The sequence below is a fragment of the Rattus norvegicus genome, chromosome 8 (assembly GCF_036323735.1).
Source record: "Rattus norvegicus strain BN/NHsdMcwi chromosome 8, GRCr8, whole genome shotgun sequence".
In the NCBI taxonomy this organism is placed as follows: Eukaryota; Metazoa; Chordata; class Mammalia; order Rodentia; family Muridae; genus Rattus; species Rattus norvegicus.
The window spans coordinates 63,863,788-63,966,791 of NC_086026.1; the positions used below are offsets into that span (position 1 = coordinate 63,863,788).

The 103,004-nt window shown below is 47.2% G+C and overlaps 2 protein-coding genes across 4 annotated transcripts; one reads left to right on the forward strand and one right to left on the reverse strand.

Annotated features, from left to right (window-relative positions):
- The first annotated feature begins 4,094 nt into the window (after positions 1-4,094).
- Idh3a (isocitrate dehydrogenase (NAD(+)) 3 catalytic subunit alpha) lies at positions 4,095-23,436 on the forward strand. 2 transcript variants are annotated; one of them, NM_053638.2, is made up of 11 exons: positions 4,095-4,192; positions 9,219-9,281; positions 11,899-11,982; positions 13,949-14,063; positions 14,883-15,070; positions 15,711-15,844; positions 17,381-17,483; positions 17,582-17,646; positions 18,565-18,649; positions 20,012-20,164; positions 22,060-23,436. In NM_053638.2, exons 1-11 carry the CDS (start codon positions 4,166-4,168, stop codon positions 22,141-22,143), a joined length of 1,101 nt encoding a protein of 366 aa, NP_446090.2. In that variant the 5' UTR covers positions 4,095-4,165; the 3' UTR covers positions 22,144-23,436. The 2 variants fall into 2 exon arrangements, with proteins under 2 accessions (NP_446090.2, XP_038936589.2); XM_039080661.2 differs by having other exon boundaries at positions 4,121-4,192; positions 9,219-9,257; positions 22,060-23,434.
- A 209-nt stretch (positions 23,437-23,645) lies between these two features.
- Positions 23,646-79,699, reverse strand: Acsbg1 (acyl-CoA synthetase bubblegum family member 1). 2 transcript variants are annotated; one of them, NM_134389.1, is given in 14 exon segments: positions 23,646-24,216; positions 28,730-28,976; positions 29,390-29,529; positions 34,323-34,540; positions 36,194-36,424; positions 38,363-38,544; positions 42,555-42,731; positions 43,120-43,269; positions 43,358-43,438; positions 47,858-47,978; positions 48,220-48,308; positions 48,735-48,955; positions 61,958-62,058; positions 79,342-79,491. In NM_134389.1, coding segments are annotated over 14 exon segments (2,166 nt in total). In that variant the 5' UTR covers positions 79,464-79,491; the 3' UTR covers positions 23,646-24,130.
- Between the last annotated feature and the right edge of the window lie 23,305 nt (positions 79,700-103,004).

Below are 103,004 nucleotides of genomic sequence, written 5' to 3' on the forward strand. Positions count from 1 at the left end.
GTGTGTGTGTGTGTGTGTGTGTGTGTGTGTCTCAATTCTTGTCTTCTTGAAGAAATGAATTCAGTCAAGAGACACAGACAGTTTGATTAACAGTTTACTTAATGACACAGCAGTTTAGTCAGTGAAGCCAAGTATTGCAGTCCCTGGAGAGTGAAATGGATGGACTGTCCCAAGTTGGGACCACAGCTCAATAGGTAAAGCAAACTCCCCAAAGAGATGGAATGGCTTCCCTGGGACAAGGAGCTTCATGTGCATTGTGGACTTTAAAGAAGTTACTATGAGAAAGAATTTTTAAAAAGAAGCTACTATGAATACTTATGGAGTGAATGCTATATTCATGAGATAAGATGACAGTTTTTCCATCTCAAATCATGAACAGGAACTTCCTTTTTGCATATTTCTTTCCATGATGTCAGCAGAAGGAAAGGGGTGTCAAACCCACAAAGTAAATGGCATTCTAATGCTGTCACGCCATCTCTTAAGGCTGCAAACTCCCGTTTTAATATACATGTGTAGACAAATGTCCTGTGCCTTAAATTTCTTTCTTCTTCTTTTTCTAATGTAGGAATGCTGTTGTCTGCATGTACACCTACATACCAGAAGAGGTCATCAAATCCCTTTATAGATAGTCATGCATCACTGTGTGGTGCTGGGAATTGAACTCAGGACCTCAGATAGAATAGCCCATGTTCTTTACCACTGAGCCATCTCACCAGCCCTTAAGTTTCGGATATAATAGAAAAACAGGACTGCTGACCCAAGGGTGTTTAATCACAGGAGAGCATTCTGATTGTCAGCAGGCATGGCTAGCAAGTTAAGGTGTACCTGTGATTTTTCCTTCACCACCTCCTAGTTACATATGTCTATGGGGCAGAAAGGGGTATCTTTCCTGGAGATGCTCTCTTACAAGCTTTTCCTGTAAAAAAGAAAAAAAAGTTTTATTTTATTGATGTGTTTGTGTCTTTGTGTGCGTATGCTACACGTCTGTGGGTGCCTAAGGAGGTCAGAGGAGAGTGTAACTCCTTGAACCTAGAGTTACAGAGTTACAGGTGGTTCTGAGCCTCCAGCATCAGGTGCTGAGAGCAAACAATAGTCTGGAAGACTAAACAGTGCTCTTGAGCTCTTTTTTTTTTTTTCTTTTCTTTTCTTTTTTTCGGAGCTGGGGACGAAACCCAGGGCCTTGCACTTGCTAGGCAAGCGCTCTACCACTGAGCTAAATCCCCAACCCCGCTCTTGAGCTCTTAACTGCTGAAGCATCTCTTCATTTTCCAGAAGCTGTTCTTCCTCAGTTTAGTCCTTTGCCCCTGGGACTGCTTTGTGGGTGCCAGTGGATGCCTGCTAAGACTGAGACCAACTCTTCCCTTATCTGGTGAGCTTCACTTCTCATGGCCTATGTGGTGGTGGTGGGTTTTGTTTTATTTTTCTAGGCAGGGTTTTGTAAAAGTAACTTTTATTCGCCTGATGTAATTGAAGTCTCTAAGGCTTTACTGACTCCGTCTGCTAACCCAGGCCTAGTCCTGGAAGCTTCTATCCTTCATATAATCTAATCTAGGCCTAGAATGTTTTCAGCCTCTGAGACTTACTGCTAAATAAGATCGCCCTTTCTAGTTCTTTCTGATCTCTGGCTGGCTGGTCAACTCAGCTGTTCTCCCTCAAAACTCTTCTGCTGATTCAATTCTGGCTTTTCTCTCTGTCTCTCCTGAATCACTCTGCTTGACTTCAAACTAACTCTAGCAATTTGTTCTAATCTTCCGGCTCCTTCTCATTCTCTGCTTCATTCTATTTTTACTAGTGTCTAGCTTTTACTCTTTTCAACCCATCTCTGTAAAACTCTCTGGGTAAAACTCTCTCCTCTCTCTTCTGCACGGCTCTCTCCTATAGCTTCCCTTTACTCTCTCCTCTCCTGGGAGTTGGGCATATCCTATCTGTCAAATCTTTCTCTGATTCAGCACTTTGTCTGCCACTCAATAGACATCCCGTTCAAACATGGGCGCTTCCTTCTACAAACTAACTTTACCCTCATTCATTTTTTTGGGGATTAAAGATGTGTGCTAAATCATTTCTGTATTCCCACTGGAGGGATTAAAAGTGTGTGCTGGGTTGGGGATTTAGCTCAGTGGTAGAGTGTTTGCCTAGCTACCGCAAGGCCCTGGGTTCGGTCCCCAGCTCCGGAAAAAAAAAGAAAAAAAAAGTGTGTGCTAAGGTTGAGCCATACCACAGCTAGAAAAAGGTGTTCCCAGTAAACAACACAGTCTCAGAGTTCACCAGTGTGATCAAATATCCTGTTACAAAGTTTCTTTGTGTAGCCCTGGCTGTCCTGAAACTAGCTTTGCATGCCAGGTTGGTCTCTAAGGCAGATCCAACTGCCTTGCCTCCTGAGAGCTGGGATTAAGGGCCTGCACCACCACCTCCAGTTTGCAAACTCCGATTTCTCAGTATTCTTGTCCTCAACATTCGAACCTTAACACTTTAACATTCCTTTTAACTCATGGTTTTTACCATGTTGAAACATGGAAATTGGGGTAATCTAAACCTGTGTTTGCTGGCCTTAGTTACTTATATTTGGCCAGAATAAACCCTCTTATTCTTTTTCAAGGTGAAAACACACACACACACACACACACACACACACACACACACGTGAGAGAGAGCATTACATGGCTTCAGGCCAGGTATTCTTACCTTAGTTTTTGAGACAGACTCTCCCACTAAACTTGGGACTCATCATTTCAGCTAGACTGGCTGGCAAATGCAGCAGGACCCACCTAGCTCTGGATTTTCATTGCTGGGGTTATAGATACTCACTCTCTTTCCTGACTCTACATGGGTTCTGGGTATTGAATTCAGGTCCTCATGCTTTTGAAACAAGCACCTAACCCACTGGGCCATCTCCCCAGTCCAAGAGCTGTGTTTTCTGAATTTACTTTATGCAAACATTTCCATTTACTAAAAACTTCAGATTGTACATTTACATCAAGTACTTCTTAAAAGATGTGTTTATTTTATGTATATGAATGTTTTGTCTGCATGTAGGTGTGTATACTGTATTGGTATCTGGTGCCGGTGAGGGAAGTTACTGGATCCTATACCTGGAGCTCAGATGGTGGTGCACCATCATGTGGTTGCTGGGAACTGAATTTGGGTCCCCTGTAAGACTAATACATGCTTTTTTTTTTTTAAAGATTTATTTATTTATTATATATATAAGTACACTGTAGCTGTCTTCAGATACACCAGAAGAGGGCATCGGATCTCTTTACAGATGGTTGTGAGCCACCATGTGGTTGCTGGGAATTGAACTCATGACCTCTGAAAGAGCAGTCGGGTGCTCTTAACTGCTGAGCCATCTCTCCAGCCCCCTAATACATGCTTTTAACCTCTGAGCAACATTGAGAGTATTTTATATTTAAATTGTACTTCAGTTAAGCTATTAAAAATTAAAAATGGGCCAGATGATTGTGGAACACGCCTTTAATCTCAGCTCTCCGGATGCAGAGGCAGGCAGATCTCTGTGGGTTTGAGGCCAGCCTGGTCTACAGAGTGAGTTCCAGGATAATCGAGGCTATGCAGAGAAACCCTGTCTCAAAAAACCAAAAAAGTAAATATCAAGTTAGGCGTGGTGATGCATGCCTACAGTCCCTGCACTTGGGAAGTAGAGGCAAGAAAAGAGGAAACCCCAGCTGTGCAGGGTTCAAACCCAGCCTCAGCTACAGTCAGTTTGAAACTCCATGATACGGTCTTTAAGAAACAAAACAAACCGATGTTTGGAATAAGTAAAATATTTGTCTCAGTGGGATTAAAAAGTTTTCAGGCGCACATTATCCCCCCAAATAAAGAAGGCTGATGGGCCCCTAATAGGTTGGAAACAAAATACTTCATCCAAACACCTACTCAATGAATGAAGCGGGGGAGGGGAGGGGAGAGGTGGCTTCCGGGTCGCAGCTGGACCCGCTGTCACGTCATCAAAAGATTAAGACGATGATTGGTCAGCTAGCGGCAGCTGTGCAGCGGGGTCGGGAGCCGGCGTTGAGCGAAGCAAAGACCCGAGCTAGGGGCGGGGCCACGCGGAGCCTCGGGGCGGGGCCGTGCGGGGTGGACTGGGGCGCCAGCTACGCGCATGCGCCCTGGTGTTGCCGCTGTCGCCGCGGTGAGGGAAGTGGACGCGATGGCCGGGTCCGCGTGGGTGTCCAAGGTGAGCGCTACAGGGCAGCAAGCTCGCGGACGAGCGGGGAGAGTAGGCTGTGATCTCGCTTCATGGATGGCGGAGGCGAGCACGCGGAGGTGGCTCATGGCCCGCGGGGAGGGTTTCGCGGAATGTGGCCGGCCCGCCGAGCGTGGCTAGCCCTGAGCTGGGACAGCCGCGCCGGGCGGGGACGGCGTCAAGGTCAAGGCGGCCCGTACTGCTCCCGGTGTCCCCACCCCAGTCTCCTCCAGGATAGGAGCACAGGCCTCGCCCGGTGCCCCTGAGGGTCACAGAGAGGCTGCCTAGGCCCCACGGCCCTGTCACCTGCAAGTCTCGGGGCAGCACGCCCAGGTCGCCCCTCCCTGATCTCTCAGCCTTTGACCGGATAAAGGCTAGCGCGAGAGGTTTTTCGAGGTGAGGGAATCCCGGGCCGTTCGGCTAGCCAAATTTTTCTCCCTTTCGGAACTCTTCCTAGTGATGCCTGATGCTCTGGTAGGTATTCCTCCTTCAGAGGACACGGGCATCATGCTCCTTGGAATTACACTCTGAACATCCAGGAAGACCTCAGCATCGTCCTTTCACCTTCCGCTGTTGGGAACCCTGCGTTCTGAGGCTCTCTAGTTCTCCCTGTTCAGGTACTAGAGTTGGAAGGCGCCTCAGGTTACATATGCAATCTTTTTTGTTTCCTGGTGGAGCTGACCCGTCCCCGAAGACAAACTTGCTCAAGGTCTTACAGGAGGTTTTTGTCATCTTTGAGAGAAACCCGAGCATCTTGATTTTAAGTTCCCTTCTGTCTACCCAGTGGCCAAGGTCACTTTAGCTAATTATGGTTATAGTACTGACCAGGCCCTAGGTTATCTGACACCATTGTAGGTAGTTCCCTAGAAGTCTGCTATAAGCAATGCAAATTTTTAAATAAAATTTGGTATCCTCCCCCCTTCCTTTAAGTTTAAAGAGAGGTTTGGGGATACACTATTGTTTACTAATAATTCAATTAAGGGCGTCTTAGTTTTAAATTCTGACAAAGCCATTGACCAGTTGTGTGCCCTATGCAAATTATTTATTGTCTGTGAGCCCACCTGTAAGATACCTGTACTTGTGTCCCAGTTATTTGTGCATGAAAGCACCTAGCCCGTGTAGGACATGAAAACCCGGAGTTCTCCAAGCTCTTGATACAGCTGTCTTGGCAGTTGTCAAGCAGACAGTGGTTCTTGGACATCGGTAACTAGGCTTTTTTGTCCAGTGCCTAGAGTCTTTTTTTGTCACTGCTTTCAGACCCCCCTTTGCCTGAGATGCTGTTAGGTCACATTGGTTTTAAAGGTGTAGCAACAAGTCAGTACTTCAGTGTCAGGGCTAGTACACACTACCTGATCCATGTTGTTAGGTACAGCCAGCCTTCAGGGGAGGGACTAAATAAAGATACCTGGTCAAGAGTGTGCTGGGAAATTGGTTTTTCCTTTAGCCCTGTAAGAAAAAAATCTACAAGAGTTCAGAAACTATTGGCGGTAGGGTAAGAAGATGTTCCCCTGGGACTTGATTGCCTGTGTGACCTTTGGTAGAGTGGTTCATTCTCTCAAGGGATTAGGGTCTCAGAAGGGGCTCGTGAGGCTAACTGGGGTCATGAAGAACCAGGCTTCCTTTCAAGGCTTTGTTTTGTTGGAGACTGTGTCTCAACTAGTCTAGCCGAGGCTGTATGCAAGGCTGACCTTGAACTCCTGGTCTTCCTACTTCCACTACCTTCCTAGTTCTGGAATTAAGAGTTGTGAGCCACCACACCCTGTGCCCATTAAAGTTTTATTTGTTTCTTTAAAAAAAAAAGGTCAATTGCAGATCATAGATGTTCCCCACAGAGAAAGTGAAGGTCTTAGAGGTTTTCCAGGTTCCAAAGACTATGATAAGCCTTGGTTTACTTCCTGCACAGTATCTCCTGGTTTTGGTTGGAATATGAAGGTAAAAAGGAAGTGAGGAGTCACAAGGTTAAGGTGATCCAGGGCCTGGAATCAAGGACATGAAGCTAAGGCTAAGTCCTTTTTCCTGAAAACTAATCTCCTTGGGTTTTACAAGTGTATTACAAAGTAACAGACTGTGTGCTGGGAACTTCTCTTTGAATGGACTTTGTCAGTGCATTACTTCAGTCCAAGATCACAGTTCCCATGGAACTGTGGGAAACACTGGCTCTTAGACGACAGTCATTAAAGGAATGGAAGCTAGAGGGGGAACTCGGCTACACGTAGGATTGAGAATGGCTTGTTTTTGAAGGGATTTATCAACTCTAAGAAGGCAATACCAGGCATTGTAGATACAGTAGCAGATAAATCAGTTTACTTATTATTGTGGTGCTGGGCCTTGACCCTGGTGGCAAGGGGTACTGTACTACTGAGCTATATCCTCAGCCCCTTTCTTTCCCTCCATTTTTAATTTTAAGATCTATCTCAGTAAATTACCCAGGTTGACCTTAAACTCACTTTGTAGGCCAGTGCAGCAGGATTGAATTTTGTTGGTTTGTTTTCTGTTTTTTGTTTTTTTGTTTTTGGTTTTTTTTTTTTTTTTTTTGAGATGGTTTCGCTCCATAGCCTTGTCTGGCCTAGAACCCAGAGAATTCCCTGCCGTGCTACCACACCTGGCTCTCCTCTGTTCAGTACACTGGCCTCCCTGGAACCTGAGAAGCTGTGCATTGGGTTATAGGTTCCATATGGTCTGTGCTCGTTTCCATTCATTCCCCTTTGGGTCTTTTTGTTACCCAAAACAAAATGCATAGACTCTGTATAGATTGCTCTTCCAGATCTTCCGGGGCACATGGGATGTGCCTTCCACGTGCTGGCTGAGATTAAAGATGTGCACTCCCACTGCCTGGCTGGTCTTTTCAGTCCTCCCTCTTTAGCCTCACAAGTACCTGTGCTTACAAGCACAGGGCTGGGAAAAAGAAAAAGCACATGTCTCCTTGCTCTTGCGTCTAACATGAAAAGTTACATTAAATTTTTTTTTTTTTTTTTACCATTTGAGTGCTTTGGTTTGTGTACCCAATTATTTGTTTTCATTTTATTGTAATAAGACTTTGTATCATTTCTGAAGGACTGAGCTATTACATCTGTAATAGCTTTTTCTTTGAGTCAGGGTCTCACTGTGTAGCCTAGCACTCACTATGTAGACCAGGCTAACCCCAAACTCAAAGAAATTTACCAAGTGCTAGGTATACATTATGACACTTAGCTAAAGTTGGAAATGCCCTTTAAAACATGTACATATGCTAGTGGCTATCGGGAATAAATATTAATGTTGATGTCTTTGAGTGGTAGGATTGTTGGGTTTATTGGGTGACTTATTTTCCTTTTTTTATATCATTTTGTATTCTCAAAAAATTAATAAAATACAAATAACATAAGTAAAAGTAATAACTCTATTGCTGTGCTACCAGAAGAACTAAATAAAATATTTTGTGAGCTGGGAGGTGTTGCTGCTTGTCTTTAATCCCAGCACTCAGGAGGTAGAGGCAGGCGGATCTCTATGAATTCAAGGCCAGCCTGGTCTACAGAGTGACTTCTAAGATAGCCAGGGATACACAGGAACTTGAGACATTGACATCACTACTGCTAATAAACTATCTTCGGTTTAGTATAAACTATATTAATATTCCCAAAAGAATTGACATATGACTGACTCAGAAGTCCTGAGTTACCCCTGCCCCTGCCCCCCACTTTTGTCAGTACATGCTAGGCAGGTGGTCTGCCTCTGAGCTATGTCCCCAACCTTCCTTATTTTTTGAGATATGGTCTCATTAAGTTGTTGTTGCTGGTCTTGAGGATTCCGCACAGCCCAGACAGGCCTTGAACTTGGAACCTCCTGCCTTGGTTTACTGAGTGACTGGGATCACAGTTCTTCTATTAGGCCAGGAAAGATTATTCCTGTTTTGCTGATTGGTTACTGGAGAGATGGCATATATATTAATTTTTAGAAAGAACTCAGTAGGGCTGGAAAGATGGCTCAGTGGTTAAGAGCACCGACTGCTCTTCCCGAGGTCCTGAGTTCAAATCCCAGCAACCACATGGTGGCTCACAACCATCTGTAAAGAGATCTGACACCCTCTTCTGGTGTGTCTGAAGATAGCTACAGTGTACTCATATATATAATAAATAAATAATATATTAAAAAAAAAAGAAAGAAAGAACTCAGTAATTTGCTGATTGGTCACTTTGCTCTTAGACAGTTCCCTGGTCTTTCCCTTCTATCTACAGAATTAGTTCAGGAGGAGTCATACCCTGGGTTTCTTAAGGACTGTGCCACTTTAAATCTAGTGAAATTTTTCTTAAAGCATGTGGCATCCTCTGGTGGTCAAGAGTATTAACAAAACTAACCAGAGCATTAGAGAAAACTAAGGTTTGAATAAAAAAGCATAGTTTCATTTCATCTTCTAAGTCTTTTGACAATTTACATTTATAAACTCAATTTCAAAAATACCAAAAAGCTTTCAAAATCTTTAGTGCTGAGATTGGGGAATTGGCTCAGTCTGTAAAGTGCTAATCCTGCAAGCATGATGACCTGAATTCACATTTCCTGCACCTACATAAAAACAAATAAACCAAAAAACTGGGTGGCAGCATGTGCCTGTAATTCCAGCATTAACGAGGCTGAGACAGGAGGATCCTTGGAGCTCACTGGCCAGGTCTTCTTAAATTTGTGAGCTCCTCTGTCAAAAACTAAGAGAAGAGGTAGATATCCAGTGTGCACCTCTGATTTTCACAGAAATGCACAAATGTGCATATACACACTTATTACCACATATGCCTACACAAACCCCCAAAGAAAGAAAAAGTACAGAATTTCAGTCTAGGGGTTTCAAGTCTGAGCAGGTCAGCCCCATTGAGCTAATAATATTTGAGATAATATTCCTGGAAATTCTCCAAGTTCAAAACAAAACAAACAAACAAACAAAAATCCAGTTTTTCCATCCCCCCCCCCCAAGCAAAAATATCAGAAATGACTCAAGTATTCAGCTGTGAGTTCTGTGTGTAACATTTCTCTGTTGATGTTAATGTAGGTCTCTCGGCTGCTGGGTGCCTTCCACAACACAAAACAGGTGACAAGAGGTTTTGCTGGTGGCGTGAGTATAATTATGTCTTTTATTTTTTCCTTTTAGAAGTTTCTCAAGAAAGATGCTCAAATACATTTATTACTTAGCATTCCATCTTTGTTTATTTAAAACTAAAGGGAATTGGCCACACGTCTAATGTATACTAAAAATATTGGCAGACAAATACACAGATCTCTGTCATTTTCCTATTACGAGGAGTCTGTTACATTTGGCTATGTAAGCTTCTCCCATTAATATCTTCAAGGAGCCATGATAAAAATAGAAGTTACCCAGAGCCTGTTACTTGATTTTATAATATCACTGGTGTCTTAAGACCCTTAGGGGTTTTATTTTTTGAGAAGCTTCAAAAACCTGCCCTGCATTTTTGTTTTGTTCCCTAGAAACGGGAGATTGGTCACCAGCTCTGAGCACCTTGTGCTTCTGTGGGCCCTGCAGTCTTACACTCTCCTTGTGTAGTCTGTAGACCCCATGTAGTGGATCATCACCTAGTGCTCTTTAACCTGCTGCTTTTGGACCTCCTGGCTCTAGAATCCTAAGCTTGAGAAGCTGATGTCACATTTTTGGAGCATTCCAAGACTGTGTGTCAGTGACTTCCTATTTATTATTTTTCCCCCTTTCTATAGCATCCGATTTGTTTTTTATAATTCCCTCATTCCTGTACTCCCACGTGATATTTTATGTCATGAGGAATTGAAGAGACTATAGTATATTCCTCCTCCTATTTGCTGTCTGTCCTGGGGAAGAAAAGTAGCTTCCCAGATGGCATTAGCTGTGGGAGAACAGGAAGAAGGAGCCTGTGACCCTGCTTATGCCAGAGTGCAGATGCGAACTCAGAGCAGTTGAAGGTCTGCACAGGACCCAGGCAAGCCCAAGCCAGACTAAGTCCCAGCATGGAGGGGGGGTTGGGTACCTCTAGCTGCAGAGTGATTGGCAAGTATTAGCTGTTGGGAGAGGGAAAGTCTGTTTTCTCTAATTAGAGTAGAATCCTGGTCAAATGACGGTGCTCCACTGGAATTCCACATGTTCAAAAATATTTGAGCATTACAAATTGTCTTGAGTAAAAAGAAAAAAAAGGACACAAAGTTAGGTGGGTAGGGAAGGAGGAGGTGTGTCTGGGAAAACTTGCAAGGAGGTGAACGTGATCACGGCACACTGTATGGAATTCTTAGAGAACTAACACAGTTCTTAAAAATGCAGAATAAGACTTGCACTTCACGCTCAAGACTAGCCATGCCAATATTTCAAACCCATTCTGAAGCCGGACCTGGTGGTGCCAGTCTGTCATCTCAGCTACTCCTGAGGCTGAAGCAGGAGGATAAAAAAATACAGGGCCTGCTGGGCTTCAGAGAGTGTCTTAAAATACAAAGTAAGAAGGACTAGGGATGTAACTGTTTACGTGCCTAGCATGCCCCCAAGTTCATCCTTAGCACCAGAGTGAATAGAAGAAAAAGAAAAACCTAGCACATTCTGGAAGTTGGTGAAACAGTCATGGTTCTCTGCTGGTATTTAACCTTTAGGCTACTGATTCTTAAAATATATATTAGCCTGGTCAATGAGGTCATTTTGAAAGAAATAAAGAAGGTGTATTTTGTTTTAAAAAAAGATTGATTTAGCCATATATAAAACTTGAGAAACAGTTAGTCAACCTGTCCAGGTGTCGTTATAAGGCAGAGGAAAGTTGAATTAATGATTAAAACAAATGAATTTATGATTTAAAATATTTTTTATTAACTTGGAGAATTTCATACATGTGTACAGTGTACTTTAATTATACTTATCCTACTCTTCCCTTTCAATTAATAAGGTTTTAAAAATCTAGTTGAAGCACTGAAACTGGATGCTAGGTAAAATGCAGTTCCCAGTGAAGAGGGGTCTGATCCTCTCGTCTTTTCTTGTGGCATGTTTTATTTCCTGCGTTTGAAATGCTCGCTCACTGTTGTTCAGAGCATTTGGAACAAGTAATTGGTGTGGTACAGTAGACGCATTCACTGTCCACTGGCCCTCGTGGGTCTGACTGACCTCATCGTTGGCTGCTATTGACACCTGTACTCACTTAGATCTCAAGATGAAGACAGGTTCATAGAGGAACTGAGGGACCTGGAAGCCCTCAAAAATGAAGTCTGATTTTTCTTGGAGGGTCAAACAGATCTCTAAAATTCAGGAAACGTGTTGGAGTTTTATGAGCCTGACTGTTTCCTAAGAACCTCCCTAAGATTCCACAGACCGGAAGGCTGGGGCTTTCATGAAGAGCTTTCGTGAAGAGCTGAAGTGTCTGTTGTCTTGGAATTTACAGATTTGAGTCAGCTAGTTGTTGACATTTGTCTGAAAAGAAATGCAAATCAGGAAGTGTACTTGGTGGTTTATTTCTGTTTTATTGAGGAACATCATTTGTGTTACTATTTAAATTTCCAAACTCAGTTGAGAGTAGAGACATGGGGTATCATGGACTTGGTTTCTGCCTCTGTCATGATCACAGTGGGAGGTTTGCTGTTTCTTTAAAACATTTGGGTCTTTTGGATAAACCCTGGGAAAGTGGGTTTCTCTGTAAGCAATACTCTTTTAAAAAAAAATAAAAATAAATAAAAACCAGTTCTTACTGTTTTCTTCGACGATTTCTCATATTCAGGTTCAGACAGTAACTCTAATTCCTGGAGATGGAATTGGCCCAGAAATTTCAGCCTCAGTTATGAAGATTTTTGATGCCGCCAAAGTAAGTGTTAAAATTCTTTTTAGGATATTCTACAGAGACTTTATGATCTGTAAGTGTTATTATTAATCTCTACAGTTTTCTACTTAAAAATAAAAAGCCGAGGGCTGGTAAATTGACAGAGTATAGGCCCTTGCAGCCCAGCCTAATGACCTGAGATTGGTTACCAGCTCCCACGTGATGCGAGGAGATGTTTTCCCTACTGTCTCTGACCTCCACAAACACTGTGGCACCCACATCTACACACACTCTGTGTGCACAGAAATAAATGAATAAATGAAATTATTTTGAAGCTGAGTGTGGCTGTCTAGACCTTTATCCCAGCACTTGGGAAGCAGAGACAGGCAAATCTCTGTGAGTTCAAGGCCAGCTTTGGCTACATAGTAAATTCCAGACCAGCCTGCTGAGACTGTCCAAAACCCAAGATAGTTGTTTTATCTGCCTACTTTTTTTTTAAGTTTTATTTTTTTGCATGTATGTTTTGCCTGCATGGCAGGTGCCTTTGGAAGCCAGAAGCAGGCGTCAGGTCCCCTACAAGTGAAGTTGCAGATGATTGTGAGCTTCCAGGAGGTGGAGGAGATTAAACTGTGGGTCCTCTTTAAGAGCAACAGATCTAACCCCCTAACCATCTCCCCAGGCCCTGTTTACTTTTGAGGCAGTCTTGCTCCGAAACCTGGGCTGGTCTTAGTCTAGAATTTAATGTGCAGCTCAGGCTGGCCTTGAGTTTGTAGTGTTCTTGTGCCAGCCTTCTGAGAGCCACGGCAGTCTGTCACTGCCAGAGTGGATGGTCGAATCTCCCACACTGGTGTGTTATTTATTCCATAATCAAAATAGCACTCCAGTACTCGTGGTGCTTTCAGCCCTCGTGCTCACTCACCAGCCTCATTGTGACTTCTGGAGAAGTGCTTCAGAATTTCTACAGGTGATCTTGAAAGAAAGAATTGCAAGCAAGGTTTGCATCATTTATTTCCTCTGCTCTCTGTCTAGTTCTGTGCAGTGTGCTGGCTACCAAATGTCAGCTTTCATCTGCAGGGTGGAGGGGAGGGAAGGAACTGGTGTCTTGTTCTTTAGACAGCTTTACCAAGACATAATTCCCATGCTATTCAAATCACTCATTAGAATTGTATGATCTAGGGCTGGAGAGATGGCTCAGGGGATAAAGTGCTTGCTTGCTGGGCAAGTATGAGGACCATCACCCAGCTGGATGGTGTCTGTAATCCCAGTGCTCCTATTGCCAGAGGGGAGGCAGAGGTAGGAGAGCCTCCGGAAGTCTGCAGACCAGTTAGCCTGGTATACACAGCAGCAGACAGCAAGAGACCCTGTCTCTAACAAGTGGATGATGAGAACCAACAGCAAAGATGACCCCTAACCTCCACATATTCACTGTGACACAAAAAAGGGATCTGAAGAGGAACGAACATCTAGTCCAATGACCTTTAGTATATTCAGAGTTGTGAGCCATCGACATAATCTTAATTCAGAACAATTTTATCACCAAAAAAGATAGCCCATAACCCATAGCAGTCATTCTAGGTTCCTTTCCCCCTGCCCACTCCCAACCCCCCAATTCCTAGCACCAGGCAATCATTTGCTTTTTCTTTATAGATTTGCTGACTTGTTCATATCAGTAGACTCTTAACAAGGCTCCTCCATGTATCAGTGCTATGAATCATTTCTGTGAACCTTATCTCTCCACTTCTTATGCTAATCTAATTATAGCCACCTTAAGAGTCCTTGTGAAGAAAATAAATGAGCAGGTGGCTGCTGGGTGTGACGACTGGGCCAGGGTAGTGCACATTCCCTTTGGGCACCTTAGTGAGTATCATTTCCAGCATGTCAGGACCTTGAAGGACACATTCTTACTGTGTATGGACACTAGTTGTATCCAGTCTTGATGAACTGTCACTGTGGTCTCACTGTCAGTAATTTGGAGTCCGTCCGGTTGACTGTGCTGATGTGTGGCTTCTAGGCACCTATTCAGTGGGAGGAGCGGAACGTCACAGCGATTCAAGGACCAGGAGGAAAGTGGATGATCCCTCCAGAAGCCAAAGAGTCCATGGATAAGAACAAGATGGGCTTGAAAGGTACTGTGGGGAGGGGCTGTGGTTGATTCTAGGTGCCATATTTTGAGAATACATGCATCCAGCCAAATACAGTCTATCAAAAGTGAGGACCTCCTTTTATGAAGTATCCATTGTTTTAAGGTACTTGATTTATTTAGTAAATGTTTATGTTTTTGAGATGGTTTCACAGTATTTAGTCTAGCTGGCCTAGAACTTTCTTTTAACTTGAGATTCTTCATGCCTCAGCCTTCTGAGTGCTGTAGTTGTAGGCATTCATCTCTAGAAGCTGGCTTGCCTGCCTGCCTGCCTGCCTGCCTTCCTTCCTTCCTTCCTTCCTTCCTTCCTTTGCTCTATTCTGGAGCTATCTTCTTGGCCTGAGAATGTTATTTCTTATTTGGGACATTTGTTTGAAAACTCTGGTAAAAACATTAAAGTCTCTCCGGCTAGTACCAACTTTACTCTGTCTGTTATTTCCAGGTCTGTTACCTCTCATCCGATTTTTAATGCTTTTGTTATCTTAATATGTGCCTAAGGCCATGATTTGGAATAGTTAGCATTTGGTGCAGGTTTTAAAACCATGCTCAGATCCATGTTTTAATCTCATCTTTAGGAAGCCACTGGCTTGTGAGCTTAGGCTACCCCTGTTTGTAAATGCCCCTCTCGGGTGCTGGGTCCTCAGAAGTTCTCAAGACAGAAACTGCAGTTCACAGTCCAGAAAGTTCCCTAGGATGTGTTCCTCCCCTTGGGTCTGAAGGCAGACCACAGATTACAGGAGCCACGTTGGTTAGTAGGTTCCCTGTGAGACCAAGGGTGTGGTCACCTGACTGTTCTTTTTTACAGGCCCACTGAAGACCCCAATAGCAGCTGGCCATCCATCTATGAATCTGTTGCTTCGTAAGACATTTGATCTTTATGCCAATGTCCGGCCATGTGTCTCAATTGAAGGTTACAAAACCCCTTACACAGATGTAAATATTGTCACCATCCGAGAGAACACAGAAGGAGAATACAGTGGAATTGAGCATGTGGTATGTTCATCTCAGAGATTTTTGTTTTGGTTTGTTTGTTTGTTTGTTTGGGAGAGGTTTTGTAGTTTTAAAAGGTGCTTTTTTGTTTTTCTTGTTTTGAGATGGGGTCTCTAAGCCATGAGTGTTCTGGAACTCACTATGTAGAACAGGCTGGTCCCAAATTCATAGGATCTGCCTGCTCTGCTTCCCTGGTGCTGGGATTAAAGACCTGTGCTTTCCCACCTGCTTCAGAGATGTTTTTATTCCCTATGAGATTCCCTTCTGTGCATTTTAGGCCCTTGTTCCAATTCTCAATTAAAATACCTCCCAAAGACAGACAGGTCAGTGTCCCCTCTGTGGGGAGTTGCTGGGTGTTTGTTTTGGTGCTGTGGATCTCTGGCTGACTACGCAAATAAACGGGAGGAAGAACCTGGCCTGTTATTGTTGGGGTGTAGGCCTGGTATAAACTTGGGAATTTGCCTTCTACAGTTTGTATGTCCTTGCCTGGTGCCCGTCTCTTGTCGGTCACTGTATAGCAAGGCTTGCTACGCCTGTCTCACTGATTGCAGGCTGCCACAGTAGTGCGCTCTGTGCTCTGAAGCTTGCTGGTACCAAAGGGTTGCCATGTCCCTCCAGTGAAGCATGGCGTGCTCCCTTTCAGATCGTCGATGGGGTTGTGCAGAGCATCAAGCTCATCACTGAAGGAGCAAGCAAGCGCATTGCCGAGTTTGCCTTTGAGTACGCGAGGAACAACCACAGGAGCAATGTCACAGCTGTGCACAAGGCCAACATCATGTGAGTCCCAAGAGGCCCAGGACTTGCTTTGGTGTGGGGATGGAGCTCCCAGGACTTAGTTTCCAGTTTGTTCTCTGAGTCCCATATTTGGAAAAGAACTGTGTACCAACCAGACTGGCATGTTCTCCTTTGGGACCTCACTGGGGAGATGCTAGGGACAAATGAAGAGCCAGGAGTTCAGGTCCTGGGAGCTAAGGGGGCCGAGCTGTCAGAAGGAAGCTAGAGGAAGTCGGTCAGGCTAGCTGAGGCCACACAGTTCATATTTCCAAGTGGGAGAGCAGGGGTGTTTTCTCAAGTGCTGTGTACTCTGGGGCTTAAAATAGAACAGATGCTGTCAGAAGTGTTTCTCTGACATTTCAGGTTCTCAAGCTCAGTCTATTAAAGGCTCCTCGACTGGACAAAGACACAGCTTTCCTAACCTAAGGAAGACCTCTATAGTAGTAAACAATTTAACTAGCAGTTACCCTCCTAAAGCAATTTTCCTATGAGCCTGTGCATGGGTCCACATGTGCCTACACTCCAGCGCTTGGTGTTTAAGGCCAGCCTTAGCTCCATAGCAAGTTCAGGGCCATCTTGAGCTGCTTGAGGCTCTGTCTCAAAAGAAAAAAAAAAAAAGTATTTCTTAGTTCTTGGTGGATAATGCTTCAAAAATCTAGTCTTCTCTATTGCAAAAAAAAAAAAAAAAAAAAAAAAAAAAAAAAAAAAAACTATCTCATGTCTCTACGCTTCTTTTTTGTTTTGTTTTGTTTTTTTTTTTTTTTAGACAGGGTTTCTCTGTATAGCCCTGGCTGTCCTGAAATTCACTGTGTAGACCAGGCTGGCTTCTGACTCAGATCTGCCTTCTTCTGCCTCCTGGTGCTGAGATTAAAGGCACGTGCCAGTAATACCTGGCATATCTTACACTTTTGTACATCTATAATTACATGAAAAATTTTCAATTTCCAATTTATTAGCTGTCCAAGAAATAATTCTATTTAATTGAAACCAGATGTTCTGGATTCTGGAACTGAACCTTGTTTGTTCGTTTTGTTTTGTTTTGGTTTTGAGACGGGGTTTCACTCTGTAGCCCTGTCTGACTTAGAACTATAGACATCCGCCTACTTCTGCCTCCTGGTGCTAGGGTTAGAGGCATGTGCTGCTGTGCTGCCGTGCTGCCCTGCTGCCATGCCAGGCTTTTCTTTCTTAAACAACTATATGTGTGTACAAGTATGTGTGCATGTGTCCAGTGGACGGACAACTCTAGGTGTCATCCTTAGGAACAATGGCTACCTTTTGTGAGACAGGGTCTCTCACTGGCCTGGAGCTCACTGCTCGGCTCCAGCAGCGGTCCAGTGGGTCCAGTGGGTCCAGAGGTCCTTTTGTCTGTATCCCAGCACTGGTATTACAGCTTTTCTGTGGGTGCTGGGGCTCTGAACCTGGCTTTAAGCACTTCAGTGAGCCATCTTCCAGCCCCTTAGAACTTACCTTTCTTAAACTTAATTTTCTTCGATTTGACTCTGCTTCATTTTTAACACATCATCTGTTTATTAAATACAGGAGGATGTCAGATGGGCTCTTTCTGCAAAAATGCAGGGAAGTTGCAGAGAACTGTAAAGACATTAAGTTTAATGAGATGTACCTCGACACTGTATGTTTGAATGTAAGTATGTGTCAGTGCCTGCTGGTTGTTTCCATGCGCATCCCGTGTATCCGTGGTAGGCAGACTGATTGCTGAGTGCCCACTGTCATTCCTCGTAGATGGTACAAGACCCGTCCCAGTTCGATGTTCTTGTCATGCCAAATTTATATGGAGACATCCTTAGGTAAGTCTCACTGTGCCCTTTTTAGTTTCGGCCTACAATTTATTCATACACGTTCTAAAGTGAATCATGGCTCTATGTTTTCAGTAGCATGTTTTAAGCTATTGTGTCTGCCACAGAAGCTGAGCCACATCCAGGGCTAGCTAGACTGATGGTCATTCCATAATGTTCCCCTCCCTTCCTCCCACCCCTTTGTGCTGAGGCTTGTGCTAAGCTAGCGTGGGCTCCACCCCCAGGCCCAGTCACTACTGACACAATCTCAGACTGACAAAACCTTACAGTAATGGTACTAGGAAGCCCATGTACTCAGTACTTCAGGCCTCAACTGTTGGCATTTTGCCACCTCTTTCTCCTTCATTCCTTCCCTTATACCCCCATGAGATGTTGGGAAATATTGACTTTCTAAGCCCATCCATCCTTCCTTCTACATACCTCTGTGGTGTTCTGTTGAGAGGTGAAAGCTATTCCTTCTCATAGTCTGACATAGGCCTTAACTGTGGAGCTTTATACAAAGCTTCTGGGCTTTGGTTTTTTGTTTGTTTGTTTTGTTTTTAATTTTATTTGTTTTAATTTTTGAGGCAGAGTCTCAGCTTGTGTAGTCCATTGTCAATATCCTTTGTGTACTCCTGGGTTTCTGCTTTATTCGTTGGTGAGACCTTCACTGACTCAGGTTGTCTGGACTGAGCTCGGTGCCTCCTGTCCATGGCTCCTGTGTCCCTGGGACTTGGCCTGCCCATTGACCCTTGCCTAACTGGCACAGTAAAGTGCTCCAGGTCATCTCCATTTCTGTCCCTGACGCCTGGAATGAGCCACTTCTCCAAGGAACTCTGCTTCCCTCTAGTGGGGTGTAACATCTAAACACGAAAATCTAAGTGCTAGGTGAATTGCTCTCTTTTTCAAAATGCCCTTTTCTGTCCTCAGTGATCTGTGTGCAGGACTGATTGGAGGTCTTGGTGTGACTCCAAGTGGCAATATTGGAGCCAACGGTGTTGCCATCTTTGAATCGGTAAGGACACTGACACCTACACAGAATGTCTCCTTGTTTAGCCCATGTTGGCATCAAGCTCATGATCCTTCTTCCTCCACCTCTGGCCTTGGAATTATAGGCCTGTGCCATCACTCTTGGCTTTCAGTTTTTTAGGTGTCCCATCTCAGGCCACCCCTTCCCGTCAGTCCCCTGTCTCTCTAGGAGCCTGATTCCTAAAGTTGATCATCCACCTGGTTCTACCCTTGATCACCGTTCGCACTGTCTTCCCTGTCTCTCCTCAGTCAGTATATAAGGTGCTATGTGGGACCTGTGGCTTCATGGAGTGCCCCGCCCATATCTGCGCCTTTGCACTCTGCCCATAACTGTGCCTTTGCAGCCAGAGCAGCGCTCAGCCTCATTGTTAGGTTTAACTCTGCAGCTTTGCAAATTGCCTAGAAAATTAGACTTTACTTTTTATTGTGTCTGTTTTAATTTTTGTGATCTGACCTCAAAATTCTAAGCCTGGCATAGAATTTGCTATGTAGACTAGGCTGGCCTCAAATTCAGAGATCTGTCGACCTCTGCTTCCCTCAGTGCTAGCATTAAAGTCATGTGTCACCGTGACTTTTTAGATAAAGTCTATAGATATATAGATCTCAAACTGGAGATCCTCTGGCCTCATGTCTGGCCAGATATTTTTTATGTGTCTTCCTTCACTTTAAAATGTTTTACCAAATTTACTAAAGAATATTAGTGACCCACAATTTTTTGTTTATGTGTATAATGAACTTATGGTATGTGTGTGGGGGAGTGTGGGGGTGTAAGAGAGAGAGAGACAGACAGACACACACTAGGGGTATGTGTGTGTCGTGCTTATATATGTGGAGATCAGAGTGTTGCTTTTTTCTTCCCACCTTGAGACGTGGTCTCTGTTTTTTCTGCTGCAAACACCAGGCTTCCTGGCCCACATGGTCCCCAGGACCCACTGTCTCCACCCCTGGCCTCCCTTGAGGCACTGAGAACACAGCAGCTTCTGCTTATGTCCAGCTCTTATGTCTGAGCTTTGGAGACTCAGACTTGTGCAGCCAGTGTGGTTTCTTCACTGGGGCATCTCCCTAATCTGGGCCCACAGTTTTGCTCTTAAAAGTTAGCTTCCATTTCTTCATAGTTTGTGTCATTTCTAAGATCTTTGTCAGTGCTTGCACATAGCAGCTTTCAATAAATAATTTTGCGTTGGCAGAAAGCGGATGGAGACCTCAGCTTTTCCAGAAGGCTGCTTTGCCTTTTCATTTGTGTTGGTGTTGAGGATTGAGCCCAGAACTCGCTACATGCTGGGCATATGACCAGGGTTTCCTGATCCTCTCTCCCTTCTGCTCACTCCGTCTTCTGATGCCATCACAGGTTCACGGGACAGCCCCGGACATTGCAGGCAAGGACATGGCCAACCCCACGGCCCTGCTGCTCAGTGCTGTGATGATGCTGCGTCACATGGGCCTCTTTGACCACGCAGCAAAAATCGAGGCTGCGTGTTTTGCTACAATTAAGGATGGGAAGGTATCTGTAAATCTAGACAACTGCAAGCTGGTTGAAATGTTTTTCTTCTGTGGAAAGAGAAGAGAGCCCAGGAAGGGTTGATGTTGAGCAGGGTTTTTTGCTTTGCTTTGTTTGGTTGGTTTTTGAGACAGGGTTTCTTTGTGTAGGCTTAGGTTGTCCTATAACTTGCTCTGTAGAGGGGTTGGGGATTTAGCTCAGCGGTAGAGCACTTGCCTAGCAAGCGCAAGGCCCTGGGTTCGGTCCCCAGCTCTGAAAGAAAAAAAAAAGCTTGCTCTGTAGACTAGGTTGGTTTCAAACTCACAGGGATCTGCCTTCCTCTACCTCCCAGATCCTGAAACAGATTCTTACTGTACACTCCCTGATGGATCTTGATTGGCTTATTTATGTGCATGTATGCATTTTAGGGGGGCAATCCACATACTTCCTCTGAAAGAATTAAGGGCACTAATGGGCATCAGAACACAGCAGAAAGAGTGAGAGCCAGAGGCAGGCATAGGCCCACTGAGCTGGACTGCTGTTAGCTCTACAATCTGCTCAAGCGTTCTTAACATTGTGCCTCGAAACGGGTCCTTTCTGAAAGTCGCAGGTTAGGATTACTTCTTATGGCCAAATACAAGAAATGAAAACATGTTTTTAACAGCCTGACATCACTTTAGAGGGCAGGGACTCTTGTTTATACCAAACCTGTGTTTGGGAATGCTTGACTTACACAGGGTCTCTCTTAAATCTGCAGGGTGTAACCACAAGAGGGAATTTAGCGTGCTGATGTCTGTTTGCAGTAAAGAAAACATGAGTTGTTAGAAAACAGATTGGTCGTACTGGAGACTTAGCCTCCTAAAGTGGAGTTAGGAGTTAGCTGTGTAAATGTTTTCATGCTGCTTGCCTGCAAATACCAGATTAGACCTAATATGCCTTACCATCTTTTTTTAGCTTTAAAATTTCCCCACAGACTTTATGTTTAGATTTGCTTCCATTTAACTCTCCGTAGCCAGCCAGTATTTTCTTGGTCAGTAGGTTGAGCAAAGGGGAAATGCTAGAAAACCTTCCTGCTTCTAAGGAGCCTTATCCTTGAGAGAGGTTTCTTAGGGCTCTGTGTATCCAGGCAGCAGTGAGCCCAAGATGCACGGTAGAAGGATTCCTTCCTCAGGAGCTCGTGAAGGACAGGGCTCCACTGACATGCTCCTGTAGTTATATACCAAAGTCCCTCAGCCCACTCATAAGTACTTGTTACACATTTCAAAGCCCTTACACAGAGCATCCAGCCCTCCACTTCCTGGCCTCCTTCCTCCCAGATAACCTGGTTCTCTGCCTCTGCCACCCTTACTGCACTACTCTCTCTCTCTCTCTCTCTCTCTCTCTCCCTCTCCCTCTCCCTCTCCCTCTCTCCCTCTTCTTCTCCCTCTCTCCCTCTCTCTCTCCTCCCAAAGAAAGCCCTGGGCATGACCAGTACATTTCTTAATTTCCTCTGCCCTGAACTCTTTCAGGTGTCCCTTATTTAAGTAAGAGCCTGGCCCTTAATGGAGTGGCCATTTCAGTGGTTTCTTTACTGCCTTATCTTATTTTAAGACAGGCACAGGCAGGGTCTTGCCATCTACCCCTGGATGGCTTGGAATTCACCATGTAGACCAGGCTGGCTTCAAGTGTGCAAGACTCTTTCCTGCCTCAGCCCCTTAGTGTGGGGGTTATAGCAGTGCACCATTATGCCTGCCACACCTCAAGGTACACACCTCATGGGGCTCCCTAGGCCTCATAGGGTAGGTAGATGGTGTGTGTGAACCTCTCTGAATTCAGTAGACTGGTCAGTATCTTGCTTAGTTCCTAGTTCACTGAGTGCTTCCAATGTCCTTGCTTTAATTCTGGTGCTAATGGATGTTTATTTCTCTTTCTGTTCTCAGAGCTTAACAAAAGATCTGGGAGGCAACTCGAAGTGCTCTGACTTCACAGAAGAAATCTGTCGTAGAGTAAAAGACTTAGATTAGCACTTCTGCTGGGGATTTGCTGCAGTCCGTCCGTCACTCCAGGGGGATGCCCTGTAATCCTCCTTGAGAGCGCCCACCATTGGTTTGCTTGCTTCGTGACAGAGCACATTTCAAATCTGGCCTTTTCCTAACAAAACCCTTGCAATGGATGCACACAATGGCCCTAGGCCTTTGTGCAAAGGATTTTCCCAAGTGCTTGTATTTATTGTCTGTCTGGTAAACCTGTTTTGTAAACTATAAGTGAACTGTATCATTTATCATTGTTAACCCATTTTACACCTCAGGCAAAATAATTTTTCCTCAACTGTAAATATTCTGATACAGAATTAAGAGAAGATATTTAACTTTTTAACAAAAGCCCTGGATTTTTGGTTTATGCAAAACAGCTGGGAGTAAAACAGGGTTTCAACAATCGCACAAGATAATGTTATTCTAAAAATAGTGGGCACAAAAGAAATTTACTGGGAAAGTTCACAGCAAAAATGATATATTTCTTAAAAATATGGAAGTAAAGATATTTGTCCTATACATGAATTACTACTAATAAAAATGTAAGCTCCAAGAAACCCATAACAACGGAAGTAATTTTATTAATATATAGATAATCCTTGTCAAAGCCCCAGATGCTCTGTGTATTTGATTATTTTGTTACTTGAGATTTACTATTTTGGGGGGAAGAGCTCTCAGACAGGGAGATCACTCCTCTTCACTAGACTAATCATCAGCAGTTGTCAGTCAGAGGAGCCAGCCACTGCAGATTCCCTCCCACATGACCACACTCCAGCCAGGGCTGCAGGTGACCCTGGAAAGGCCTGGCTGCCCCTTCACTTCCTAAAGCAAGCGTCACTACCCTATGCCTCAGTAGTACCCGTTAAAGACTTAATTGCAGAGGTGGGGTTTACTCAATCCAAACTGACACAAATCAGGCCAAGCTGGGGCCTGTGTAGCCAGCTTCTGACCATCAGTTTCTGCCCCTCCCTCTCCCACCCCTGTCCCTTCCCACAGCCTCTGCACCACAGCATGAAAATACCCTTCGGCCCATACCAAAGCCAAGCTGTTTTCCCTTAGCCCTTGTACTAGTTTGCAAACCCATGGCTTTGCATAATGTACCCTGGCCACAGGGGATTTCTTAACAACAGATACCCATGTCTGGGTCATTTTTTAAAGCTTTTATTTGGACTCACAGTCGTCTCTGTATTTTACTTTAAAACCGCTGCTTTCCCTGTCTTACTGGATTGTTCTGGTTACCAGTGGCTTTGGGTCCACAGTAATAAAGAACTTAAGAACTGTCTGAGGTGTTGGTGTTCGCTGCCTGTTTCCTGGTCGGGTACCTTAGGGCATTTTGGCTTAGCTCGTAATAGGTGGTAGTAAAGTGGCTGCTTCTACTAGATGCCATCCTGCACCTTTGTAGGCCACTCATGATGTACTAATGCTACTAAGGCTCTGAGTTAACCGTTCATGTTCTGTCCCACCTGTCATTGACAAAAGACATCAGGTACTTGTTGCAGATCTGTTAAAAGGTTTAATACTGAAAATTACACACTAAATACAGTCACAGCGGCAGCAGCAGATTATTAAGCATCAAGCTTCTCTCTCGTGTGTGAGGTGGCAGAGTGATACTAGTTTCCAAGAAGCCAGAATTAAAGTCAGGCCATTAGGCGAGCTGTGACTGCTGTCTCTGCAGCACACATTAGTAATGGGACTGCCAATCCCTTTCCCTCTCCAACAGCCAGCCCTAGGAGACCTATGAACTAGAACCTTGTAAATCTGCCTGGACCCGAGGCCAAAGTGAGCAGTCCTTCTCTGGGAAGGAGAATGGTCTCATTGGACACCTGAATAGGAGCAGTGGTTAGAATCAATTTGCAGGTGAAGGCATTGGAGATGTCAGTGCTGTGCCCTGAACTAAGGGTAAAAGCAGTTTGTCAGGTTCCTGTGGAGGATGCTTGCCAGGCTGGTCTTCAGCAGAAGCCACAAGCATGGCTCCTGACTACTGTTTTTGCTCTTGATAAAAGGAATCAATGATATCTTTGTACTTCTCCAGAACCGTGAGCCGTTTCAACTTCATGGTGGGTCCTAAAAGAAAAAATGGGAGAAATGAGTGTGGCCTAGGTTTGGTTCCTTGAGGTATTGGTTGGAAGAGAATGACTCTTGTAGGGTCATGTGTTTGAATAACTGGTTTTCCAGTTTGGTGGAACTGTCTGGGAAGGATTAGACTATACAGCCTTGGGGGTAGTAGCCAAAAGATTTCTTCCATTTTCTAGTTATCTCAGCTGTCTCTGCTACTGTGGACTCATAACTTTCTGGAACTATAAGCCCATTGAACATTTTCTTTTATAAATTGGCTTGGTCATGGTGTTTTATCACAAAAATAGAAATCCAGAAGTCAGGTACTAAGCCAGAGAAGCAGGACACACTGTACAGTCTCTAAGACAATAGTCCTTTTAGCATTATATACCTTCATGCCCTCTCCCCTGTGACCACCGTGTCACAGTAAAGTAGTGTTAGTCTGCAGTCACGTTACAGAGGACATGATGGGGTGTCACTCCCAGGAGCAGAAGTGACTTGTTTCTTTCCACTACAGAATGACATACAGCCTTGACCTGTCCCCTTATTATCCTTAACTGATTTTCCCTTGAATGAACATACCCTATCTCTCAGAATACAGGGGTATGGGTCTAGAAACCTCTTGAGATACTGTCCTAGGGTTTTAATGCTGTAAAGAGACACCATGACCAAGGCAACTTACAAAGGAAAACATTTAATCGGGACTGGCTTACAGTTTCAGAGGTTCAGTCCATTATCATCATGGTGAGAAGCATGGCGGCGTGCAGGCAGATAGGGTTCTGGAGAAGGAGCTGAGAGCTCTACATCCTGCTCCGAAGGCAGCAGAAGGTGACTGTCTTCCACACTGGGTGGAGCTTGTGCATAGGAGACCTCAAAGCCCACCCCCACAGTTCACCCATTTCCTCCAACAAGGCCACACCTTCTAATAGTGCCACGCCCCACAGGCCATAAGTTCAAACACATGAGTCTATGGAGGCCAAACTTATTTAAACCACCACAGATACCTAAGCTTAAAAAAGCCCAAATTCGGGGTTGGAGATTTAGCTCAGTGGTAGAGCGCTTGCCTAGGAAGCGCAAGGCCCTGGGTTCGGTCCCCAGCTCCGAAAAAAAGAACAAAAAAAAAAAAAAAGCCCAAATTCTTTTGTAAAACTATGGTATTTGCGCAAAGCCCATGAAAATCCATATTCTCTAAGCCATCTCTATACTGCTCAGAATACCAGATACAGTATAAATGCTACGTAAATAAACTAGTGTTTGGTAATAATGAAAAAAAAAATCACAGTCAGGTCTTTGTGGCCTGTAATCCCAGCTCCTCAGAGAGCTGAGATAGGAGGATCACAAGTTCAGGGCCTGTCTGAGTTACACTGAGTTCAAGGCCAACCTGGGGAATGTATTAAGATCTTGTCTCAAAATTTAAAAAGAGAACCAGAGAGACTGCTTAGTGATAGAGCTCTTGCCTGGTGTTCTGGAGGCCCTTGAGTCAATCCCAGGATTGAGGAGAAAGGGGGAAGGGAAGGTTCTACACAATCTCAAGAACTTTTTTAAGTTTTTGATCTGATGTTGATTAGATCCACAGATGTGGGGCCTGTGGATACATAGTATCAACTGCAAGTGACTGTAGCAACCTAATGTAGTTTCTGTTCTTGAGCACTCTCAGACCATTCCTTAAACCGTAGGCCAGCTGCCATGCTAGCATATGCAAGCAGCCTGTGGGAACTGAAGCCTCTGGCCCTGCCCAGCCAGTTCAAGTGACCAATTACATGAGTGTGCAAATAGGTGCCTGTTAGCTGGCCTAGCATCGTGAGAAACTCCCACTCTAGCCACTGCCTGATTCTTGGTCCACCAAAGTAAAGATAATGCTTATTGTTTTATTGTTTGTTAATTTATTTATTTGGGATGAGGTCTTGTGTAGCCTAGGCTGGCCCCAAACTCACTATGTAGCAGAGGCTAGCCTTAAGCTCCTGATCTTCCTTCTTTCACCTCTTGAATGCTGGGATAACAGGCTTCACATTTAAGTTTCTCCACTTGGGAGTAGCTGTCTCGCAGAAATGACTCCTACACAAAGCTCCTCAGGTTTTATGGGCAGCTCATAATGTTGGACTTTGCTTTGATATGTTGGGATGCTTGAAGTTCCCGACAACATCATAATGTCTAAAATATTTTCCTCAAATCACTTTTCTTAGCCTTTGTTTCTCCCTTTAATACAAGGGTGAAAGGGCTTGAGGTCCTGGCTAACTTAAGATGTTTCTGTACATAACTCAGCCCCTAACTAGAGACATTAAGTCTTTATAAACTGCCTAGAGAAGACATCTTTCATTTGACTGCCTTTGCATTTAACTTGAACAAATCTGGTTATACATTTTGGGTTTCAGACCCAGGACAAGCCGCTGATGTGCTTATTTAACATATCAAAGTGGACCTGACTTCCAGGTTCTCCCCCAAACCCTCAGTCCCTACCTGTTATAGGGTGTAGCTGGCATACCCCAGCTGCCCTCTACTCTCATAACCACAAACCCAGGGGCTGGGCTTTCCCTCCCCAGAGGCTCTTCCTTATAGAATCCAGATGTTTTGTTCTGTGCGCTCTCTCTCTCTCTCTCTCTCTCTCTCTCTCTCTCTCTCTCTCTCTCACACACACACACACACACACACACACACACACACACACCCTCTGTCTCTCTCTGTCTCTCTGATTTTCTCTCTCTCATCTCATTCTCTCTCTCTCTCTGTCTCTCTCTCTCTGTCTCTCCCTCTCTGTTTCACTGTCTCATTTCCCTTCTCTCCTTCTGTCCCTTTGTGTCCCTTCTCCCTCTCCCCCCTCCCTCTCTCCCTCCCCTTCCTTTCTCTCCCCCTCCCTCCCTCCCCCTCCCTCCTTCCCTCCTCTGTCCCTTCCTCCCCTCTCCCTTCCCCTCCCTCTCTCTGCCTCTTTCTTCCCCTCTTCCTCCCCCTCACCTTGTCTCTAACACCCCCTTCCTCCCTGCATTTCTTTTTCCCTACATGCATGACTCCTTCTCCCTCCAGTCTGCCTGGCAATTTCCCTGGCCCTGTTCCTCTGGACAGGTGAACCCACCCAAGAGCTACCCCTCCCCAGAACCTGTTTTATACTTTTACTTTGGCTTGAATTGGCTTATTTCATTGGTGGAGAAACCCTGTTAATATATTCTCAGCATCTCTGATACAGCAGAGCAGTGCTGTAGACAGTGTGACTCCTTTCAGTGTGAGCAGATTTGAGAGCGTCTCACCAAGGAGCCGTGTTCAGTGTCCTATGCCATGAGCACCCCAAGATGCCACAGCTAGGAGACTCCTCTGACCAGGAGAGGCTGCACAACAGGCTTTTTCTGGGCTTGGACTGTGGACCAGACAGCGCTGTCCTTTTAACAGCCACAACGCCAGTTGTGATGCATACCTGCTGGGTGCACTGTACCTCAGCAGAGACTAGAGTCTCACGGTCAAGGCAGATAAACACTTCCTGTTCACTTTGATACGTTTTGGTGCATGTATAACACACTCATCCCTGTGTTCACAAGTTTCAGGGGCTCCCTCCCTCAACACCAAAGTCGAATATTCTATGTATGTGAAAAGACATGCATTTGCACATGACCAGCACATGCCTTCCTATATGCTTCTAAGTCGTCTCTAGATGAGTTTGAAACCAGACACTGTAAATATTTTGTGAGGAGTTCCTTGCTGCTATTTAAAGGCTGAGGTGGGAAAAGGCACCTACATCTGTTCAGGACAGATGCACCTCTTCCTCTCAGTGTTTCTAATCCAAGGGGGTTGGCGTGGTTGTTTTTCAGGCTGATTAGAATCCGAGGCTCGTGCACCCAGCACAGATGCTGTTCAAAACCCTATCTGACACCTTCTGCTAGCATGGCTACTTCCTAATGGGCTCCTGCCTGTCCCTGCCTCGGGCTTTGGCCCTCCTATACAGCCCCAGGGACGGTGAAAAGAAGAACTTACCTGTGTGTGTGTGTGGTGGTGGTGGGGTGCTGATACTAAGGTCTGGTTCTCTAATTGGTTCTTGATTTTGTCAATAAAGAAGGCCTGGAGTCAGTTGCTGGATGGAAGGGACTTCCAGGTCCCAGGAGGAAAAGGCAGAAGCAAGGAAAAAGAAGGGCTTTTTCTGTCATGCCTTAGAGGAAAAGGGGAGCTGCAATCATGTGAGGCCTCTTCTACGTGTGGGTGGCCAAGGATGTGGAGGAAAATTGATTGATGAGGGCATGCCTTTCCAGGCAGGAAGTATTTGAGCCCAGCAATTGTACTAGCAGGCAAATTCTAAAGTAATAAAGCTCTCTGAGTGTTTTTATCCGCGGAGCAAAGGTGGGTAGAGAGAGAAGCTGGGTTGGGAGATGGTTGTGATCAATCCTGGGCTAAGCTGGGTGGGACAAGAGAGGCCTGGAGCGGGCCAGAGCCCAGCAGCTCCCAGACAAGCCAGGTAAGTCCTGGTCACAGCCAATCCGGAGCTAAGCCAGGAGGGACTGGCTGCTTGATCGAAGCTCCCGGGCTAACTCCACACAACACTTACCCAGTTCTCCACCTGAAATGGAGAAGTCACGTTCGAGAATGGCCCACTTCTGGATGTGGTAGGGCCGGGCTGCCGCGTTCGCGTTCACCCTCTGGATCCCTTCGTGGATGGCCTGATACACAGCCTCGTCTTTCTGCCCCACGATCTCGGATACGGTGCTGGCCTTGCTGCCCACCCTCTGGCAGAACTCCACAGCTTGCTCCGTCAGATTGTCGGTTGGCTCAGACGTTTCTGGGTTCAGTGTGCACTGAAAAGAGGACGGATGAGGACCCACCCCTCCCCGAGGGAATTCTGTGGACCGGGTTTCAGAGTGATGCTTCAGAGGTGGTTGAGGCTCGGGAAGCAGAGGAAGGAACGGTGGACTGAGTAAGACCTTAGCTGGTGACCCTAGCTCCTGTTCAACAGGAGACATCCCCCTGCCTGGCTGTGACGCTGGGGCCTGAGCATGTGCGTGAGCAGCCAGACCTTTGCAAGCTGGAATGTAGAGGTAAGTGGAAGGGATCGTCCCAGCAGCCCAGTGTGGCAGAGGAATTTCTACCCACCCAGTACCTGGCACTGGTTGAATGGTGCCAGGATAAAACTGTGAATACCAGATGCACCCTGGGCTACACCACAGACCACCCTCCTGCTTCAGCTCCAGGGCCAGAGCCCATGACACACCTTCAGTGTTAGCAGCATGGACAGGAACTTCCTCTGGTCCCCAATCAGCATGGCGCTGCTGATGATGGGCAACTCCATCTTCACAGCCTCCTCGATGGGCACCGGGGGCACATTCTCCCCGCCCGCAGTGATGATTAATTCTGAGGAGGCAAGATAGGCCCTGACTGGACCACGCTCCTAGACCACAGTTGGAGAGGGGACTGAGCGGTAAGCAGTACCGGAAACGACCTCTTAGGAGCCAAGCAGCGGTCCTGGCCCTCTGGCAGCCTTAGGACAACTCACTACATCTCCTGTTCCTAGGCCCATTATCTGAGCCCTCCCTGCTCCTACCGTGGTGCTGGGTAGCTTCTGACTCTGCCCCAGTTCAGACAGCATCTCTCCTCCCTGTTTTAGCCGCCTGTTACTTTGAAGGTGGTCACCACACCCGGGTGCCATTTCTTCAGTTCTCACAACCAGCCTCCAAGGGAGGCTTCTCGCATCATGGTTTGCAGAGAGGGAACTGAGGTCTAGTAACTCGCCCGGTGCCACATGGTGCTAATTAATAAATATAAGGTTTACATAGTTTGGTTCTGGGCCCCAGCACTTAACACCCTCCCTCCCCTGCTATGGGGCCCCTCCTTGCTTGTTCCATCCCCTATGGGCCTCTTCTCGCCACATGGCCACACCCACTTGTTCTTCCGCAGCCCCAGCCCATTCTGACTGCTTCCTTCTGAGCTGCTCCCTCACACATCTCTTTACCCAGGTCACCTGTTCTGTTTAGCCTGTCTCCGTGGGAGGGCCAAGGCTTCAGGGTTACATACAGGCTTCTGTTCTGAGTGATGATAGATTCCTGATAGATAAACTCAATAAAACAAAACACTACATCTTTTCCAGTGAATTCCATGCTGGCTGTGAGAGCAACCGGAAACCCTAATGTCAGGTTCCAAACTCAGACAAGCAGCCGAGGTGCCTATTTAACACATCAAAGTAGACCTGGGCAGGTTCTCCCTGCATCCCTCAGTCACCTGTTCAGGGCCCTCCTGGCTGGCACACCCTGCCCCTACCCTGTACTTTCCAGCCCAGGGGCTGGGCTTGCTCTTTCCTGTACAATCCCACCATTTTGGTTACTTGGTTTCTTTGTACCTTTGGGCCACCGGGCTGCTGTACCCGGCTCATCTCTCTCCCCTCCCTCTTCCCTTCCCCTCTCCTCACGTGGCATAGCTCACTCAGTCTAGGTTTGTCCACTCTGGACTCTGCCTCCGGCTCCACTCTCCCTCATGTCTACAGTAAACTTTCTCCTCCACCGTACCCAGAAGCAAGCATCTTTTCTATCCCTCCCTCCCTCCCTCCCTCCCTCCTTCCCTCCCTCCCTCCCTTCCTCTTCCTCCTCTTCTTCCTCTCTCTCTCTCTCTCTCTCTCAATTTCTTTCTTTCTTTCTTTCTTTCTTTCTTTCTTTCTTTCTTTCTTTCTTTCTTTCTTATTCCATTCAGAGGAAGAGCCACCTCCCAGAACAAGATTGACAGATTTTCTTTCCTTATAGACCCACATATCCTGCTTTTCTGCAGACGACGCAGAGAGGATCTCAAAATATTTCCCTTTCCCCCTAGCTCCGGCCAAACCGTGAACAAACCCATTTACCTTTTAGGAGAAAAAGGAATACAATAAAATTATATAAAATAAATGCATTAAATTTGAACTTTGCCCTGCCTGTGAGAGTGTCTCCTGTCTTCCTATGTTATCTAATTCAAAAAAGGTCACTGGCCACATTCTGTGCCCAGCTCCAACCTGACATCAGGCCCAGAACACGGCAAAGCAGTGCTCAGTTGTGAGGAGTTCACGGGGTGGGGGGCTGACAGGAGCAGTGGGGGTTACAGGAGACAGGAAACTGCAGCCCCAGATGAGAAGTTTGCAGAGAGGGTTGACAGGCAGTGCCTGGGATGGAGTAGACACACATAGCCTTTGGCGGCTGAGGGTGAACCAGAGTGAAAAGGGCTCAGGATAGCCACAGCAAGGCCTCCCTGTGCATGGGAAGCACTGGGACAGCATTTTACAGTATTCTGGCAATGGAGGGGGAGGGAGTTAGTGTGGGAATGAGCTGGCCAGAGAGGAATCACACAAGAGTTCAAATGATCAGGGTTTGTCTGGAACAGCAGAGGGCGGAGAAAAACCCAGAAACTCTGGGAACATGAAGAGGCAGCTCCAGGCTCATAACTCCCACTTGCAGGCCTCACCCTCACTCCTGCCTTTCTCTGTCAGCCCCACCAACTCCTTCAATAAGCGGTTAAAGCCTTGGAAAACTAATGCAGAGTGAAGCTTCCTAAATCTAATAAAGCATGTCTATAACAAATCTATATCAACCATACTTAGCAATTAAAATGGAGGACATAGGCATAGCAGGGGAAAGGGAAAATCTTCACTGAGCAAGCCTGATGACCCAAGTTCAATTCCCCAGCCTGGGGGAAAGTCCCATGTGTAATCCCAACGATCCTACAGTAGGATGGACAGCAGAGATAAGCATTATCCAGGAGCTGGGGGTAGTTAGCCTAGAGTATGCAGTGAAGCCAAAACAAGAAGGTGGAAAGTAAAACTAACTCCTCAGAGCTGTCCTCAGACCTCCACACTCGCATGGCTTTCATGCACTGGTGTGCATGGGCAAACAAAATGCTACAGGCAGTGGTGGGCACATGAAGTCAGTAAGCCAGGGCACGAGGGTCTCTGTGAGTTTGAGGCCAGCTGGGTCTATAAAGTGAGTTCCAGGACAGCCAGGGCTACACAGAGAAAAAAAAAAACCAAAAACCCCAGTTGTTGTTGATGTTTTAGTTTTGTTGGTTTTTTAAATGTTGAAGATACTGCTCTGAGATCAGGAAACAAAACAAGAATTGGCTCCACCACAGACTGTTTTTTTTTTTTTTCTTTTTGTGGTTGGTGTTAAATCCAGCCCAACTATTACCATTTCTGTCCAACACTGTCAAAGAACACGTTCTAACCTGAGTGAGAAGGCGTAGTCATGATAATGTAATATACAGATGACATAATTTTGTTTGTAGGAAATTCAAAAGCACACATGTTAGAACTCGCTGGAGTTGGAGGGCCTGCTTCCCTTCCACAGAACTTCAAAAACCCCATAGCAGCCATGTGTGTGGCACAAAACCTGTGATCCTGGCACTCAGGGGGCTGAGGCAGAAGGATTGCTGTGACTTCTAGGGCAGCTTGGGCTACCTAGCAAAACCCTGTTTAATAAATGAGCAAACAAACGAAGAGAACAAAACAAACACAAGACCGAAAGCAACCACTCTGTGAGCTCATTAAGAACATTGACGCAGGGCTTGATGGGTAACCCCAGCTACTTGGCAAGCCTAAGTAAGGCATGGGGATTAAACATTCGAGGTCAGCCTAGAGCATGACCCTGTCCTCAAGCAAACAGTAAGGGTCTGGGCTGCATATCGGCATGGTGGAGGGAGGGCTTGCCTACCTGGCTCAAAGACCTAGATTTAATCCCTAGGACAACAAAAAAGTCATTTGACCCAAGACCAGTATATAAAAAGCAAGTAATTACACTCTATATCTCAGGAACAAACAGTAAAAATGGAAATGCCATTATTTACCACATAGCACATAATAAACAAAATTCCTAAAGTGAATGCACACAAAAACCCTACACAGAAAACTAGAACACACCGAGGAGAGAAAAGTCAAAGGCTAAGTAAACAGCGGGGGAGAGGCAGCATTCTTAGGAACTGGCAGGCTCGACTCTGAAGGAGGTGCAACCTCACAAAGCTAAAAGCTACAGACTCAGCGAGAGGAAAGCCATCACGTAGGCCAATCCATTGCCCACACCTACACAGTGAGTCTAAAATTCAAACGGAAGTGCAAACGAAAGCAATGTCGCCATGGAGAGGAAGAGCAGGCTGCAGAATCCACAGGACCAGACATCAGCCCAGTCTAAAGCCACTCAAGGGGACACTGGTGCCCTGGGACAGAACAGTCTCAATGTTGACCTCATAGAGTTGCTGGGCAAGGTAGCCCCGTAGGGCGGTGAGAAAGGACCTCTTTTTGGTGGACAGCACTTCTGTGTTTTTGGAGAAGAGGGTATCTGGAGCCTAACCTTTCCCCGTACCATCTAAAACAGTGCCTTCCTAACGCTGTGACCCTTTTAAGACATGTTGTGGTGACTCCCAATCATAAATGACTTCCATTGCTATTTCACAGATGCAGCTCTGTCACATAAGGTACACAGATGTGATTATGTAATAAATCACAATGTAAGTACCTCATATGCAGGATATTGGATATGGGACCCCTTGTGAGAGGGTGGTCCTGACCCCCAAGTTAAGAACCGCTGACCTAAAAACAGGGCCTTTCTTCCCAGGGCTGGAACTCAGGTTTTCTCATTTGTCATTATAAAAGTGAACAGTAGGTGGTGGAAGCGAGCACAGTTCCCATAGCAGCAGCCAGCCGCTCTGGAGCCAGGGTTTTACAGCCCTATCAGGGGGATCTTCTGCATTTCCGAAGGACCAGAACCTCCTTCCGTTGGAAGTAGGTTGAGCTACCTGCTTGTGTAAGTTCCAGAAAGGAAATGGAACTGCCACCGGGGGCTGTGGGTACTACACAAACATCTTTCCACAGAGGAGTCCCTAAAGTTCCCTTTCCCTGAAGAAAATGACTTTGAAGTTTCATGTTTTATTTTAAATTTTGTATCCACTCTGCTCTACTCTCTATAGTGTCTGTTTCTATACATAATACTTATGCCTTCAGGTCTCCTGGAGTCCTGTTTGTTTTTTCTAGGGAAATGAATCCCAGGTTCCCATTTATTATCTAGGTGACCCTGAACTAGTTATCTAAGCATCCCTGTTTATTTGTGATAGGACTTGGCCAGAGCTGATACTGACAGAGACGGGTCGCAGTCAGTGACTGCTCCTCCAATTCCCATGTGCCCCAGGACAGGGGTGCTAACCTTTGAGGCGCCCGGTGATGTAGAGGAAGCCGTCATCATCCAGACGGCCCATGTCACCTGTGTGTAGCCAGCCTTCAGAATCAATGGCCTCATGTGTTTTGTCCTCCATGTTCAGATAACCCATGAAGATGGTGCGGCCCCACAGACAGATCTCACCAATGCCATCTGCATCCTGATTCACCAGCTTCACCCGACAGCCGGGCACCACCCTGCCGGAGCTGGTGATAAAAGACAGAAGGCCAGGGAAAGTCCTGAGTCAGCTCCTGCTGGAGGGCTCCAGGGTCTCCAAACTCAGTCTTCATTGGTGCTTAGGGCCCTTCTCAATTGCTTTATAAGACTTAAAAATTGAGTGTGAGCTCGTGCACGTACACAGATACCCGTGGCATCCAAAGGAGGGCACTGGACCCCTGGGTCTAGAAATACATGTAATTAAGGACCACAGGAAATGGGTGCTAGAAATGGAACTAGATACTCTACAAGAGCGGTGCGTGCTCTTGGCCGTGTAGGAATCCCTCCAGCCCCTCTTTCTCAGAATTTGGCACTGCTATTATTATTTTGTTATGACTACTGTTATTGTTGCCATTGTTATTTGTTTTGGTGTGTAAAGTATACATGTGTACATATTCACTCGTATGCACACAAGTGTATGCAAGTGTGCTTGTGTGTTTGGTGCTCATGTGTGTATGTGCATGCTTAAGTGTGTATTTGTGTACACGCCTCTGTGTGTGTGTTTGTGTGTGTGTGTATGAATGTGTGTGTGTGTGTGTGTGCACACTCATAGGTCAGAGGTCGATGTTGGGTGTCTTCTATCATTCCTGATTTATTTTTGTGTGACAGGATCTCGGATCTCTGACTGAAATTGGGGCTCACCAATTTGGTAAGAGTTGCTAGCTAGTGAGCTCTAGAGCTCTCCCTGTCTCCATATTCCCAGCACATGGATTAGGCATGTGCCATGGCACATGACACTCAGGTTCTCATAGCTGAGCAGCGGTGGCACACACCTTCAATCCCAGGCCTTGGGAGACAGAGGCAGGCAGTTTCTGAGTTTGAGCCCAGCCTGGTCTACAGAGTGAGTTCCAGGACAGCCAGGGCCACACAGAGAAACCCTGTCTCGAAAACAAACTCACAAAAAATCGACAACAAAAACAAACTGTTTTAGCTTGGTGTTCAAGTGGGAATCCAAACACTGGGATGGGGCTGTCCCTGACCTTTTTGCCTACTCATGGGACCCTTTCCTCCTATTGGGTGCCTCATTTAGCCTGATGTCATGGTAGATGCCTGGTTTTATTGTAGTTTATTATGTTGTATTTGGTTGATGTGCCTGGGAGGCCTGCTCTTCTCTGAGGGAAGGTGGGGGTGGGTCTTGGGGAAAGGGGATGTGAAGGAGAAAGACTGGGGGAAGGGAAGAGAGGGAGGGAAACTGCAGTTGGGTTGTAATATATGAGAGAATAATAATGATGATGTTGATGTTGATGATGATGATGATGATGATGATGACGACGACGACGACAGTTTCTCACTATGTATTTCTGCCTTACATGAAACTTATTATGTAGTAGATCAAGCTGGCCTTGAACTCATAGTGGACCCCCTGCCTCTGCCTCACTCCTGGCTTTCTACGTGAAGGAAGTTCCTTTAAGAGGGAGTGATGCCTGGGCAGCTAAAGGGTCTTCAGCCACAGACTGCATGCCAGCGTGGCAAAGACTGCCCCTCTAGATGCATCAGGGCAAGCAAAGGGCCCAAAATGGCACAGTTGACACTTGAGGCCAGAGATTCAATGTGAAGGGGAGGGCAAGAGGAACAGTTCTCCAAGCACAAGGGTGCCATCAAGGACATCTGAGCCCTTAGTGTGTCCCAACTTCAGACCTTACCTGTAAAGCCGATAGTTGTAGGGGCTGGACATGAAGTGAGGGCCAGTGCTCTCACTGAGGCCATAGCCTGCGTACAGGCGGATGTTGAGGCCCAGAAAGAAGCGTTGTGTCTCTGCTGTCATGGGAGCTGCTCCATAGAAGTTTTTCTGACACTTGGCAAAGCCCAGAGCCTGACGGACCCTGGCTAATACTAGGTAATCCGCCAGTCTGCTCGTGAAGGGCTTCAGGTCGCTGTGAGAGGGTTAGGGAGAAGAATGGTCCACAGGAGGAAGAACAAACACACACTCGTGTGAGTACACACCCAGCACGGCCACTGAAGTTACCTGTTTTGATTAACTGTTGTTAATATGGAACCCTTTGCAAATATTTTGGATATTGGCCATATGCAACAGGAATTTGTGAAAATGTAGGCATGAATGTTCCTGATTGCACATAGACATGTCATAAGTCATGAAGTCAAACGGGCCAAGCCATCTCGCCAGACCCCTTTTTATTTATTTATTTTGAGACAGTCTTATGGATTTACTTGGGCCTTGAACTTGCTCCATGGCAGAAGCAGACCTTAACTCCTGATCCTCTGGCCTCAGCCTCCTGAGTGCTGGGATTGCAGACCTGCACTCCCAGGTCCGGCTTCATGGTCACTTTTCATGTATGCTAATGAAGCTGTGGTGAACAGACGTGGCCACACCTCTCATGGAGTTCGCACTACTATAATGGAACCCCCTACCTCCATCCCTCCCCTCTTTGAAGTCAAAAGTTCTGAGCCAAGAGCTTTGTGCTTATAGGTAAGTGCTCTAACTCCAAGCTGGATCCTCAACTTGAAAAGCATTTTTATGTTGAACCAAAGCCAGATCTCTACTGTGGATATCTGCACAGCACTGTGTGGGAGCTTGGAAAGGAATCATGAGCCAGATTTGATAGTCTATAACCATAATTCCAACCCTTGGAAGGCTGGAGAAGGAGAATCCTGAACTTTCAAGTAGCCTGGGCTACATATTAAGGCTGTCTCAAAGACCAAAAAGTAATAATAATAGGCAATCCACAGTGACTTGAGAGAGATCTGAGTAGTCAAATGGGCTGCTGGGAAAACTGGAATAGCTAAGCCTGTATCACTGAAGCCCCTTGCGATGGTTTGAGTAAGAATGGCCCCCGTTGGAGGAGTTAGGGAAAGGATTGAAGGAGCTGAAGGGGCTTGTAACCCCATAAGAACAACAATGCCAACCAACCAGAGCTCCCAGTGACTAAACCACCATCCAAAGACTAACATGGACAGGCCCATGGCTCCAGTTGCATATGTAGCAGAGGATGCCCTTGTTGGGAACCAATGGGAGGAGAAGCCCTTGGTCCTGTCAAGGCTGGACCCCCGCACTCCCAGTGTAGGGGAATGTCAGAGCAGGGAGGTTAGAAGGGGGAGTGGATGGGGAGGGGGAATACCCTTGTAGAAGAAGGGGGATGGCACAGAGAGCTTATGGATGGAAAACTGGGAAAGGGAATAACATTTGAAATGTAAATAAAAAATATCCAATAAAAATAAAAAACGAAGGGCCCCTGTTGACTCATGTGTTTGAATGCTTGGTCCATAGAGGGTGACAGCATTAGAAGTATGGCCTTGTTGGAGAAAATGTGTCACTGTGGAGGCAGGCTTTGACGTTTCATACACTCAAGCTAGGCCTAGTGTAGCAGTCTCTTTCCAGTGTCTGCAGATCTAGACGTAGAACTCTCAACTCCTTCTCCAGCACCATGTCTGCCTGGGCGCTGCCATGTTGATAATGGACTAAACCTCTGAAACTGTAAGCCAGCCCCACTTAAATGTTTTCCTTCATAAGAGTGGCTGTGGTCATGGTGTCTCTTCGAAGCAATAGAGATCCTAACTAAGATAACCCTTCTAAAGCCACTACCAAGGGCAAGTAGCTGAGGGCAAGAACTGTTTATCCTTAGGAGGATGAATTCCTCAGAAGAAGCAAGCCAGCCAACTCCCAGCCAAAGCCCCTAAATGCCAACTGTCCCCACTATGTCTGCAATGGGTATCATAGCACAAGCACAGTTGCAGGTAGGTACAAGGTCTCCTCAAACTGAAGTCTTCTGGAACCAGGATACCTATCAGACTCTTGCTCCTTATTGTGTATGAACCAGCCCTGTGCCTCCCCAGGCCTCCTGCCCACAACTTACTTGCTAGGGCAGGTGAGGTTCTGCTCCAAGGTGACAGACATGGCCCACAGCAGCATCTTGCGGCGGATGAAGCCAGATTGAGCGGCCACCTCCTGGATCCGTTCCATGATCTTCTCCCATACTCGGGGCACTCCCATGTGGGATGTGGGCTCCACCTCCCGCAGTGTGTTCACCAGGGTCCCCTGCTCATGGCCAGAGAGAAGCAGAGGTGGTACCAGCCTGCAGGCACAGTCTCTCAGTATAAATGCTAATGCTACACATAGACGCTCCTGTGGACGTGGGCATTCGTACTTGTATCTAGTCTGTGCACATGCCGGTGGCTGTGGACCAACAGCTGCATCCCCACATCTGCTAACAGAGCTTTGGTGCCCTTTGCCAACCACTGTGGCCTGAGACTTGAGAAGCATCTTGATCCCTCAGACTTCTCTGCACCTGTCTAACTCAAACATGATAACCTCCTTTTGCCAGGTACAGTGGTGCATGTTTGTAACTCCAGCACTTAAGAGGCAGAGGCAGGAGGATGGTGAATTTGAGGCCCAGACTGGGCACATAGCAAGTTCAAAGCTGGCCTGAGGTATCTAATGAGAGCCCATCTCAAGATAAACAAATAGACATATAAGACAAACACAAAAACAAATGAAGACGAGGGCCAGAAAGATAATTCAGAGGGTAAAAGGGGACTGTGGCCAAGCCTGACACTTGACCCCTGAAAGTTGTCCTATGACCTTCACACTGTACACTATAAACACATAAGACCCCTGCTGTACTCCATAGGAATAAAAATTAATTAAGGATGCAGTGGTTCAAGCCTTTAATCCCAGTACCTGGGAGGCAGAGGCAGGTGAATATCTATGAGTTCAAGGCCAGCTAGGACAGCCAGATCACCGATCTCTCTCTCTCTCTCTCTCTCTCTCTCTCTCTCTCTCTCTCACACACACACACACACACACACACACACACACACACACGTCTAAAAAAACAAATAAACGTAATTTTAAAAATTATTTAAAAATAACACAAAGGGGCTTGGGAGATGGCTGTCAGGGAAGTGTGAGACCCTGAATTTAGCAGCCATCTAAAGAGACGGTCACTGCACATGCGCCTAAAAACCCATGTTGGAGGGTGGATCCCAGGGACTCAATAACTAAAAATCTACTTGAAATGGGGAACTCTGGGCTCAGTAGGGGGCCTTGCCTCATATAACTGTCCTACACTCAGATAATGAAAAAAGGTATGGTACAGATATACTGTCATTCAGTTGTCGAGAAAAATGAACTCATGATCCTGGAAGGAAAATGGATGGAAGTAGAGAAGATCATACTGAGTGAGGTAACTGAGTCCCAGAAAGGCAAATGTCACATGCTTTCTCCCATTAGAGATTCCTGGCTCCAAGTCTTCAGAGGTGAGCACACAGCCTGCAGTTACTACAGAAGACAGGGGAGTAAAATGGAGCCATTGCCAGGACAAAGAGCACAGAGAGGAGAATAGCAAGGCACAAGTTAGCTGATGGGGAAATGGGAGGGGGTGGCCGTTAGGGAAAAGGAAGGGAGTACACACAGAAGATGAATAAAATAATAAGGACACGTGGAAAGCCACGAGGAGTCATACTATTCACTATTCATTTAAAAAGGAAAACCCCGGAATTTAGGGAACTTTCCGCATCTGCATTGACAGTGCTCCCTCTAAGAGCCAATGACCATCTAACAAAACCTTCATCTTTTGTGTCGTTAGCCAGGGATGTCTAATAGACTCCCCAAACACAGCCTATTGCTGCTGCCCTTGGCTGACCCACCCCAAGATAGAAAGTAAATCCCCATTGCTGAAGACACCACGTACGTCAGAAAGAGGGCTCATAAACCCCTGAGCTAGAACTGAGCCCCCTCCCCAAGGACCAGCTTTCGTGGTATCAAAAGGCGTCATGGAAGCTTTCAAAGGAGGGGAGCAAGCAACAGTCTTACCCAGCTTTGGTGCCTATGAACCATATCAGCAGTCAGCATGGCATCAGAACCCTAAGATTCAGTAGCATCTTGTATCTTTTGATAACCAAAAGGCATCTACAGGGCGTAAAGCATGCCTGGTACTGGAAATCTACCTAACTACTCAGTATGAGTAGTGATATCTATTAAAGGAGAAGCTATGACCCCTAATGTTCTAAAGCATAACCCCTAACAACAATCTAGAAACTTGTCCTTATACCTACAGATAGGTGTAGCACACCCCCACTTCCCCCCTACCCCGCCACCCTGGCCAGGGAAACCTCTTTGCGGATAGACAGATCAGTACAGAAACCCCAGCCAATCAAAATGCTGAGCTGCAGAGCCCAATCCCACAGATACATCTACAAAACGCTTCCACACCCAAGGCTTAGGGAACTTTTGGAAGAGGAGGTGGGAAGAAGGTCAGAGCCAGAGAATCAGGGAGCTGTCTGTGAAGTTGTGTCTCCCAGATATGTCAGAAGCTACATCAGTAATGTCTTACCAACCTGACAGTCCATACATACGTGAGCTGAACAAGGAGGAGACCAACAGACATAGCAAAGTGTACAAGGAAAAGACTCCACAGCCACAGCCCTACACAAAGCACGACAGGCAACTGAGGAAACCCGGCAGTGGGAGAAGTGGCCTTCTCCAAGGAAGAGCACGCTGATTGTTTGCCATGATCAAATGCTCAGCCCTGAAAACATGCATACAAGTAACAGTATACTGACGGAGTGGGTTATATTTAGGAATATATATGTATTCCTATTCATGTATACTAAGCTATATGCATTCGATAACAATTTGTTTGTTTTTTTTTTATAAAAAAGAGGCCATGAATTTGAAGGAGAGTAGGAAGGGTTTGGCGGGAGGAAAAGGAAGGGAGAAATGTTATAATTATATTATAGTCTGAAAAATTAAGAAATAAGCTAGATGTAGTGGCCCATGTCTTTAGGACGTAGAGGCAGGTGGATCTCTGTGAGTTTGAGGCCAGCCTGGTCTATGCAATGAGTTCCAGAGCAGTCAGAGTTACATAATGAGACCCTGCCTCAAAAAATAAGAAAGTAAATAAAAAACAAAATAAATAAGAAATAAATGTAAAAAGCTCTCATTTAAAGACGTTAATTGTAGGGTCTGGAGAGATGGCTCTGGGGTTTATAGAGCTTCTTGCTCTTGCTAAGGAGCCAGGTTCAGCCCTCAGCAGCCACATGGTGACTCACAAGTCCCAGCTGTGACTCCAGTCCTAGCGGATCCAGTGACCTCGCCTGTCTTCTGCCCTCTGAGCGTACCAGGCAGAAATCCATACACATAAAATAAATATTTTTAAACTACATCAGTTGCAGTTGCAGGTTAAAATTCTGTGCTGAAAGGCTGAATCTAAAATTATTAAAACTTATTTCCTTGATTTATTACAGAGAGTGGGGAGCCTGTCTCAAAACGTAAGACAGATGAAGTTGGAGAAATGCCCCAGCTGTTAAGAGTGCTTGCTGTCCTTCCAGAAAACCAGAGTTCAGTTCCCACCACCAACACCAGCCACTCCAGGCCCAGGGATCTTATACCCTCTTCTGGTCTCTATTTATGTCACACAAACATAAATATTTTTTTAATCTTTAATTTTTTTAATTTAAAGATGTAGAATTATAAAAGAAAGCAGCCTATGTAGATGTGTAGCCTTCACATGGCTTACACACAGGTGAGCACATGAGCACATAACACACACACACACACGCACACACACACACGCACGCACGCACGCACGCACGCACGCACGCACTCACGCTCATGTGCTGACAATAACAACAGTCAAGTACATTCTGCCTTCTCCTTCCCCCAGCAGAGTTTGTTTTAGGAATAAACATGTAATACTCTTTGCACCATGACACCATGTCAGGGATGACAGCTAGGGGGTTTCTGGAACTTTTCCTCATGGTTAAAATAAAGATACAAAGAGTGGGTATATTTTATGAGATTGGGGTGTAGGAACTACTTCTTTAGTCATCTAAGTCAGGCTGTGCAAATAACTGCTGAAAGAATTCCGAGGGCTGTGCACACTGGGAGCCAGCAACCTATGGATGCACACGGGGCCCGTGATGCAAGTACACACCTGGGTGTACCCTTGCTTACAGGTTGGACACACACACACACACACACACACACACACACACACACACACACACGCACACACACACAGCAGGAAGTCCGGAAGACAGACTGACCTTAAGGGCATCTGGATCTGCAAAGCAGACCTGGGCCCCCCACTGGATGCCCGTCCACAGGTCATAGATCTGGGCAGCAATGTGGCTGAGAGGCAAGTAGCTGACCACTACCTCTTGCTGCACTTCCGCTGGCTGGATGTCCCCAGCCTGACTGCCATACCGTGCTGTCCATGTGATCTGAGGGGAAGGAAAATGGCCCCAACAGGTCTATACCCTGTCCTTGAAGTACGTAAAGTGAGGTCTCCTTAGGGACTTGAGCTACCTCTTTACAGGTTCTCAGAGTAGGTAGGTACCCTCTCTGGCATTTCCACAGACTCTGAAGACCTCCAGGGACAGGGCTCCCAGCTGCTCCCTTCCCTTTTCCCTGTGCAGGGCTCTGTCTACACCACAAGGGGGTGGATGTTTCAACTAATCTAGCTCCTTAAGCTGAGCAGCCAGGGAGGCTTCCCCAAGAGGTCATTGAGGCCCAGAGTCCCCCCATCCCACCCATCCATCTGGGTGTCTGTCTACAGGACCACAACCCAGAGTGCCCCATCCCACCCATCCATCTGTGCGTCTGTCCTACATTGTCTTGACTCAGCATCACACCCTTGGGGTTTCCTGTGGTGCCTGATGTGTAGACGAGCACACAGCACTGGTTGGGCTGCTGGGTATCGATGATGGCATCTAGGGCCTCCTCAGGCACTTCTTGCCCCAGTTCTATGAGTTCCTCCATCTGTGGCAAGGTAGGGCGGGAAGTTAGTCTGGGACAGCTGGGTAGCACAGACAGACCCCACTCATCACCCAGGGCCCGCTATTCCTACCGTGTACACATTGGCCATCTTCTTGGGAGGGGGTTCTTGGTATATCACCACTGCCTTTAGATGTGGCAAGTCTTTCCAGATCTGCATCAATGAGAATACAAACTGGGTTTTAGCAAGAAAACGGTCGCATCTTGGAAAGAACCTCATCTACCTGTGTTAGTTTGTGACAAAATTCTATTTCTGACCCTCAACTCTAGTGGGACTTCTCTGTCCAGAGTTCCCTATGATGGGAAGCTGGGTGCAGCAACAGTGGGGATCTAGGGCCCGACTGAACGAGTCACACAACAGAATACTAGGTTAGTGCAGATGACAAAGAGACAGAGGTACAAAGGGAGCTCTAAATTCCAGTATAGAATGGCTCCGAGGAAATTTACTAAGTGAGAAAGCATGATATCTTCACCCGAGAAAGGAATACAGTATGAGCACATGTGAATAATGCATATGGGTGTGAACACACACACACACACACACACACACACACACACACACACACGAGAGGCATTTGCTTATGTTTGCCACAAGGAACCAAGGAACTCGGGAAGGTTAAAACTAATTACACTGATTCTCTATAGGCAGAGAGAGGGAACACACATAGGAAAAAAAGGGAAGGGGAAAATTCAAGTATAACGTATAATCTTGACTTTGGGATCATGTGAATATTGTAATTATTTAACAGAATCATTCATATGGAAAAGAGAAAAGATGATTCTTCAGTACTTGAGAGCAATCTGAAAGGAGTGAATACCACAGCCAAGAGTGGAGGCACGTGCCTGTGACTTCAGCATGCGGAAGCTGAGGCAGGAGGATCACGATAATTATAAAACTTAATGATGCAGGGATTGTCTATGTCAGCATTCTTCTAGGCTCCGCCCAGCAGCTACCTAGCCAAGTAGGAGCCTGACTTGCTATAAAAGGACTGTTTGCCCCCCTCTCCTGGCCCCTCTGGTCTTACTTGCTCTGGCCTCTCTCTTCCCATCCCTCTATTCAGCCCCCCAGCATGTCTCTCCATGTGTTCCTGGCAGCCTCTTCCCTTCTTTCTTCTCCTCTCTCTTTCTGTCCCTCTCTATCCCCTTTCTTTCCCACACTCCTTCTCATCCCCCTTCTTATGCCCCCAAACACATTTCACTTTATACTAGATCCGTCATATGGCTGGTACCTCAGGGAGGATGCTTCGGCATGGCCTGCTAAGGCACCCCTTCCCACCGCATCACACCACTGCACTACAAAACACAGCCGTCTCTGTTTTCATTTCTTTGAGAATTTTAATAATACAGATTTTGTTTTAAACCTAAGGCATGCATTTTCCAGAGGTCCTAGAGGTGGACCTCATCTTCAGTTATATGATTTAGGATCTTGTAGGCGGTTTTAAAGCTGCCCAGCCTCCTCCCTCCCAGGATCCAGATATAAATATGGAGAAGGTACACCACTGGCTACAGGGCCTGTCGAGCTGGCCTTCCTTCTTGTGAGGGCTCAGCGAAACCACTGAGCTAGGCCATTCGATGGATGGGATGGAGGTTTTTTATAAATATAAAGCTGCCTCATGGCTGTCAGGTGGTAGATAACCAGAGGCTACCATGGCTAACTGTGGGAGGGGCAGAGAGCAGCAGAGGGGCAGGTGCACTCACCAGATTCAAAGAGCGGAACAGTGGAAGGGAGGGAGAAGTCTGAAGTAGCCTGGAAGTGTAGGGTAGAGGGAAGGGGAAGCATGCAGGCTGGAAGAACCAAGTGGATGTCACATGCACTACAGGTAACGCTAATGTTAATAAGGAGGAAAGAACCTGGAGATTAGCTTGGAGCTCTGATATGTGTCACATGTGTGTGCTAATAGGGAGCTACATGTCCCATTTGCCAGAGGTAGGGGAGATAAGGCTCTTCCTGGCAGGTGGAGAATGGTTTCACAGGTCCCCGAGGAATGCCGGGTGTAGACATCTGTCTGCCTGCCAGCAGTCCTTCTCCGTCTAGCCCCAGCTGAGTCCGGACTGCTGGTTAGGATATTGTGAGTGGCACTGCCATATTGGGGGTTGGGACCTAACCATTCTCCCCTGCCCTCTGCACATGCGAGTGCCCATGCACGAGTGTGCCATGCCACAGGCTGACAGCAGATGTCTTTCTGCAACCGCTCTCAACCTTTCTGTCTGAGGTCTCTCAGTGAGCTTAGCCAATGGGCTCCAGGGATCTGTTTTCTTCCTTCTTTGGCACCCATGGTTACAGGCACTGGCTGCTGTGCCTGGCTTTTCACATGTGTGTTGCTGATCCAAACTCAGGTTCTCATGCACACCTGGAAGGCACTTTACTCTTGGAGCAATCTCCCTGGCCAAGCTAGATTGGTTCTTTTAAAACACCATCCCCTCTCTTGAGATTATAATTACATCGTTTACCTGTTTTCTTTCCCCTCTTCAAATACTCCCATAGACACTTCCTAGTTCTCTTTCAAATTCATGGCCTCTTTTTTCATTAATTATTGTTTTACACACACACACACACACACACACACACACACACACACACACCACATGCACGCACTCCAAAATACATAAATACAGCCTGCTCAGTCTAAATAATGTTACTTGTATATTATATTTTCAGGGCTGACTATTCACTATGGGATAATTTGTGTGCACATCCCTGGAGAGGATTAACTCCCTAGCTCCCAGTGTTTCCTAGTTGCCTGTAGTTCTTTGTGCTGGGAGGATTTAAGAGCCAGGGAATCAGGGTGATCCTTGTGAGATTGTATCTCTTGGGAGTGTCAGAAGCTCCACTCATGAAGTTCTGTCAACATGGCTACCTACATATGAGCTGAACAAGGATGACAGCAATAGATCGGGGGAGGGGGATGAGGAGAGCTCCTGAGACCAATCCTATGCTCGATTGGCTCCTGAATTATCGGGGCTCCAGGCCTAAGTGGGCCTTGGGAAGCCTAGCTCTGTTCTGGGTTAGGCTGTAATGAGTAATGAGGCTCAGAAAATGACCTAATGACCTCAGCGCTTCTGAAGCCACCGGGTTATCTGAGGACTTCGAGGTCATAAAAAGTCTCAGGGTGCTTTGGAAATGCCAGGAATATATAAAATATATAAACATATACATATACATCATACACATACACATACACATATACATATCCTTGATGAGTACTCCAGAGAGGCAAGGGAAGTCACCTTCCACGACCTCTCTGGAAACTCAGGTCCCATGGTTCTAGAAGGTTGATCAGTTGTCCCTCAGACCAAGAGTTTGGACAAGGGGAAAAGAAGAATGTGAAGAGAGCTCAGCCTTCCTTGTTTCAGAGTACTGGTTGGGACACACAATCTAAACCTGTCTGTCCACTCCCAAGACTATATATTTATTCAGGCTGAACAAATAGAGACGCTCGGAGTGATGATATACTGAAAGCAGGGCTCCAAAAAGGCCCCTGCAAAGAGGCTGGACAATCCCTCACTCATCAAGGGGCCACTGGAGAAACCCTTCACAGTAAAGCAGAAAAGAGGGGAAATGGAGTTCCCAAAATCACTCTAAACTGGTATAAAGGTCTATGATCACATGTCTTAGGCTAGACCAAACCCCTACAGAGTCGGAATCTAGTACAGGGGAGCCAAGTGCAAAGATGCAAGGATGGGTACCTTATCCAGTTACACTGACAAGTTCAGGAGGGCTTGTGTAGTCACAGGCTAATGCTGTTGCTTGAGAAATTCTCTTTTGAGTTGATGATTTAGGTCTCTGCTTGGACCTTGTTGGGGGTTCCCCTCAGCTCCTCTCCCAGCTCTGCATTTCTCCCTGGCCCCTCTCAGAGAAGAGCACGAGTGTGACCTCGGCAGGCCTGGCCTCTGGAGACTTCCTGGAGGTCAGTCAGTGCTCACAGCCTCACCTGAGGGAGCTACGTTTGTTGTGAGGGGATTCTCCTTTAGGAGCTCGTGCCGGATATCTCACCCACGGCCTGGGCCCACTATAGGGAGGATTTCTACAACCAAGCGAGAACTACAAGCTTCAGCTTGCCTCTTCTTGGCTTAAGAGACTTCTCCAGCAGAGATGAAGGGAGGCATCTACTATGGTCTCTTTGGAGACCCAGGTTCCCTAGTTCTGGAAAGTTGAGTACCTGACCCTCAGGAGCACATAAGTGGCTATGGCCCAAGGCACATTTCCAGTAAGTAAAGTAAGCCACAGAGGGGCCCAGTGTCCACATCTCTCCCTTTAGGTAAGACCCTGTCCAGAGGAAAAGCTGTGGTAGACAGGGGGCTGGCCAGAAGTATAAGTGAAAGGTGCTATTACCCACCTAACTGCCTCTCCTGTCCCTGTCCTGTCCCCCTCACTGTGTGTGTGTGTGCACACACGCGCACACACACGCGCGCACACACACACACACACACACACGTGCACACGTACATGCATGTTGCATGTTCATATGGCCTAGAGGAAATAAGAATGCTGGCTGGGAGGTAAAGTATCCTTCCTACACTAGAGTAGATGTCCAACCTCTAACCACACGCCCACCGATCCTTCCCACCAAACCTTCAGGATCTTTTCCAGCTGCTTCTGTGTGTCAACCACTATGACATTGGCTCGGCAGTCATGGGCAATGTACTGGCAGGCCTCTGGGGAGCTGGTGGTGTAAATGCCGGTGACGATGCCCCTGTATGTCCAAGAAAATCATATCAGGGACAGAGGGACCAGCCCCTCCCCCACAGCCTCTATCCCCAGGGAACTCCAGAGGCCTTAAGGTACGGGGCCCTTAGTCATCCCAGCAAGCAGGGATGGAGAAAAGCAGGCACAGAAAGGCCCTAGGGGAGATATGGGATGTAGGGGAGAGGCAGAGGGCTCTCTAAGGAGATAGAAACTCTCTTTGTACTTTCAACCCACACCTAGCCACTCACCCTGCAAACACTGTGCCCACCGCAGAGAAAAACCATTCTGGAGAGTTGAAGCCGAGGATCGCCACGCTGTGAGCACGCTCCAGGCCGAGCTCCAAGCCAAAGGCAGATAGGCAGGTCAGCTACACAGAAGGGCAGAAGGGGCCTCCCTCCTACCCCCACCTCTGTCCTGCTCTCCAGTGGACTGCAGAGGCCCCTCCAGGTCCATCTCAGACTCCACCAGCTAGAGTACCTCCTGGGGAATCAGTTTCTGGAAGCTCTATTGACCCTTTCTATGGTTTTCTAGGGAGGCCAAACTACTAGGTTTCCCAGCCCTGCTTGAAGGTGGCCTGTGATAAAAGATCCATAAATGTAAACTTCTTAGGGCAGGGTCCAGAATATTGTGTTAGCCCATCTGATGGCGTCACGCTCTACTATGGTGGTTTCTAGGGACCTTGCCTGGTGGTGAAGAGAGCTCTAAGAGCTCTAGCTAGAAAGCAGGTGGTGGGTGGGGAGGATGTACAGTGACCGGCTCCTACCTTCAAGAAGCCTTTGGCTACTTTGCGCGCAATCAGGTAGTACTGGTAGTAAGAGATGCGCTCCCACTTGTCCTTGCGCTTGAAGCCCAGAGCACTGAGGTTCCCGTACTTATCCAGGGCCTCATAGAACATCTGGTGCACGGTGTAGGGAAGCTGCGTACAGAAGGGTTCCAGGCGCAGGCGCACTCTCCCATCGGCCCGAGTTGTCCATAGTGCTTCCTCTGCAAGGGGAAAGACGGCCACAATCTAGTCAAGCCTACCTGGGTTGGCTTCAGGGAATCTAGGTCTGACCTGGGTGCGGCTTCCATGCCTGCTGCTGCTGCCACCTTCAGGATGAATCTTGAGAGCCAGCAGGCAAGCCAGGCCTGGGGTGGGCTGGAAGGCTACTTGGCCTTGGAAGATGAGCAAAGCTCCGGGATGCAGCAGGAAAGGGAAGAGGAAACAGAAACAGGCCTGGTTCTGCTTTTATCCAGTTGGAGCTTGCTTGCCAAGGACAGGGGTCGTCGGCAGAAGCAAAGCTCGCATGCACGGGCTCACAAGAATAAAATTGTCTCTGGGCTCAGAGCTTCTCAGGCTCCTGCCAGCAGGTGGGGACAGATCCAGTTGGACAGAAAGCCAAGGCTTTGAGGGGACTGAAAAGTACCAGGCCTCCATCCCTAGTCAGCAGAGCCTGAGTGCAGAGGACTGACAACCAAAGTCTAGATGTCCAACTATGCCACAGCCTTCTCTTTCCATCTTCGGGGTGTGGACTGAGACAGGCTTATGTCACAGAGGAGCAGCCAGGGCCCAGACAGCTCCCCTCACTCGCTCCATCAGGCTTTGAACTCACACTTTCCTGATGTTTTATCCCAGTTTGGGATACCGTGTGTGGTGAGCAGAAACAGCCTGGAGGCATCTTCCTCTTGGCTGAACTACTTCACATGTGGGTTGAGGCAAATACTACAGCCCAAATTTGCTTCCTCAGAGGGAAGGTGCAGCGTTTGTCATTGAGTATGGGGATCGGAAGAAATGTGTATATGAAGGAGACTCAGATACTCAATAAATGCACACTCTCCTCCACTTTCCTGTTTGGAGAGGAAGTTTGCTCTTATAGACATTTTTGGCTTATTTGTTTTTGTTTGTTTTCAGGGTCTTAAAGGCTAACCTCAAATTTACCATCTTCCTGCCTCTGCCTTTCAAGTGAGCACAAGTTAGTAGAGAATGAGCTGTCCAGGACCCCTACGGCCTCACTGCTGCCTCCACCCTTCACTGCTGCCCATCTCCCCCCAACCCCCGGGAAGCCAACTTCTTCACACTGCTTGCCCCAAAGCTGGCATCAACAGGGTCTCTTGCCTCTGCTCCTATATGAATTAGACGAACAGACCTAAGTGCCCTTCTTAGATACATTCTTAGACAGAAAATAGAGTTCTGAAGTTGATAGGAAGAGGAAAAGCTCCTGGCTCTGAGGCAGAAGACCAGGTCCAGGCCCAGTCAAAAGGAAACATGAGGGGGCGTGGACTCCATTCACTAACTAGAAATCTGAAGGAGAAGGGACTGCAGAGTCAGGATAACATGAGTTCCAAACCCTGTCACTCCCTGACATGACCCTAATAAGTTATCTTCCTCTTGGATGTACTGTAATCACGGAAGGTAGGAGGGGTGAGTGAGGACAGAGAAGCCGGAGACTCTGGCAGTGCTGGTGGGAGTGAAGGCAGTGGTACAGCCCTACTGGGAGACAGCTTAGCAGTTTCTGACAGAGTCAGTACAGGACCTGGCATTGTGGCACGTAGGTATCCACACAAGACAGACAAAACCAGGCATCCCCACAAACACCTGTATGTGGATGTTTATAGCAATACTATCAGCCCAAGACGGGAAAGAGCTCAGACATCCACAGACAGGTGACTAAAGGCTCGATGTCTCGATGTGAGTGGGCCAGACACTGGGATCCAATTCACTCATGTTAAGAAGGAGCGAAGTACTGATTCTGACTTGAACATGGAGACAGTTCAATCTATGTTCAGTGAAAGAAGTCAGATGTAAAAGGCCATGTATCTTGGGAATTCAGCTATAAGAAGTATCCAGAAAAAGACTGATTGACTGCCCACTGTAGGAACGGGAACATCCATAAGAAGAACACAAGGAATCTTTTGGGGTTGATGAAATGCTCTAAAAGTAAACAACGATGACCACACAGCTGTGTAAGTTGCATTGGACTGTGCCTGGCAAGATGAACGGTAGATAAATGCACTTGCCTACTGATCTGAGTTCAATCCCTACGACCTTCACAAGGAAAGCAAAGAATTGACTCTTGTAAGTTGCCCTTCGACTGTATAACATGGTACCTTCACATATCCAACCTACATGTGCATAATAAATGAGCAAATTTAGGGGCTGGAGAGATGGCTCAGAGGCTAAGAGCACTGACTGCTCTTCCAGAGGTCCTGAGTTCAAATCCCGGCAACCACATGGTGGCTCACAACCACCTATAATGCTCTCTTCTGGTGTGTCTGAAGACAGTGACAGTGTACTCATATACATGAAAGAAAGAAAGGAAGAAAGAAAGAAAGAAAGGAAGAAAGAAAGCTTTAAAAAAAAGTTCAAGTTCATCCTGAGCCACATAGCAAGTTTGAAGGCAGCTTGGGCTACATGAGATTCTGTCTCAGGCAAAAAAGGAGGGGGGAGAAGAGGAAGAGGAGAAGGAGGAGGAAGAGGAGGAGGAAGAGGAAGAAGATGAAGAGGAGGAGGAGAGGAAGAAGAGGAAGAAGAGGAAAGAGGAGAAGGAGGAGGAGGAAGAGGAGGAAAGAGGAGAAGGAGGAGGAGGAAGAGGAGGAAAGAGGAGGAGGAAGAGGAAGAGGAGGAAAGAGGAGAAGGAGGAGGAGGAGGAGGAGGAAGAGGAGGAAAGAGGAGAAGGAGGAGGAGGAGGAGGAAGAGGAGGAAAGAGGAGAAGGAGGAGGAGGAGGAGGTGGTGTTTGACCTTCCAAACAGAGCAGGGACCAAGTGTGGAAAAAGTGTTCTTCTTTTGTGGTCTCTTCCAGAAGCCAACCGCCCACTGCACCTGTTCTGCTAGCTGCCAAGATGGGCAGAGGTAAGCTTCAGTCTTGTGATCTATCACTAAAATCTCCTCAAGCCAAGACTTTTCTTTCTTCTCTTTCTACACGGACTGGAGAGCGAAACCAGGAATGTGTGCATGCCAGGGCAAGTGTCTGCTGCTGCACTGCATCTCCACTTCAGACCAAGAGGTTTACGGCTAAGCGGTTAAAATCTCTTGCTTTGATAACCAAATGGAGTACTTCCTGTAAGAAATATGGAGTGGGTCAGAAGCCTGAGCTGTAAAAGTGGGTGGCCTCCTTACCCAAACAAAGCAGAAAGGACTTGGTTTTTAATCTGGCTGTTGTCACAGTTGCGTTGTGTTTGGTTTTATGTGTTGCCGCGGTAGATAACACCCTACGCAGTAGCCTACACTGAACCACAGACACAGCTCGGCAGTGCTGTTGTGCTTATTCCAAAGGAAGCAGGCGGGAGAGGGAAAGGCCATACCATTTGAGAAATAACCAAGGAGGGAAGACTCAAAATGCCCATGAAGCTGCTATGTCTCATGCGTCGGCATTACGATCAATACTGCATAAATAATAAATGAACAAGTGCCCAGGGTCTCACCATGGAACCTGCAGCACAATCATCATTTCCACAAAGAAGGAAACCCTCCTGCTTTCTTTGAGACCTGGATCTTCCACTTGGACCCTCAGCTTCTTTGCCTTTGATGGAGGCCCTGAGCAGTGTATGTCCCTAGTCTGAGGAAAGCTACAAAACTAACGACATGTCTTTTTGAAAATGGCTGAGGAGACTCTGTGCTCTCAGCACAAAAAAAAGTAAATGTAGCCTGTGATGTAGTGCGTATGTTAACAGTCTCAATTTAGCCATTGCACACTATATACATGTTTTAAAACAGCCCATCATAAGTACACGGTTTTAAATTTGTCAATTAAAAATATTTAATGGGGAGATTTATAGTGCAAGGACAATAACTGTGTCCCCAAGTCTCTTTAGGCAGGTAACAGGAATCAGGGACTGATGCTGAGGAAATGGAGGGGTATGCTGAACAAAAGAGGGCATTGCTACTCGGCGGTGGGACCTGGTGCCCGGTAGGAATGCTGTGGTGGATTGAGTGAGAATGGTCCCCTCAAGCCCAGAAGTCCCCAGTGGGTGGAACTGTGTGGGAAGGACTAGGAGGTGTGGCCTTGTTGGAGGAGGCGTGTCACTAGAGTTGTTTGGAGGTTTCGAAAAGGCCTCATCCGTTTCCAGTCAGCTCTCTCTCTTCCTCATGCTTGTGGATTGAGACATGAGCTCTCAGCTGCTCATGGTCATACAGGACCATGAGCTCCAAATTAAATACTGTCTTTTATAAGTTGCTTTGATTATAGTGTCTTATTTAGATATAAAAGTAACTAGGACAAATGGAGACCAAGAGTTATCAGAAGTCTGAATATATGAATATATATATATGCTTTTGGATAGAGTTCATCTATTTTTTTCCTGCCTTGTTTCTGCTTTAACTCCTAGAGCCTGTGCTTTTGCTTTTGTTGCTCAGCTCACCCACTGCTTGAGAAGAGTGAAAGTAAACAGGAAGAGGGGAGGTTAGTTGGGCTGCAACTCAGCTGCCTCTTAGTCCAGCTGTCTCATGGAACAGGCCAGAGACCCTCCCCTCTCGAGGCCTAGTCATCCTTGTCCCAGGAGAGGCCACCATTGTCACCTGAGTTGGTTGCTGTCTTGCATTCCCACAACTGTCTGTCACCTAGCTAAAGCTGTAGGTCTCATGGAGGCTGATGGAAGTGGGGCTGAACTGGAGTTCAGAGCCACACTGCCCGACACTCACGCTGTCTACATCTGGTGAGCTGTTCCTATAGTGGGCTTCACCATAAACCTGGTTCCCATATCTCCTCTGGGGAGAGATAGTGACTCTTGCCCAAATTCTATCTTTGTAACCTTGGACTTCTAGCTGATAATCTGCCCCACATTCCTCAGGCTTCCAAAGTATCCTTTCTAAACTCAAATCAGATCTGCTTAAATATTTTTCTTGAGGCGCATTGGACACAGTGTTCTGGCTGCTCCCTTGTTCTCTGACAGGCTCTCCCTCACACCCCCTCACAACTCCAGCGGCTCCTTATCTCCTGAGATGTTTCCAGCCCTTCTTGCCTCCTTCCTCTGTACCTTTGTACATGCTGTGACTCTAGTTGGAAGCCCTCTCACTCTGCTACAAGGACATATTCAATGTCACTTAAAGGCCCATATGCTATCCCCTGGCTGAAGACCTCCATGCCCAAGCTAACTGGGTAATAAGTCATAGCTGCAGCTTCCTGTAGTGGTGAACTCTTAATCCTCACTGAGTTCTTGACTGGACGCTTTTAGCCACCCATTAGAGCTCTCTGCATTCACGAATGAAAGGCACACACATATCAGCTTAATTTTTAATATGCCTAACTGCCTCAATGGCTGGGCACTTCTAAACTTCCCCGCAGCTAGCATTCACTCCCCTCTGGTACTCCTGAGTTAACATTTTCCAAATCTAATTTTTGTCTTTGGTTCCCAAGACCCAAGCAGGGGAGTGGCCCCTGGGGCCTCTTTCCTGGATTCTTAATTCTGATCTCTGCCTGTCCTGTCATGGCGATTCTGTCTGTCCCTCTTCCCCCTCTGTCACTTGCCCACACCATGTAAAAGTCCCACCTCTGCTTCCCTCCTATTCAATAAAGAATTGCCCTACAGCCAATGGCTGGGCAGGGACACTCAGCACTTGGAAGCATGACTTTTGGGAACTAAATTAAGATGAAGCATTAGAACTAATCCCCAACAACTGCCTCTCCTGCTTGCCAATACAGGTGGCTTCTCCTCCGAGTCCTGAGAGTCAGCAGCCTGGTACAGAGTAGGGGCCTTTAGGTGTGTATAGAAGAATGTGTTAGCCTCTTCCTCCTCCTAGTAGAGGGCTGGGTGGAGTGACTGTGTGGCAAAGAGATCTAAGACTTTGTCTTTGCACTTCACCCAGGCCCCGAGGAAGGTTTGATGGCAGGGCATGGTGCTTTCCAAATGGAGGCTGGGATAAGTCCCAAAGACCCCCCAAGTAGAATATACCAAACCAAGTCCCTATAGTTTGGGGGCTGGTGGGATTTATGTTGGTCAATGTCCCCCTGAGTTGAGTCTACCACATGTCTCTACCCCTGGGCTTCTGGCACCAGCCTGAAAGCCTGCCCTTAGACTTTGGCACTGAAGGAATGGGAAACAGAGATCTGGGGTATTTCCTGCTCCCAAGCCTGTGTTGACACTGTGCCCTCCGCCACGTCCAACTCTACGGTCAAGACGTGTCTAGACAACAAGTTAAAAGATCTGAGCCTGGGGCTGGAGAGATGGCTCGGAGGTTATGAGCACTGACTGCTCTTCCAGAGGTCTTGAGTTCAATTCCCAGCAACCACATGGTGGCTTGCAGCCATCTGCAATGGGATCTGATGCTCTCTTCTGGTGTCTGAATACAGCTACAGTGTACTTATATACATAAATAAATAAATCTTTAACAACAACAACAACAACAACAAAAAAAAAAGGCCTGAGCCTGGGTTTTAGCTATTGGTATGGTAAATGTGGGCCAGAGAAGTCAGAAGGATTCCTGCCCACAGGTGCTGGGCCTTGGACAGTAGTCCTGCTCCCTTGGCCACTTGAGTGAGAAGAGAACTTCACACTTGGCCACGTATCACTGTGCAGGCGAGCAGTTCAGTTAGACTATTCCATGTAGGTGATAAGTGACACAATCTGAGCTCTTCAGCTCTTTCCCTCTCTCCCAGAAGTGACTGACTGAGAACAGGAAAGACAGACTGAGACAGAGACATGCAAGGTGAGATCAGGCACAGACGCTGAAGTAATAGAAGCCACTTTACAGGGTGAAATGGGAAGAAACCAGGGGCAGCCCAAAGCAGCAGGGCAGAGGAGAGTTGGAAGCTCTTCACCCAAGCTGGAGACCACACAAGTCCATTCCTCCTCCTTTCCTTCTAACCTCTTTATACGTTTTTTTTTCTTCCCTTGTCTTCAGGATAAATAGCATTTCATCTTCCGAAGCCATCTTGCCACCCCTCACTCCTGGTTCCATTAGCAAAAAAGAGCCCAAAGCAGCAAGAGCAGAGCCAAGCAAAGACTGCCAGATTCCATTGTTCAGAAGGATACAATGTAGGACATAAACTAATAATGTTACCAAAGGCAGGGGACTGTGCTGCCTCACAGGAGTGAGGAGTTCTGGAGTCAGTAATGGTACTGTTCAGAGGCTGTGCAAGTGAAACAATGAGACAAATACAGCAAGCCTATGGAGATGGGCTTCCTTCCATACTGCTAGAAACAACCCATGGTCCAATAGGGACTGGTGAGATGCATCATGGGAACCAGACATTCCCGAGCAGTCATTAAGATATCAAAATACTTAATGATACAAGAAAATGCTCATAGTTAGATAGAATCAAACTATAAAAGAAGCAAGGGGGGTTGGGGATTTAGCTCAGTGGTAGAACGCTTGCCTAACAAGTGCAAGGCCCTAGGTTCGGTTCTCAGCTCAAAGAAAAAGAAGCAAAAGGGGGCATGGGGAGATGTCATCTGAGCATAAGGACCTGAGTTCAAATGCCCAGCACCCAGACAAAGAGCCAGACATGGTGGGAGGTATTTATAACCTTGGCACTGTGGGGGGGGGGAAGGAGGGGGAGTCAAGTGGCCTTCCTAAGCTTAGTGACAAGCAGTCTACTCAACCTATGTGCACTGTGCACAGGAGAGCGTGTCTCTAAAAAGTAAGGTACAGATCAACAGAGGAAGTAAAGAAGAGGAACTCCATTCTACAAGTCCTGTATTTGTCTTGTGTCCAGTAGCTAGGTAGTCAGTGAATAGAGGGTGGGTAGGTCTGAGTCCATGGGCTATCATAGGCTGCTCAGAGTTACTTCCTGTCTGGGGTGGTCTGCTAGGGACTGGGAAAACTTAGGGAACCAGGTGGGACTGCCAAAACTCCTCAAATTTCAACAGGAGTACAACCATTGGCTCTTTGCTTTGCTTAAGGTTAATGCTGGAGTAACAGTCATGATTTACAGCTAGAAGCCCGTTGACATTTCCATCATCCAGCAAGGCAGCCAGGATCCCCATTGGAGAAGAGTCTGGACAGCAACTAACGTGGCTCAATCTGCCATGCAAATGAAACCAAGCTAGCAAAAGGCCTGTGCTAGAAGCCACGGTCCAGTACTAGCTGGGTACTGCCTACCCCAGAGCCAGGCTGCTGGGCATTGTCCTGCATCCCCATCCCAACCCCACACACACATACACTGTCTTCCCCTTTCGTCTAGTTCCTTTCATGTTGCCTCTCATCTTGGCATGACCTTGGCAGGGCGTTTATCAATCCACCCATTGTGCTAAAGGGTACTGGGCAGGCAGGGAGGTGTGATGTGCTCTGGAGTTTTGGAACAAAGGCTTCTAAACTGTGGGGTGAAAGGTGAGGGGTGGAGAACAAGGCTGAGGAGTGTTTTCTGAAGTCTGTCAGAAGCCAAATGCATTTGTGGGTATGGGTGACACCTGGCTCTCAGACCAGTGACAGAGCTCTCTCCTCCAAGGCCACATGAATGCTCTCAGAGCTGCCTCACAGCGTGGCTTGCCACCCACACCCCTCCCCCAATGATCTGTGGAGAAGCAGCCCACAGATCTTCTCACTCAGAAAGCCCATGATGACCTACAGGCCTCATTGGGGGATAGATACAGAAGGTGCAGAGGTCACACTGGTGTCAGGACATGAAGGATAAGGACAGGTACGAAGGTCACAGTGGCCTGTCCAAACCTTGGTATGTGGCCTAGACTATTCTGCTTAAAGTTCAATGATTTTGTGTCACTGGGCTTGGTAGGAGAACCCTGAAGCTGGCAGCCCCCTGCTAGGCTTCCCAGTCATGGGTCAAGGGCAGAGTTACCCTAGGCAGACATCTGCCATCCCTGAGCTTTGGTGTCCTGTCTGAATGATGACAAAGAACAGGTAACAGCTAAGAGCCCCTCCCAGTTATTACTCTAGGGTTTGTAGCCAATTTGAAAGATGCATAGGAGACCCCAGGCTGAGACTACCTGCTACAGAGGAATGAAGTTTGGAAGTCTCCTACCTACCCTAAAAGGAAAGTCCTCTGGAGAGGGCAGAGGGTCAGGACATGAAGCAGTATCTGAAGAATGTCTGGGAGAAGCCAAGTCCCTCGATCCCTGGAAAAGTCTCTCCAAGGACCCTTGGATGTGCCTTTGGTTGACAGAGATAGACTACTTCCTGGCTCCATGTCGTAGACGCGCCTATACCATTTCTCCAGACCCTGGGGACCCCTTCCCAATTCCCCCCAGTCCTGTTCCTGAAGAGGGTTAAGTGGCAGCTGTGCCCCTTCCCGCCCCCCAGCTTCAGGCTAGAAACCTGTCACCTTCTGTCTCTCCACTTTGGTTCTCCAGCCTGGGCCCCGACATGTGCCCCTGAAATAAAAGTAAGGGACTAGGGAAATAGTTTAAAATTCTTGGGTCTCAGAGGTCTTCCACGGCCGAGGGACCAAATTGGGCTGAGTGCCTCCACTTCCCAATCCTCAGCTTGTCCAATCCCCCCACACCTCACCCCGCTATGACTGGCAACTTCCTAGGGGGAGGGGTGGGATGGAAAGCTGCCTCAGGCACCTCTATCTGCTGTGACCCTGGCAGCTGCTCTCCCTGAGTCTCCTCCCTTCTCCAGCTGGGGTTCCTGTTCAACCTAGAAAGGGCTAGAAAAAAAAATGTGTCTCAGGCCCTGGCACAAGGCTGCCTTTGTGTGGAGGTCAGATTCCAGCATCTGGCTTGGCACCACGGCTGCCCGAGAGTCCAGTCTGAGGACTGGAATGTAGGACCCTCAAATCTCTTGGGAACTCAAGGAGACCAAGAAGCCTCAGAGGGAGCCGTGCTGAACCCTGACTCCAGCAGGCAAGAATCCAGAAGCTCTGTAGCAGCTAAGTGGTGAGGAGGCTGGGGCGGGCCTGATTCCTGGTATTCAATGGGGTCCATCTAGGACCTGAAGAGGCAGAATGGACCCTTAGCTGCTCTGCCTCTAGTAAGGTGTTTGCCTCAGAGAAAATCGCTTCTGATTGTGCAGACGGACAAATCTTTCATCCCAGCACTCAGGACACTGAGGCTGGAAGACAGCACATTCAAGGACTGCTGGGCTACAGAGTGAGATGCAAGACAGACAGACAGACGCACAGAAAGAGAGAAACAGACAAAGAGAAACAGAGAGAAGAAAATTTGAGAATCACTAAACCTGTCTGTGAGGTTCCTTTTCTCAACGGGAAGCGATTAAGGCACCTTTCCCTCTGCTGCTCAGAAGAAGAAAATGAAAAAGTGCTTCAACAGAGGCCTGGTTACAGGAATGGTTCAACTAGAGGCAGCCGTAAGCGTGTGCTGCTGGACAGGTTTTCTATCTGTCTGAATCCCACAGATGCCCCTCCCAGGCCTTTGGAATGTTCCGATGCCTATCGGCTTTTAGTCTTCTGCAAGCACTATACCATTACAACCCCCCGCCCACCCAACCTGTGATCTCTCCCCTGTCCTTCCTTCAATGGCCCCCATAACCCAGTCTGCCACACCCCCAACTCCCATGAGCCTCCTCACCTAGTGAGACAAAGGATGCTAGTTCTAACTCAAGCGCTAGCCGAAGATAGACACTCAATCCAGATGCATCTGGAGCTCTGTTCCACCGACATCCTCCCTACCCTAGGGACACGGCTTGCATGAGTAGGGCCTAGAGGAGGAGCCCATTCATCCTCTGTTCTGGGTACCTACTGACAGCCATGAGGATAAGAGGACCATTACCTGTGTGTGTGCATGATTCATTCTCTCTCTCTCTCTCTCTCTCTCTCTCTCTCTCTCTCTCTCTCTCTTTCACCTGCCAACAGTCTAATGGAGCAAGAGAGTCTGAGGATAGCCAAAGGTCCACCACATCTAACCCCAGCCCTCTTCCATACACGTTGACCCTCAGAGTCTATCTGTAGAGAGGCCGGGAGTCCATAGAGGACAGGGATGAAACTCATCTAGTTCAACATCCCCAAAGCCCAGAACACAAGGTAGAGAGTATAGACACAGCCAGTCAAACAGGGCTGGCCTGTCCCTAACAGATTCCCACAGTCCTGCTAAACTAGTCGCAGTAGCTTTGTCCCTTCCTATAACCTCTCCTTATCCTGCCCGTCCCCAGATGCTCAGATGGTGCTGGAGACAGGACATTCACTGGGATTCCATACCCAGCTTGTTCAGACCTGTTTTTTCCTGTGCCTGCAGCTACAGGGCTAAGGATAACGTGATTATAATTGAGCAACTGAGGCCCACAAGCTAGCATCACTTGTACCTCCAGGGGAGCCAGATGCCCTTCTAAGTTCTCCCCCCACCAGCTCTCTTCCTTCTCTTTCAACTGCAAGAATGCCAATGCTACCACCCACCTCCAGGACTTCTGAGCCCTAGGGCTTCCTTGGCCCAAGCAAATGGTTCTGGCACTTGTCCTTCAAGTGCTTCAGGAAGCAATTAAACTTCTGCACAAGCAAGCTAGGTTCATGCAGGAAGGGGGGCACTGGAGGGAAGACAGCAGGTCAGTGAGTTGCCTGGGCTCCCTGGAGGAGCTAGCTCTGCTTTTGGCCTCCTCTGGAACCTAGCAAACCAATTCCCTGAAACCTAGCAAACCAATTCCCTGAAACCAAGGGATGGTCTGGCTCCTTCTTCTTTACCTCCGACGGGAGATGTGGTAAAGGAAGCAGCAACCCTATAAGACCCTCTCAGCCTTCAAGTCAGGCTCTTGCCAAGGCCACCAGAGGCAGCTTGTCAAACAACAGTGGTAAGCCCACTCGGTGAAGGAACCTGGGAATGACTGAAGTACCTGGAGTCCTGGTCCAGGGTCTCTCTGCGTTATACTGCTTTGATTGTCTTTTAATATTATCCTTTATACTTATTTAGACACACAGCTATGTGGGAACTTGCTATCTATCCGTGGCTGGCATTAGATATGTAATTTTCCTGCCTCAGCCTCCTAAGTGTTGAGACTACAGGGATGAGCTATTATGCCTCAGTTTCCCTACGGAAAGTGGGCCTAGTGACTTCCCTCTAGCCTATGACAATAACTTGTGACACAGCAGAGAAACCTTGGCCCTACTGTTGTCTTTTAGCCACTCTGGGATCCCAGCAAAGTCCACTCAGCAAAGTCCAAGGAAAGAGGATTTGAGAGGAAGGCCATGGCCTCCTAGTCTTTCTCTGGTTCCCAGATCTAACATTACTCTGTAGTTCATAGATTTAGAAACAGCTCCATCTTCCCTGCCTTGTCCCGTTTTAAACATTGCTACCGACTTGTAGACACTTTAATCTCGAGGAAAACATAGGCATGCTCAAATGGAAGACCATACAACAAAATAGACCACCACTTCAAATATAGACACTTGAGAGCAACTTGTCTTCAATTCCAATCAGCTCCCACTTAGAGGGATGACCACTGTGGTGTCTTTCTACTCCAAGAGGAACCTACGGCTGGCAAAATCTATGCTGGAAAGACCACCAACCCAATGCTTACCCCTGAAGAGAGACTCGGGGCAGGGACATTAGGTCTCAAGGACAGCACAGACAGTGGGAAGCCAGGAGCCGCCAAGCTGAGTGCTCGCTGTTTGTTTATTTATTTATTTTAACTTTGAAATGCTGCTTTTGTTACAACGCTGCTCTGCACTTGATAAAAGTGAACAAATTCTGTGGTGATAACACTCTCGTCCAGATAAATGTTCAGGGTAAACGATAACTGCCTTCCTTGAGGCACACTTATCTAAGGGGAAGGTCACTTGAGAGAGCACATGATGATCCAGCTTCCAAAACAAACTGCTTTAGCTTGCACCCATTAGTCTGCCCCATGCCCCAGTTAACTAGATCCAAACTCCCAAGGTGTTGTTTATCTGGCTGGGCCCCTTTCTGTCTTTCCAAAGCCCAAGCATTCAGGCCCTACCTGCTAGGATCATCCATTATTAGTCCCCTTACAACCTTACTGAAGGAAAGAATCAGCCTTGATCTTCCATCATGCCTGACCCTAGTGTCAGCCATGAGAGGAGAGCTAGACAGAGTCCCTGGAAAGTGGACATAGCACGATTTCATGTCCTCTTCTCCAGAGTTCTGCTCAGCAGCTCCCAGCAGCCCCCACAACTCCCTCCAGAAATACTCCATTCATGCAAGCTTACCTGAAGCATCCAAAGAGGCAGCTCTTGCCTTTTCTGGAGCTGAGAGCTCGAGACCATGACTTGGAGACTCTTTGGAGAGTGTCCGCCCATCAATTAAGGAGCTGGTAGGGGGGAGATGAGTAACATTGGTTAGAATATCCTGTGTTCTATCTCAACTTCCTCTAGTACCCTGCCCCTTGCCCTCTGTAGAAGAACTCAAGTCCCGCTGTTCTCTCATTTGCTGTGTGTCTGTACAAGTTTATGTTTCCCTCTGAGTCAGTGTCCAGACAAGAAAAGGGTTGGGCTCTGGTTTTGAGAGACTCTGAGCCTCCATTCTAAGATAGCATGGGCTTTAAAGATGGGAGAAGACTCCATCCCATCATTTTTTCACACCTATCAGTCCCAGAACTTGCCAAAAGGCTCAGAGTAGAGCAGAGGACATTTCTAGAACTCTTGGGATCCTAAAAGGTTCCTTCTTCCATGTTATCTGTCTTCAATGCTGCCTGATTGCCCGTGGAGAGGACATAGGTCAGGGAGGCCTGGGGCTCCTCTGCCTGTCCTAGTTCCTTCTGGTCTCCTAGGCTGAGTGGCTTGGAATAGAGCCAGCTCCTGGGTTTCTGTCATCGCATCAGCTTCATCATCCTTCAGCCCCTCAGCATGACCCCTCCCCAGGATTTAGCTGGCTATACCTCGCCTGCCTGGGCACATGACAGATTTCAATACACACTCTCAGAACTACACAGGGCTGCAAGATCATACAACACCAGGGACACATCATCATAGCTTTGTAAACAAAGCCTACTGGAAGTGTGTAGTGGGTAACCAGTAGAGCTGGTCATAAATATCCTGAGGGTATGACTATGGCTCCAGGGAGTCCCATTTACTTGTCGGGGTGGGGTTAGCCCCATCCCTACCCACTTCCCAAGAAGCCAGGCCAATTACCTGCTTAGTACATTCAGTCTTACTCCTTGCTGGTACTTCAGGTTCAAACTAAGTTTTCGAACACACCCAGGCCCACCTGGTAGCAGTCTGCTTAAGAACCTGAGACATGTTTTAAAGCAAAATGGAGTTATAAAGAGAGAGGGATGTGGAGGGGAAGAAGGAGAGGACTAAGTTGGTCCTTTCTATGTGCACACTGTGAGTAAGGTGTGGACCACAGGGCTGGAGCATCCCTCCTGTTGCTATGACGACCTGGCACAGAAGTGGAGGACTGAATTGGCTCCTTCTTGTGCACACCTGCTCCAGGGAGGACAGAAAGGATGAGAAAGCTGAGGTTTCTTAGCCTTCTGGATTTATTGACTTGGGAGTATCACTTACAGCACAGTGGTTCTCTGGGTAGAAGCTGTCCCACTTGAGGACAAAGACTGTAATGTTACCAAACAAGCCTACGAGCTCCCAAGGAGAGCTGTATCCTCCAAAGATGGGACCTGGATAACAGGGCCAAACCCTGTGCACAGTGATGATCCATCTTTGAAAGCACAGACTGGAGAGCCCCCACAGTCACTTGTAATCTCCCAGCATCTTAAGAGCCTCTTCTCAACAGGTCTGTTTTTAAGTTGCCACCATTAAAGGTACAGGTGCAGTTCCTCTCCTAATTAAATTCGGACAAACTGGTTCTGGCTTTCACAAAGCTAAACAGAGGAAATGAAGACAGCCACCTGAGGGAAGCCAGGGGGCTATGCTACTGATGAGAGCAGAGCCCTGGTTATAGAGTGAGGGAACGGCCCAGAAAAGGCCTTTCCTGAGGTCTGGCACCCATTGCAGGAGAATCAGCAAGTCTATTCTCCCTCCCTTCAGGTGGACCCTGTTCTTCCTCCAGGACTTGGTGGAAGGGGACACCTCACTTACCCTTGCAGTTGGCCCATATAGTTGAATGGACCCATGAGGGTCATATTCAACCTTCATGTCCTGGGCTTAAAGAATTTGGGGTACCTGGGTTAAGAAAAAAAGTCAAAAAGGAAATTTTTCCAGACAAATTTCCAGCTAAATTGCTGATCTCTCCTTGCAAAGGTCTTGAAAGCTAAGGCCCTTCAAGGGACAACCACCTGAATTAGAATGTATTTACTGTCCTTCCTTCTCACTCGGGGTTCTAGCTAGTGGCAGAAGTGGGTTCAGCTACAGTATAGCAAGAGCCATTCCCATGAATCCCCAGCCTCACACAGCTTGGCTTCTTTGTCATTGCTGGAGGAAACTCGGATTTTGTTGTTTGTCTGAGTGTGTTGATGTCTAGCAAGGCATCACCTTTATAGAAGAATAGGAAACAAGAGAGCCAAGTGTGCTCACACTATAGGTTAAACCAGAAGAGAGATCCCCAAATGGAGTGGGGATTTTCTCAAAACCCTACTCTCCAAAAACATTTTGGAGTCCTGGAGTGGCAGAGCATGTACCTAGCATGTGTGAGGCCCCATGTTCAATCTCCATCACTAAAGGAAAAATAGGGGCTTTCTTTCTGACTCTCTGCTCTTTCCAGAAGGACAGGTGATCAGCGATGAGCCCAGCAGGTGAGATGACAGACGCTACAGTAATGAAGTAAGGAGCCCATCATTACCCCTGTTATTCAGGAAGGTTAAACTCCTTTGGAAGCAGTGCTCTGGAAGCTGATAGGTTTCCAGGAGGAGGAAGTCTCCTCAAGTAATAAAATAACAATGGTCAGTGGGAGAAACACCTAAGCTGACTTGTGTCTGTGTTTTGAATTCCAGAGAGGAAGAATTCCAAGATGGCAGGAGGCTGACTGCTTTCACCCATCCAACACTCTTCTCCCACAAACACAGTGTTCATTTTTCACAGAAAATCAGATTCAGGGTTCTTTGCCACCTCCCTAGGTGTACAGGGAATGAGAACACCAAGGTATGTTTGAGCAACTTGATATGATGCATACAGGGCAGAGGGCTGTGGCAGGCCTGCTCACTGCCTTCATCTAAACAGTCATTCCACCTCATGTAGGCATCCAGGCTTGCTGCAGCGGACTAGTGGGAACCATATGGATGCAAGCCTCCCTAACTTCCATAACTCTTCCTCCTGGAAGCCCTCCTCAATTCCCCTAGCACCCTCTAGATTGGTCTTTGAAGCTCAAACACAAGAAGTTCCTGGAAAGTAGGGTCATTCCCAATTTACCTCTGTTCTCTGGCCATGAGTCATGACTGTGGCAGCTCAGTAAACGTTGATTGGATCACCACATCCTCATTGTGTGTGACACATAGATAAAGGAGAACCCTTGCTTTCTGTATGAATCCCTCACAAGTGTTTAGATCCATTTCTTATTCTTATTACCCATTCTTCCCAGTTAGTCCTCAGCAGTGATGCAACAGATACTCAATAAATGTTTTCTTGAAATAGCCAAGCACGGAGTCTGTCCACAGAGTTCAACTAACTTTTCAAACTGTATGCTATGCTCAAATCACCCTGTGCCTCTGAGCTGCTTTGTAACCCATACCCTGTGCTATCATGAGAAGATGAGGCAGGAAAAGTGCCCAGTGAAGAGTCATCTGTCATCATTTTTCCTGGTGGATTGTCATGGATCTCTTGGGAAGAGAGAAACCTGGACAGTGAGGTGGGAGAGGGTGAGTGAGTAGGAGGAAAAGACTTAACCCGAGGTCTGGGACTCCAGTACTGTGCTAAGTACTACCCCATGGGAGATGGCAGTGGGGCTAGAGGCAGGAGGATGGTGGGACCCTGGTTCCTTACACGGTCCTCAGGACGGAGCTGGCAGACCTGAGAAGAAGCACCTCTGGCATGGTCCCTGTGGGGCGGCTGCACCCCTCGAGCTCACCCGGGAGAGAGGGAGAACCTCAGAGGGCGTGTCACAGCGTCCCCTGAGGAAAGCCACCGCAGCCCCAGAGAGGCCCAACTCGACCAGACCGCCTGCAACAGAGACACATGGTGAGTCACTGCCAGGACTAGCAGGGCGAGGGGTAGTTGCTCTCCTTTGAGGCAAGCCTCACCACTCCTGGGGCTGGGTACCTGACTGCAATTTACTGCCTCCTAAACCCACATGCTCCTTCAATCTGGGGACAATCCAAGCTCACAGGAGGTGGCTGCCTTGAAGCTCTGGGCTCAACGTTCCCTAGAGCCCATTGCTCACCTGTAAGAGCAAATCAATCAGATTTCCGGGACTCCTGCTCTGCAAAGACTTCTGACCACTGTTCTCCAAGGTCAGGTTCAAGTACCCCTCTGGTACTTGAAGTGTTCATCTTTCTCTCCTCTGAGGCAAAGGGAAAAAGAGCTTCTAGAAATACTGAGAATGGAGGTGTTACCTCAGTGCCACCCTGCATCCTAAAAAATCCCAAAGAGATTTCTCCAGACCCTAGTGGCACATGTTGGGGCTCCCCAAAGAAGGCTGAGTCCACACTTTGCAATACTGTTCCCTTGTACATTGGACCTCATATCCCAGCTTCATTTTGGTCTATATGGACTGCCTTGTCTCAAAGATGAGGCTTCTGAGATCTCTCCTCAGTCCTCATTCCCACCCCACAGGCCCCCACAGAAGACTCACAGTAGAGGACTTGCCTAGCAGGCTCTACTCCAAACTCCCCGCTTACCTTCCTCTTCCTGTGGCAGCGGGCTCAGGGCTGTGTACCCCCTGCTCCTGCAGCTAAGGCATGGTGAATCTGAGAACTGACTGTCGCAGTGGCCTAGGTTCTGGGTGATGAGCCACAAAGGTTGGGCGTGAATAGGGACCCGCCCCAGCCTGCCTTGGGGCTCCTGGCAAGGTGTGGCCCCAGATACCTCTGACCTACATGGCACAGGACCCAGCTGCCCACCTATGTGTCTCTTACATAAGTGGAACAGAAAACAGGACAGGGACCTGTTAGTGCAGTACGAGAGACAGCTTGTTGGCTGTGCTCCCTGACAGAGCCTTGGAGAAATTGCTTCTGCTGCTGGGCCATACATCTCGGAGCCTGTCCAGGGGCCTCTTGGGTTGAACCAGAAGATTGACTTGTTTGTTCAATTTTTTTTTCTTTTGCAGGGGTGTTCCTTTGTCACATGGGCTGGACTGGTTTCCTTTATCCTCTGTTCAACCTTGTAATGTAATGTTATCAATAGCCCCATTTTCCAGATGAGTGAATGGAGCTCCAGATTTGCTCTGTTGTTGACACAGCCAGCAAGAGGCAGTGCTAGCATGTTTAAGCTGGCTCTGACGACAGAGCCAGGACACAGGTTTATCCGGCACTTGCATCACGGACTCATCCATTCTACCCACACTACCTTCATCCATGGGCCTCACCCTCAGCTTCCCAGTGCCCCCTCGCTGCCCCAAACAGCTGGCAGGTTTGAAGCTGCAGTGACTCCTTTAGTGCCTTGTGAAACAAGGGTCCTGCTGCCGGGAGAGCCCCTGCACACCTCCCCTTTCCGTTTCTCCTTAAATGTCTCTGTTCCTTCTCCCCCTTGAGAAATTCAACCATATCTTCATCTTTACTTATCCGAGAAGAGCTAAATTCCAAACCCAAAATACTCCCCAGCTGAGATGACAGCCCAGAGGAACCCCAGCCAGCACAAGGGGAAACTTTAAACCCTAATTTTACCCACAAAAGAAGGGCACGGGGACACTAATGGGGGCAGAAGATTGTGGGAAGGCCCTCTGCCAACTTGGATGGCAGAAAACTACTAGCACCCCATTTTTAAAACCATCCAGTTTTAACCCCTTAACAGATTCTTTCCTAAGTGCCTCCCCCGCCCCTGTCTGCTCTCCATCTTGTGACACCCATAATTTCACACTTCACCCTGAAACCTGGTGAGGGGCCACTTTGAGACCCTCCTAGAAGCCCACTTCTTATTCCACCCACAGGCTTCTGCACTCAGAAACTCTCTTCCTATTTCTGGAATCTGTGGGACCTCAGGAATCCAGGCCCTACTGACAACCCAATCTCACTAAAAGCCGTCAGACTTTCCTCCTGCCTGGAGTGTTAAGGATGAAGTCTGTGTCCTGTGTCATGCCCCCATGCCCACCACCTCTGACTGCCCCCATGCTGGCCGAGTGGCATAATGGTTGGGATCAGCACTGTGTCGCACTATGGGCTACTAGTGACAATGTCTATATCTGAAGGCAAAGGCAGCCTCAGCCTTCCGCCCCCTTGGATGGCTGGATGTGGTTTCCAAATTGATGAGGTTCGGGGAGCCTGGGAATATGTAGCCTCCTCCAGCAGATTCCTTCTTCTCTGAGCCCTACTTGTACCAAGAAGCACCCTGAAAGGGTCTTCTGTTGTCATAGCTCTTCTTGGAACTGACTGGTTAGCCCAAGGCAGTTAGCATTAAAGGACTCTTCCACAAACTTTAGCTCAGTCCTTATTCTCAGAGTTGGAAATAACCTCTCTCCCTTTCTCAGTGATTGACAGCTTCTAGGGGGTCCTCCCTCCTACCCTGAGAATTGATTCAATGCCTTCTGTGGGCCAGATGGCATGTGGAAGGAGGTGAGTAGACTGGATGTGGCTCAGAGATAATTAATGGCTGACGAGCCCTGTGTGTGTCCAAGGCTCCTGGGAGGGAGGTGTTATGGAAACAGCCCTGGAGAGGGCAAAGAAGGAACGTTGAGTAGGGTTGAAGCTATGATTATTACTTCATGTGAGGCATGAGGGGTGGGGCAGGGGAAGCTAGCAAGGGTAACGACAGACCAGGCTGTGGACCATCCAGTTCTCAGCTCATGAATAGCTGGGCCAAAGTGGAGATAGGCCGGGTGTGTGTAGTCTCTGGAAAAGGGTTAGGGTGAGGCATACCTGAACTAACATATGTCCAGAGCCACCAGAAGGAACACATCGGGGATCCTGGGGATCTTGACTGACTAGATCCTAGCAGGATTATGTTGTTTACTGAGAGGCCTCACCCTCTAACATTCATCCTCCCTAAGCCTTGGCTCCCATCTCCATGGGTGGGGCAGCCATCTAGCCAGTTCACTTATAGCCCAGCTGGCTGTTCTAGACTGAGTGTTCAACCTCGTTAAGCCAAATCCCCATTGTCTGTGTAAGGAAACAAAGATGACAATCATCAAGTCCTACTACAAATTCTCAAAGAAATCAGAAAGCAAATTGGTCATGCCCAGGGAAGAGTTCCCTGGACATTAATCTTTGGATTCTGGCCCAGACGTTGCCTTGACCATGTGACCTCAGAACCATGTGACTGATTCTCCTCTGGTACGCCATATTTTGAGATGTCACAGATAGAAGACCTCCCAGTTTCTTGGCTGTGATTGACAACTTAGGGCCTGGGCTAGAATAAGACATAAGGCTACAAGTTTGCCTGTTGCCGGGATCCCAAGCCTAAGAGGGCAGGGAAGTATGAGGGGATAAGAACAGTATGTGCTGGTAACTTTCCTGTACTTATTACGTACTGTGCAAATCTTTATGTATTGTGCAATCTTTCCATGTTTTACATCTATGTGGAGACATCCATCCTCACAACCGACAATGAAATACTGTGGCCGTTGACATTTTGTAGATGAAGAAGCACACTCAGATACGACTCAGGAAGGTGGGCTCCAGCATTCAAGTCCGTAGCCAGCCAGACACCCTGCTCGTGTTGGACCACTCGGGTGATTGGAGTGGGACAGGGTGGGGACAAAAGGACCAGTAGTGAATGTCAGCACTCTCATGATTTGCACTGATTCCTGACTTCATATCAGGATATCCAGTGTTGTGACAGATGTTATGAATAATAAGAAAGGTCAGAACTCCACTTCCAAAGTCCTAATGAAGCTTCCTTTTTAACTCCAAAATTGTCTCCTCCCTTCCTTCCTCCCTTCCTTCCTTCCTTCATCTTTCCTTCCTTCCTTCCTTCGTGTGTGTGTGTGTGTGTGTGTGTGTGTGTGTCCACACATGTGGAAATCAAAGAACAACTTGCAGGAACTGTCGGTTCTATCAGATGGATGGAAGGCATCACACGTAGGGTTTCATGCTTAGCTGCATGTGGCACCCATCATAGATACAATGGTGAGTTTGATAACCATAGGGGAGGCCATGTGTGTGACTCTATGCTCTTTTCTTATCAGGGCCTCAGCTACCCCATCTATAGAGAGGCACATGGAGGGTTAGAACCCAGCTCTGGTGAAAGATGATTCTTGGCTTGTCTCCCAGAGGCATGAGAGGAGGAAAGTGTGTTCCTCCAGGTCGAGATGAACCTCTCTGTGCAGGGAAACCTTCTATCCGTGCACCAGCTGTGTGCTGATGCTGGGTCTCAGGGTTGGGCCCAGCTCTGGGGTACACACCAGTCAGAGGAGAGCAAAGAAGTGACCTACAACCATAGTCTGCACTTCTCACTTGGCAGGCAAGGGGCTCTGCTGTGAGTGGTTGGAGTGCCTTTGGGCAGCAGAGGGGAACCCAAGTCTAGCATTTCTGAGGTACTGGTGTATACCAGATAGTGTTCCAGTTACATTATGGGACTGATTCATTTGGCTGTCTTAACTGACCGTGACCCCCATTTTATGAGGTAATTGCTGAAGGCCACATAGCTAGTGACAGGGACACCTGGCACCCAGGTGAGCAGACTCCAGAGTTCATGGTGGGATTTTTGTTTTGTTTTTGTATTTTATTTTGTTTTCTGGTGTTGGGAATTGAATGAATGAAGTTGAACGACTCACTTGTACATGCTGGGTCATCCCCGACCCTGTAACGGCTCTGTGAAGATCCCAACTCCACTCCGTATGTCTTAGCAATGTGGAATTTCCTAGAAACAACTGACTGGGAAAGCATGTATGATGGCTAAGGCACTAGTCTAACGTGTTTGCAAATCCTTCAAATTAACAGTCATAGTCCTTTCAACTCACCGTTCATGATATTGGCCATCCTGCCAAAAATAACTATATATCAGAAAATATGCACAATCAAGGGGGAAAGGCAGTAACAGAAATAGAAACAAACCCTGATTGTTTTGGAGCCAGGGTCTCACAATGTATCCCAGATTGGCCTCTCCATCCTGCCGAAGCCTGAGTGCTGGACTTCAGGTCCATGCCATCATGAAGCCTGCAGCAATGCTTTCTCACTCCTAAGGCATCTATTTACTTCTTCAAGGTCTCTCAGGGATACTCTGTCCTACTGAATTTAAAGTTTCTTTCCTCTCTTTCAGACATGGAAAAGAAGACACTACCAGAGTTTTATAGCACTTATTAAGACTAGAGAACTAGGGGTTGGGGATTTAGCTCAGTGGTAGAGCGTTTGCCTAGCAAGCACAAGGCCCTGGGTTCGGTCCCCAGCTCCGAAAAAAAGAAAAAAAAAGACTAGAGAACTAAAGGGGGAAAAATAGGTACCATCCTCTTCTTCTGTCCCTCTCTCCATCCCCTTCCCCATGTGTGTGTATGTGGTATGTGTGTATAGTATATATATATATATATATATATATATATATATATATATATGTATATATATAGTGTATGTGTGTGCGTGTGTATAGTGTATATATATATATGTGTGTGTTTGTGTGTGTGTGTGTGTGTGTGTGTGTGTGTGTCTGTCTGTCTGGGTATATGTGTGCTTGAGTGTGTGTTGGTGTATGCCTGTGTGGATGCATGTGGAAGTCAGAGATTGACACCGGGTATCTTTCCCCATCATACTCTATCTTAGTTATTGAGCCAGGGTCTCTCACTTGAACCCAGGGCTAACCAACTGGGTGAATCTAGTTAGCCAGCTTGTCCCAGGATTCCCTCTTTCTACCTCCTGAATGCTAGGATGTCAAGAGAACTCCACATCCACACAGATTTGCAAGGGTACTGGAGAGCTCAATGTAGGTCATCTTGCTTGCACAGCAAAGCTCCCCACTGACTGAGCCTTCTCCCCAGCCCCCAGGGAGGAAATCTCCACAAAACAGCAGATGTAAGGCGAGTACAATCTCTGAAGTGAAGGAAGGGTTCACCAGATGGCCTCAGATTCAAATTGAAGAACAGTGTTAGTGAACTCGATGACAAATAATAGAAAGTGTTCAATCCAAGGACTAGAGAGGAAAGAAACTTTAAATTTAGTGGGACAAAACATTCCTGAGAGAACTTGACGAACTAAATAGATGCCTTAAGAGTGAGAACGCATTGTTGTAACCTTCATGATGGCATGGACCTGCAGTCTAGCACTGAGAGGCCAGCCTGGGATAAACACACAGAGAGACAGAGACAGAGAGACACAGAGACATAGAGAGAGACAGAGAGAAACAGACACACACACACACAAAATAATCAATAATGATGATGATAGTGATGATGGTTTTAAAAAAGAAAATTCAAGACCCAGAATAGAACAAAGTTGGAGGATTTACATTTCCTGATTCCAAAACATTTTGAACACCCTTTGTAATCAAAACTGTGGTGTACAAGGTAGCACAGGGTAGACACATGACAAGTGCAGTTGACAAGGTAGCACAGGATAGACACATGACAAGTTCAGGTGAGTGAAACTCAGAAATTAAGGTTATTGTGAGTTCCCAGTGAACCGGTTTTCACTAAGATGAAAAGCCAACCTATCAGATAATTAAGGGCCTTCCTAACAAGCCGAGGCAGCTGAGAAAGAAAGGAGCCAAGGCTCTTCTCCAGCCAACCACAGAAAAATAGCTCAAGATGGAACAAACTGAAACAAATTATTTGATCTAATTGTTCAATGTGAATTCAAGTATTTAATGCAAAAGCTAAAGCTATCAAAACACTGAAAGAAGTAAATCTGAGGACTGTGAATTAAGCAAAAATTTCTTATACTTGCCACCAAAAATATAAGCAACAAAAGAAAAAGCAGATAAATCAGATGAAACCGAAATTAAAATGATCTGAGCTTCAAAGGACACTGTCAAGAACCTGAAAATGTTAACCCAGGAAAACAAGAGGACATAGTTTCCAAATCGGATATGTGGTAAGGATATGTCTTTAGAACATGTAAAGAACCCTTGCCAAGGTTAGTGGTGACGCACACCTTTAATCCCAGCACTTGGTAGGCAGAGGCAGGCGGATTTGTGTGTGTTCAAGGCTGGCCTGGTCTCCAGACAGACATGCTACAGAAAGAAACCAAACCAAAGCAAAGCAAAGCCTTTGCTACTGGATAATAGAACACAACAAACGATAACCAAAGGAGAATTGAAAAGTCTTCTCTCTGAAGAAGGTGTAAACGTCAACAAAGTCTTTAAAGGTTACTCAACATCTTCAGCCATTGGGACACCCGATTCAAAGCCACACGAAATAACAGCTCACACCTGCCAGGGTGTCTGTAACAAAAGGAAAGGTGTGTTGGCAAAGCTGTGGGCGCACTGGAACCCTTGCTGCTGCAACTGCTTACACACCAGCTTCTCTGGAAGCTTCCGTTCTCAAAGGAGGATTGTTGAGCTGGGTATGGGATGGACACTTCAGCTCTAGTGAGATGAAGTGATATCCGGCCTGCTGCCATTTCCCCTTTCACTTAGTGTCAATGCTTTTACCATTTGCTGGTGCCATGACATTTATTATCACCTCCTTCCCTTTGTGTGCACAGGACGGTTTTGAGACAGTCTCTCTCTGTGCCACCCAGGCTGCCCTATAAAATTCACCTGGTTAAAGTGTATAGTTTACATGGTCAAACCCCTTGTAACAAAACCAAACTCAAACAAACAAAAAGCAAGGGAGCAGTACTTTAAAAGGAATGGAGGACAGGGAGAAAGGACACATTACAGAAAAGGAACAGAGCAGAAGTGACTGGCCACTGGCCATAGGAAACCATAGAGATGTCAGTATGGCTAGAGCGAATATTTGGATTAAAGTCAGAATCCTCTCCACCTTTAAAAGGAAGGTAAAAGAATGACATTTTCCTACAAATGGAGGATAGGAGGATTTGTCACAAAACCTGCCAAAACAGATCGAAAGCATGTCTGAGAATTCTTTTTTGAGATTGGGTGTCCCATCCTGACTTGAGCTGACAGCCCTCATGCCTCAGCCTCCTGAGGATGGGAATTACAGGCATGTGCCACCATACCTGGCCACCTTGTAAATTTCAAACACTGTTTCCATCAGTAAGTGAAGTCTAATTAATCCTACCCACACCCCTTAGTAAGGGGTAGCCTAATGCCTTAGCTTCCAGCAAGCAGGCAGGGAAGTGCCTAGCTTCCAAGGCTAGGTCAGAAAAAGAAATAGTGTCTACCTGACTCTCTCCAAACATGTGACTGGGGATCCCTGACCCACTGTCAGAGGCCTTTCTACCTGGAAGGCATGATGGTAACATGATGCGGAGAAGGACCATAGAAAGACATTTGCTGAGAAGTCCCAGAAGGTCACTTCTCAGCACACCGAGTCTTCCCAGCACGGCCTCCAGACATGTGGATGATTCTCAATGACTCTCTGGTAGCCCTGGTGATCAGCCACCATGCTGTGAGGACATGGAGTAACTCATAGAGTGGACCATTGGCAAAGAACTAAGGTCTCCAGTCAAGGCCAGGATCGGATTATGTCTCTTGGGTTATCCACATGCTCATCTCAGGTAACTTGTAAATAGGACATTTTGGAGAGGATGGGGTTTTATGGACGTGATTAAGGACCTCAGGACAGGAAGATGATCTTGTATTACCAAGCGGACCCCAAGTACCATCTCACTTGTTCTGAAAAAGGTGGCAGTGGTGCAGGAGGGCAGCAGCGGCGGTGTGACACACACTAAGTAAAACAGGAAACTCAAATGACCCTTGACAGAATAAGCACATCGGGGCACACACGAAGAATAAAGACTGTACGGCTGAAATACTTAATGACACAAATGACAGCTCAGGCCTAAGGTGCAACAAGAGCCAGGCTCAGGAGGGTCCGTTCTGGCTGGCTCACACACAGGATGTTCGAGAACAGGCAGAGAGGTGGGCGGGCATGAAGAGCTTCCCTGGAATGGCGAGCGTGTTCTATATCCCACTTGGATTGCTGATTGCATGCTATGTGCCTGGGAGTCAGTACACTTCACCGTGTGAAACATTTGCCTCCATTCATAAAACCCCACCCACCCACCCATTCAGTTCTTCAGGGCCTGATGTCTCTCCTGTGATCATAACCTTTATAGTTTCCTGGCACTCTGCTCCTAAGTGTTCTCCACACATGCCTCTATCAGGAGCCATAGCCAGCGGTCCGGGAGATTATTTTTTCTTTGAACTAATTAATTTAATTATTAACGTATCCCTTGGCAATCATATATATATATATATATATATATATATATATATATATATATATATTCTGGTCACACTCACCACCTTCCCTATCATATCCCCTTCCCTTGCCCCAAGTCTCTCTTCTCAACAAATGCCCTCCTGCTCTCATTTAAAAAGGTCTTGTTCATTATTTTCATTATTATTAATTATGTATGTGTTGGGATGACCAGAGTGTAGGATATCCCTGGAGGTGGAATTACACAGGATATGGGAAATCTCTGCAAGAGCAGTATGTGTTCTTAACCACTGAGCCATCTCTCCAGTGTGTGTGTGTGTGTGTGTGTGTGTGTGTGTGAGAGAGAGAGAGAGAGAGAGAGAGAGAGAGAGAGAGAGAGAGAGCGCAGGGCTGTATAAACTGGGATTGTGGGGCATCCACTGCAGCATGGACAGCTCACCAGTGGCTGTACCACTAAAGACAATGACTTCCGATCCCACAGCAGCCATCAGCTGCCAATAGCACTTGGAGGAGGAGCCCGGCCCTGTGAGCCCCTCCCTCACCTATGACTGAATGTTGTTGGGTCCAGTCTTGCGCAGGTAATCCCAGCAGGGTACCCAAAAGAGTGTGCCATAGACCTCCTTCTCACTGTCCAGCTCTTCCACTCTTTCTGCACCACAGGGGTGCCCTAAAGAACTCAGAAGGGCCAGCCTGGGGGCACAGTGAGTAGCGTTGATCCCAGCACCTGACTTTGAGCCAGCTTGGCTAACAACCCAGGGAACCTACAAGGATCCAGAGTTGGCCAGAAGAGTTTGAAGATGTCCAGATTGCTTTCATACGTCTGGGACTTCCCTGGCAGATACCGCCCTTTGGGATATCTTGACACCAATACCTCGACTTCCTATGGCTGTTAGAGGTCTCCCTTTGCCACGTCCCCACTGGCCTTCAATGCCAAGGTCCTTCCCACTCTTCCTCAGAACACTGGTGCCTAATGAAATTCCGCTTATCTTTCAGGTCTCAGACTTTCAAGTCTTCCTTAATCCCTAAGACTAAGTTGGATCTCTATTACCTCAATTTTTTTAATTGCCAACATTAAAGACCATTTTTATTGTGATAGAATAAACATTATGTAAGGGTTGACATCTTTACCATGTAGGGTGTGTAATTCCCTGGCTCTGAGTATTTTTTTTCCTTTCTTTACTACATTAACAAAAATTATTTGTGTGTTTGGGGAATGTGCACGTGGAGGTCAGAGGACGACCTGCAGTAGTTGGTTCTCTTTTTCTACCGTTTAGGTTCTGGGGATTGAACTTAAATTGTTAGGCTTGGTGACAAGCAACTTTTCTGGCTGAGCAGTCTTACCAGTGCCCCTGACCCCAGCCGTTTGACACTGGGAACAAAACACATGTCTTCATAAAAGCCAAACTAATACCTACCCCCCCACCCACACGCACATCAGCATTTTTCTCCACATTTTAAAATTACTTTTTGCTATCATTAAACTGTACGTTTAATGACTAATTGCATAATTGTTTATTAATGTCTGTCTTCTTGGCCTGTACGCAAACTCCTTAAGGCAGAGACTTGCTTTGTAGTCTATGACATTCTCTAGCGTTTAGTGGGATTCCTAAATGATCAACAATTAATAATTTTGAATAAGTGTGTTATAAAGCAGGGAAACAACAGAGATGTCAAAGCATGAAGAAAAGAGAGAAGCCACATTTCTGCATTTTGCAGTGTAGGCTAATGGGGGTCGGGAAGAACTGGAAGGTCCTGAGTGTTCCCAATGCCGAGGACACTTGCACCTTGTGGCAGCATTCCATGCTGATTGTTCCTCTAAGGTTAGCGTGTCCCCACGATGGAATGATCTCTCCCTGCCATTCTTGGCAAGCTTTGTCTGACAGAACAGCCTTTCTTGCCTAGCGTGCTGCAGCCTCCTGGACTGTCTTCCATAACAGCCTGTCAGGGCGGTCCTGTCCACACTGGCTCTTTTCAGGCAGAGCTAAGAGTGTAGCAGATATTTTACACGTGCAAGGGTGGGGGACCAGTTTGAAGGCAGAAATTCTATAGACCAATCTTCTGCCTCACCTCTTCCAGCTACCTCATGTCCAGTCCCCTTGTGACCACCATATCTGTTCCTTACTTCCCACATACCACCACCTACTGTGAGTGGCTCTGGAATCTTCTAAGGATGAAGGGATGTACCTATCTACTTCCGTTCCTCTCTGGCTGGCTGCCCTAGGCCTGTCCATCACAAGTAGGGCACATCAGACTCTCTAGACTCATGAGTTAGCCTGGCCCCAGTCTGCTAGTCTAATAGCTGCTCCTGCTACTTCCTGGGACCCATAGTCTTTCAAAACCGTCTCCTTCTTGAGTTCCTCTGAGGACTTTCATCCATTGGAGTGTTTCTCCCAAACCTGGGACTTGATAATGGCCAAGATCTAATCGCCCAAGGCATGCTCAGTAAAGCCTCTGGTGGATGGCATGGTCTACAACCTGAGTCTCAAGAGGCATACCAGTTCTAGGCACCCCTCAGCTGTCCAATGCCTGTTCCTCTGACTCCAGCCAAACCCTCTGCAGCTGAGAGAGGAAAGAAGGAGCAAGGATCTCTCCTCAGTTTATAGGAGGTTTTTGGCACCATCAACCCTACCCAGAAGCAGCTCCTGTCTGGCCACAGATGTGGCAGCTTCAGTGACTCCTATAAGAGATCAATGGTCTCTTCTAGCAGCTACACTGTAAGGTTGCCAGGGCATATTCACCTCCCCTGTTGGACAGATGGGGAAAATGAGGCTCAGAGAGGGTATGTCCTGCTTGAGTCAGGAGCAGAGCCCGACCAGAGCCCAAGTCATGATCTTGGCAATCTGCTGCCAAGATGCCCTGAGGTTTGTTCTGGGATCACTGTGTCTGTGGTGTGTGTGACCCAGGATCCCTGGAACCATCTTCATATATGATCAAGGTCAACGGAGGTCAAGGTCACCTTCAATTGCACAGAGAAACACACTGAAACTTAGAGAAGCTCAACAACTTACTCAAAGTTGCTCAGAAAGCAAGTGATGGAGCTAACACTCCAACCCTGGCTTCCAGTCCTTGTCTGTCCTGCATGCCCGTCCCCCCATCCCTCTACCCCCCCACCCCTCACCCCGTCCTGTAGGGCTCCTTCCCATGACAGAGTTCTTCACTCTGAAGCTGGCCCCTAGGTTTGACCACCTCCATCCGTGTTATCATCGAGGTAGACCTAGGGCCTGTGAGCTCAGGTGTTCAAAATTCTTCCCTCATGGCCAAGTGTCCCTGTCAACATAACCTGATACATGGACTTCTGCAAACGCTGGGGCTACTGATCCTATGCAGAAAGAGATGGGATGGATGAGAGACATATGAGCATGCGTGCCCCATTAAGTCCTTGGGACAAACTCACCTGCCCTCACTTAGTAGAACAAGGGACTTTGAAAACCAGCAGATTTTGTTCTTCATTTTCGAGGGCCAAACTTCTCTTCTGGGGGCATCACCTCGGATGGCGGGCTAGCCTCTGCTCACTGAGCTCATGAGTGATGCCACCCAGAGTAGACAGGGCCAACAGCATAGAAACATTCAGGGCCACAGTTGTTCCCCTACACTTGCCATCCCTACAGGGGGAAGGGATCCTGTTTCTGGGTAAACAGTAGCCCACTCTGGCCTGACAAGTTTGTCCAGAGGTCTAAAGAGGGCACATTAACGTGTCTTCCCATCTGTCACACCTCTTTTCACATAGGCCACATGAGAACGGTGGCCATGTTCTTATAGCTCAAATTTTGCAGGTTCTGCACATTTTCAGACCTCGGTCCTTGTCCTTGAACTCCCCTGTATACAACCCAGCTGCTTAGCACACTGCTGTCCCTGAGCTCCGTCTTCCACCATTCTGTGTTCTTGTTTCCTTATAGGACATAACTGCAACTCCTCCATATCAGAGGTTTTAGATAAATTCAGTCACTGCCCATGTACTGACAGAGAGGGCCCGAGCCTTTCCAAGGTCATAGCAGGCTGGAACTGGGACCATGGGCACTCCCTTAAACTTATCAGTCATTGACTCCCCCCTACTCCCCCTTGTGCCTTGTTCGTCCCCTCCAACTCTGCGCAGACAAAGGAATATGCTTGTTAACTGAAATGTCTTTTTTCATACCGATGGAACTTGTACCTCAATTGAATCTCTAACGGCCAAGAGAAGAACAGACGCACTAAATCACACTCCAAAGGATAAATGTCTCTGCCCCACTCCGTTTCCTTCACAGAGATCAGGTGAAGAAGCCTTCGAGGCTCAGAAAGACCCGAGCAGCTTGCCCCAGGTCCCAAGCTCCACGTGCTGAGACCGGAGCACTGAACCCACCTGGTTTGTGAGTTGTCTGGGGAGGTCCCCATGCTGGCACCCTGCTGCTGATCGTCTCTGCTGTCAGGCATATTGGAGTCCCTGGACAAACAGCAGTATCCAGCTTCAGAACTGCGTGGCATCTGCTGTGAGCATTCACTGAAGACAGTGCGGTCTCCCACGATGAGAGGCTGGCCTTGAGTGGACAGTGGGGGCGGGCATGGGTCTGAGGTGGGCGGTGCCTGGAGTGACCCGGAGGGCCCCATTTCCTCTCTATTTTCAGAAGCTCAGAATGTTCCTAGGCAGTGAAGTTGCTCAAGACTAAAACTTTCCTTTTCTTCCTGGTTTCGCTGCACTCAAGATGAGGAGAATTTCAATGAAGCCAACCTTCATTTTTATGCAAATTGGCCCCCAGTTCTCCCAGAAGGCCTGGCCAATGGGCTTAGGACTTCTAGGCCCCCAGAAAAACTCCTTACTGTCTTTAAAGGAACACTTTGGAGCAAAGGGGGTTCCCAACACTAATCCAGACCCTGAGCCTGAGAGAGCTGCTGGTCTCGATGCCCAGTTTCAGCTTGTGCATCCTCAAGGTGAACAGATGAACGCAAGCCGGGAAGGTTTGCCCCCACCCCCACCCTCCGCCCCCGTCCCTGGGTATAGATCCTGTACTGGACACTACAGGAGAGCCCACAGCCCCTGCCCACAAAGAGCTCGGTATTGGGAGGACAAGAAAGCGGAATTTCCAATAAGGAGCTCTACTGTATAGCTCGTAGAAGCATCTGCACTAAAACAGGCATGGGAGAGAACCCCAAAATGGGGCCATTTGGGGACACCTAGACACAAGCTAGGATTTGCCCCTTTAGTTTAAGGAGGAAAGGCTAGTTGGCAGGCGGCCATGACTAGAGAGGCCGGAAATGCACAGAGTAGGCACTTTTCTCTGAATACCAGACAGCTCCTCTAAAGAGAACAATATGTTGGTTCCTGTGACTTCCGTAATTTAAAAAACAAAACAAAACAAAACTATAATCCAGATCGTTTAGAGGAACAAAAATGCATTCTCTCATAGTTCTGGAGGCCAGGGCCTGAGATCCAGGTGTGAAAGGATGGTGCTCCCTCCAAGGCTCACTGGAAGACTGCTGGCCTTTGCCCCAGTTTCTGCAGGTCAGTGCCTCTGCTTGTCCTCCCTGGCTTTGATATGCAGTGTCCGTATCCCCTCTACTTTCCCATGGCTGGTTCCCTCTGTCTATATCTCTGTTTCCTTCCTTATAAGAACATCAAGCATCGGACTCAGGTCCATTGCAATCTGGTATGAGTTCGACTTAGCTGATTACATCTGCATAAAGCCCATTTCCAAATAAGGCCACCCTCTGATGCTCTGAGTGGACATTAATTTGGGGGAGACAAAAATTTAACTCAGTGACAATTTTGGCAGGGTTCCTATTGTTGTTGGGGAAAAACAAGGTTCTCTTTTAGGGTCTGTGGTTTTGTTAATAAAAGAATTTAGAAATAGACATAGAAGAAAGTATATATATATTATATATATACATACACACACACACACACACACACACACACACACACACATACATATCCTCTCCCTGCCAGAGGAGAAGGGAGATGGAAAGTCAAATTTAAGTTAGGTATGAGGGTCAGAGAAACAGTGAGTGATAAGGAAAGCACGTTTAGGCTTTCGCCTGGCATCTAAAACACAGACCAGGAGAAGGAAAAAGAAAAATGGCTATGGATCTGAATTCATAGGGCTCTGTGGAGTCCCTGGAAGCTTTACTGCCAGCCGAGAAATGAACCACAAGCAGTAAAAAGAAAACCTAGTTCAACACGACTTAGTTAGCCGGGCTGGTTCAACCTCCTGGAGTCTGACCCAGATTATTTTGGGTACATTTAAACACAGTACAACTTTGAGGAAAAGTCCCCCATGACAATTATCATGACAAAGCTTGAGGCATTGCTACATCTAAACTCGTTTGTAAAGTACGTGTCTTTTACAAAGTACCAGTGACCTCTTCCACAAGAATAAATTCTATTGCCTGGGAAACATTGCTCAGGATAAGAGTCTGGGGAGAATGGTTTGTAATACAATCAGAAACTCCTGCTAAGTACATGGGGCCTCTTTCATAAGAATGGATTATTTGGGTGAGGCTTGGCTCTACAGAAAATAAAGGTTACAATGTTATTAATGCCTCCATTCCCAGCATTCTGGATGGACCAACCACACACAGCCTTCTGTTGAGGAGAAAAGCCTGCATATTTAACAGCTCTGGATTCTCTTGCGGCCTGTAAGCCTCTATGGACATGTGCCCTCTATAGGGTACCGGATCCCAAGTTCTCGTGTCCCCAGGCAAAAGATGGCACCAGAGACTAGAAATTGGCACAGATGCCATTTATGTAAAAAGGGCAAACTGTCCCAGGAGTAACAGTGGGCTAGAGAGCTGAGAGAGGGCCCAACAACATTGAGCTAGAAGGAACAGTCTTTATAAGACATTTCCATAGCAACCCCCTTTTCATGTTTGTACATCATAGACATAACATTTAGGAGTAACAAACATGTTCTGTTTGTTAGATGAAGCCCAGGTGGGGAAGGCTCCAGACTTCCTTGCCAACCACCTTTTCTCATATGTTAACCTGGTGCAGCTTTCTGTGATTTCTACATTGCTGTCACTGTAAGAGATGCTCCCAAGAGGATCAACGAGGATGCCAGTCACAGGTGATGCTCTTAAATGAGGAAGGCAGGTGACTAGGAAACACTGAACTGTCCTCAAGCAATTCAGGGCATGAGCCACATTCACCCCCAAACTGCCTCCCCAGTATAGAGAGGGAGTGCACAGGAGGCCTGAGTCTTCTTCAAGATTCCTTTTAGGGGTTGGGGATTTAGCTCGGTGGTAGAGCACTAAGGTCCTCATCCCCAGGGGAAAAAAAAGATTCCCTTTAACTTTGTACTGATCCCGGAGTCTCCCTGAGCCTCAGTTTGAACTCTTTAGATTATGAAGTAATGGCCTGGAGGCTGGCCAAAGTCACTGCCAGCTCCAACTGTGCACGTGGAAGCAATGGGGAGAGCTTTGCCAGGGGACTGATCAGCTGTGCTGAGGGGATGACAAATGTCACTGTAAGGGATCTCAGTGTGCCTCTACCATAGGGGAACTGAATCAGAAGGAGGAAAAGACAAGGAATCGTGGGCTTTTAAGTTCAGAAGCCTTGTTCAAGATGAAAGCTGGGGAAAGGAAGAAATGTGTGACCTGGGGTGGGGTGGGCAGTGGCAAGAGAGCTGGCTGGGTCTGGAAAAGAAGTCATTGTTGAGGTCATTGAGACCTAAGGGTGGTGGTACCCAGGAAAGTGATAAAGCCCTACGGTGCCCAGCAAAGGGTGTAGAGGAACATCAGAGGGAACAAGGTCCATCAGTCTTCCATCACAGGAGGTAGCCTACATGTCAGTCCCTGTGAGGAGAGGTTTGGTGGGCTGGCAACAGAGGCTGATGAGAACTGACTCTTAAGTCACCTGGGGACAAAAGATACATGTCTCAACAGAAAATCAGTACTGGGACACAGCGACTAAAACACCAGGGAGTGGGAGAGGCTGCCCTAGCTGAGTTTGAAAATTGCAATATAGTTTCCTCTTGCAAAACAAATGCAACTACCATTGTTATTCTATCTACCAGAGTCCCTCTGTCCACTTTCTTGGCTGCTGCCCAAAAGGAAGAGGGATAACCATGGAAGCCCCCACCCTCGGGTTTCCTGGCCTGTGGGTAAGTTAGGTCAGTTCAGGGAGGTGGTGGGAGAGCAGAAGGTAGTTAGAATGTGTTGCCTGTGTGTGTTATGAGGATTAACTGTGTGCTTGTGATTGTGTGTGGGAGTGTGGGAGTTTGAGAGAGCCAGGAGAGTGCCCGGTGTCTTCTCTTTCATTCTGCTGTACTCCCCTGAGTCCTTGTACTCACTGACTCAGCTAGGCTGTCTGTCCAGCCATACTCCTCTTATAGGCCTTTCAAGTGTACTGGGGATTTGAACTCAGGACCTCAAGCTTGTACAGCAAACACGCTTGCCCACTTGGTCACTTCTTTGGCTCTGAATTTGGAATTTTGATGTCTCTCCCTCCCTTGCTGTGGCTACACTTCTGGCAGCAGCCAAGTCCTTGGCCTTGTAGACATCCATCTCTTACTGAGCAGCTCCTCCCTGGCCCTGAATAGGAGAGAAGTCCCCAACTACAGAGATTCACAGGTCTTCATCTGACAGTGGCAAGCCATGGGTACTCTGAAGGTTTGACATCACTCAAACCTGAATGCAGCTCCTGGTTCTTCTATTTAGGAGTTGCATGATCTTGGACAAAATGTTCCATCTCTTGTAGGGTTTTGGGGTCCCGAGTCTGCTCCACCACAGGGCTCGGCCACTCAGGAAGGCAGGACGCAGGAAGTTTTGACCATGCTTACCCCACTCTGTCTCCGGGTGGGTGTCAGGCTGTAGGGAAACCCAGGGACAGCGCTCTGGAGTTGGGGAAGCACAGTCTGAGGTCCCCTGGACAGCTGGAGCTGGTTTGGAGGTCCCCAGGCCTGCAAGGAAGCTGAGGCCGTCTGGTTCTCACTTTCAGACACCCAGGCACCGCTGGGAGCCGCAGAAGATCTGAGAATAGAGTGGGGACCCAGAGGCTGGATCTAGCCTGGGCCAAGGGGGAAGAGGGGAGCTCTGTGAGGAGTCTTTGGTTTGATGGCTTGAGGCTTGAGCTTGACTTGGCAGCCATGGCTGAGAGTGTAGAGAGGCCTTCTATGGGAGATTAGACAGTGACTCTGTAGGCAACGGCCTTCTCTGTGGCTCCTCAAGGCGGATCTCCCAAGGCAGATCTCAATGAAAAGAGACAGTCTGTGGTTTTAAGGAGTTTATTTTCATGGTGGAAAGTGGATGAGTAAAACTGTACCCCACTTCTCAGAGGAGGCCTGAGATTAAATACCTTTTGCAGAGAGAAGTGTCTGGGAAGGGAAGTTCGTTGGCTAAGCCTCCAGGCCTTTAGGTACCTCATTATAATGGAGATCTGTCTTGAGCCTACATGACCTGTGGTCTTGCCCTCTACCTGTGGAGAGGCTTAAGGTGTTGCCCTTATGTGACCAATGGCCATAAATCTATAGAGGGCTGCGGCTAGTGACAGGGCCTGGTACCTGGGAACAGGCAAAGCAGTTTCCGTCCCTTCATGGTCACTGGGGTTTCTAGCCTTAGCTCAACCAGGGACCAGGCTGCCTTTCACAGTCCCACAATCTCTCATGACATTGTAGATAAAGAATGAATTGGATGACTGGGAAGGCATCCATGTGAAAGATGCTCTGAGGTCCCATGACACATAAAATAAAATAAATATAAATGACAAAAAAAAAAAAACCTCGATAAAGAATTTTACCAAGATTTTTATCTTATTTTAGTTTAAAAATCCTCGGTTTGGCTTAAATTTGTCAGTTGTCCTTTTAAAGGGCATGGTGGGTAGATAACAGCCTATAAACCCTCTTCCACTTTAGCCCTAGTGTCTGCCTTTCATCTATCTCTCTTTTAAAATATGATTTTTATTTTTATTTTATGTGCATGAGTGTCTGCATGTTAGGCGTGTGACTGTCCTAAATGCAGTGTCTGCAGAGTCCACAAGAGGGCATCAGATATCCTGGAACTGGAGTTACAGATGGTTGTGAACTGCCCGGTGGGTGCTGGGAGCTGAACCTGGTCCTCTGCAAGAGCGGCCTGTGCTCCGAAGCCATCTCTCCAGCCCAAGCACAGTCTCTTTTAAAGAAATGTCTTCTGAGAAGTGGGGTACGGTTTTGCTCATCTGCTTTCTGCCATGACAATAGGCCTTGAAACCACGAACTGCCTCTTTTCATGAGGATCCGCGGTGGGGAGCTGTAAAGAAGCCCTTCGCTTACAGAGCCGCCATCTAATCTCCTGTTGAGGGCTTCCCTGCGTTCCTAGTGGCGGCTGGGTCCCCACTCCATTCTCAGCTCTTCCACAGCATCCCAGTGATGCCTGATGTCCAAGAATCTGAGAACTGAGGGCACCAGCCCCCTTACAGGTCCGGGGATCCCCGAGCCAGCTCTGGCTGTGTCCTGTGCCTCAGGCTGCACTTCCCCATCCCCTAAGCCGTGTCCTGCTGCTTCTCACAGCCCGACACCCACCCTGTGGCTGTGTGGGGTAGGCGTAGTCAAACTTCTTGCATCCTGCCTCCCCGGTGGCCCAAGTCCTGTGGTGGAGCAGAGGCGGGACCCCACCAATAATCCTATTATAGATGCCCAGAATGAAGTTTGTATGAAGTTTTTAAGTGTCTTTATGTGAGTACATGGTGTGGTGGCTTGAATGAGAATGGTGCCCATGTCTGTTTATTTATTTTATATATAAGTACACTGTAGCTGTCTCCAGACACACCAGAAGAGGGCGTCGGATCTCATTACAGATGACTGTGAGCCACCATGTGGTTGCTGGGAATTGAACTCAGGACCTCTGGAAGATCAGTCAGTGCTCTTAACCACTGAGCCATCTCTCCAGCCCATGGTGAGACTTTGTTGGAGAAGGTATGTTACTGGGGTGGGCTTTAAATCCCAAAGCCCATGCCAGAAATCTTAAATGTAATCATCAAATAAAGGGAGAGACAAAGTCCCAACAAGATATCTTTCACCACTAAATGGAACCTCCTGATCTAAAAATGGGTTCCATTTAACTGAGTTGTGAACCCAAGGGGCCCCATGGAAACCCCTAAATAACCCAGGCTATTGGTTACCCTCTACAGACCGAAGGTAAAGACCCTATTGTTAAAGACACCGCACTCAGAGAAATCGAGCTGAGGCCTGTCCAAAGCCTTTACTCCTCTGACTAGTATTTGTGATACTCGAAGGTGCTGTGCCCACTACCAGGCAAACACCAACCCAGCTACTGACCCTGTGAACCACAGGTCGAATCTGGTGCGAGAGTGGCACGAAAGCTGAGGGGGTAACCAACCACTTCGCTTCGAAGCGAAGGTCCGCTCCACGAGATGGAACCCGCGCTTGACGGTGCCCTGGTGGCCATGAACCTGACACTCAACAGGCCATGAACCTAGGGGGAAACAAACACCGGTGTTCTGCTAAAGGAATGGTGGGAGTAAAGTGAGTTCTAATGACTTTCTGCTCTACTCAAATGTCTGTGCCTGGCTCAGCCATCATCATAGAAGCTTCCTCCTGCAGTAGATGGGAACTTATACAAAGACCCACAAATAGACCGTGTGCAGAGAGTGAGAGACCTTGGAACTCTCAGTTCGAGACCGGAGGTCTCAGTCAAAATCTTCCCCTTGGCGCTCAGAGAACTCAGGAAGGACTGTAAGCGCCAGGGGAAACGGATGCCGATACAGCAGGACCGATGCGCGCAAGAACTCACAGAAAGCTGGTGGGCAGCATGCTCAGCGCCTGCGCAGGTCTCAGCGGTGTTTTTGGAGAGCTGTTTATTTCTCACAGAGCTTCGTCCGGCATTTTCTTTTAATTTTACAGATTGTTTGCTTATATATTATGGTTTCCAGTTTTGTTTTTTTTATGAGTTTTCTGTGTGTACAAATGTGTGTGTCTCAGAGCCTGTTTTTCTTGTGCGTTTTCTTTGTCTCTCCCCACCTCTCTGTTTTGTCCTATTCTGCTTTACTTATTTTTATTTTTGACTTCTTTTGTTTTAATTTTTCCTTGTTTTTTTTTTTTTTTTTTTTTTTTAGATTCCTGTTTACTTGCTAATGAGGAAGAGAAAGAAAGGGGGTGGCTTTGGGTGGGTGGAAAAGCAGAGAGGCTCCGGAGAAGGGGAAACCATCATCAAAATATATCAGATGGAAAAAAAAAAATCTTTTCCATTAAAAAGAGCCTATTCTAGTTTTGCTCCATCTTGTAGATAAAATGAGATAAGATGTAAGCTCTCCAACGCCATCTCTGCCAGCCCGCTGCCTAGAGCCACACTCCAAGGTCAAGGTGATTGTGGACTAACCTTTGGCACGGTGGGCAAGCCCCCAACTAAACATTTTCTTCTACAAGTAGCTTTGGTCACGGCAACAGTAAGTAGGGCACATGATGTGAGCGGAGCGGAGGTCAGAGGACAGCTTTCAGGAATCGGCACGCAACATATCCTCGGGTTCTGACTCAGGTTGTCAGGCTTGGCAGCAGGCGCGCGTTCCTGCTGAGCCATCTTGCCGGCCTGTAGATTGCATTTAAAAGGTGATGCATGCAAGGCCCTGGGTTCGGTCCCCAGCTCTGAAAAAAAGAACCAAAAAAAAAAAAAAAAAAAAAAAGGTGATGCTTTCTTTCTCAATCGCCCATTATCTATTTCGTAAGTGGATAGAGCGGAGGGTTATTTGCTGGCAGAGAAAGGGGATACTTCAGGTGGTTGAGTTTTGAAACATATAGGAGGTGGTTATGGCTGGCTGTTTAAGAAATAGCTGTGGACTTCATGTCCCTGTAGGAGACCTGGGAACAACGGGAGGCAGTCTGTATCTGTAATGTTCCAACGTTTGGAAACAAAAATATCACGTAATGGATTCTATTGGGTCTGTCTATCCTTATTGGGCCTATTTTGACCACAAATTTTGATTAAGGCGGAGAGACATACAACAGAGAAATTAATATCCTTCCCTACCACCCCCCAAAAATGTAAAACCCTGCAGTGTGACATATTTCAAGAAATGTCTGTGTCTCATACAAAGGTAGCAATGTTCAACTAGAACCCAGTTCTTGCGCCTAAGACAGTGGTTCTCCAACTTCCTAAAGCTGCGACCCTTTAATGCAGAACCTCAAGTTGTGACGACCCCCCACTATGAAATTATTTTTCTTACTACTTCGTAACTGTAATTTTGGAACTGTTGTGAGTCCTAAGGTAAACATCTCATGTGCAGGATATCTGACATGCGACTCCCAAAGGGGCCACAACCCACAGGTCGAGAACCAATGGTCCAGAGAAACAAAGCTCCCTAAAAGAAAGCTTTCCGATTTTTAAGAATTTACTGTTATTGCAAGGGGATCGCACATGTGAGGCAGAGGACAACGTTGTGGAGCTGCTTCTTCCAATCCACCATAATGTGAGTTCTGGGGATCAGACCCAGACTCCAGGTCTGTGGGGCAGCAGCCTTCACTCCCGGAGGCATGTCCAGCCCAAAGGTATTAACTTGTTCCCAGAATATCTACAAGATGGAATTAATTTGAAAGATGAGCTTTGTGTGTGTGTGTGTGTGTGTGTGTGTGTTTAAGGTTTGTGTTTTCTGGTGGTCTTGTCAGGCTTTTGATTACTTAAAAAAATCGTCTTGGTGTTAGAAGGAAGGCCTAGCTGTTATGAACTGTCGCTCTTCTTGCAATGGACCTGAGTAAAATTCCCAGAACTCATTCATACTGAAGAGTCCATAACCACCTGTAACTCTAGCTCCGGGGATCCTATGCCCTCCTCTGGCCTCCTCTAGCACCATATGCATGTGCACATACACACAGGGATGCACACTTACAAACTTACAGATAAAAGCAAGATAAATCTTTTAAAATTATCTTATAGTTTCTATTTGCTTGTTTGATACAGGGTCTCGCTATACATCTCTGCCTGTCCTAGTTGGTACTCACTACGTAGACCACACTGGTCTTGAACTCACAGACATCTGTCTGCTTCTGTGAGTGCTGGGATTCAAGGCATGGGCCACAGCACCTAGCACTGCAGCATCTGTTTTAAAATGGTGTTAGCACACTTAGTGCAACATATCTGTGGCTATAAATATATAGAACTATATGTCTGAACTATACATATGCAAAAATCTACAGTTAATGCAAGTTTAGTGTACACAAAATAACCAGAAAATACTTTTTAAATACAATATACGTTACACATAAAATAGTAAAACTTTTTTTGGCACTTCTCATTTTAATTAGTGTCATTCAGATTTTTTTTTTTAAATCTGCCATTTGGGGCAATCCTGCTATTTAAAAGCCTGACGTGTGTTCATTTGCCCCAAGTGAGTATGTATTTTGTTATTGTATGAGATGCACTCTCATGTCAGAAAGCCGGTGTGTTTCTGGTCCCTTGCACTGTTCCCTAAATTTGTCGGTCGGAACCGTCTATTTTTGTCAGTGGTGTAGCCCAGTTATCCTACCGAGCCACAAAGTCTCCATTTTGTTTAGTCGGAGAAACCGAATTGGGAATTAAAACCTGTTTGTGTTGTTCTGCACAGGGCTGACTGATGTTGAGTAACGTGGGTGGCATCTATGCTGCTGAGTTTGGAAGTGGACTTCCTCGGGTGTCCTCTAAACTTTAACGATGCTAACCTTTCCCGGTTCGGTGTGTGTTCGTTGCTTCTAATTGTATCGTGGCTATTTCCTTTCAGCAACGATAATTAAACACACCCTAATACTGTATGCTCCAAGCCATGCCTCCTAGTAATTGAAGGGCACATTGGTCACCGAAGAGGCACATCTGGAAACAAGCATTTAATCTTCAAACCAGTTTTTAAAAAATATTTTTTGTTGGTTGTATTTTGTACAACTTTATAATGTTTTTTTTTATTCCTATTCCATAGAAGTATTTGCTCTTGATAGTTGTATTTGTGCATGGATGTATGTATGTATTTATGTATGTGTGTGTGTGTGTGTGTGTGTGTGTGTGTGTGTGTGTATTTGTACAGGTGTGCGTGGAGGCCGGAGGCTAACATCTGGTATCTTTCTCTGTCCCCTTGCTCTCCACCTTATTTTTTGAGACAGGGTCTCTTATTGAACCTGAGCTCACCAATTTAGCTAGATTGGCTGATGAATGAACTCCAGGAGTCTGCCTATCTCTGCTCTATCTGGTGCCGGGATCATGCACCCCCCGCACCTGGCTTCTTGTGTGCCAAGGATCAGAACAGGGTCTTTATGCTTAGATGGTGAGAACTTTACTGATTAAGCCATCTTCCTAGCCAGGTGAGTACTGCTTTTTATACATTAAAAGGTAGGTGTCTGTGTGTGTGTGTGTGTGTGTGTGTGTGTGTGTGTGTGTGTGTGTGTGCGTGTGTGTGGACAATTTGTGGGAGTTGGCTCTCTCCTTCCACCAGGGATAGAACTTAGGTTTTCTTGACGGAAATTGCCTTTACCCACTGAGCCATCTTACTGGCCCCTAACTTGTCTCTTGAGTTGCCCTATTGAGGGCATCTCTAGCTGACGCTACCCTGCTAGAGCTGCCAGGGACACACTCTGACCTTAACTTCTCTAACAGTTCAAACTGAGGCAGAAACTGTGACATCTAGAAAGTAATGGCCAATGCACTAAATACCCCTTGGTGAAAATGAGCATGTATTTGTTCCTCTCTCGGGTGAGGTGGCTTGGGAGACGGGGAGGCAGTAGAAGGAAGTGAGTAGATTTCAGGCAGGAGGACTGGAGATGGCAGCGGACTGGAGAGTGTGTTGACAGTGGAGCCCCTGCCTACCCTCTGCCAAGGGTGCTGGGTTCCCACAGGCTGGAGTCATGACTCCTGTGTGGCAGGAAGGCCAGAAGGCCCTATTAGAACTCAGATCCGACAGTCCACTGTTCCTTTGCCAGAAGCTTCTAGAAGCTTCCAGAAGCTTCCAGCCTCACAATAAAAGCTGAAGTTCTTACTTGGGCCACAGACTTCTATTCTCTGACCTTGACTTCTATGGCTCAGCTCTCTGGCCACAGTCACACTGGCCCCTTGCTGTTGTGCAAAAGCTACAGGCACACTCCTTCCTCTGACCTTTCCACCCTCCTCTGTCCAGAACAGTTCCCCTCTATGCTAAACAAGTCACCCATTCGCTTCCTCTAATCCCTGTGTCAGCATCAGTTCCAAGTTTGGCCTTCCCAGACATCAGTCTGAAACCAGAGCCACCAGCAGCTCCTATTCTGTTCACTTTCCTCCTTTACCCTGGCCAACAGCATTGGGGCATACCGGGCCTTTCGTCACGTGTCCATTAGCTCCTTGGATGTAAGGGTTTCTGTGGTTCTTGCTCTAGCTTCAGTAAGTGTGCCTTATTCTTGACTTCCCTTTGGTTTCAGTTACAGCCATGCACAGCCCAACTGGAAGATTCTAGAATAAAAATTGTGCTCTGTTCTGAGGGTGACTTGAACATAGCACTGTAGCACATGGAGCTGATTTGATACTGAGATGACTAAACTAAGCTGACGATTGGGCTGGATATAGGGATCAGTCACATCTGGGGCAGAAGAGAGAGAAATGTGATGGGATCCCACCACACTGCTCTGAACAGCTTCTCCAGGATTGATGGAGGAAGGCAGTAGAGACTGCCATCTGTGTAACTCACCTCACTTCATGACATGACACTGTACGCCTCAGATCTTCCTGGAAACCTTGCAGAACTGTAAGCCACTGTGAGAAAGCTAGACTGTATTTGTGTAACTTTATGGTATACTACTATAGGAATTCTACTCTTTTTTTATTTGTTACTAATCTTTTACTGTGACTAATTCGTGAATTAGATTTAATCATGGGCGCTGATGCATTTGGTATCTATAAGGTTGGCCTAAGCCACCTTCTTGGGGCCTGCCCTGGCTAGTTTCGTGTCAACTTGATACAAGCTAGAGATCTTTGGAAAAGGGAATCTCCAGTTGAGAAAATACCCCCCACTAGATTGTCCTATGGGCGTGGCTGTGTCACATTTTCTTGTTGATAACTAATATAGGAGGGCCCAGTCACTGGAGGGAATCCACCCCGGGAGTGGTTGTCCTGGATCTTGTATGGTGCTTCTGGGTTCTATAAGGAAGCAGACTGAGCAAGCCACAGGGAGTTAGCCAATAAGCAGCACTCTTTCATGGGAGTGTCAGGTTGAACTCCAGCCTTGGCTTCCTCTAATAGACTGTGATTCATGGTATGCAAGCCAAATAAATCCTTTCCCCTGCTTTTGGTCATAGTGTTTTATCACAGCCATGGAAACCCTGACACAGGCCTAGGTTTAACCTCAGAGATAAGAGAGGTGGGGTGCCTGCTACACACAGGTACTGCAGCGATGTTTGTCAAATGAAGGGCCTGTGCCCTGAGAGTGGCAAAGTCACCTGCTTGGACCAGTGCCTACTGTGGCATGATGAGCTAGTCCATTTAGAAATACTGGGAGGTCTGGTGGTGCACGCCTTTAATTCCAGGACTCGGGAGGCAGAGGCAGGAGAATCTCTGCGAGTTTGAGGCCAGCCTGGTCTACAGAGTGACAGCCACAGAACCCTGTCTGAAAAAAAAAATCAAAAAGAATGAAAGAAAGAAAAGAAAAGAAAAAGAAAAAAAGAGAGCAAATGAACCACTCAGTGTCTCCAGGTAAAACTAGAAAGGTAGGAATCCCCCCCCCCAAGTTCTCCCCCATTCCTACATCAAAAGCAGAATGGCTGAGATAAAGCCTCATTCTGAGGAGTATGGTCATAAATGAGGAAAACAAGATGATCGGAAACATCAAGAAAAGCACATTGAAAATCAGAAAATCAGAACTGCGACAGCTGTAAGGCAATGGAGTTGCTGCCTCAGAGTCAGGTGCACCGCTGCTTCTGTAGCCCAGGGTGTCCAGCACTGGGCTCGGCTACCATCTCCATTTTACCTCTGCCACTGTACATCCCTACAAATGTTCTTGTGTCTGTATGTTTTTGTGGCGTGGATGCACATGTGTGTGCAAGTTCCTATGTGTGGGCACACGAGTGCTGTTAAATGTGGATGTGTGTGGAAGCTAGGTGTTAAATTGGGTGTCTTCCTTAGTTGGTCTCTACCCCTTTACTGTGTGTGGCAGTATCTCTCAGGACCCAAAGCTCACCCACCTGGCTAGTCTTGCTATCAGCTCACTCCTGGAACCCCTCATCTTCTGTTCTAGCGGGCAGGTGGGCGGGGCTCACAGGCTTATGGTCATGGACACCCGGCATTTACATAGGTGGGAGATACCGTTAGTCCAATCCATCTCCCCATAATTTAATATCTTCATTCACCTCCACTCACCTTTAAAACTTAAAAATGAATTTTAGCTTTATCCTAAGAAAGTTTACCTGTGGAATCACAAACTGAGGGACTTATAACTATATGCCCATATATACGTATATCTTCTAATATATTGGAGCTAATGTGAAACAAATTTTCAAATGCTTACCTACCTCTCTAGTTTATTACAGAGTGCTTTTGAAATTTACTGGAAAAGTTGGAGGAAAGATGTTTTTTAATTTTTTTCTATTCTTTCAAAATTTCATACATGTATGTATCTCTACACACACACATACACTCACACCCATACACTAACACACACTCACATACACACACACACACACACACACACACACACACACACATTTTTAAATGACCCAGGGAGTTCCAATTAGTGATGTCCACATGCAGATGGAGATGGTGTGGGGACATCAACTGAGGGTGTAAGGACACTCTATCAGTGACCAACTACCAAAGAAAAGTGACTCCCACACCCTAGCAGCCGTCCCTCCCCATACTTATCAGGCTGTGGACTGGCTTGTTCTTGTCAGCAGGTGACCACAGCTGCTGTGTGTGCTTAGCTCTGACTCTTCCCTTCTTTCTACGCCCTATTCCTTGCTGTGGGAAAACTTTCTTTTTTTAATGAAAGTGTGTTACAAATTTCAACAATGACAAATTAAAGGGATGGTTGAGGGGAAGAGGAGGAGGAGATGTGGGGGGGGGGGGTGAGGAGGAGGAAGCTCAAGTAAGTTCTCATTATGCAGGAATGCTGTTCAGAGGTGGAGTTAAATACTGGAAAGGGGTGGGATGTGGGGGGGTGAAACTTGTTAAATTAGTAAGTACTAGAGGAAAGTGGGGAGGGAGCTTAGCATAACGACCTAAGTTTCTGGGACAAGTGTCTTAGAAGGTGGCTAGCTCTTTGGATTTTTTTAAGCAAATAAGCCGAGGCTCTGTACCTAAGGGTGACCGTGAACTCTATAGATCTTCCTGCTTCTGTCCTGTATTAGGATTATAAACCTGTGCCACTCCCCATCCACTCGCGTTTATGTGGTACGGGGAAACCATACCCTGGAAACCATACCCTGGAACCAAGGGCCTGAAGCACTCTACCAACTGAGGTGTTCTTAGCCTCTTGCCTTTGCTTTTTCTTTTCTTTTTTCTTTTCTTCCCCCCCCCCCCCCCGGAGCTGGGGACCGAACCCAGGGCCTTGCGCTTTCTGAAGCAAGCGCTCTACCACTGAGCTAAATCCCCAACCCCTTGCCTTTGCTTTTTAAAAGGTGCCTCTAGATCTTGGATAGGAAGGGTCATCGCTTAGCTCCAGCTTACACGGAGATAAACCACTCACGCTCCCCGTGTGGCCCAAATTCCATTCTTCCCGTTCCCCACTTTTTTTTTCCTTCTTTTTTCTCTCTTTTTCAATTTTAAATACTTCAGTTCAGGCTGTTGGCCTGAAAACTGCTTTACTTCACCACGCGGAAGGAGCATGGGCATTTTGGGTCTCTGCTGACCTCTGCTGGCTACAGACCTTTTGTGCGCCAGCCATCTCACCAGCAATACCGGCCTGCGCTGCCTGCGTGGACGCCTCTGTCCGAAGTACAGAGTCTCAGCTGTACTCCAGAGCCGCATCCCTGCGCTGCTTTCGTGTTCTCTGGGCTCGGTCGACATGAACTGAGTGGAGTGAATCCCAGGTCAGAAAGCCAGAGTCCTCCAGCAAACCTGGAGTTTGCCGAGGCCAAAGGTCCTAGGGAGGAGTCGGGGGGAGAGCGCCTCCATCTGGACAGAGCTGTGCCCAGAGCAGATGCCAAAGTGTGGATTCCAGCTGCTAAGTCGGAGCTGGACCACCGAGGTCCGCACTGGAGGAAGAAATCAGAGCAGAGAGGAAGGAAGCAAGAACAGATGCCTACCCGACTTCAGCAGAGGGGACACCTGGTTTCCTCACCAGGAAGGGCCTGGACGGAAGGCCATGCACGCTGTACACAGGGGTATGGATGACTGGTTTTGCTTCATGACCTGGGCCAAGTCACAGACTTTCCTGGTCACTTTGTTTTTGTAAAATAGGAACTCAGGATTCTGAGGTGCAGAAATCCTATCGGAAACCAGCTTAGGCAGAAAGAACAACATGGCCCACAGATTCCAGACAGTGCAAACAATTGTACAGGGTGAGATTTTATCTGCCAGATGTCTACCCTTCATTTGGTCTGCTTTTCTCCCCGTAACCTGCTATGCACTTCAGCACAGGGAATGGGGGAGGAGACACAGTACATCCATATTTGTTCATATTCTCTGCCTTGCCCCTCTCTCAAGAGAATGGACCAAGGTACAGAGCCAGGACCTGTCCAGATGTCTTACATGCCAGAGAGCTATCTATGTTTTCTCGGGCGGTGCTGGGGAGCTCTAAATGAGGGTCATTGCCACCTGCCTGCTGTCTTTCTTCCCCCTCCCTTTCTGCATCACTGGGCACTGTACCTGCTCCCCCAGGCTTCAGTCAGGACCTTCGCCTCAGTAATATCTTCTAGGGGACCTAAGCCAGCTGTGTAAAATGGAGTCGGAGCTCACGGGGTCACACACATGTTAAATACACAGGAAATACTGAGAATGGCCTGCTATTTTTCTATAAAAGTGAGTGAAGTATAACCTAGTCTCTCCTCGGGGCAAGATGGGAGGCAAGATTGAGCTCGGGAGTTCTAGGTCAGCCTGGGCAACCTAGAGAGAACTTTTTTCAAAATATAAATAAATTAATAAATTAATAAAATTGATGTTGGAAAGATGTCTGCTCTTGCAGAGGACCTAGGTTTGGTTCCCATGGTGGCTCACAACTGTCTACAATTCCAGTTTCAGAGGATCTGGTCTTTTCTGCACCAGGACTGGAGTTATATGCAGACATACGTACAGGCAGAACACACATCAATATATATGTGTATGTGTGTGTATATATATATAAAATATAGTTTTTAATGATCCCTTTTTTAATGTGCATTGGTATTTTGACTGTGTGTATGTCTGTGTTAGATCCCCTAGCACCAGGGTTACATTAATTATGAGCTGTGGATCCTGGGAATTGAACCAGGTCCACTGGAAGAGCCACTGTTCTTTTTTTTTTTTTTTTTGGTTCTTTTTTTTTTTTTTCGGAGCTGGGGATCGAACCCAGGGCCTTGCGCTTCCTAGGTAAGCGCTCTACCACTGAGCTAAATCCCCAGCCCCGAGCCACTGTTCTTAACCACTGAGCCATCTCTCCAGCCTGTGTATGCATGCATGTATGCATGTAATATATACATATATTTTTAAAATGAGTGTTTACTACTCTTGCAAAAGACCTGTGTGAAGTTCCCAGCACCCACTTGCCAGCTTACAACTGCCTGCAACTGAAGGACCAGGAAAAATTTAGACCCCCTAGCAAACAGAGTAGAGCCAAAAATGTAGGTCAGCCAGTTCAGTGACTCTGTTCCAGGAACTTGACTGACCACAGAACTGATAATTATACCAGTTGGTTCAGCAACTTTCTCCCAGGAACTAGCTGACCATAAAGTTATATTAAAATCTTGAGAACAATCTTGAGAAACAAGGAGTTTCCCCTTGTGATTTTTCACTGGTATTCTTGACATTTTCCAATGACGCCATCCCTACCCCCTTAGGTTGTGGTTTCTTCCTTTAAATACCTCTTCTCCCAGCTACACAGGGTCAAAGTCCTCTACCCCTGCGTGGGATACAAGTCTCAACCCCAGTACACTGGGTCCTATTAATAAACCTCGTGTGATTACAGCAAGGATGGTCTTACGTGAGTTGTTGGGGGGTCATGTCATCCCGAGACTTGAGTGAGGGTGTCCCCGCTCCAGGGGTTTTTCACAACTCCAGTTCAAGGGGATCTGAGCCTCTCCTAGCCTTCAAAGGCTCATGCACACATGTGGCATATGTCTACTTTTGCAGGATCATACATAAAAATAAAAAGTAGAGTTAGTATTTGTTCATAGTCCTCTGTGGCTTGAGATAGCTTTAGACAGCTGGGATGGAGGAGGTCAGTAAGAGAAACATGGAGGCTGGGAGGACTTTCCAGACATGAGCAATCAGTCTTTTGGCTCCTGGTACACCTATGGCTGTTCCTCATTTGACTAATTGTGTCTGAAATTAGGGGACTGTCCTGAGCCTGAGGAAGGCACCAACAGAGGCAGTGGACTGGGAGAGACCATATCTCGGAGCCTGTTTCCTCCTCCTGGAGTAGCTACAATGACTGAACAGAGGCCTGGTGGGCACTCAGTTGTAGGCTCTGAGTGAGAAAGCCAGACCTGGATTTAAAAAGAGTTCTTCCAGCCCTGTGCATTCTATTTATAGGCAAGAAAACAAAAGGACAGAGGGAGGGAAGGAAGGAGGGAGGAAGTGGGGGAGGGAGGGAGTAGAGGGAGGGGAAGGAGGAAGAACAGAAAGAGAAGAATGGAGGTAGGGAAGAAGGGGAGAAACGAGGGGAAAGAGGAAAGAGAAAGCTACTTCTGTCATGGGCTCCTCAGATCTTGAACGGGCATGCCCACCCTAAGTCTGGGGCCTCTCTAGTCTCTGCCAGGGCTGGTGGGTGTGGCTAAGAACTAGAGAAGGGTTACACAGCAAGACTCAAGAGTCCTAGCAAGTAGCCTGACAGCCAGGGACCAGGGACAAGGCTGGCAGAGCAATGTTACTCACTGAGGGCCTAGACACCCAAGCATGGAGAATATACTTCCTCACTCAAATCTCCTGTCTCTTAATGACAAACTTCTGTGAGAGGGAAGAGGAGGCAGAGTGGGGCGAGGGGTGTCAGGGCCCCAGGATGCTACCCCACATTGGGAGAAAGTGAACAGTTAACACACAACCCCCACTGTGCACATGACTGGTTGCTGGCTCTTGGTATTCCTGAAGGAGCCAGAGGAGGAAAGGAATCACACTGGGGCCGATGTGCTCAGACCCACGGTAGACACTCGTAGGCAAGGGTTCATGTGTGCCTTTGACAATCCTGCCAGGAAGCCTTTTTATACAGTCACCACACCAGAGGAAATGCTCAGGGGGGATCAGCTCCTGCTGCAGTTCCACGTAAGCCAGATACAGATCTAAAACCAGAAGGTAGGAAGCTGACCTACGATCTAGGCCTCGAGCCCCCAGATCAAGGCTTCTGTGTTGGGTGGAGGGGTGGTCACAACTCTGCAGGCAGCCGTGGATAAGCATTCGTGGCTCTGACAATAAGCCAGCCATGGAACCTTAAGGAGCCCAGTGGCACTTAAGTACAGGGTCATGGATGAATGAATGGTTCTTTCCTCTAATATTACCCAGGAGTCTAAAAGTCAGTCTCATTTCTCCCATGTAGAATTTGATCTTTATGCAGATGCTTTCTCTACTGGGATTTGCCAAGGCAAAATTCAGACAGACTCTGCCCCCTCTCTATGAGGACAGAGGACCTGCCTTGGCTGGGCAGGGATAGAACCAGCCTTGATCAGTCTATTCTGAGGACCCCTGGGATACAGACAAGCCACCTCCTCCCAAGGGGCCTTCCCATCATCTAGGAGTGACGTCGGCATCATTTATAGAGAAAGCTCACGTGAGGGTGTGGGAGGAGGTGGTGTGAAGATCAGAAGGTGGGAAGAGCCTAGGAACTGCCAGCTTTGAAGAGTGGGCCCCAGTTGACAGGGCAGGTGCCCCGCTGCCTCCTCTCCTGCAACTTCTCATGTGCAGCTCCTCCAGGAAGCCTTTCTCAAAGCCCCTGCCTCCACTGGGCTGCTCATATATCTCCTGAGACACTACATTTTACTGCTGTCAGTCGAACTGACATTTCTGCTACAGTTTGACCTGGGTCAAAGGAGACAGGACTTGTTGCTGGCTACAGGAAGTATACTCAGATGTGACCATGCCTATCTCCCCCTATTCACCCATAAAAAACGAGTGGTCGGTCTTCCTCCTCCTCCTCTTCCTCCTCCTCTTCTTCCTCTTCCTCCTCCTCCCCCTCCTCCTCCTCAGAGGCCCAGGAATGAGTGACAGCTCCCACTTCCAATAAGTTATATATCAGCTGGGAGCCCGTGGAAATCAGAAGATCTGAGTGTATGAAGTCCGAAGTGGAAACTTAAGGCTTCTTTGGGATGTCATTTGGTTGGATGGTGTTTTGCTGGGGCAAACACGTGAAGGGATGTTTCGTTAAAGTGGACAGGGATGTGAAAGGGTAAGGCATGTTTCACTGAAGGAATGTTTCACTGAGGCAGACACAGGACAGAGGGTTCTGCTAAAGCAAGCGCGTGAAAGGACGTGATGAAGGATTCTTTGCTAACCACATGGATGTGTTGGTCTGCCTCACATTGCTTATTTGAGCTGCATTTGTCAGACTCCATAGAAAGAAATGCACCAAAAACCTTTTGGTGGTGCACACTGTAGTTTATTGCCAACTCCATGGACTTGGGCTGATTGAATGTACACAATGAGACTGAGACAAGACCCATGCTGAAGCAAGGCACACGGAGGACACGTGATGCTTGGAGGGTATAAATAGGACTCCACGGAGTGACAGAGACAGAGCTTGGCTTGCTGGTACAGCTAGCTGTGCAACACTTGTGGGTCTCGAGTCTTTGCTGATCTTTGTTTCCCTGAGAGAAGCACAGCTTCCTCATCCTCCCAGATCTTTACAGAGACTGCTCACCTACAGAGACCTACTGAAAGTAGTTAACTCCTCCCCTGTGCTGCACCCAGTAACACAATGGGGTTGCCATTAGTGGTGAGCAGGTGCCCTCCATGAGCGCTTGCACCCCTCCCCCAACACTGGCCAGCTTTCCTGTTTTAAGAAAGAAAAATGTACCCAAATGTCTCAGTTATTTTTCCATTACTGCGATAAAACACCATGATCAAGGCCACTTAGGAAATGAAGTGTTTCGTTGGGTTTATGGTTCCAGAGGGTCAGAGGCCCAATCATGGCAGCACATCCTAGAAATGCGAAAGGTTTATGATCCAACTGCTTCTGCTGCTAATGCAAAAATGACACTCCATAAGCTTCCAGGCGTTAATCCCTTTAACCTGTTAGAAAGTCCTTTTGGTTTCCTCAGGCAGAGCAGCTGTTTTGCTCCTTCTTATTTCAGTGGGGAGCATTGCAGGGGACTGCTCCTAGACTAAGCATGAGATCCGCCCGAACATCCAAGAAGTAAAGGAAGAGTTGTAGGCAGTGAAGGAAGCCCCAAGTCAGTGGAGTTCTTGGTGAATGTGTATGGTTCACATGGGCACAGTTATGACAAAGACCAAGGCTGCAGACCCAGGGGAAGTTGACAAAGCCTTTTCCCATATGGACCAGACTCCAGAGGGATGGCAAACCTTTCCTCCCAGGCCTGAGTGTGTGGGAGTGACCAGTGTGTGCAAAGGCCACTAACTGCAGCTTCCTCCTCTGCCCAGACATTTATAGTGTGAGCATACTCACCTACAGAAACCAGCTAGCCTCTCTCCCTTCTACCTAAGAAATATGACAAGGTTCAGGGTTGCAGGGCCATGGTATGAGCCCTCCATCACAGTGAGCACACCGCCACCTCATCCCTGTATGCATGTCTGTGTGTCTGTCCTTTCTTCATTCTTCCTCTGCCAAATTGCAAGACACAAAGCAGAAGCTTCTTACACAGCAACAATGGAGCTGATTGTGTGTGTGTGTGTGTGTGTGTGTGTGTGTGTGTGTGTCTGTGTGTGTGTATCTGTGTCTGTGTGTCTGTGTGTCTGTGTGTGTGTCTGTGTGTGTGTGTGTGTGTCTGTGTGTATCTGTGTATGAACCAAGAGCCTATGGAATGCTCAGCAGACAGTCTAACACTGACCTATATTCCCAGCCCCAGACAGTACTGTTTTAAAATCCAGTTTTTACAGTACATAAGGCTCTGTGCTACAACATTTTAAAATATTTATTTTTATTTTATGTGTTATGTATGTTTTCCACCCATTTATCCCTGTGCACTGAGTCCATGCCTGCAGGACTGAGAAGGCATGGAATTCCTTGGAATTGGGGTTGTGGACGGTTGTAAGCTGTTGTGTTCAGAATTTAACCCAGGTCCTTGCAAAAGCAGTAAGCATTCTTAACCAGTGAATCAGCCCTCCTGTCCTATCCTACAGAACTTTATGCACATTCTTTTGCCACACACACACACACACACACACACACACACACACACTCAGCCTTAAACAAATTTTTCAAGTCACTATTACTACTGCTTTATAGAGGAAGTGAGTACAACAGAGGCGTCGGTTTGTCTAAGTTTGTTTACATAAACTGCACAGGACAGACTCAGACAGCCAACCAGTGCCACCTGTCACAGCCACCAATCATGTGCGAGACAAAGGCGAGGTGGCCACTCTCATGTGAGGAGCAGAAGTAGCTTCCTGGTGCAGGTGGCTTCTCAGTGAAACTTTGAAGGAAGGACTGAACGTGGGACATGGACATCCTGAAAAACAAGGTATAAACGTGCAAGGGAGGCCAAGAAGCTGCGTGCTGGCTATGGGGAGGCGGCATGAGTGCGACCCGACAAGAGCAAGGTGCAGACTCAGAGATGGTCCTAGTTACTTTTATATCACTGTGATAAAATGCCATGGCCAACTTATAAAAGAAGGGCTTGTGCCTCCAGTTCCCAAGAGATAGGAGTCCACCGGCACTGTGGCAGGAAGCATGCCAGTAGGAAGCAGACAGCCATGCACCAGCACAGCAGCTGACAGGAAGCAGGGGTGGGAGGCTTTCGAAACCTTAAACTTGCCCTGAAAGATGTGTCTCTTCCAACTAGGCTACAACTTTCTAGTCCTTCCCCAAAGCCACCAGCTGGAGACTATGTTACCTGAGACTAATTAACAGAGGACAGAGATCCCTGTTGTGGAAATATTTCATCTCAGTCAGGGGCTTTTACCCCACCTTTGATTATTCAATTGCCAGATAAAAGACACATGCAGCCTTTAATTTGTAGTAAGCCTTTCTCGGCACAAGAGCTGGGCAGCTGCCTCCCCTCCATGCTGTTCAAGTCTACTTTCCCTTCGATAACCCCGGTATTACTGACTGTGTTTCCTCTGGACTGCTCTTAACTCCAACTGGCCAACCCTCATGGCCATACTTTTGTGCACCTAACCCACGGCGGCTTCCTCCTCTCCACTTTCTCCTCATCCTCCTCTTGGTCCCCCCAAATACCGGAACCCCAAACCAGCCTATGTCTCTTCTGCCCAGCTATTGGCTCTCGGCATCTTTATTTAACTAATAGTTTTTGAATCAAGGAGCAAGACCACAATGTATGTGTGAATTCTTTCATTCCTGGGAGCAACTAGGCCTTGGGGGCCAGTACTTATCATTACAATACAGAGCAAAAGCTCACACCTCAACAGATCCCAATAGATTTGAAGACATTCAGTCAGCCATGTTGTGGTAGATACAATCGAAGTCTGTAAAGATGTCCCATGGTGCATGAATACGTTGGTCTGTTTGTCAGAGTAGGCTTTGCATGTAGTATTAGTTAAGGATTTTAATCACAGTGACCTTAGAGACAGGAGGGTCAGAGTGAGAGGTGGCATCATGGCAGACTTGGGGTTTAAGAGAGACTTGAAGATGTGACTTGGCCAGTTCTGCATATAGGGGAGCAGCCATGAGTCAAGGAACACTGATGCAGAAGACTTCTAGAAGCTGCAAAAGATAAAGACACAGGCCCTAGAGCCTCCAGAAGGGTACAGGCTATGATTTGAACCTAGTGAGACTCAGTTATCTATGTTTTTACTTCCTACCACTGTGTGTGTGTGTGTGTGTGTGTGTGTGTGTGTGTGTGTGTGTGTGTGTTTAAGGGGAACATG

What these genes read in the sequence shown, in the direction of transcription:
- Idh3a (NM_053638.2), top strand. Translation starts at nt 4,166, where the DNA reads ATGGCCGGGTCCGCGTGGGTGTCCAAG. An exon ending in GTGCACAAGGCCAACATCAT is followed by an intron (nt 15,845 to 17,380) that starts GTGAGTCCCAAG and finishes TATTAAATACAG; the next exon opens with GAGGATGTCAGATGGGCTCT. An exon ending in TCGACACTGTATGTTTGAAT is followed by an intron (nt 17,484 to 17,581) that starts GTAAGTATGTGT and finishes CATTCCTCGTAG; the next exon opens with ATGGTACAAGACCCGTCCCA.
- Acsbg1 (XM_039080754.2), bottom strand. Translation starts at nt 79,586, where the DNA reads ATGGGGCCCTCCGGGTCACTCCAGGCACCGCCCACCTCAGACCCATGC. An exon ending in CCAGACAACTCACAAACCAG is followed by an intron (nt 62,059 to 79,341) that starts GTGGGTTCAGTG and finishes CCCCCCTACCAG; the next exon opens with CTCCTTAATTGATGGGCGGA. An exon ending in AGATGGCCAATGTGTACACG is followed by an intron (nt 43,270 to 43,357) that starts GTAGGAATAGCG and finishes ACCTTGCCACAG; the next exon opens with ATGGAGGAACTCATAGAACT.